Source organism: Typopeltis vanoorti, chromosome 2 (assembly GCF_054136105.1).
Source record: "Typopeltis vanoorti isolate ZY-2024b chromosome 2, IOZ_Tvanoo_1.0, whole genome shotgun sequence".
Classification (NCBI taxonomy): Eukaryota; Metazoa; Arthropoda; class Arachnida; order Uropygi; family Thelyphonidae; genus Typopeltis; species Typopeltis vanoorti.
Window position 1 is genome coordinate 119,648,974 of NC_143550.1, and position 144,179 is coordinate 119,793,152.

At 35.9% G+C, this 144,179-nt stretch overlaps 2 protein-coding genes across 2 annotated transcripts in view; one reads left to right on the top strand and one right to left on the bottom strand.

Annotated features, from left to right (window-relative positions):
* Nucleotides 1-3,860: 3,860 nt before the first annotated feature.
* Faa (fumarylacetoacetate hydrolase) lies at nucleotides 3,861-111,046 on the bottom strand. Its single transcript, XM_090407793.1, has 12 exons — nucleotides 110,715-111,046; nucleotides 102,858-102,968; nucleotides 100,242-100,363; nucleotides 91,547-91,596; nucleotides 78,212-78,302; nucleotides 63,715-63,812; nucleotides 54,909-55,061; nucleotides 31,465-31,671; nucleotides 31,149-31,195; nucleotides 20,842-20,943; nucleotides 13,532-13,649; nucleotides 3,861-4,556 (listed from the first exon to the last, which is right to left on the bottom strand). Exons 1-12 carry the CDS (start codon nucleotides 110,799-110,801, stop codon nucleotides 4,480-4,482), a joined length of 1,263 nt encoding a protein of 420 aa, XP_090263919.1. The 5' UTR covers nucleotides 110,802-111,046; the 3' UTR covers nucleotides 3,861-4,479.
* A 22,494-nt stretch (nucleotides 111,047-133,540) lies between these two features.
* The window catches only part of LOC150109381 (ras-related protein Rab-27A-like), a 122,260-nt gene continuing 111,621 nt past the window's right edge, over nucleotides 133,541-144,179 (top strand). Inside the window, exon 1 of the mRNA XM_090407795.1 lies at nucleotides 133,541-133,750. The gene's annotated coding sequence lies outside the window, so the exon portion shown is untranslated. The remainder of the gene's footprint in view (nucleotides 133,751-144,179) is intronic.

Consider the following 144,179-nt stretch of genomic DNA (forward strand, 5'->3'; position numbering starts at 1 on the left):
TGGGACCCCTGCAACGTCCCAAGCTGTAAATAACGACAGGGAAGAATACAATGAAACTATGAGTAAAACAAGCACTGCAAATGCATCTCATGATGATGTCAACTCAAATCCAAAAGGAAGGAAAACAAGAAACAGTCTTGAAAATTGGAACTTGGAATGTGAAAACATTATATAAACTAGGAAATTTTGACAATCTTATACAGGAAATGAAAAGACTTAAAGCTGATGTGATGAGAATTAGTGAAAACAGATGACATAATCCAGGAAAACTAGATAAAGACGGCTTTACATTTGTATACTCTGGTGGAAAGAAGCATGAATATGAAGTGGGTTTCATGATTAAAAAAGGCATCTTTAAATCTGTAATGGAGTTGTGGCTCATAAATGAAAGAATGATGAAAAGCCTTTTTTAGCATCATAATTATTCAGGTTTATGCCCCTACAATGACTCGCCATGATGAAGAAATAGGTTTTTACAATAATTTATAAAAATCTATAGAATATATTAAATCAAATGAGATACACATAGTGATGGGTGACTTGAATGCAAAGGGGAAGAAAATGTGGTTTTTGGAAAATTTGGATTGGGCAAAAGAAATGAAAGAGGCAAGAGATTGATACAATTCTGCATTCAAAACTTGACAACTCTGAATATACCTACACATATTGATGAAAGTTTATTTTTCACTTGGTTAGAGTATAATAAATTCAGTTTAATCCTTTATCCAAGTGTGAGCAAACAAAGTTTGCGCCTGAAAGAATCTTCAGGACTGGGGTAAGGTGGTACAACACCAGGGCACTCCTTGCAAAGGTGGAGCAAGATACCAACACTCCTAACTCAGTATCTCCCATAATGCAAAACATCTCCTTGCAGATATGTCTAATGTTATGCATTAAGGGAAGGACCACAACCCAGACTAGTTTCGACCTAAATCCAGAGTAATTTTTAATAAATTACTCTGGATTTATAGAAACACGTTGAAAGTTTATTTTTCACTTGGTTAGAGTATAATAAATTTAGTTTAATCCTTTATCCAAGTGTGAGTCTGGGTAGCCCTTCCCTTAATGCGTAACATTAGACATATCCGCAAGGAGATGTGTTTTGCATTATGGGAGATACTGAGTTAGGAGTGTTGGTATCTTGCTCCACCTTTGCAAGGAGTGCCCTGGTGTTGTACCACCTTACCCCAGTCCTGAAGATTCTTTCAGGCACAAACTTTGTTTGCTCACACTTGGATAAAGGATTAAACTAAATTTATTATACACATAATGAATATTTTCTTTCAACATCCAAAGCACAGACTCTATACTTGGACAAACCCTGATAACTCTATGAGAAATCAAATAGATTTTATAATGATATAAATAATAGATACAAAAATAATATAACCAACATTAACCTCCCTACTGGCCAATGTGGATGAAATAGTGACACCAAATTGCACTTCTTATCCATGTTATTCAATGGGTTTTAGAGCTTCGTATCCAGATTTATCTCAATGTCTATAGACTTTGTGGCCTGTTGGGGTGGGGGGGGGGGGGTTAAAACATACCCAGGTGCTGATATAGGTTCAGACCATAACCCTGTTGTATCTAATTTAAAGATCAAAGTAAACAACATGTCTAAAAACAATCATATTAAAAGGCTTGAGTTGATAACTCTGAATATACCTGACAACATAATGGTGTTTAACTCAGAAATTAGGAAAAAATTAGATCATGTAGGATATAAAAACAGAAGACAGTATATACTTAGCAACACAGAGGAAATTAAAAAAAGATGGTTAAAATTTAGAAGCAATATATGAGACAAGATTATTCCAAAAAATTAATGAATGAAAGAAGAAAAAAGAAAAACACACCACAGTATAAAATACTCAGTAAAATGATAAAAAAAAATAAATGCAGGAAAGCTAAAGACAAATGGCTAATGTAAAGAAATAGAGGAATTAGACAACAAACACAATAGTAAAGAAATGCATAAATCAATCCAAGCACTGATAAATAAAAAAGAAAAACTTTAACCATAATTTTTGTATAAAAGATCAAAATGGAAAATTACTACTAGAAACGCAAGACATAAAAAGTGGAATGAACATGGAAAAGAACTGTTTGACTCTGATCACACAGATGCACCAGATATATAAAATATGGATGGTGAACCAATTACATATGAAAAAATGGAATATCTATAAGCCAAACAGAAACAGGTAAAAGACCAGGCCTTGATCAGATCCCTGTTGAATTCTTAAAGAAATTAAATGAAAACACAATTCTTCTTCTTCTTCTTCTGCAGCTTATTCCCACTTAAGTAGGGTCACTGTTTCTAATGAGTCTCCTCCACATCCTCCTGTCTTGGGCTGTATTCATATCCAAGTTCTTCATCCTCAGGTCTTCCTCCAGCAACTTCTCCCATCTCTTCTTTGGCTGCCCCTTTTTCCCTCCTCCCCTGCATGTGACAAGTAGGGAGGACGAGTATGTGGGAAGAAAGGTCATGTGGATGGATGTGCATGACCCTTTTTCCCACATACTCCCTCCTTGTCACATGACCAAACCATCTCAACCTTGCCTCCTGTATCTTCACTCCTAAGTTCATGACCTTCACCATTCTCATTACATAGTCATTTCTCAGACGATCCTTTTAGTGCCACACATCCACCATTTATCAGATTCCTAGCTCAGATAAATGGTGAGGGTTGACGTCATGAAGGGCATCCAGTCGTAAAATTTCAGTGCCATCTCTAACTAATGAGTCGAATGAAAACACAATTAATGATCTAAAAATTATTTTCAATAATAAATTTAGTTTAATCCTTTATCTAAGTGTGAGCAAACAAAGTTTGCGCTTGAAAGTATCTTCAGGACTGGGGTAAGGTGGTACAACACCAGGGCAACTCGTTGCAAAGGTGGAGCAAGCTACCAACACGCCTGTCTCAGTATCTCCTATAATGCAAAACACATCTCCTTGCAGATATGTCTAATATTATGCATTAAGGGAAGATCCACTACCCAGACTAGTTTTGACCTTTATTGAGGTCTCTTCAGTGGGAGCCAGGACTTTCAGGCGCAAACTTTGTTTGCTCACACTTGGATAAAGGATTAAACTAAATTTATTATACTCTAACCAAGTGAAAAATAAGGAGGGTGTGAGTAATACAACACTAGGATCTAAGATCATAAATGCATTGCTAATATTGTGTTGTATATCACTATTATTATTATTAGTAGTAGCAGACCTCCAGGAGGTCAATGCCTCATTGCAAGATGCCCTCCATCACTCACTCACTCACACACACACACAGCTCATCATACCATGACTTGAATGCATTCACTTTCTCCACAATTTCAGGCAATGCATTCCAACTCCCCACACGAAAAAAAACCTACTCCTCATTTCCTTGTTCACATCCTCTTTATACAGCTTCCATACAATGGCCACTTGTTCTTCCCCCCCGTTTCCACCTATTCTATGAAAAATCTGATCCACACCGATCCGGTAACAACCGCTTATCAACTTAACTCTCGATCATGTTCCCATTATTTACTATGTGCTTTTACAGAATATATACATATATATATATGTATGTATATATTCTGTAAGTTATGTATATATATATATATATATATATATATATATATATATATATACACAAAAAAAGATTTTAGGATCTAAAATATATTATGCTTAAGGATGCCAGCTTGAAGCATTAGCTCTGCACATAATATATATAAAAATATATTTCATTGATATATATATATATATATATATATATATATATATCAATGAAATATATTTTTCACATGAAATATATATATACACACACAAACACAAAAGCAAATATCACAATTACAGTAAAAAATCATATTTTCACATCCTTTTATTCAAAATAATTGTACTAATTGTAAAAGTACAACAATATTTATGAAAACTCTTAGTAATAAAAATATATTTGATTGATATACAAACATTTTTAAGCAAATATCTGAATACAGTAAAAAAAAAACTGTATTTCACAACCATATAGTCAAATAACTGCAATCAATCGACTGCAAAAGAAGTACAAAGATTTTTTTTTTTCTTTAATAACTGCCTTATTTCATCTTCTGAAAATACAAAATGCTTCTCAAAACATTTTCATTCGGTGAAATTAAGACGTTACAACTTAATTTTAACAACTCATTTTATGATTTATTATAATAGTTAATTTTTTTTTATTTCATCAGGCGAAAATTAAATTTATCTAAATGCATTAGATACATTTCATTCCTACAATATATTACTTTTTTTTTTTTTTTTTTTACATCAGAATGCTTTTGTTAAATGGTATTAGAAAACAGAGGATAAATATTCAGGCTATTTAATAAAATGGTATATTATTAATAAAACACCTATAAACAAAAGCACATCATTTTACTTATTCAGAGCTGTTTAAAATTTTAACACTTGATGGCAAAAGAAAAAATCTTGATGAAATAATATTATAAGCATTTTGCAGGAAGTACTTTACCCGTACAAGTACCAAAGCCAATACGAAAACCATTTCCTTGGCAATAACCTAAATATAAATAAGTACAGTGTTCTTAAAAAATTCACCCGCAATTTTGAAAGTAAATATCTGAAATCATTTTGTAAGCATTACACAGATATATAAATGTAGTAATATTAAAAAAAACAAACAAACACACACATATATGGTTTTGGATTAAATATTGTCCCACTCAACAACTACAAATTTTAATGCTTCATGGATGGCAATTTGTACTACACATATCAGAAATCTAGTGACATTTGCCTCTCTTCTAGAAAATGTGATACAGAATTATATGAAACAAAATATATACTTTATCACTGTCCTTTAGGAAATTTTTTCAAAATTCTCCAGAAATATATTCTAGAAGATATTTTATAAGCAGCTTCTCTGATATGAGAGAGAGTAGAATTGCAAGTAACACCTGTCAAAATATTGGTTGTCTGGTTTTAGGTTGTTAAGAATTATTATTATTATCCCAAGGCCACCCCCCATGGAGTTAAAGACTCATCGTGGGAAGTTCTTTGTAATACACACACAGTTCATCATACTGTGCCTTAAATACATTCAAATTCTCTGTAGACACTACTCTCAGGCAATGTATTCCGATCATTCAGAACTCTCCATGCAAAAAATTTGCTTCTCACTCCCTTGCTCACACCCTCCTTATACAACTTCCAGAGATTATTATTATGTGACACCTCCAGGGAGTCCAAAGACTCATCGAGGGAGAGTGTGCCAACAGCATCGAACGATTGATCCCTTTCCAACTACTAACCATGCTCAAACTTGATTAACTTTTTGCGTGAGCCATTAGTAGCAAACACTCTACCAATCGACCAACCTTTGCTGGCATGACCTCTTGTTCTTCCCCCATCTCTCACCATTTTATGAAAAACTTCTTCAACATTAATCTTATAATAACCCCTTACCAACCAACTTATGTCTCTATTATATCGCTCCTCTTCCTCCACCAGACTGCAATTTGCATCTTCTCATCCTTTCTTTATACTCAGCATTCCAGAGACCAGAAATTACCTTAGTTAATTGTCTCTGGATCCTTTCCAATATCTCTTTATTCTTTTGAAAACCAACAAATCTGTGCACAGTAGTCCACTATGTGGTCTAATCAAGACCTTATACAATGGAACCAGAATTTTCTTACTTCTACAAGTCAGTGTCCTCCACATTATTTCCAGAATTTGTGTTTCAATTTCCTCACAATTTTGGCAATGTGTCCTCTAAATTTTAGATCAATATCCACCATCACCCCCAAGATCTTTTATTTCCTCCACCTTCAACCAAGTATCCCCACTAAGAGTAAATTCTACATCCCATTTTTGTTTTCAAAATTTTAAAACCTTACATTTTGCAACACTGAACTGGCATCCCAACTCCTGTGCCCATTGACTCAGCTCAGTCTATTCAGGTCTTCTTGTAAGGTCACAAAATCTGCTCATAGGTTTTTCCTAACTTTTTATCATATGCAAAAATTTGAATATCTGAACTCAAATCCTCCACAATATCATTAACATACAAGTTAAAAAACAGCAATGGCCCTAAAACAGACCCCTGAGGCACACCACTAGTGACTTGCTTCCTCTGGGATATTGCTTCCCAATACACAACTTGTTGATACCTATCAGATTACAAATCTCCAATCCAATGCACTAGTCTAATATCCAACCCCCATCCATTCTAGTTTCACTGCAACTTACAATGTGATAATCTATCAAAAGCTTTTGCAAAATCCTAATATACTACTGTGTATCCATCTCCTTTGTCCAATGAAACCGTCATCTTTTGTAATAGGTAAGTAGATTACTAAAACATGACCTACCTTTAGCAAATTCATACTATCCATCGAAGATAATACCACTTGTCAACCCAATTCTGGATCCTGGTTTTCACCAGCCTTTCCAACACTTTAACCACAACAAGTGACACACAGATAGACCTATAATTTGATGCTTGTGCTCTATCTCATTTCTTATGAAGCAGACCAATCTTGCTTTCCTTCCACTCCTTTAGAACTTGACCCAGTGTAAGACTCATATGAATAAAAATATGTGATGATATATTATCAAGTACCACAGCCTTAGTGACATCGTTTGCTTAATTCCTCATATACCTCTTGCTCACTTACTGTCAGACTTTCCTTCTCATCAATAACTGCTCTCGAACTCTCCATGATGTCACATTCAGAAAAATTAAAAACTTTTTATAAGCTGCTCATTAAATATCTCAACTATATTCTTTGCAGCAGTTCTTATACCATTTTCTTCAATCAATATCATCCTTCCATAATCATTCATTTTTTTTTTACTTCATTAGCTAACTGCTGCTTATACTTCACTTTTACTACTCTTACCTACTAAGTCCTCATATACCTCAACAATTCATTACAAAGAACAGGTAAGGAGTAATCCTCATGGAACTGATTATTACCACTCATCTTATGTTGCCTCCATAATGCCTTTTTCCTCTGTATCACATGCTTAATCTCTTCATTCATCCATTTTACACTTACCTTATAACTTTCTGACCCTTGGAATACATTTAGACATTCTTGAATATCAACCAAGCTGCACTGATCTCCTTTCCATCCAACTCCTCATTCCATGCTACACCTGCAAGCTGTCTCTTGAGCTTCTCATAATCACCAGTCTTGTAGTTCCACATATATACCCTTTCCTCACAGAAGTTTTCATCTAGCTGGCAACAATCCAGGTAATCACTTTATAGTCACTTTCAACTGGAGAGAGATCTACGACATCATTTATAATGACATCCTCTGATGAGATGATTAAATCTGGGACCCTCAAATCCTTGTATGTCCTCTGTTTCATTCAAACTTACCTGAGGTAGTTATCTCTCAAAAACTTAAAAAATTCATTTTCTTTACTTTCAGTTGCTATCTCTATATCTATGTTATCATAATTAAATCGCCCATAATGATCATCCTTTTTGTACTGCTAGGCTAATTTTGCTTATACGTTTCATGGTTGCTATAGTAAACATTACCAGATATTTCATTCTATTCCACACCACACTGCTTCAAAACCACGCATATTATTTCCCCTCTTGCATATCTACCATGTATAGGCATATGTCTTTTTCTATCAACAATAGCACTCCACCTTCCTTTTCACCCTTTCCTATCTTCATAAGATATATCATATCCTTCTATCTCTATTCCTGCCAGGATGTCATCCTCATCCAACAATACATGGGTGAACAGACTTAATAAATGCAACCATTTCATTTGCTTTGTTTCTTACACTTATAACATTTGCATACAAAATAACAGCTTCCTGGATCTATAGCAAGTTTCACTAATACCACTTGTTAGATGCTACTTCTCCCTACTTAACTCGAGTAATTTCTTTTTCTCCGTATTCATCTTAGAACTTTCTTCAAATCCAACTGTTTTCTCTTGATCCCAGGTCATCAAATCTCCCATCCCTTTTTTTTACACATGCATTCAAGTTGCTCACTAGAGGGCTACATGGTGTATAGTTACACAATAAATAACGGAACAAACTCACGTAGAAAGATTATTTATTAGTATAATTTTCGCCTGTGTGTCACAGGCATCCTCACAGTACATTAAGCTCAAAATTAAACACTAACTGACAATTCCAAAAAGCGCCACCTAAGTAGCTGGTGTTATCTTACATGGACAAAACATTAGAGACCTACCTAATAGCATGTCAGTCCTCCTCTGGTGCAAATAGAAATAGCCTGTACTCTCTGAGGCATTGACTCCACCAGATGCTGGAGGTAACTCAGCCATGCCTGTTGCAGCATTGTCCACAACTGCACCTTAGACTTAGGTCCTGGATACATGGATCTGATGTTTCGCTCTATGGCATTTCAGAGAGATTGATTGGATTTAAATCTGAGGACCTTAGGGCCACTGGATGGTCCCAAATTCAGATGAGTGTTCTTCAAGCCATGTCTGGATAGTTACAGCCTAGTGGGGCATTGTATGTCCTGCTGAAACAGACCATTGGCTGCAGGATGCACGAAGGTCATGAAGGTGTGTGTAGGTGATCAGCCAGCACATTCTGGTGGCTCCTAGCATTTAAGGTTCTCTTCAGACATATCAAGAGACCTAATGTGTCACATGAAAAGGCTCCCCTAAACCATCACAGAGCCACCACCTATTTTGAACAGAGGAAACCTGGCATGATAGGCATATGGTCTCATGCTGTCTATGCCACACCCGCACTCTCCTGTCAGCACAGTACAACTACTAATTGGGATTCCTCGAACCACACGACACTGGTTCACTCTGCAGAGGCCTAGTTTTGATGATCCAGACACCAGGCAAGGCACAATGCCCGATGACAAGCTGTCAACAATAGTACACGATTAGGTATGCCATACTGTTCACTCGTTGATGCTGCTTGGACCTCTGACAATGACACTAAATGTGATTTGTGCTGCATTTACCCTGAAGCTGGTCTATATGAGCCTGGACAGCCTACATCAACCCTAGTCATCAATGACATGTGATCAGCCACCACTTGTTCACTGGGCACTGATACATATGTTGATGGTGTACTCGTGGTAGACTGTCAATATGGCTACCCTCAAGAACCCTACGGTTCTTAGCACTTGGGCAATAGAATGACCCATCTGTCTTGTGACGATAATACATCCATGAATAAAGTCACTAAGAATGCCATATTTAAGAAGAGAATTCAACTTAGATACATACCTAGCATTCACAGATTATAGATAGTAAGAAAATTATGACAAGATAAACATGTATTTTTTTGTTTATATCAAAAAGTTCAGACATTTATAAATTTATTAAAACCACTCCTACAGTCTATATAAGAAAACAGTAATCAGTATTATAAAAAAGGAAGCAAGAACAGAAACTAAAACACTGGAAGCAACAGGACTTAAACAAGGATGCATTCTATTTCCAATATTATTTGGAATATATAGTGGAACCTCGGTTGTTGAACTTAATTCGTTCCCAAAGGCTGTTCAGAAACCGAACTGTTCAAAAAACTGAAACCATTTTCCCATCAGAATTAACATAAAACGGATTAATCCGTTTATGCGGATGATGTTATACTTCTAAATAAATCCACTTCTAAATAAAACAATTCAAAATTCCCTGACTAAATTTAATAACTGTTGTAATAGATATGGTATGAAGGTCAGCATTAAAAAGACAAAGACAATGAAAATATGCAGAAACATTGAAAATATCAACTGCATTGTGAATGGAGAACTTATAGAGCAAGTAAAACATTTCAGCTACTTACACATGATTTTTAGTGAAGATGGTAAGTTAAATATGGAAATAGACAACAGAATCAACAAAGCTGGTATGGCAGGAAGTCAACTGAAGAAATTTATATGGAATAAGATAGAAATTAGCCAAAACACTAAATCAGCTGTATACAAGACAGTGTTTAAACCAATTTTAACTTATGGATCTGAGAGCTGGGTTAGAAGTAAAAACTTGACCGAAGACTAGAGATGGCAGATATGAGTCCTGAGAAAGATTAGGGGCATGAAGAGATGGCATCAATGGCAATATCATATTAAAAACGAAGATATTAGGAAAGAACTTGACATTGTCAGCATCCAGGAATACATTAGCAGAGCTAATCTCAGGTGATATGATCACCTAAGCAGAATGGGAGAGGAAAGATTAGCAAAACAAGTGTTCTCTGCCAGGTTGTCAGGAAAAAAGACCCAGAGGAAGACCAAGATATAGGTGGATTGATACAGTAAAAAGTGCCTTAGAAGACAGAAATATAAGACCTGATAATATTGGAGTGTTGACATTTAACAGACTGATTTGGAAGAAAATTGTATATAGGAAGTTAATAATGATGTAAATTTTTCATGTAGTACTATTATATCCTGTATACTCCTTGAGGGTGTATATATGTATGTATGTGTGTGTATATATATATATATATATATATATATATATATATATATATATATCAGGAATTTAATGATGATGATGAAATAATCAAAGAATGGAGAATAAGCAGCAAAGAAGAAATCAAATTAGAAAAGAGATTTTATTTTAGAAACCTATCTCTTTGCAGATAAACTAGTGACACATGGAGTGAACAATCTACAAAAAGATGTATATAACTTAAATTTAATAATAAAGCAATATAATATGCCAATTTCTCAAGAAAAAAACTAAAACCATAGTATTCAATGGAAGAATGCCCATCTGAACTATGGTTATAGACAATAAAATAATTTTAATTATTTAAGTTATAAAATAAGTTACAATGAAGATTTATACATATACACATATCTAAAAATAAACAAATTATCTAAAGTAAATAGAATAAAATAAAAGCTTTCTCCCTAAATATTATCTATGAAAGAAAACTGCAGCTTACTACGAAAATTTGAGAATTATAAACTTCCATTTAATTATGGAATGTAAAGAACATAATTAGATGTCAAATTATCTAAAGTAAATAGAATAAAATAAAAGCTTTCTCCCTAAATATTATCTATGAAAGAAAACTGCAGCTTACTACGAAAATTTGAGAATTATAAACTTCCATTTAATTATGGAATGTAAAGAACATAATTAGATGTCAAATGCCCATCATCACCATAAAAAATAAATAAAAGCCAACAAATTAGCACAGACTGAAAAAGGAAATAAAGATATATATTTCCATGCCAGTTCATTAAAGAATCGGCACAACAATATATAACACAATTTTCATTTCCAAATATGGTGCTAGTCAATGTGCACTATGAACTGTAACTGCAAAATAAGAAAATGCTGAGGAGGGTATATAAGGAGGAAGCCGACCAGCAAACTCATGAACAGTACAGGCTCAGGCAAGAAAGGTGATTAGCATTGTAAGGAAGGCAAAATCAGATTATGAGAAGAATCTAGCAGAGCAGGACAAAAGAAACCTCAAAGAGTTCTTTCATTATGTGGCAAGTAAGAGGAAGAATGACTATAGAAGATTAACCTTAATGAGTTCTGATGGTGACAGAAGATGATAAAACAGGTGAGTTACTGAGTGACCACTCTGCAAGGGTATATCATCCTAGTGAGGTTACTGCTTTAACATATGTGACAGTCACATTAGTGTCTGTCACATATGTGACAGATGCTAATGTGGGAACAGATGTGGATGAATTGGAAGTTCTTAGGATATTGCAGAATCTCACTGTAAATACAGCTGTGGATTCAATGGGCTATCAGCTCCCAAGGGAGTGGAAAGAGGACAAAAGAATTCCCTTGCATATGAGACATTCTAAGACTGCAGTAGCAAATTATAGACCAATCAGTATCTTAGGTGTGATGGTAAAAGTACAAAAATTGGTCAAAAAAAAAAAAAAAATTCGGAAATGAGTGGATAAAAATATGATACTGTATAAGAGGCAACATGGCTGTGCGAAGAATTGGTCATGCCTTAGTAATTTGCTAACTTTTTTATAATAGAGTAATAGCTGAGTTGGATAAAGGAAATGGCTACACAACAATTCTGTTGGATTTTGCCAAGGTATTTGACAGAATATCACATAAAACTCTATTATGTAAATTAGAACAAGCAGAGATGGATATGACACTAATGGCAAGCTGCAAGGTTCAGTGCTCGGACCACTACTGTTTAATTTGTACATATGTGATATGGGAAATAACCTGAAAGGAAATATTCAGTTTTATGCTGATGATGCAAAATTAGGTAGAGTAATAGTTAATCAAGGTGATGTGGAGATTGTGCAGGACACACTCTCTCAGCAATCTAAATAGGCTGTCAGTATGGGCAAAAAATAATGGATATCAGTTTAATGTGGAGAAATGTTAAAGAAGTTATGCATTTTAGCCATATACTACATTGATGGAACTGTACTCCAGGAAACAGATGAAGCTAGAGATCTAGGTGTGTGTGTGGGGGGGGGGGGTAGATAGAACATTAAAGTTTAGAGGACATATTGCTAAGGTAACTAAAGTAGCTCATAAGATTACTTGGCTATTGAAGAACACACTAACAAGTAGAGATAAGAAAGTAGTCATTCCACTTTATAAGGCCTTGATAAATTCACATCTAGATTACTGTGATCAGGTCTGGTCTTCTGGGTTTCTTGGGATGAGGAAGTGGTGGAGAAGATTCAGAGGCATGTGACCAAGATGGTGAGTGGTCTGTGGAATGTTACCTATGAAGAGAGATTGAGGGTGTGTGAATCGCAGGAGTTGGTTGATAGAAAAAGAGGGGAATGATAGAAACATTTAAGTTGCTTAAATGGTTTTTATAAGATTGATGCAGAGGAAATGTTTCAGCAGTTGGCTGAAGGGGCCAGAACAAGGGGTCATTCCTGGAAGTTAAATAAAGGCGTGCTTAGTAGGAGTGTGAGGACTAGATTTTTTGTTTGGAGAGTTGTGAAAGAGTGGAATGGGTTGCCAGAGTCAGCTGTGAGTGCTATGCTTGTTAATGGGTTCAAGGAGAGGTATGATAGATTGTATGGATAGTTTTGGTCTCTCATGATGAGTTTTGGATTCCATGGAGGTGTCCATATAATAATAATAATAATAATAATAATAATTGTTAGTGTGCTGAAGGAATTAATAGTAAAGCTGAATGAAATGCTGCATAGCTTTATATCTATGATAGACAACTTCTATATAATACTGCATAAATTTTTATGTAACAAGAAACTTTAGGCAAATGACATGTTCAATATATGTAGTAAAGTTTTAGAACAATGAACAAGGTGTAAATAATAAATTACGATAACCACAGTAATTATAACTTTAATGAAATAAAGGTACAAATATTTTGTACTGAAATTAACAGTACATCATCAGTGTAGACAACAAGCAATTCAAAGGAATGGAATACAAAGTACATAACAGTCAGTGGATTACTAATTAAAAACTGTTGCAGTGTGCTAGAAATTAATATTAATAAAATATTATTAAATAATTCTTTAAAACTATTAAAAAAGATTAAAGATAAAGAACAAGGTGTATTTACCTGTAAGTATAACTTCATCTCCATCTTGTAAAAATGTTCTTTTAGATCCATCCAATAGTGTTAAGGGTTTGGTTCCTTTCCAAGCGAGTTCTAATAATGATCCATATGAATCAGGAGTCTTAAAAAAATTAAATAAAGAAAAAATAACCTTTTTTGAGAAAAAAATAAAATTAAGCAAATATTCATGGCCACATATTAAATCTGATTTTAAATACTTTTTCTCTCTCACTCTCTCTCTCTGTGTTAGCATTACTTAACTCAGCAGTTCCCAAACTTTATTAGGATGCCTTTGAGCATTCTAAAATTTTAATTCTGCTTTTCTATATTATCTAGAATATCATCCTTTGTAAATTATAGCATTATTCAGTATTTTGTCCATTATTATCAAATTCTTGATATGTATCCTGAAAACGGTGTATAGGATACCATGATTAAGTACTGATTACATCTACATTATTTATAACATTCTATCAACAATTTCCTCCTCTAAACAATGTGTTATTTCTAAGGACTTCAATATTGCTAGTCATATATTTCAACCTTCTAACTGCATTAAATAACTCAGATCTTGTATTCCTCTGCATCTTTTTCCTGCCATCAAAATCCTGGATATTTCCCCCACCGCCATACATGGGAGGTAAAAGAACCTATGGTACATCAGTGTCATGTGTGGGTGCAAATGAGAGTTCAGAAAGAAGAAATCTAAATGACATTTTTCTTGAAGAGTTAGAAACTGTAGTTCTTAGGGAACACATAATAATGAAGACAGTTCCAGAGACAGAGGAAGAAGGAATAAAAGTGGAAGAGAAAAAGCAGGCCTGATGTGCTTGTAGTCTGGCTGCAAACAGAAGATGGATAGTTGCTGTTTTAACAGACCCAAAATATATAAAAATTCTTACAAAGGCTTCTAATGAGTTGCTACATGACAAGTTGATATTTAAATTGGGGAAGATGAGACCAGCTATCATATATAGGTAAGCCTCGTATAATGCAGATGTTAGGTTCCATAGAAATGCCACATTATGCGAGACCAAGATCACATAGAAAAAGTAGGGTTATGTTCTGAAATCGTCACACACACACACACACACACACACACACACACACACACACACACACACACACACACACACACGAGTATATATATAAACAATGACATATGCAACAAAACTAGATTTTTATTTAATTCAGGTAATTCATGTAAGTTAAGAAAACAAACTATGAAACAAATACAATATAAAATTTTTATTAAGTGCAAAGCACATTGCTCGCTACACGAGCAACGCTCTTTACACTTACTGTTGACACCCAGCAATAAAACTGTCTCGGATTTTATGTTCATTTTGTTTGATTGTTCAAATTGTAGATTCATTTAAATTTAGTCCTTGCAACTCATGGTTTTTCTCCATTTTTCAACTGATTCAAGATTTTAATTTTTTTTTCGAGAGAAATGAATTCTCTTTTCAATGGTGGTTTTTTCCCCCTTTCGTTGTAGTTTTAGCAGCCATTACTATAAAAATATTTTTTTTACATAAAAAAACAAACATTACTCATTAATTATGTATGTAACTCACCAGAAAATAAAGTGCTCAGCTGAGATTAACAAACCTATGATTTTTAATGTGCTTTCCTGGCAGAAAATGAAGACAATTTTCAATAATAAACACTTTATATGATGAAGAGTTGATGCTACCAAAAAAAAGTACATGCATGCAAAGGGATATTTCCCATAATATAAATTCGCTACTTATAACTACATGTGTGATATGGGCAGACAAATTTAATGAAGATAAAATTTGGTTTTTAAGTAGCATGGTGAAAAATATATGAAAAGATAAAGGGTTACTACAATTTGTAGACTGTGTTATATCAAAACCGCATTGTATAAGTACCACATTATACAAGGGTTACCTGTATACAAGAATAGAGAAATATACATCGATACTTGATATATATTGCTCTAACAAAAGCCTAAAATGTGGAAAAGCAGCTGGAGTAGATAATGTTTGACCAGAAATGCTCAAATGTGGAGGTACAAAAGTTTTACAATGGCTGCACTGCATAATTCAGAAAGCGTGGTCAGATGGTCAAATTATTGATGATTAGAATAGAGTTCTCACAGCTCCTATAATTATGTATGAGAATATTTCTTTATTCCTCCTATAAAAAGGGGAATAAAGCTGAGTGTGAGAATTACAGAGGAATTTCTCTACTAAGTGTTACTTGTAAAATTTATGCACACATACTTGAGAAGAGGCCAAGAAAAATTGTGGAAGAGAAACTTGAAGGAGAAGAACAAGCTCGGTTCAGGCAAATAGAGGTTGTCAAGATGAGATTTTCACTTTACAAGAAACAGATGAGAAATCATGGAAATATAACATAGATCTGTACTTAAGTTTTGTAGATCTGGAAGAGGCATATGACAAGGTGCCCAGAGAACAATTTTCAAATCATACAATTATATGGGGTAAATGGAATATTATATAGGGCAATATATAATCTATATTTAAGTTGTCAGTAATTAGAACTGAAAGATATACAGGATGATGGTTTTATGTAAAAGTGTAAGACAACAGTGCACACTATCCCCACTCTTATTCATTATCTATATGATTCACATAATGAAAAAAAAGTGGCATTAAACCTGATTAGAATTGGAGATATCAAACTTAGTTCTTTGCTTTGTGCAGATGATGTTGTACTCCTAAACACATCCAGTGCAAGTCTCTAGGATTCTCTCTAACTGAATTGAATAATAGCTGTAACAAATTTGGAAATCAAAATCAGCAGTAAAAAGACCAAAGTATAAAATAGGCAAGCACATAGAAAACTTCAGCTGCATTCTCAATGAAGAACATATAGAATAAGTCAAATATTTCAGCTATTTAGGCACAGTTTTTAGGAAGATTACAAATTAAATGTGGAAATAGATAACAGAATAAGCAAAGATGGTATAGTGGGAACCAGGTGAATAAATGTAGGAGGGCTGTTCAATAAGTAATAAGACTAATTTTACTGTCGCGAAACCACTCATCACAATATTAATTTCTGTGGAATAAAGAAACGTTGCTGTCTGTATTAACAAAAGAGGTTGATAGATGGTGCATATGGGCTGACGTGCCAGAGTGTCACGTGACTAAACGCAAGCTTGTTTTGGCGCGCCTACGAGCCGCGACCAGTCGTCGAAATGGAAGCGTCCTTGGAACAGCGGTATGCGATTAAAATTTGTGTGCGTTTGCAAAAATCGGCATCGGACACTTTTAACATGATACGCGAAGCTTTCCACAATGAAGCAACGTCGAAGGCAAGTGTTTTTCGCTGGCATAAAACTTTTAAGGAAGGAAGGCAAAATGTGGAAGATCTTGAACGTGAGGGAAGACCTTCAATGTCCATCACTGAGACAATGATCAACACAGCAGCGATTATCATCAAGGAGGATCGCAGAATTACAGTACGCCAGCTGCATGTTGTCCTGAATATTTCTGTGGGAAGCGTTTACTCAATCAATTGGGACTGAAACGTGTTTGCACCCGATGGATTCCCAAACTCTTGACACCGGAGCAAATGCAGCATCGAGTGGATGTGTGCACAGAATGAAAAGAAAGACTGGAACAAGAAGGCGACAACTTCTTAAAATGCATCATTACAGCAGATGAAGCTTGGTTGTATCACTATGACCCTACAATGAAACAACAAAGCAGTGAATGGAAGCATTCATCTTCGCCTACTCCCAAGAAAGCAAAAACTGTAAAATCGGCTGGCAAGGTTATGACCATAATGTTTTTTTGACTACAAAGGCATTGTTTACCAACACGCTGTAGAACCCGGGAATACTGTAAGCGGCTCATACTATGCGGATGTTTTACGGACAATGGTACAGCACGTCAAAAGGAAGCATCCGTTGCTGAAGAATGGCTTCTTATTGTACCACGATAATGCAAGGCCGCATATTGCTGGTGGTGTAGTGGACGTTTTGCAGAGCAACATAGATATCCTACCACACCCTGCACACAGTCCTGATCTTGCACCGTGCGATTTCTGGCTGTTTCCTCAGCTCAAGAAACCACTAAGAGGCAGCCATTTCGAAAGCAACAAAGCATGTGGAGGATGTTTTGAAAGAACTCTCAAAAAACAGACTTTCACATGTGTTTAAGAAGTGGATGCAACGTTGGGACAAATGCATCGCATCTCACGGTAGTTACTTCGAAAAAGACCATGTAAATGATGACGATTAAAGGTAATCTGTTTTCTGTATAAATATAGTCTTATAACTTATTGAACAGCCTCTGTATATGGAATAAGAGAGAAATTAGCCAAAACACTAGACTAGAAATGTACAAAACAGTGTTCAAAGCAGTTTTAAGTTATGGATCTGATAGTTGGGTTAAAAATAAACCACATGATCAAATACTAGCGACCACAGATATGAGAGTTCTGAGAAAAATTAGGGGAGTGAATTGATGACATCAATGATAGAATCATCTTAAAAATGAAGATATTAGAAAGAAACTTAACACTATTAGCATTCAAAAATGTGTGAGCAGGGCTAATCTAAGGTGGTATTAGTCACATTAACAGAATGAGAGAGGAAAAGTTAGCAAAACAGATGTTTGGTGTCAAGACGGCAGGAAAAAAAAAAATCCAGAGGAAGACCAAAATGTTAAATATAACAATACTGGAGAAGTAAGACTATTCTGGAGGAAAACTGTTGATGGGAGGTTAGTAATTATTTAAACTTAATCATGTAGCACTATTTATGGTAGCCTGTACTCCCTTTATGGGTACATAATATCAGAAAATTGATGATGACGATCAAACTGGATATCTGATAATCTTTGGAAAGGAAATGCTCTTCTAATACTTTTTTTTGTCTCTCATTATTGTCTGTATTTGTAATTTACTTTTTCATGTTAGCATTTTGTCTGCTTTATGCACAGTTCTTCTAGTCAATCCTCTGTTTTCTATCATCAGTGTATGATTTTCCTCCATTTTCTTTGTTCCTTTCCTGCAATTTTTTTTGTTGGGTTTTATTGCAATTTCTTTTCTTTCTTTCTTTTTTATTTCATGTGATCTTTTTTGTGATTTTGTTTGTTGTGTTTCTAGCAATTTTCTTTTATTTCTCATGGTATATCTCTATTTCCCATGGTTTCCTTTGTTCTGTTTCCTATGTTTTGTCACTTTCACCACATTGAAATTCATCTATCATCTAAAGACATTAACAAACAACTTCCAAATTTTGTATTGGAATTAACAGTTATTATTACGGACAACTCCAAGAAGTCCATAAACTCATTGAGGGAGGCCCTAAACATCATGTCAAGAACTATTCAGCATTTGCAAAGTATTTATCATACTTTGCTTTGAACTCATTCACAGTCATGTCACCCACAACAGACTCTGGCAGCTTATTACACTCATTCACCACTCTCCAAGTAAAAAACCTAGTTCTAACACCCTTGCTCAGTTTCAATGGATGGACCCTAGTTCTTCCACCACCACACCTGTTCTGAAAAATTTCCTCTGAATTAATCTTGTAAAAATCCTTCAGTAATTTGAATGTCTAAATCATATTCCCCCTTTTCTGCTTATCAGCCAGTTTTTGTAACCCACAAATCGTCAACCTGTTCTCGTTAGATTCATTCCACAGATTTCCTGCAACAATCTTGGTTACTTGCTTCTGGATCCTCTCTACCTCTTCCCCATCACCAAGAAACCCCAGAACCCAGATCTGTGCACAGTAGTCAAGATGGTCTTATCAAGTCTTGATAAAGAGGAACAATAACCTGCTTGTCTCTGCTCATCGAAGTATTCCTCAGTAACCAAGTGATCTGATGAGCTGCTTTAGCCACGTTTGCTATGTGTCCCTTAAGCTTTAACTCCCTATCCACTAACACTCCCAAGTCTCTGGCTTCATCAATTTCCTGGAGTACGGTTCCACCAATGTGGTATACTGCTGATAATCTTTTCACCCCAAAATGCATAACCTTTTGGAGATTATTACACTTTGCCACATTAAACTGACATCCATTCTCCTTAGTCCAGTTTGCCAATCTATCCAAATCATCCTGCAAAATTTTGATATCATGTGTATTAACTATTGCTCTACCCAACTTTGCATTATCAGCAAATAACCGAACAATTCCTCTCAGATTCTTTTCTGTATCATTAATGAACAAATTAAATAGCAGTAGTCCAAGAATAGAACCCTGTAGCACACCAGTAGTCACAGGTCTTCTTTTGGACTCTTCTCCTGAATAAACTACTCTCTGATATTTCTCCATCAACCATTCTCATATTCATCTCACTAACTCTCTATCCATCCCCATGTGCTGCAGTTTGCTGATTAGGATTCCATGTAGTATCCTGTCAAAGGCCTTTGCAAAGTCCAGCAGTATCACTGTAAACCCATTACACTTATCCAATTCAGCCGTCACTGTATTATAAAATGTGAGCAAGTTACCGAGGCATGATTTACCTTTCACAAAACCATGCTGCTCCCCCCCCCCCCCAATACAGTATCTCATTTCAATCTATCCATTCCTGTATTTTGCTCTTGACCAACTTTTCCAATTCTTTGACGTCTCTGTCAAATATTAACAATGTATTTATCTAAAGAAAGAATAATCATTATTATTTTATACCTAAATAGATACCAACCATATCTGCCTTTAGAAATATTAAAGTTTTGAAAGTGATTACAATATTATGAAAATATAATTTTAAATAATTTTAAATGGGAAGTTGAAACCTTTTTGGACCTTATTTTTTTCTTCAATGATTGGAATTAAGCACATTTCACTTAAGAACACCTTTGAAACATAAGTTACTATCGAATTTAGATGATATCTGCATGGCTTGTAGCACAAAATAGCTTAGTAAAACTAATAGTAAAAAAAAAAAAAAAACTAATAAGAGGCAAACATAAGGAACACATAGGAAGCGTATCTTTTTAAGTAATGTAATAATCTACTAGTTGGTTAGCTGAGGAGTTAGCTTATCGAATCCACTTTATTCAAGTTTATATTAGGCAGGATTTATATTATGTCATGCATCAGGCCGATTGGTGATTGATATGCATTGATAAACAATTAACAGTACTTTTAGCATTTCTACTTAGTAATTATTTTACATATTTTTGTATGTATTCTGATTAAATAAGTTCTTGGAAGGAAAGCACTAAGTGAGCAAGAACAGGTAATGAACGTAAAATTATACATCAAAAAGCAAAATAAATCTTGTGATAAATCTCTGAAAAGTATATTTTAAAAGGGAGAACAGAATATACTGTTATATACTGCATATATACTCACTGGCCCACTGATTGTTCCAGAAGCCATAAGATCACCTGTGTGGACATTACAACCACTGATTGTATGATGAGCCAGCTGCTGCTTCATCGTCCAATACATATACTAAAATGTATAAATGTAAGAAGGTTATTCGTGAGCCTACAGTACAAGACATCACACTACACCATTTATTATTATTTTTTTATTTTAACAAGAAAAAACACAATACACAATAATAGCCTAGCTGGCAGTGATTGCAAAATAACTAGATGTATAGGCTATGGATCAACCCACATGTAAAATCAATTTAAGACAGATCAGATCAGATGTTTTTTTTAATTCCTTATATCTATAATTTTACTGTTAAATTTTAATTTTATTAAATTATTATTGTTAAATTGCACAGGACAAAAACAATATCAAAGTAACAACCGGTGAGTACCGGCACCTTTTTTTCTGGATAAAAAGGTGCCGGTACTCACCATGAAGATGTCATTATAGCAAGCAACTTCCATACTTTTAACATATCCTCTGATATATTCCTCATCATCTCTAGATCGCTTCTTGCTTTTGGTATCAACTGCAGAATCACCTCGGAGCAGCCATGAGTCCACATATTTGCTAGGGTTGAACTGAGTGAGAGAAGGTCCTACTATCCTGATGAACATCAGTGCAGAAGTTGTCCGTACAAGCAGAAATGACCTAGATGAAGTTACTGCAAGATTCGTCTGAGAGAAACCCCTTTCACATTCACTGGAAGATATTGCAATTATGCTTAAAGTGTGCTTTAGAGGAAGTAGTATGTCCGGGACTTTATTTTCTCGAAGATATTCATGGAAACCACGAACTGCTTCTCTTTCATTTAAGCGAAATTTGCGTGCTAACTTTTAAATTTCAGCTTCACCAAATACCAGATGCTTCCCAGGATTTTCTGGCCAATACTTGGAATCTTAAATCTTAGCACATTCAGGCAAATCAGCATCATCTCCTTCATCATCATCATCTCGGTGCTAGTTTTCTGTTTCACAGGATCACAAGCAGATTCAACAATTTCTGCTCCTTCAGCCTTCCTTTTTTTTACTCACTGGCATAAAGTAACTACTTATTTTACTCATTTTGAACAATGATTGCACTGATTTAACTTAGATAAATTCAGAACTCATGTGAACACCTGCCTATTGCAGAGAAGTTGTATTCACTTCCGATTGCTTCCAATATCAGTTTATCAGTTCAAATAAACTGATATTGGAAGCAATCGGAAGTGAATACAACTTCCTCTTTCTGGTTGCATACCAACCTATGAAACAGGAAAGCAGGGTAGGGTACCAACTTATGAGTAATCAAAACTGAAAATTCAATTCGTGAACACAGTACCATCCACCAGAATATTTATAATACATTTTGCTGTCATTAAATCGCAAATTTTTAAAAACTTAAGAAAAAAGGTGCCGGTACTGTGTACCGTCAGAAAAAAAGCACTGGTAACAACTAACATAACTCACAAAATTTAGCTATTGATGATTTATGCTTTTCAGTCAGATAAAAAAAAAATACATGTTTTTGTGTTAATTGGCTAGCCTTTCTAAAACAATGTAGAGACAGCAACATGATACCAACTGCATTAAGTTTTAAAGGAAGTTTACTTCAACCAAAGTGCTCCATATTTATGCCTGTATAAAAGAGTCATGTTGAGAGAACAAATCCATGAGACCTGCAAAAAATCTGGCAATTACCCAAAACAATTTGCAACTAAAATGAGAGCTATTTAGCGATTTAAATCCCAATATTTGGGATATTCTAGAAAGGATTACGGACGATTCTGCAAAGTATGTTTTATGTCAAAATGAAGAAAAACTAACAGCAAAGTTCCAAAGACTGAAACAACAACAAGGAAGCAACAGACAATCCAGACACCATGCCCAGAGGAGCAGACGATCATGAACCAAAGATATGAGAAGCCAATCACAAACAAGCGAAGTGAGGAACAACCAGTCACTAACAGATCACAGCCAAGTTATCAACATATCTGGCCACAACTTTAACGATGGAGAACTCTCGCTTCTGCAAAAAAGACTCAAACTATGCTATTGCACCAAAGTCAATCAGTCAAATTAGACTTCATCTACTACACGGAAAAAAATCTAAAATTCCTCCACTCAGTATAGCTGATTAAATACGGATAGAACGACCCAACGTACTAAATTATAATAAACAACTAGGCTGCAATTTAACTACAGCTAAAAAATTAGCCCTTAAATCTCTAAGAAATTAATCATATAGGCATCAGATAACAATTGTGTTTTTTCTTTACGGTCAGAGCATCGACACTCATCTGACCGACCCTCCTCCTTTATTCCAGCTTGGGGCTGGCATGGGAACCCTAAGGATTCCATGGCGGCTTTTTTCTTTACTTCCTAGCAAATCAGAATTAACTTACAGCAGATTATTCAGTGCTGTAAGTTTCATTAGATCCTGAAACATTAATGGTTGACTTTGAGAAAGCAACTATCAATGCTTTTTCTAACATATTTACATTAACAACTATAACACGTTGTTTATTTTGTATGGCACAAAATCTTTATGGGAAAATTTTTGCCATTGGTTTGAAGTTATGCTATCGAACAGATGCTGAATTCAACACAAAAATTAAATGCTTCACAGCATTAGCATTTCTTTCAATGAGCGATGTTATTGATAGATTTGTTGAATTTACAATCCGAAACAAAAAGTTAATTATTTATGCATTATCTTTTTTAATTTGCACAATTTTTAAATGATTTCATTATGTTATGTATCACTGAGATTCACCTTAATGAAGATTTGCCTTTTTAATGATTTTATAATAACTCTTTATCATCCATTGATTATTTACAAAAATTAATACAAAATGTCTTACGGCGAAAATGTTTACGGCAAATTTTTCTAGAACCATGGCAATGTGCTCACCACTTTTTCCCCCATAGCTAAATTACAAATACCATGTAAAAACTTTTACTTGGAAAACTTTGAGCAATGAGTTCTACATTCAGCAAGTCTAAAGCCCAAAGTTTGGCTCAGATATGTTGACGATGTATTTGCTGTTTGGCCCCACAGCCACCAAACATTAAATACATTCCTAAGCCACTTGAACAAATAACATAAATGTATCCAATTTACCATCAAGATCGAAAACAATAACTCTCTTACTTTTCTAGACACACTTGTCATGTCTTCCCTCAGGCTGGCTTTCATAGTGTACTGCAAAATCTACACACACACACACACAGGCCAATACATGCACAAAGATTCATACCACTATCCAACACAAAAACTAAGGGTCATCAGTAACCTCAAACATAGAGCCCTAACAACCTGCTCTGATGAGTGGTGCTAAAGAAGGAATATGAAATTATTAGTCAAATGTTTATAAAAAAAAATGGTTACAATAAAAAAACAGTTCACAAGATACTCCACAATAATGCTCTAAAAGGTAAAAACAGATTACAAAAATGCCATAACCATACATAATAGGAATATCAGAAGAAATAGATAGAACACTACATAAATACATCATCATCATCATCATATTCCTGCCATGTACCCTCAAGGGGTGTACAGGATATGACAGTACTACATGAAAAAATTACATCATTACTAACTTCCTATCTACAATTTTCCTCCAAATCAGTCTGTTACTTGTCAAGACTCCAACATTATCAGATCTTATATTTCTATCGTCTAAGGCACTTTGTACCGTATCAATCCACCTATATCTTGGTCTTCCTCTGGGTCGTTTTCCTGCCAACCTGGCAGAGAACACTTGTTTTGCTAATCTTTCCTCTCCCATTCTATTTAAGTGACCATACCATCTGAGATTAGCTCTGCTAACACATTCCTGGATGCTGACAATGTCAAGTTCTTTCCTAATATCCTCATTTTTAATATGATATTGCCATTGATGCCATCTGTTCACGCCTCTAATCTTTCTCAGGACTCTCATATCTGCGGTCTCTAGTCTTTGGTCAAGTGTTTTACTTCTGACCCAGCTCTCAGATCCATAAGTTAAAATTGGTTTGAACACAGTCTTGTATACAGCTAATTTAGTGCTCCGACTAATTTCTTTCTTATTCCATATGAATTTATTCAGTTGACTTCCCACGATACCAGCTTTGCTGATTCTGTTGTCTATTTCTATATTTAGTTTACCATCTTCAGTAAAAATTGTGCCTAAGTAGCTGAAATGTTTTACTTGTTCCACAGGTTCTCCATTCACAACACAGTTGACATTTTCAATGATTCTGCCTATTTTCATTGTCTTTGTCTTTTTATTGCTGACCTTCATACCATATCTATTACAACAGCTATTCAATTTAGTCAGAGAATCTTGCAGACTTGTAGCGGATTTATTTACAAGTATAACATCATCCGCATAAAGCAAAGAGCTGACATTAACATCTCCAATTTTGATATCAGGTTTAATACCACATTCCTTCATAATGTGATCCATATAGATAATGAATAACAGAGGGGATAATGTAAATCCTTGTCTCGCACCAGATTTAACATTAAACCATCTTCCTGTACTTCCTTCAATTCTAACTGCTGACTCACAACTCAAATAAAGACTAAGTATTGCTTGATATAATGCCCCATTGACACCATATAACTGCAGCATATTGAATAGCTTCTCTCTTGGCACCTTGTCATATGCCTTTTCCAAATCGACAAAACTTAAATACAGATCTTTGTTATATTCCCATGCTTTCTCGACTATTTGTCGTAAAGTGAAGATCTGATCCTGACAGCCTCTATTTGGCCTGAATCCAGCTTGTTCTTCACCAAGCTTTTCTTCCACAATTCTTCTCAACCGTTTCTCAAGTATACTTGCATAGATCTTGCCAGGAACACTCAGTAGGGAAATACCTCTGTAATTCTCACATTCAGTTTTATTTCCCTTTTTATATATGTGTACTATGAGAGCTCTACTCCAATCATCGGGAATTCGTCCCTCTGTCCAGGCTTTCTGAACTATGCAGTGCAGCCACTGTAAGACTCTTATACCACCATACTTCAGCATTTCTGGTCGAATATCATCTACTCCTGCTGCCTTTCCACATTTCAAGCCTTTGATGGCTTTTTCTACTTCAAGTATGGATATGTATTCCTGACTGCATGCCTGGTCAGTGTTTTTTTATCACTGTGCTGTCATCACTGCTTGTTTCATTTAGCAGTTTTTCAAAGTAATTACTCCATACTTCAAGGATATCTTTTTCTCCTGTTTTCATTTCACCTTTATCATCTCTAATTCCTTTTACAGCACTCTTTCCTCCATTCCTAAGCTTCTTCAGCAACCTCCAGAATATTTTGCCACCTTCTTGATATTTATTTTCTATATTCTTGCCAAAGTCCTCCCATGACTTTTGTTTAGCTAGTTTTACACACTGTTTAGCTTTCTTACATTTGTCTCTGTATTCTGTAAGAGTAAAAGCTGACTTATTTGCCAGGAACTTTTATTGAGATCTCAATACATAAATACAATATTAAGATAACTTTGAAACCTCCTGTAAAATTAAAAGCAGGGGATCAAGTATACTCAGCTCATTCAAGATGAGCTGAGTATACTTGATCCCTTTCCATACCTTGCCAACCCAGGGGTTTATAAAATTCAGTGCACCTGGAACTTATCATACATAGGGGAGAAAGGGCACACCATTCCAACAACAAAAGATGAACACAAATACCACATTAAATTCCTTCACTATGGTAAACAGGCCTGTCAGAACATGCACTCCAAATATATCACAAAATCTCTACACTACACCAAAACCCGGTTTGAAAGAAAATTCAAGGAGGATGCGAGATGCTGATCCATCATCCTAATCTCAACAAGAATGATAAATTAGTAATTAAAAGAATCTGGAAGACTCATCGGCAACCTATATAGCAACTACAACATGACAGAACCCCAACACAAGAAAACCTTATGATAACAGGACTGTAGAGATGAATTTGATGTAGTTCCACTGTAATTTTTTTAATCATTGTGTATTATTAGGTTTGTTATGTATATTTTTTATTTTATTTAATTATTTATTAATTTTATTTTATTCAATTTTTATTTATTTTCCCACCAGAGGTCAGGCTAGTGTAAATGATCAACAAAGCAGATTTATTTTACTTTTGTTTAGTATCATTTTGCTTGTGTCGTTTTCATATGTATGTTTTTCCTGATGATGACCTTGATATAGATGTCAAAATGTTATTTTCTTAATTGTATGCAAAGTAATTGCTCTAACATGTGTTTATGTCTCCATAAATTCTACACAATGAATTTATGCTTTACTTCACTCTAAGACATACATTACCAATGTCTGGAAGATCAAATAACATTTGGTAGTATTGCTTCTGCATCTCCTATGCTTGTTGGGATAAAGGTGAAATGCAAAATCTGTAAAAAAAATTTTCAATGGTATTTTGTCTCAAATGATCCTACAGACATTGAAAAGTTCAATAAATGACTCGATTTTTTGCAGCCATCACTTGATTCATTGTTATTTTTGTTTATTACTACTGCTCTTGACTGTTCTATTCGCAATTGAAACAACATAATTTCATATGATCCAGTTGTAAAAACTGTGACTACTTTTCTAGTTTTTACAGATATGCCAAGAACATTTATCATTATGATGGATATTTGATGGAATATTTACAGCACTAGAAAAGGATTAAAAACTAATTTTAATGCTTCCAGCATTTCGTTTCAGTCAATGAGACATCTTCAAGGATTACAAATAACTCTTATAACACACACACACACACACACACACATAAAGACAACACAATACTAAATGAAGCACGTAGGTGACTCAAAAGTCCTATCTAGGTGGAATGCCCTCTTTGAGAGTTTGTAGGTGGACAAGGATGTAATTTACATCCTATTGTGTGTTATAAGAGTTATTTGTAATCCCTGAAGATGTCTCAGTGACTGAGATGGAATATTGGAAGCATTAAAAGTAGTTTTTAATCCTTTCCTAGTGCTGTAAATATTCCATTAAACCTCCAACATGATGTGCAACATACTTAAGTGGTTAGTCTGTGCTCTGCTACCAACAGGCTGTGTGCTTGGTTACCATTATGGCATGAATGTATACAAAATCTTTGGGCAGAAATGAATTTTCACCACCAGATATGGCATCTTGTGATCTGAATTATGGACAAAGCAACTAAAGCTTTGATGCCACAATTTTTATTTTTTATTAATTATGTATGTGTGTGTGTACTCTTCTGGTTAGTGTTTGCCTATTTTGTAGGACAAAAACAAAGTTGTTTTTTTTTGGGGGGGGGGGGGGAACCCTATCATCTCACAGAGATTGACTAACTTTTTGCTTTCAGTTTTACAAGGGTTTTCATTTTAACTAACCAATGGCTAACTCATTCTCACTATGTTCAGGAAGACTAGAAACAGAACCATTTGGAGACAGATTGTACAAAGGGGACTCAACCTGTCACCAGATGGATGAGATGAAGAAGAAGAAGAATAGCTAACTCATGACACCACCACCACAACTACTATTTGTAGGAAACATAATTTCATATGATTGCAGTGGTAAGCTATGGAAATTTTAACAAAGGGCTCACATCGTCAAGCAAAAAAAAAAAAAAGAAAAAAAAAAGCCATATTTTACACAAAAACTTTTATTAATACAGCTTGTGTACAAATTCCAATCAAAAAGTATGAGAGGACAATCAACCTCTAAAGGCTATCATTTTTTAAACAAATATTTCATGATCTAAACATGAAATATTTGCACACAATCAACTGTGTTAATTTATCTTACAGAAGAAAAACATTTTTTAACTATCAAAATATAATAGGAATGAAATATTTTATTATCTTTTATAAAACATTTGATTGACTACCAGAAGGGAGAAGGGTAAGATAGCATGCGCTTATTTTATTTTCAAACTTGGGCGCATTCGTTATAGAGGAGTTGAAACAATAATTCCAAATAATCTATACACTGCCGAATAGACTCATTTTTGTTAGGTTACCATAAGATTTTGTTGCTTAGTATGTTTCAAAAAAAAATTTTCTTTTTTTTTGAAAAAAATAAAAAAATAAACAAGAAGAACAAGGGGCTCGCAAATTTAAGAAAAATTTAGCAAAGGGTTCGCATGAGTCCCTTATAGCTCACCACTGTTTGTAGGTATGATTATCACAAGAAAAACACTTTTCACTTAGATTTGAAGAAATTAGCAAGTGCAATTCATTTCTGATATGTTTCAGCAAAAGGGTTCCATGAAAGAGCATGTTTATTGTGTTTCTTTAGGTTTACTTTTTGACAAATCAGATAACAGATAAGATTACTTGGGTTTACTGGAGATATTAAATATATTAAATGAGGCTATGTAGATAGCGAAAGATAGTTCAAAAAAGTGGATTAATGTTGTATTGCTTTTCCACAGGGAAAAAATACTAGGCTTCATCACTACATCTTCAATTTTCATCAGTGTAGTCTTTGTGGTAATACTTCCAGAATACAAAACTACCAAAAGAAAGGCTGTTATAAATTTGATTCTAATTGCTAACTAAAGAACTTTTTCTATGTCTTTTTTCAGTTATAGTCAAAGTCAATCTTTGAAATAGGATTTTTCTTCCCAAAACTTTGGGCAATTCAATTCAACCACTCAGAAAAACTGATCACTGAATTCACACTATTTCAGAAAATAATACATTAGAAACATGAAATACTGGCAGTTATCTGGAATATTGTTATCAATTACAAATTTTGTCAATAACTGTGACCCATCTCATGACAACTAAAGGCAGAGACTGGTTGCCTATCAATTTCCAAAAATTAAGGATAAAAAAGGGTTCTGCCTACTCTCATAATAAAAGATGTTAGATGATTTAATTTTTTTATTTATACTTTCCATCATCTTAATTTTGTTGCTAGTGACAGCCTTCTCACTATCAAATCTTCACTATGTAAACTTATGGCTTATGGTATATTTAGTATCAAACTGCATGTTTCATTTTGAATTAATGTCCAATAGATTTGTTAACCAATGTATACTGACTTTGAATGTTTACATGTCAATAAATACATGGATGTGAAGTGTCCATTATAAACTGAAATAACACAGATACAAAGCATAAATTATTGGATATATTTCATCCATATGGTTATTTGGGTGGTTAAGCAGAAATAACAATTCCTTAAATGGCCTTTTTTGTTCTTTTCATATCATTATAACAACAAAACATCTCACAAAAATTAATTAGCTAGTCTGTTAGGTCTTAAATACTAACATGATTGACATAAAATTGTTTAATGTTTTAACCGATATTTTGACTTTAAAGACGAAAATGTGGCTTGGGATTTAAAATTCCTTTCTCTCCCCCCTCCCCCACAGTACAGGCCTTTTAATTCTGAAAAGATATTTTAAATCTACCTTTAACTCTCAAAGTCGAAGTTTTAATCTCTTATCAAAAAAGCATGCAAACTTGATTTTGGCTCTAAGGTAGGGAATTAGAATAAGATGTAGATGCTTTATGTATACTGGCTGTCAGCTGAATGGTTAGCGTATCTGCTCTCCATCCAAAAGGCTGTGTGGTTTGAATCCTGCCGTGGGCATGAATGTTTGTGATTGTCTGTGAAAATACCAGTGGTGGTGGTGGTGGTGGGCAGTAGATGGTGTTGGTGTAGATGATATTAATTGCGGTTCATTGTAGTTGGTGGATTGAGTGGTGGAGATGGAGAGTTGCAGAGTAGGTGCCCTCTCTTGATGAGTCCTTGGATTCCTTGGAGGTGTCATGCAATAATAATAACAATATATAATATTTAGCTCTCTATCAAACTAGATGACTTAAAGAAATTATTTTTGGATATCTATTAATATAGATGGAGATATTTTACTGCAGCCGATATTGCATATAATATCACATGCTTTCAATTGAATCGATGTTCTCTCTCTTTTGTGATTGAAATTTTCGGCTATGAAACATAGTCGAAAATTCTACAAATTAAAAAGAATTAAATTAACGTGTTTGTGTTATTAATTAGTTACAATGTATCAAACTAATATAACTAGATAATGAGATTTGATGATGTCAGCAAATTTGTTCATGTAAAGTTACGAATTTCCTTTCATCCAGATGTACTAGTTTCTGGTTTGACAGAGCTGAATGCAAGAAAGAGGTGATGCGATTAAAAAAATAATGTTAACTAGAGGGATAAAAATTAAAGTATGAAAGATAAATTTAAAAAAAATTTTAATAAATATTTCAGTCTTATAATTTCATATAAGGAATTAAAAATACATAATAAAAGAAAGAAAAGGTATACCTTAAAGTTAGATCTGGATATGATGGTTGGCTGTTCAGATTCTGCAGCTGTGAAATCAAATATAAACAAATAAATAACATTGCAGAATTCTGCTAAACATATTAAAGAGAAAGTTAAGCAGATAAAAAAAAAAGATTTTAATTAGGGTCTATAAATATATAAGCAATACCATTTTTTTATTTTTAAAAACAATAAATATTTTAAGATAATATTGTAAATGTTATCTAGTGATTACGTTGATTAATTTTAATGATATTAAATATTTTTATTATATTATATTTTATGATAAAAATATGATAAAAGGGACTTCACTTACGTTTAATAGCAACTTCCAAATTAATATCAAAGTTTAATGGATCCTTCTGATTAAGATATGGAAAAGGCTGTGGATTTTGAGGTACACCAGGGCAGCGAAATGCCTCCAGAGCTTCAAGTGTTACAATCCAAGGACTTATACTAGTACCGAGACTCTTGGATAAAAATGGTCCCAAAGGCACATACTCCCATTTTTGAATGTCTCTAGCTGAAGAGAGAGAGAGAGAACACAAATATTAGATTCCATAACTAATGAATATAAACAAAGCAAGTTACAATACAGGTGAATGCCACTATTCTGTTTTTGTAATAGATCATTTTGAAATAAGTATTGGGACAGACTACTATATTTTGGAGAAACTTAAACTGCACATAAACCAATATCATGTGGATCCTCCTTTGGCACTGATCATGCTTTCCACAATTCCAGGCATGGAAACATTACCACTGTTTGATGTATTGGTCTGAGTGAAACTAGATATTCCAATTAATCCCAAATGTTTTCAACTGAGATGAGAATGGAACTCTATGCAAGTTAGTCAAGTTTTTCCCATATCATGCCCTCATAGCACCTGAATCAGGTTTGAGAGGACTTAGTGATAAGTCATGCATTTATTGTTGTTACAAAAATAATTTATTTATTTATTTTAATATCAAGGTTTGCACTTAGTTATATATTTACTTTATCAGCTTGCATAGCTCAGTTGGTATAGACGAAGCTCTTTAGTCAGAAAGAACTGATTTTGAATTCCATCTAGGATAAGAAGAACCTTCATCAGGGCTTTCAACAGAAAGTGAGTTAGCTAGCCTCATACAAAGGTGGAAAGGTTTTTCCTTCCAGAAACTCCTCCAGTTTTTCATTACATAAACAAGCAAAATGGCACGGTAAACACACATGCACATCTAATGTAAAATATGTACTCTTCAAAATTCAGAGGAATAAAAATATTCCTCTGCTGTAAAATATATACAGAAGAGGAATGGCAAGCTGGCTGCATTAAACTGCTAATCAGGGGACTCAATCCATCAATCCATCTTAGATGGACTAGAATCAAAAGAATGGATGGGTGGATATTTACTTTGACTGTTTTAATTAAATAGGAAGCACAGTTGAGTATGCATCTTTATAAACATTTTTACATTTATCTGTAGAATTAGTTAACACATGTAGTGACAAAACAATGGAGATGGTATGGCGATGGCTCCATAAAAATGGAGTCTTTTGTTTAACTTCGATATGAGTAGTTTTATGTGATGTTGCGTGTGTGTGAAGCGTATTCTCATCAGCAAATGTAAGTTATTATTATTATTACACTCTCCATGGAGTTGGCAGACTCATCATGGGAGGTTCATTCAACTGATAACATATTTATCATGCTGAATCTTAAAATCATTAACACTCCTTGTATTAACAACACATTCTAGTAATGTGTTCCATTCAGTGACAATTCTTCATGTCCTTGTAAAAAATCTCCTCCTCTACACCACACTTTTACAGAGGGATGGCCTCTGGTTCTTCCCCTCTTATGGGAGAAACAAAAGGATGATAAGAGAATTTGTTAAAGGTGTTTGCTAATTACACAGGCAATATGAGGTTTTGAATGTGAACAAGATCTCCAACAAAGAATCAAATAAGCAGATGCTAGTTTGAAAACCATCTTGCATACTGCTAGTTCAATGTTTTGACTAATTTCTCTCTTATTCTATATAAATTTATTTGGCTGACTCCCCCATCATATCAAGTTTGCTGCTTATTCTAATGTTAATTTCATATTTAATTTGTCATTTTCACTAAAAATTGTGCCTAAAAGTTGAAATGTATATTTATTCTACAGGAATATGAATGTTTTACCTGTCCACAATCAGGATATTTTCCATGTTCTTGCCAATTTTCATGCAAAATTTGTTATAGCAGATATTCAGTTTAGCTAAATAATCTTGAACACTTGTACTATATACATTTAGGAGTAAAACATCCTCTGCATAAAGTAAAGGGCTAAGTTTAACACCTCCATTTTGATATTACTAACACTTTTCTTTCAAATGTAATCTATAAACATGATAAATAAGAGTGGAGATTTTGTTCATCTAGGCCCTATATTTGATGTAAAATCAGCTATAAACTTGATTTTGCATCAAATAATCTTCCCATGCATCTCTTTAATTAACTGCTGACTTACAACTTAAATACAGATTATGTATTGTACTGTGTAATGTTCCAACAGAATTATAGCATTTTGAAAAGTTTTACTTTTGGCATTTTGTCATGTGCCTTTTGCAGAGCTGGAAAACTTAAATACATATTTAATAAATTTAGTTTAATCCTTTATCCAAGTGTAAGAAAAAGTTTGCACATGAAGTATCTTCAGGACTGAGGCAACTCATGGTAAAGGGGGACCAAGCTCTCATCACTACTTGTCTTAGTATCTCCCATAATGCAAAGCACATCTTCTTGCAGACATGTATAATGCTATGCATTAAGGGAAGGGCCACTACCCAAACCGGTTTTGATCTTTATTGAGGTCTCGTCAGTGAGAGACAGGCCCAGAGGTGGTGATACTAAGGTGGAAACAATGGAGAAGCCATATTTACCTATACGAGTTGCCAAAAGGTGTCTCACCTTATTATTAAATTATTCTGGATTTAGAGAAAGATGTTGTCAGTTTTTTCCACTTGGTTAGACTATAATCAATTTAGTTTAATCCTTTATCCAAGTGTAAGCAAACAAAGTTTGCACCTGAAGTATCTTCAGGACTGAGTTGCCTCAGTCCTGAAGATATTTCAGGTGGACCAAGCTCTCATCACTACTTGTCTTAGTATTTCCCATAATGCAAAGCACATCTCCTTGAGGAGATGTATAATGCTATTCATTAAGAGAAAGGCCACTAACCAGACTGGTTTTGATCTTTATTGAGGTCTTGTAAGTAGGAGACAGGATATTATTGTCATATTCCCATGATTTATTTCTCAACTATCTGTTATAAAGTGAAAATATAATTCTGACAGTGACTATTTGGATGAATCCAGCTGGTTCTTTCCCAAATTTCTCTTTCACAATTTTTCTTAGCCTCTTTTTAAGAATGCTTGCATAAATATGGAACATGGAGGAGAGAAATTCCTCTGTTATTCTCATATTCTATTTCATTTCTCTTTTTATATATGGGTATATGAGAGCTCTACTTAAATCATATGGAATTTGCCTTCTGACCATGCCTTCTGTATGCTACATAGTGCAAACACTATAAAACTTTTATACCTCCATATCAGTGCATTTCTGGGTAAATACTATCCATTTTATCCCAGTTTATTAAACTCTGATAAACTAATATGTTAAAACAGTTTTTTGCATAATATTTAAAAGAATGATAACAACCATCCATGAAAAATAGTTCTCCATTAACAAAGTATTTTTGCTAGATATCTAAATTACTAGTAGATGCTTAATATACTTTTCTAATAACTGAAGCATATACTTATATCCCATGGAAAACAACAAGACTTCTGAATGATTACTGGTTTCTTGGGGATGGCTGGTGCCAACCTTCTCATGATTCATTTTAAAAGTTGTTCCGGTTCATATTCAGAAAGCAAATGGCTTCAAACCTCATAAACAGCAGTATCACAGGGAATAATTGCATATAAATGACAGGTGTCTTGGACAAACTAGTAAAAGGACTACGTGGCTTGACTACCACAGAATACTTCACATATTTAATTATCCATAATTTCAAAAAATGAAAGAGTTTAGACCAGACTGCTTGTTCATTAGAAACAAATCATGCTTCTAGCTTAACAATGATGATGATGACTTTATAAGCAACCAATCACAATTACCAATCACACAGACTGTATTGCAGAGAAACTATCCTCTTTTTCCTGGATGACCAAGAAGATAGTCTCTGTTCTCCAACCAACCTGCTGTGGGATTCCAGTGTGGACATGGACATCTGTGAATGTCCTTAGATGATAGATGAATATCATCACCACAACAGCAGCAATCTGTTTACTTTGTACATTTTGACAATGTACTAATGTTACTGGGGGTTGTTTAAGGGACAAAGCTGGATAACTGAAAGGAGACCTTCAATGTAGTCTTTTAAGAAATGCAGAGAACTAACCTAATGTCCAACCCTGACCTTGTAGTGCATCCCATCGGCATGCATTTTGCTGGATAATAAATGAACAAGGATAAGCTGGAAATTTGGGACTTAGTCAACTCAACTGTATTTTTACTGGCATAACCCAAACTAAAATTATGCTACAACAGTTTTTTGCATAATATTTAAAAGAATGATAACAACCATCCATGAAAAATAGTCCTCCATTAACAAAGTATTTTTGCTAGATATCTAAATTACTAGTAGATGCTTAATATGCATATGATGGAATTTAATGCCAGCTAGGACATTGCACAATTAAACAAGACCCATTGTTTTTGTCAGGGAACTAGGGCAAACAGAAAAAAAAAGTCAGCTACTGAAACCAAACATCAGCAGAGTTTAAGATTGGCACAAGAAGCATCAACATAAAAATGGAATTAGCAGAAGACTGGCCTGGGTAGTCCTTTCCATAATGCATAGTATTATTATTATTATATGACACCTCCAGGGAGTCCAAAGACTCATTGAGGGAGGGCACCTACTCTACAACTGTCTCCTCTCCAACTACACCAACGCCATCTACCCCCCCCCCCCCCAACACCACCATTTCCACAGACAATCACAAACATCCATGCCCACGGCAAGATTCGAACCCACAACTTTTTGGCTGGAGAGTGGATGGATATGCTAACCACTCTGCCAATCAGGCCATGTCTGTAAGGATATGTGCATTGCATTATGGAATACTAAGGCAATTGATGTGAAGTAATTAGCCTCTATATACAAGTAGCTCACTGTGAAGTGACCTCACACACAAATTATATCACACACACAAATCACACACGAATTGTTTGCTTACACATGGATAAAGGATGAAACCAAGAATATAATTTTTTGGCATCTTCAATTTATAGTATAACCAAGGGAAAAAACTTTCAACAGACATACAGAAAGGTTTTGAGAAAATTTGGATAAAACAGCAAATCTGATAATAATGGTAAGTTCCTCTAGATTTCTGTTCAGGACATGGACTAGTTATTACTTACATCATATTCCAGCATACAGATGGGCACAAATTCATACAGAGAGAAGATACAAGAAATAAGGGAAGTGTTTTCTAAAATAAAGAGCCAAAAGGCTTCAGTTCGGCGATGCAAAATTATATAATAAAGTTGATATTAGATTCAGCATTAATTCAAAGCCAAATGTAAAAACTATGAAAGTTTCATAAAAATAAGTTGATCAGAGGGCTTACAAGAATACACTCACTGGCATTCACAAGTTGCCATAGCGCAGACTACTTAGAACTACTTAGAAAACATAGGTGCTGCCCAAGCGTCTATATATTTTTCTTGTTGAGAGGCTTATACGCTGGTTAAACATGATAACTAATATTTAAGGAATTGACAGCGTATACTAGAAATATAGATTAAATAAACTTTAATATATACTTTCCGATATTTCGGCGAACGTCACGTTGCCATCTTCTTGGGAACTTACTACTAAGACACGTGCACACAAGTACTAATAACAGCAAATGAGACTGAAGCTAGGAAGCTAGCGTTTTCCTAAAGTCCTGATGGTGCCCCCTGGCGGGCTATATTGGTAGTTCTTTCTTGGCCTTTGGGCTGAAGTTCTTCTGATAAACATTTCCCAAATTTGGGGCAGTCATGCATCCAAATTTGTTGAGGTTTGGCATGTTCCTAAGGGCCGAGGCTGATTCCATGAATAGTCTTTCATACTTGAACTTGCTGCGGTGTATTACTGTGGCTTTCTTCCATCTTATTCTGTGGCGAGTATCCAGAGCGTGGTCTGCAAGCCCAGAGTGGCTGTACTGGTGAAATCGGATGTAATCCTTGTGTTCTGAGATTCTGATATTTGCTGTCCTGCCTGTTTGGCCAAAGTAGGACAGTTTACAGCTGCAAGGGACCTGGTATACACCAGGTAGGTCTAGGGGAAGTGGTTGGTCTTTGGTGGAGCGGATAAGGGATGCCAGTTTTCTATGTGGTCTGTAACAAGTGGTCAAGTCATGTTTTTTTAAGATTTTATTGATTTTTTCCGAGGTGCCTCAGATGTAGGGAATGGTGATGGATTTAGAGTAATCTTTATTGTGAAGGGGAGGGGGTGGTGGGTTGTGGATAACTGGGTTAAGTATTTTTTGGATTTTTTGGAGGGGGTAGCCGTTGGCTGAGAAAGTGTCACGGATGTGATTTAGTTCAGTGGTTGGGGCTTGATCATTAGAACAGATTATTTTTGCCCTGTTGAATAATGTTTTAATAACTCCATATTGTTGTGAGGGGGGGGTGGGATTGTTGGTGAATGTATCTGCCTGTATGGGTGGGTTTTCTATAAACTGAGAAAACCAAGGTTCCATCAGGTTGGCGGGTGACTAGTGTGTCTAGGAAGGGGAGGTTATTGTTTTCCTCTTTTTCCAGGGTGAATTTGATTCTAGGGTGTTGGTTGTTTAAGTGTGTTAGGAAGGAGAGGAGTGAATCCGGGCCATGTAGCCAAATAGCGAAGACATCATCAACGTAGCGAAGCCATATGGTAGGTTTTTGTGGGGCTGAGTTTAAGGCTTTCTCTTCAAACGTCTCCATTAAGAAGTTGGCCAAGGGTGGGGAAAGTGGTGAACCCATGGCTGTCCCCTCTATCTGTTTGTAGAATTTTTCCTGCCAAACGAAATAGCCTGAGTTCATTGTAAACTGAAATAGGGCTGAGATATCGGGAGGAAATTTAGCTTGGATTAGCTCTAAGGTTTCTTTGAGGGGGACATTCGTGAATAGGGAGGAGACATCAAAACTGACCATTATGTCATTATGTTGGAGTGTAAGGTTTTCTATACTGGCTTTGAAGTGGGCTGAGTTTTTTATGTGTGATGGTGTATTGCCAGTATAGTGTGAGAGCGCTTTGGCTAAATGCTTGGCTAGTTTGTAAGTGGGGGAATCAATGCCATCCACTATGGGACGTAATGGCACATTTTCTTTGTGTATTTTTGGGAGCCCATATATGCGGGGGGGTCTAGAGTTATAGAGTTTTAGTCTGTTGGTAATCTCCACAGGCCAAGAAGTGACTTTCTTAAGGAGCCTATGGAGTTTTCTAATTTGTGAGTTGGTGGGATTGTAATCAATGGGGAGGTAAGTGGAACGATCTAATAATAAAGCCTTGAGTTTACCTGTGTAGTCTTTAAGATTGAGTACCACAGTGGCGTTCCCCTTATCCGCTTTGGTGATCACTATTTTTTTGTTTCTCTTCAATTCTTGTAGTGCCTTGTATTCACTAATGGATATGTTGGATTTTGGAGGTTTTGCTTTATTGAGAACACAGGCTACATCCAATCTAATATCGTTGGCGATGTGGTTTGGAAGTTGGCGAATCCCGCGTTCAATTTGGATCATTAATTCCTCGGCCGGTAATTTCTTAGGAGCAATGGATGACAGCGTATACTAGAAATATATTTCTAGTATACGCTGTCAATTCCTTAAATATTAGTTATCACGTCTATATATTTGCTTTCTATTAGTCCATTTTGACAAGGTTTCACTGGCCTGACAGCTGTTTCGAACTGGTTGGTTCTCCTCAGAGACCAGGCAGAAACCTTAAGAGAGCAAAAACTCTCGTTCAGTACCAAGGAACTTGAAATGTTGGAGAGGTGTATTTTTCGTAAGCGAACTACTCTCGGTTGATGCGTAAAAGTATTTTCTAAAATAAAGAGCCAAAAGGCTTCAGTTTGGTAATGAAAATTATATAAGTGGATATTAGATCCAGCATTATTTCAGAGCTGAATGTAGAAACTATGAAAGTTTTGTAAAAATAAATTTCAAAAAATAAGTTTAATAAGTTAAAATAAGTTTCTACATTCAGCTCTGAAATAATGCTGGATCTGATATCCACTTTACTCATATAATTTTGCATCACTAAACTGAAGCCTTTTGGCTCTTTATTTCACAAAATATTTTTACGCACCAACCAAGGGTTCACTTACAAAAAATACACCTCTCCGACATTTCAAGTTCCTTGGTACTGAACAAGAGTTTTTGCTCTCTTAAGGATTCTGTCTAATCTCTGAGCAGAACCAACCAGTTCGAAACAGCTGTTAGGACAGTGAAACCTTATCAAAATGAACTAATAGAAAGCAAATATATAGATGCTTGGGTTGCACCTAGGTTTTCTAAGTAGTCCACGCTAAGGTAACTCATGAATGCCAGTGAGTGTATTCTCATAACCTCTCTGGTCAACTTACTTTTACGAAACTTTCATAGTTTCTACATTCGGATTTAAAATGATGCTGGATCTAATATCCACTTTACATATATAAGGAAAGTATCAAGACTGCTCTTATCGGCAGCAATGTCTTTATACTGGTTAAGGGCAACAGTATATAGAGGATTTGAAATAGAAAGTGATGACTATTTAGTTTTGAGCAGCAGAAAACTGAATATTACAGTAAAAAAAAAAGTATATAAAAAATTATTATAATAACGGTTATTACAGCCTGTTTTTGTTTAGGAGTGTCCCTTATTTTAAAAACATTGAATAATTTTACTCAAAAAAAGGGGTATATATATTTTAGGGCATTATGGGTGAGTATAGAAGGCAATTATAGCAGAATAAAAGAGGTGGAAAAATTTTGTACATATCTTGTTTTGATTCCAGGATGTCTTCCAATTTCATGATCTTGCTTAAGGTTGTTTATAAAGAGGGGGGAAGGAGGAAGGGAGCGTGGGGGTGTGTTTTGAAGTGGGAAAATAACTTTGGAAACCCGGGTTATGTATTAATAATATATATATATATATATATATATATATATATAAATATATAAATGAAAAAGCTTTAATGACTGATACTCAGTCGTTAAAGCTTTTTCATAATATTCCAACCGAGTAAAAATGAATTCTGAATATATATATATATATATTATTAATACATAACCCGGGTTTCCAAATTTATTTTCCCACGTCAAAACACACCTCCATGCTCCCTTCCTCCCCCCCCCCTTTATAAACAACCTTAAGCAAGATCATGAAATTGGAAGACATCCTGGAATCAAAACAAGGCACGTACAAAATTTTTTCACATCTTTTATTCTGCTATAATTGCCTTCTATACTCACCCATAATGCCCTAAAATATATATACCCCTTTTTTGAGTAATAATAGCCAATGTTTTTAAAATAAGGGACACTCCTAAACAAAAACAGGATATAACAGCCGTTATTATAATAATAGTGTTTAAGAGGAGTAGCATGGAAATTTTCCCAGAAACTATACCTAGTATATAAGAAAGTTTAAAAAAAGAATCGAAGTTGAGTAGCTTTCAAAGGTGAACTGTAGATCCAATACACAAATATTATTCAAGGAAAAAATGACAGAGTTTCAAAGCAAGAACCAAACCTTGGAGATTTAGGCAGAACCTAAAGAGAACAGACCAATTCAGTCAGATGAAAGTGGTGAGGTTGTCTGCAAGGACAGAAAAATCAGAACCCCATGGTAGACTCAGAAAGTAGAAGAGGCAGTGAAAGAAAAGAAGAGCATATTGAAAGTTCTGGCAAGTAAGACAGCATTTGCTTTGAGAAAAATGCTGGTCTGAGTATGCAGCATACTGTAATTTTTCACATCAGATTGAACAGTTATTAATAATCTTAAGATGCACTATTTATGTTATATCTCTGTCAAGAAACTGTTTTAACACCAAGTGTTAGGTAAATGAGAGGGCGCTAGTGGGCCAAGCGCTGCGGACGCGATTTGAAGAGCTCCTGATTCAGATAAGTTTTACTAGGAATAATTAAGTATATATGCGTAATTGTTTAAGTAAGAGCAGCTGTAAACGTTGTACGCTACTGATATTATTAGTGTGGGTTTTTTTTTTCTTGCCTAAACTAAATTACGAAATCGTTATTATTAGACCTAGTAACCTGCAGAGAAAAAAAAAAAATGGCGATGGCATTGTCATTCCATGATTTTAATTTAGATTTCAGTCGTTTCGTTAAATGTGAGGTCTGTTATATGTATTCCTTCGATTACATAAATGATTTGTGGATGTTTAGTGCGGATGGAAGAAGGGTGTGTGCAAAGTGTGACCTGAACGAGGAACTGATGAATGCGAATATGAAATTGATGACAGAAAGTGCTAGTACCGATTGTGTCGCGAGTGCACGTTTGAAAGAGAAGGATGGTGAGTAAGAGAGGCGAAAAAATGTTAAACAAACAGGAAAAAAGAAAAAGAGCGATTTGACAATCGTAACGGATGTTAAAAGGGACGAGAGTGAGGCGGAAAGAAACGAAATTGAGAGAACGAATGAAAGTAGAAATGGCGTGATGCAGAAATGGCAAGTAAAAAAATCGCAAGAATAAATGATAGCGAAAAAAGAATGAATGATGGCGAAAGTTGGACGCATGTTGGAATGAAAGTACTGAACCAAAGAAAGATGAATGACAGTAAAAGTGAGAAGAATGATAGCGAAAGTTGGACGCATGTTAGTCCGAAAGTACGGAAACAAAGAAAGTTAAATGAGAGTGAAAGTGAGAAGAATGACAGTGAAAGTTGGACCGAAAGTATGGAAACAAAGAAGGATGAATGAGAGGGAAAGTGAGAAGAGGGGGTCGAGAGTTAGAAAGTTAGAAAGATTTAATGATAGAGAGAATCTGTCGCGAGGTTCAGAAGGTGAATTGGATTGGATGAAGCAAGAAATGAAATGGATGCGGAATGAAATTAAGAGAATTCAGGTCAAAATTATTAAAATAAATCATGATTGCATGAAAGACTTAACAAAAGATGAGCGAGTGGCGTTGTATGGCGACTCCATTATTAAAGGTGTGCTAGAGGATAAAATGCACAAGGTATGTTTTCCAGGCGGTAAAATGAGTAGAGTGATTGAGGCATTGAATATGAGGCAGGAGCGAGCAAAAGAGTTAATTGTATTAATTGGTACAAATGATTTGAGAGAGAACAAAGAGCATGTCAAAATGAATGTCAGGAGACTGCTTGGAAAGATAAAAGAGAATAGTGTGATAGGAAGGGTAGTCAGTGTGTTGCCTAGGTATGATTGTAGTGAAATGAGGCGGAGAGCAAGGATTATGAATGATATTCTGGCTGAAATGTGTGAAGAGATGGGAGTACAGTTTGTTAATGTGTGGAATGAGTTTGAGGGACGAAGTGAGCTGTATGGGAGCGATGGACTGCATTTCAGTGGTTATGGTGTGAGTCGCTTGGAGAGACTGCTGCTGGAAAGTAGAGAAGTGAATAGAGAGGATGAATCAGATCGAGAGGGGAGTGATGTGGAAGAGCAGGAGAGTAAGACAGGAGAGATTGAAGAAGTGGAAATGAATGGGGAAGTGAGAGGTATGAGTATAGAAAATGAGAGAATGGGTGTGCAAGAGGAGCAGGGAAACGGGGAGGCTCAGGGTGGACAGGGGTACGCAGCGTGAGAAAGGTGGATGCTCCAAGAGGAGGTGAGAGCATGTGTAGGCAGGAAAGTAATGGGATGACCAGGGATCAAAAGGAAACAGATGGAATTGCAAAGGGTTCTAAAATGAAGAAGCAGAAAGGGAAATGGCCCCAGTCCAGCATGGAGAGATCACATCGAGTGAGTGGTATCAGTGGAACTAGCTGTAGATCCAGAAATGAGTTGTTGTGTTTGTATACCAATGCTAGAAGTATAAGAAACAAGGCGGATGAAATGTTGCACTAATTGCGTCTGTGCACCCAGAGATTGTCGGAATAAGTGAGACATGGTTAGATGAGGACGACATCCTGACAGGAATAGAGATGGAAAGGTATGATGTGTTTCGTGAAGAAGGGGTAAAAAGGGAGGGAGAGTGCTATTGATGATAGAGAAAGAGTTATGTCCATACAAGGTAGAGATGCAAGAGGGAAATAGGGCCAGTGGTTTTGAGGCAGTATGGTGTGAGATAGAGGTGAATCGAATCAATAATGTGGATGGTGGTGATAGTGAAATGTATAGTCAAATAAGCCAAGCAAATAAGAAAAGGGTGATCATTATGGGTGATTTTAATTATGGCAATATAGACTGGAATGAAGAGATAGCAACTGGAAGTAAAGAAAATGAGTTTCTTGAGTTTTTGAGGGATAACTACCTCAGACAGTATGTAACAGAGGGCACACGAGGATTAAGGGTCTTGGATTTGGTCATCTCATTGGAGAAAGTGACCATGAGGTGATTACTTGGGTGGTTTCCAGCAGTGCAAGGACCCCTGGGAAAAAAGGGTATATGTGGAACTACAAGGGGGGTGATTATGAAGAGCTCAGGAGACAGCTTGCAGGTGTAGCATGGAATGAGGAGTTAGCTGGAAAAGAGATCAATGCAGCTTGGGGGATTTTCAAAAACTATTTAGTAGATGGTCTAAATGTATACCATGGGTGAGAAGGTTAAATAAGGTAGGTGTGAGATGGATGAATAAAGAGATTAAGCATGCAATACAGAGAAAAAGGGCATTGTGGAGGCAGCATAAGAGAAGTGGAAGTAACCAATTTCATGAGGTCTACAAAGACCAGGCAAGGAGGGTGACTTGGTTGGTGAGAGTAGCTAAAGAGAGGTATGAACAGCAGTTAGCTAATGAAGCCAAAAAGAATCCTAGGGAGTTCTTTCGATATGTAGCCAGCAAAAGAAAGAATGATCATGGAAGGATGACACTGATTGGAGGAAATGGTATAAAGACAGCTGTTGCAGAATGTGTGGTGGAGATACTTAATGAGCAGTTCATGAAGATCTTTCAATCTTGTAAATGTGACTTCATGGAGATATTAAGAGCAGTTGATGATGGGGAGAAGAGGCTGACTGTAAGTGAGCAAGAGGTGTTTGGGGAGTTGAGTAAACTAGATGTAAATAAGGCTGCGGGACTTGATAATATATCACCACGTATTCTGAAGGAATGTGCCAGAGAGTTGACACCTGCCTTGACATATTTTTTTAATACGAGTCTTGCACTTGGTCAAGTTCCTAAGGAGTGGAAGGAGGGCAAGATTGTGCCACTTCATAAAGGAGGTGATCGAACTCAAGCATCAAACTATAGGCCTATCTGTGTCAGGTGTTGTGGTTAAGCTGTTGGAGAAGCTTGTGAGGACTAGGATCCAGAGTTGGGTTGACAACAATGGTATAATCTTTGATGGACAGCATGGATTTGCTAAAGGGAGGTCGTGTTTTAGTAATCTACTTACTTATTACAATAAAGTGACTGCTTCCTTGGACAGAGGAGAAGGATACACAGTAATATACTTGGATTTTGCAAAAGCTTTTGATAGAGTACCTCATGATAAGTTGACAGTCAAACTAGAGCAGAGGGGGTTGGATATTAGATTAGTGCATTGGATTGGAGACTGGCTATCTGATAGGTATCAACAAGTTGTGTATGGGGGTGCAATATCCAGGAAAAGGAAAGTCACTAGTGGAGTGCCTCAGGGGTCTGTTTTAGGGCTATTACTATTTAACTTGTATATTAATGATATTGGCAAAGATTTGGATGGAGATATTCAGTTGTTTGCAGATGATGCAAAGTTGGGACGAACCATAAAGAGTAGTGAAGATGTTGTGGCCTTGCAAGAAGACTTGAATAAATTGAGTGATTGGGCAAGCAAATGGGGATGCGAGTTCAATGTTGCAAAATGTAAGGTTTTAAAATTTGAAAAACAAAGATGGGATGCAAAATTTATGCTTGGTGAGAATGTATTGTTGGAAGTAGAGGAAATAAGAGATCTGGGGGTGATAGTGGATAAGGATCTAAAATTTAGGGGACACATCGCCAAAATTGTGAAGACAACACAAAGACTTCTGGGAATGATGCAGAGGACACTGACGTGTAGAAGTAGGGAGATTCTTGTTCCATTGTATAAGGCTTTGATTAGGCCACACATGGACTATTGTGCCCAGATTTGGTCACCTGGTTTTCAGAAGGATGAAGAGATGTTGGAAAGGGTCCAAAGGCGACTGACTAAGGTAGTTTCTGGCCTCTGGAATGTCGAGTATGAGGAAAGATTGAAAAGATGTAATTTGCAGAGTCTAGTGGAGAGAAGGAAGAGGGGAGATATGATAGAGACCTACAAGTTGGTCTCTATCATAGATGGAGACCAACTATTTAACGATACAGAGAATAGTGGGAGATCAGGGGAGAACCAGAGGTCATCCCTGGAAACTGTATAAAGAGGGTGTGAGTAGGGCAGTGAGAGGCAGGTTTTTTTCGTGCAGAGTTGTGAATGATTGGAATGCCTTGCCCGAGAGTGTGGTGTCTGCAAGGAGTTTGAATGTGTTTAAGACACGGTATGATGAGATGTGTGTGTGAGATAAAAGGACCTCCTAGATGAGTCTTTGATTCCATGAGGTCTTGTTTAATAATAATAATAATAATATACAAGAATTCAATGCAATTGGTGCAATGACTTTTAACTTCATTATTCTTAGAATTCAGGAATTGACTCAAGACCAAATAAAAATATTATCATCATCTAAGACCTCCAGGGAGTCAAGGACTCATCAAGGGATTCTATAAATCACCCAAACCAGCTATCATGCTTTCCCTTAAATTCATTCACACCAGATGCAATCACTACCACTCCCATAAAGGCAAATTATTCCACTCACTGCTCTCTTTTTCTCTGGGAGAAAAACCTAGCTCTTACTCCTTTCTTGACTGCAAAGAAATTTAGCTTTCCTGGATGCCTCTGTGTTCTCTTCCCCCCTTCCATATAACGGAAAATTTCATCAGTTGATATCCTATAACACCCACTGCAAAGCTTATAGGCCTCTATCATATCACCCCTCTTTCTCCTATTAACCAATCTGCAATCCACATACTCGCAATCTGTCCTTATAATCTAAATCCCATAAACCAAATATAATCTTTGCAACTTTTCTTTGCACCCTTTCCACAGCTTCTTTATCCCCATGGAACCAGGGAGACCAAATCTGTACACAATAATCCAGGTGTGGTCTTATCAAAGCCTTATAAATATTATATATTTAATGAAACTAAATAAAACTATATACATCATAAAATTAATTTAAGAACTATAAAAACTATCTGTATCTAAGGCCTTCTAAAATGGAAACTATACTTTGAGATCTCTTTTATCTTTAAAGGATAATTCATTCTCATTCCGACTCATTCTATTAATTGTTTATTTCACATTAGTTGACTTAGTCTACTATGAGCATTTGTTTTTTACAACAAATTCCCACAAACAATAAGTGTTCAATTAGAGTCAGTTCATTATCAGGCCATTACTCAAAATATAAAACTTCTTCACAACTTCCAAAGGAACTGTGTACTGCTTCCTTATTTAGCTTATATTGTTCCATTCATCCTCACTGGTTCAGTGAACCAGTGAGGATGAATGTTGTGTTTCTTGTAATAAAACTGCCTGAGGCAGTTTTATTACAAGAAACACAAATCCTTTAACCAGAGAAAAATAGTTTCTTTTACTACTTTATAAACAACACTGTATCAAAGTAGAGCACTTCATTAAAGCCACTTTACAGTTTCAGATTTCATTAATTCCATCATTGTTCCATAAAATAATTAATTTCACCAGCGACCTTGAGACAGAAGGTGAAACTTTTCATTTAGTGTTTCTTCAAACATCGATATAAAATCTACTTAATATCTCCCTTTTATTTACTGTTCACTTGTTGACTGTCCCAATTCTTCCAGTTAAAGGATTCACCTTGCTACAATTTCTTTTCAGAATCCTCTATTAATTTATTCCGACTGTCAAGTTTTCTTAAAAAAACTTCCTAAAACAAAATTCCCTGGTTTACATTCTTAAACTTCCCTTCTCTCTATTCTTGTTTTCCTCCTGTTACCCAGGTACTGAATGCTCTCTCTCTCTCTCTCTCTCTCAGCTTCAATCACCCATCAATCTCTTCAGTAATCATGCATGTGCACTTGTTCCACTAAGCAGCAACTGAGAAACTAGTAATGGCTGACACATTATCATTGTTGATGAAAAAAGAATGTCTTTACAATGAACGACAGATATCACAACACTTAACAATTATGAACTAAAATAAAGTTCACATACTTTACATTTCATTTTAACATAAATATCAATATCAGGCACATCACAAGTGCTGATTATAGGTGGTTACAAGACCACATCTAATAAAATACTAACAGAGAAACAATTGTAAAAAAGATTCATAAATATAAATTATAATTATTTTTACAATATCCACTCTCCCACCAACAAGATTGTTGGGTCAAATCTCACCACAGACTTGGATACTTGTAAAAGCCTTCTATGGCCAAGTTTATATTGCTCCTTGAGTTTATAAGGTTTGCCTTTTTTTTTTTTTTTTAAATATATATACAGGAAAACCTTGCTTAATGTAAATTCGATATGCGCAATAATCAGTTAGCACGAATGAGTGAAATGATACTATTTCCCTCTTTAAGCAAGTGATTAATCAGTTAACACAATTTTTTTATGTTATGCAAAACTTCATCGCCAATCCGCAGCAAGCGGCAGCATTTGTCAATGTAGTAGTCAGTGGGCAGTGACAGTGCTGCAGGCAGTAGCCAGTGACACTCGGCAGTACTCAAAGCTATCATCACAAGCACACGTGCAAAGTCTCTTGCTCAATCACTTTTACTTCATTTTGCTTTAATTTTGATACCTATAAATCTTTGGTGATCCAGATTATCCTTGGTCTGCCCCTTGTCCATTTAGTGGTTTCTGTCCCTGTAGGGCAATGTAAAGTAATCTCTGTTGATTCATTCTGTTCACCAATATTAAGAAAGTTGCTAAGATCAACAGCCCTCAAGATCTTTCAAGAAAGACTTCATTAAGAGAAGAGTGGAGAAAATGGACTCATGAAGTACTCAACCCATCTTGACAGAAGAGAATCAATCATACATCTTTATTATATTCACTCCTGTTATGGAAAAGAGAAAGACTGATAAAGAAAGTGACAGTAATAAAAAGAGAAGAAAAGGAATTACGGAATTAGAGGAAAAGCAGAAAGTCATTAAGAGACATGAAAGTGGCACTAGTAATACAATGATTGTGCGAGTCTACAGTTTGGAATATATCAAATACGAGCAAAGAACAAGGAAAAGTTGCTACTTCTTTAAGTATGCAGATCACCCGAAATAGAAGCTATTTAACGATTGAGATGGAACATCTTCTATCACTCTGGATTGAGGATTGTGAAGAAAAAATTTTTTAATATTTTTACATCACTGAAAGAGACCAAATTTCAAGAGAAATGTGAAAGATTTACTGTGAGTTTAGGATGGTATGACCTTTTTAAAAATTGAACTGGACTGCATAACATATCTGCTCGTGCTGTATAAAGATTCTGTGGCCAAGTTTTCTTAAGAATTGCAAAGGATAATTCAGGAGGATGATTATGAAGATCGGAAAATATTCAAAGTCAATGAAATAGGTCTCTTTTGGAAGCGTATGCCACCAAAATCTTTCCTAGCTAAAACGAAAGCATCTCGACCAGGATACAAATATCTAAAGATTGTTTTACTCTTTTATTAGGAGAAGGCAACTTTAAACTGAAGTCTATGTTAGTTTATGGTGCTCAAAATCCAAGATCTAACATTATCGAAGAAATCAGCACAATTGAAAAAAAACTTGCATTTAATGAACTGGATAATGAAGATGTGAGAAACTTGCTCGATTCCCATTCAGAACAGTTAAGTGAGAATGATCTCCTTCAACTTGAACAGTGTGCATATGAAGAAGATAAGGAGTGCGAACAAGAAAATGTTATGACTAAGAAGCTAACTGCAAAAGAACTTGAGTAGTTTTCTAACACATTGAGCATGCTAAGAAAATTTTGTTTGATGCTGATCCTGATATAGAACGAAGCTTTGAAGTCTGCAGAAATCTTGATAAAGCAATCACCAAGTATCGCAAATTGCATGAAAAGATGAAAGAATCGATCACCATTCAAACATCTTTACTCAATTTTTTTTGTAAAAAGATAGCTCAATCAAATGCTTAAACAATAAATAAAATTTTAAGTAATTGATTTTTTATTAACTTTGATGATTTTATCCTCTAATATAACTTATACTGTAATTTTTTTTCAAATTTACACTAACTGATGGAGAAATTATAATTATTCCTATTGTTTATTGTATTCGATTAACGTACATTAATTGATGGATTAATTAATCGCATTAAGTGAAGTTTTCCTGTATATATAAGAAAGTGAAGCAATGTATAAAATAGCTAACATGGAAAACAAATATCAGGAAGTTAGTAAATATTCTGAAGATATTGAAGAAGCTTACAAATGGAGAAAACAGTACTGTAAAAGGAATCAGAGATAATAAAAGTGACATGAAAACTGAAGTTAAGATAATCTAGATGCTTGAAGTACTGTATTTTTCTGTGTACAAGACGATACTTTTTTCTAAAATTTTTAGACCAAAAATTGGAGGTCATCTTATACACAGGGGGGGGGATGACTGGTTGAGAGGCCCGTGGTTGCCGTGGCGAAACTGTTGGTACCTTGTTTCTGCGAACCGGCTTCTGCCAATCACTAGCTTTTGTTAACTCTGTCGATTGATGTCATTAACGGCCGATTCTGAATAAACCAATCAGAATTCTGGAAGCATTCCTACTTCTGCAACTTGTTGGCAGGGTAAATTAATGCATTAACAATATTTTGAGCACTAGCCCATAAAAATGACCAGAAATAAAAAACAATTGTCATATTCTTCAAAATTCGAGTTAAAAGTATCAATTACGCAAAGGAACATGGAAATAAAGCTTCAGAGAGACAGTTTGGACCTCCTCCAACTGAGTGTATGATTAGACAGTGGAGAAAACAGGAAGACCAACTAATCAAGATGCCAAAAAAGAAGAGGGCCTTAAGAGGAAAACCAGCAAAATGGCCAAGCTTGGAGCAGAGGCTTAACACTTGGATTATGGAGCAGCAGCACCAGAGTGGGATATGTATGTCAACCAAGCTTATTCAATGAGCATTGTTGATTTCACAGGAAAGGCAAAATGGTGCTTCAACTTCATGAGGAGAGAACGATTGGCCATGAGAACATGAACCAAGTTAGCCCAGAAAATGCATCTTAGTATGTATCTTAAAAATATTACCTAATTACTAAATATACTTGGAATATTTAAAAAAAATATTCAAAAAATATGAAAAATCAAATGTGTTCTGTTTCGTCTTATACATGGAAAATGAAACAAGTAGTGACATCATTATGGTAAAAAGTCAAGAGGAATGTCGTCAAGAGTAATGTCAATACTTAATTATTAAATTCCTGATAAGCATCCTCAGAGAGGGTGTACAGCACATTACAATAGTACTACACAAAAATTTTACATCATTACTAACTTCCTATCAACAATTTTCCTCCAAATCAATCTCTTATCTGTCAGGATTCTAATACTGTATCTTATGTTTTGGCCTGCTAAGACACTTCTTACTAAATTATATATTATTATAATTTATATTATTACGTAATATTATAGTAATATTATATTATTATATATTATTACATTATATTATGTAATATATATAATAAGCAGAAGAAAACCAATTGCCTCTCTGTTTAGCCTTCTTATGAAAAAGCATTTGATTCCATCAAAACTAATGCAATAATCAAAGCACTCCAGAATCAGGGAGTTCCTGGAGAATTTATGGACCTCCTCCAGGCAATATACCTCACTGCAACAGCAACAATCCAACTTCACACGAGTAGTAATAAAATATCAATTGAAAAAGGTGTCTGACAAGGAGACTCTCTATCACCCAAAATCTTTACAACAGTCCTTCAAGAAATATTTAATAATATAAACTGGACAAACCTTAGTATAAAAATTAATAACAGAAACTTAACACACCTAAGATATGCAGATGACATCATAATTTTTGCAAACACTCCAGAAGACCTTAATATAATGATAGAAAAACTATATCATGAAAGCAGAAAAGTCAGTCTAAAGATAAACAGAGAAAAAACTAAAATCATGTTTAATCATTTTGTAACACCAAAAAACAATAATAGAAAACAATTTCTTGGAAAGAGTCTCTTCATATACATACTTAGGTCATCTCATTGATCTAAACCAGGCAAACAGGTCCGAGGACACACACACACGGATTACAGCCAGGAATACTGACCCAGCCAAAGGTTTGATTCGTCAACCTATGCCGGTTCCGGAGCCCGGATAAAATTTACGGTACCATCTAGTAGGACTAGATGGTACCGTGAACTCCCATAAAAAGGGGAAACGCCATATCATCACACGAAATTTATTTATTTATTGATCTAAACTGTGAACTCCAAAAGGAAATAAACAGGAGAGTTCAACTTACCTGTAGTGCATTCAGAAAATTGAAAAGCATTTTTCAAAACAATGATGTCCCACTCCGTTTAAAAAGGAAGACATTTAACCAGTGTATACTTCCAGTCATCTCATATGGTTGTGAAACTTGGTCGCTAACAAAAGCACTGGCAAATAAATTAACAACTCAAAGAAAAATGGAGAGGTTGATGCTAGGCATCACATTAAAAGATAAGCGAAACACCTGGATAATAAGCCAGACTCGCATCATTCTTCACCACAAGCGACTAAAATGGAAATGGGCCAGACATCTATCCAGAAGAGAAGATGAGCGATGGACCACTATACTAACAAACTGGATTCCTAAAGAAGGGAAACAAGACCGAGGACATTCTAAAAGAAAGTGGAGTGATGAACTGTCAAATTTTGTTGGGGAAAATTGGTCAACTATTGCCAAGAACAGAGAAAGGTGGAAAGAACTGGAGGAGGCCTTCATCCAGCAGTGGATGGAAAATGGCTGAAAAGAAGAAGAATATATAAATAACATAAATATATAATATTACTATTTATTATTATTATGTGACACCTCCAAGGAGTTGAAAGACCTCATCAAGGAAGAGAGGGAGGGCACCTACTATATAACTCTCCGTTTCTGCCACTAAATCCAACAATTAAAGTGAACTGCATCATCTACACCATTGCCATCTCCTTTCCCACTACAACTAGTATTTCCACAGACAATCACAAACATCCATGCCTATGGCAAGATTCGAACCCAGAGCCTTTTTTTGGCTGGAGAATGGATATGTTAACCACTCTGCCAACCAGGCCAGCTGACATGATTTTGCCATTGATGCCATCTGTTCATACTTCTAATCTTTCTCAGAACTGTCATATTTGTGGTCTTCAGTCTTTGATTAAGTGTTTTTATTTATAACTAGCTCTCAGATGCATATGTTAAAATTGGTTTGAAACACTGTCTTGTATACAGATAGTTGAGTGTTTAGATTAATTTCTCTCTTATTCCAAATAAGTATATCCAGTTGAATTCCTACCATACTAGCTTTGATAATTCTATAGTCTATTTCCATATTTGGTTTATTATGTTTTCACTAAAAATTGTACCTAAATAGTTGTAATGTTTTACTTGTTTTATGGGTTCTCTATTCAGTGTATAGTTGATACAATGTTTCTGCCTATTTTCATGTCTTTGTCTTTTCATTGCTGAGTTTCATATCAAATTATTATTATTTTATGGACACCTCCATGAATTCCAAAGACTCATTATGAGACCCAAACTAACCACACAATATCTATCATACCTCTCCTTGAAACTATTAACAGACTGAGCACTTGCAACTGACTGGCAATCTATTCAACTTCCAGGGATGACCTCTTGTTCTGCCTCCTCTAGTCGAGTGCTGAAACAAATTCACCTGAATCAATCCTATAAAAATCCTTTAAGTAACTTAAATGTTTCTATCATATCCCCCTCTTCTTCACCTATCAACCAACTTTTGCAACCCACTAACTCGTAATCCTTATAAGGAATATTCCACAGGCCACTCACCATCTTGATCACTTGTCTCTGGATCCCCCCTCTCATCCCAAGAAACCTAAGTGAACAGACCAGTAATTCAAATATGGATATAAAGAGGAATGATAACTTCCTTATCTCTGCTTGTTAGTGTGTTCTTCAATAGCCAAGTAATCCTATGAGCAACCTTGGCTTTCTTAGCAGTATGTCCTCTGGATATCAAACATGGAACCTTCTCAAGCCACTTGAGATCTCCAATAAGAAGAATCGTGATCTCACAGAAGGTGACAAAATTCATCTTCCACCTAACATCTGTGTCCATGGTAGGATTCAAATTTATAGTGTGTTGCTTGAAGAGCAGTTACCATTAGATTTGTGTATCTTATAGCAAAAACAAAATTTTATTGCAGATAATGACCTAATGCAAATCATACATTTATCTAACTGAATTTCTCCTAACTCTCTCTGCTCTTCCATTACACCCTTAATCTTTTTATAACTGGCTCTCCTTCCAGATACACCACATATCTCAGTATCTCAGATAGAGTAGCAATTTTCCTCTCACAGAGAATGCCCTCCTGCTAATCATGTGACCTCTAGCACTACAAAGGTACCCAGTGGTTGACGTATGAAACTTCAACTATTCCTTTCATGGTCTTACTATTGTTTCCAGTCTTCTGTCCCAAATACCTACTCTGAACAAGTCACACAAATTATTTTCACCAGCAAGGCCTTCATTTTGCATTTCACCCAAAATTCTTGTTCGCTTTCCAGGTCAGTTTAACAGATTGTACCAAACAGTTGAAGGAGGATTAAAAAAAAATCAGATTTCTGCAGGTGGCTTGCAACAAGAACCCCAGCTCATATTCAACTTATGCTGAAGCACATAATAATTGAAAAATAACCATCAGCAAATCTTAATCCGACTTCATAAAGGCAGCAGCAGAAAAATTGTACACATGGAACCATGCCCTCTTTGCCTCTGCAAAAGACAGTGCATAAAACTTCTGCTTACCAGAGCTTCCATTTTTCTCACTTATCAATATGGCATCACTGTTATATCCCAAGATAAAGCTGACCTCCTGGCATAATTCATTATCTCAATTCCTGAAGTGATGACAAAAGCTCTTCATACTATATAGAAAGAATAATTTTTTTGGCAAAAAAGACATCAGATGAATACTAAACAACTTTGACACTAAACAAGTCTTCTGGTCCTGATGGCATCTCTCCAACTGTGCTCAATGGCTCCAGAGCCAATGCCTGTCCTAAATTGCCTCTACAACACACACACACACACACACACACACACACACACACACACACACAGCTGGCACTTATCACAATATGTGGAAGCAAGAATACATCCAGCCTGCAGAATGATCTGAAGAGATTGACATCATAGGATAACTGGGGCTTCAATTTGAATGTGTGAAGTTATGCAATAATAACAATATGATAAGAATAATGCCAAAAATATTTTACAAATTTTTATTTTATCAGTCAATTGCTTATATGTTAGTTGCTTACCACTCCAGTCATTCATTAACACCATTCCAAATATGTGATCTTGAGTCTTATCAATTGGAATAGGTTCCCCTAGTTTAGATGATGGCCCAATAAAAAATGCCGTTTCCAGTTCGAAGTCCATTTGTTTAGATTGTCCAAACACAGGAGATTTTGCTACAGAAATAATAATAAAAAAAAAAGTTACAAACATATTCACTTTAAAAAGTTAAATATTTAAATTACAATTCATTGCATGATACTGCATTAATCTTTATTTGACATCAATGTTTCATCAGTCCAACAAGCAACTTCTTCAAGATGAATTATCAACTATAGCAAACAAAAACAACGGATATAAATCATGTTTCAAAATACCATTTCTAAACATACAAGTGGAATTCAACTGGAAAGTTTTTTTGTTTTTTTTCCCAAATTGTTCAAGTCAATCTTGATAGCAATTTCCTTTTCAATATGCATAATACAATGAAACTGCTATCTCACATGTTTATTAGAACAAGAGAGCAATATCACTGTACTACACACATGGGACACAGATTTCAAAATAACTTAAATTTTGTATATTGCACTCTTATTGCAATGGTCCAAAAACTGAATGTAGAACATTTGATGCACTGACAAATTTATGACTTTGGGAAGAATATTTAGTTTATGCTCTGTTGATGCATAACTAGAGAGATCAATAACAATGAAAATGGTTCTGTTCATTATATAGTAAGGAGCAAAACTGCTACAGAGGTTTTTTATTAGCCTTCTTTGAGTTTCTACTAATTTTTAACCAATAATTAGTCTAAATGTTTTAACTTATGTGTGTAGCTAGCTGGGTGCTTATTGTTTCTTTGTAAATATTGATAAAGTGTATAATATAACAAAGGAGGTAGCAAGTCCTCTGAATCTAAGGAAACGTTTTTCAATGTTGCATGTGTGTGCGATGTATGCATTGGTGAATATCAGTAGTTTGTGAGAAAAAGGAGTGATGATGATGCTATAATATGTCCAAAATGCATGTTGATTAGGCAGATTGAATCATAAAGTGCATAATACAATGTGTTGAACGTGAGTGGATTTTCAAAAGAGGGAGAAATGAGATGGCGTGGCAGACTGTTATGAATGTAAAAAGGAAAGTGAGTATGAATGAAATGTGGTGCAGGACAGTGGTAGTAGAGGTGGTATGCAAGTAGTGGGGGTAGACGAGTTTGGCACATTGTTAGAAATTCTGACAAGTGCTTCACAAGACTAAAAAAACACTTGGCAAACAGAAGGAAAATGAAACACAAAAAGTAAATGAAGGCACAAGAAAGCAGAAACATGAAAAAGATATGGTAATTTTATCTTTAGGAAAATATGCTTCATTTATCTCAATGAAGCATATTTTCTAGGAGTGCAGATTTGTAGAATAAAAGTAAGCAGAATGAGTGGACTACATGATTATGCTGGTTGGAACAAATGAAGGAATATATGCAAGAGCCGCTGAATGAGACAGGGAAAAAACAGCAACAAAGTCAAAATTGTAAGTGTGTTATTACCATATTATACAGGAAGTGAGTTCAAGGAGAGAAAGCTGTGATGATAATACAGTGAGTACACACATGCAGGAAAATGGTGTACAGTATGTTGTTGTATGGGGTGAATTTGTTGGCTGAAAAGATTTTTGTTATGGATTACAATGGGTTTGATATCATATGCACCGAGAAACTGTTCAGTGAAAATATAATGTGAATCAGTTATGAAAACTAGATATGCAGTGGTTATATGAAAGCATGGACACATGAAATAAATCAAGTCATAATTATGTTATGTTGCAGAGAGAGAGGATCATAATGTGTAAGAGACAACCTCATGGATTGCAGAACTAATTCTATCTGAGAAAGAAAAGTGAAGACTGGAAATATAGTAGTTGGGGATTTGGTTAAGGAATCAATTCCAGTTATCAATTTAAACTATCCATGTTTTAATCGTTAGAATATTCATCAGGCTGGTAGTTGATTTTGATAAATTATGGAGACTACTACCATATTAAGAATCATTTTTTAATTTCCTGGTGTCTCGACCTTCATATTAAGGTCATCATCTGGAGTATACACACACACATATATATACAGAGACAAGCTACATTACATTCCAAACAGTATGCCAAAGTGACATAACAGTGATATTTCATCAACCATTATTCTACTGGCCTGACCTCTACCGGAGAAAAAAAAACATCAAAGCTATATCCTATTTATGACATGGTCAGAGAATAAATTCATATTAATACTTTTAATATAGCAATAGTGGTAGCTTAATCAATAATTTAACATAAGTGTTTGTTATATTAAGGCTAAGATCCTGGAGTACTACAATTTATAATGAGCTCTTACAACAAAAGGTTATGTGGGTAAAATATGTACCATCCATATTCTTGGGAATTTTAGACCATTATTATTGTTAAGATTAGTGTGGTTGATTAGAATTTTCACAGCTTATTTAATTTGCACTCATATCATGTTTTGGTGTGATTAATGAACACATGCCTTCCGAATCAATTCTACGTAGAGAATTCTGGGCAGGATCAGAAAGGCCAGATTTATTCCCATAGTTATTAAATTTAATGTGTTGTTTATGTTCCTTTTTCCAGACAGGAATTGTGCAAGTTTCACCTATATAAGGCAGGTTACAGGTGCACCGAATATGGTATAGTTTTCAAGGATCTCCTTTCTCCCCTTGCCCTCCAGAGTGGGCCAGAGGAGGAAGGGTCTTGTGAATAATTTTGTTGATAGTATTTTTTGCTGTAGCCATTTCTTAGGAAAGTATTGCTGATAATTCTTAATTCATGTTTAAGTGCTTGCTTGATGGAGCAAATCATTAAAGCCGTGTTTTTTCAATGTGCTAATAATACCTAGTTTTTTGGGTTAGGTGGTGGTAACAGTTTGTGTGTATAAATTGGGCAGTATATGTAGGCTTATGGTAAACATTGAGGGAAAGACTGCTGGAAGGAGGACAGGTGAGAAGCATATCTAGAAATGAAAGTTTATGCTGACTTTCAATTTCAACTGTGAATTGTATGCATTTGTGTTGTCTGTTTAGGTGGCTGAGGAAGTGTTTAAAGTCTGGTGGACATGAGGCCGGATAACAAAAACATCATCAATGTACCTAAGCCAGACTTTGGGTTCTAAAGTAAAGGAATCAAGAACATGTTGCTCAAAAGCTTCCATATAAAAGTTAGCAATTGCAGAGGGGGGGGGGGTATGGCAAGCTCATGGTTGTGCCTTCTTTCTGCAAGCAAAAAATAACCAGAATTTAGTACATGGACAAAGAGTGCAGTCATATCAGGTGGGAATTGTCCTGTAAAAGAAGAATTATGTCAGTGACATTTATGAAAACAGCAGATACATCAAAACTGACTAATAAATCACTTTTACTAAGTATATGTTTTTAATTTTGTTTACAAAGTGCTATATGTTATAAATTAAAGATACCAAGAAATTATATACTTGATTTAATCCTTTATCCCCAAGTGTAAGCAAACAAAGTTTGCACCTGAAGTATTTTCAGGACTGGGGCAACTCGCATAAAGAAGCTAAGACTTCACATCATTTGCCTTAATATCGTGTTATAAAAAGTATTGTATGTTTTTTTTTTTATATAGGAGGGAGGGAGAATGACCTACCAACTTCTTGAGTGTTGCTGCTAGTTTCATCCAAAAAACTTGAGTGAAAATAGCAACATACTAACACTAAATTCATGGCAGTCAAAAACATTTCAAAGGCACTTGATTGAGTTTAGCACAGGGGCTAACTCACCAAACTGCCATCCAATGGTCTGCAACTGGATCACTAACTTGCTCACTGATCTCTCATTATGTGTCATAGTGGATGGCTTGCTCTCCTTAGATATCCCCCAAACAATGCAGGAGTACCCCCAGGGTTCTGTTCTTTCACCCACTCTCTTCCTCTTGTATATATAAATGACCTGCTCTCATAGACTTCCAATCCTATCCATACCTTTTGCTGACGATAGTACATTCCATTCCTCCTTTTCATTCAACAAACTGTTAGTGCTCAAGTATTAGAATCCTCAAGATCTACCACAACCAGGGATCTGAACTCAGATCTCCTAGCTATATCTAAGTGGAACAGGGACAACTTTGTAAACTTCAATTCCACCAAAACTCAGTTCTGTCTGATCTCTCACAAGAAAAGCTCCCATTCATTCTCCCTTACCTTCAGTAGTACCGAGATATCCAAACACAATCAGAGTTCTCTTCTTGGACTAACTTACACCACCGAAATTTCCTGGCACAATATTTCAACTATAGCTTCTGCAGCTTTCAAAAAACTTGGTGTACTTTTTTTTTTTTTTTTTTTTTTTTTTACAGAAGACACTACTTCACACCTGCTAAATCTTTATAAAGTCCAATCCACCCAGCCATGGAATGTTACTTTCATATTTGGGGTAGTGGATCAAAAATCTTCTCTAAGATTGCCCGATTCTATCAATCCGGCTAATTAATGACCCCTCTCTCACAGACATCCAGCTTCTGCCTCTTCTACAGATACTTTCATGGACAAGAGAGAAATTGAACATTTATTCTGGAGGAAATTGGTCACTATTATTCCTCCACTCTCCTCCAAAATCATTAAAAAAAGAGCCACTGCTAACCAACACCCTTTTATAGTCCATCTCAAAACTCACCGAACCAACTTTACTGCTTCCTCTTTTATTCCATCTACTTCTGTCCTTTGGAACAGTCTCCCCCACTCTGCCTTCCCCCAAAGATTACAACCCTCAGCTGTTCAAGCAAAATGTGAACAGACTCCGCCTTTCATCTATTCCTCTTGCCCTAGAACACTAGTGTGCTATAGGTCTTGTGGTCTTTCATGTGTGGATGAAAAAAAAAAGCAAGTCAAAGTCAAGTTTACAGCACTATCAGATCAGTGTTCATTTCTTTTTAAACATACAAGGCACTGTCCACAAGGAATTTCCCTTCTCTGGTCAAACTGTCAATGGTAAGTTTTACTGTGAGATTTTGAAGTGGCTAAGAGAGTGCATTCGACGTAAACATCCAGATAAGTGGAAGAACAATGACTGGTTCTCCACCATGACTCATTGTTTGACAGTTCCTGGCTTCCAAAAACATGACTTCATTCTCCCACTTCCCTATTAGCCTGCACCCTTCCCCTGTGACTTTTTCCCATGATAAAATTCCAGCTAAAAGGGCATCGGTTTGACACAATTGAGGAGATCCAAGCAGAATCATAGAAGGTGCTCAACACAGTGACACTTGTGGACATCCAAGAATGCCTGGAATCATGGAAAAATTGCTAGGATTACTGCATAATTGCTCAAGGGTACCACTTCAAAGGAGACAGTGAAAACTAGGAGTTCTTCATCATCATCATTTATGAATAGGGAAATATGCACGGAAATATTCATGTAACAAAAACTCACTATAGTCTACATGACTATGATGAGCCAAGTTGCTCTGTTTTGTGCCAATGGCAAATGCCAGATGTTCAAAAGGTTCATCTTCAAAAAGAAGTTTGCTTATGTATTGCCAAAATTGTTTTTATGGTTCTTCCTCTGTGTCCATCAGTTGGCTTGTATAGAGCAAGAGCAGAGAACACAGGTGAAGATGTATGTTTAAGCTTGTGTCCCAACCATCGCAGTTGACTTTTTTTTTTTAATTGTTTTTATTAGGGTTCTTTGCTGGCTTTCTTCAAGAATGACAGTATTAGGAATGTGATCTTGTCATGTATCCTAGTACTGTTTGAAGGCATGTTGTCCCAAAGCTATTGATGATATTAACTGCTTGCTGAGTAGTGATGTTCCATGCCTTGACACCATGTGTAAATATGGCTTGACTGGTAGTTTTATATAGACAAATTTTAGTATTTGTAGTGATTAGATTGGATTTCCAGATATTAGTTAGACTTTTATGGAATTGGAGAGCTTTGTGCATTCTTTTCACTACATCAGAGTATCAATGTAGGAACCAAGGTACTGAAAATCATTTACTTCTTCAAGAATGTGGTCATTAAGCTTAATATTTCCTTCTATTCTGCTCTTTAGGACTTAAGTTTTACTGCCAACCTAATCAGTGCTGCATTTTTGCATAAATTATTTAGGTGGCATTGGGCAGTCTAAATATTATCAGTCTATCAGTACAACATCATCTACAAAACAGAGACTGCTTATGTAGCGTTGTCCTGCTGAATTTTTCATAGTTATTCTATATCCATTTCCTGTGAGTCTGAATACAGAATCAAGGGTAATAATAAAAAGATAGGTTGCCAAAAGGTCTCTCTGAAGAACTTCACTGGAAATAGGAAAGCTCTCAGTCATCTCTCCATTAACCATTACTCTTGCATGATAATTCCAACATCATTCTGCTATTGCTTTGATTATTTTCAAAGGTATGCTATAATAACTGCGAATTTTTAACATCCTTTGTTCAAAATTCATTGCTCTATTCATTGAATCTAAAGCATTTAAGAAATTTATGAAGTTTAAGATTAAGGGAGGGTGTTTATCTCTTTGTCCTTCTAGCAACCTTCTAAACAAGTGGATGTCTTTAACAGTGTTTCTGTTTTTCAGGAAACCTGCTTGATTTTTGAATAGAATAGGTGTTACAACAGTTCAATTTGGTTTAGAAGCATCCTGTTACAGATTCTCAGTGTAGTAGGAAGTAGTGATTCTTCTGTAATTTTCTGAGTTGTTTAGATTGCCTATTTTGTGTATTGGTATTATTAAGCCTTCTCTCAATTGTGATGGAATGTTGGATGTAGCTAGAGCTGTATTGCAGGTATTTAATAATTTTTCAAAGTGGTTCTTTCACACTAAGAGTTCATTTTTGTCTTCATGTATCTTTCATTCTTAGTTTTTTTTTGGTTTCCTTTCCTTAATGCATAAGAAATTAGCTACCTGGTACATTTCTCTGGTTTTATGGGTATTTTGATATAGTTCTAATTTTTGACAGATAGCCTGGATATGGCTTTCCTTATCATTTTCAAAAAGGTCACATATAACTTAATCATTTAGTTCTTTCAGTTGAGTAAATAGACTGTGCATCCTCTGATTCCTGTATTGCTGCTTAATATCATTGTGTTTATTTATCAGTTCTTCAGTGGTTTTGAGTTACCAGCTTCCTTTGAGAAGATGAAGCGTTAGTAACCAAAGTTTCTGCTGCTACTTCATGGACGGATTGTATGATATGAGCAAAGCTCTGGGATCGTTTTTCAGGCATTGTGCCTTCCATTAGTTTGTTACATGTCTTTTCCAGATCTACAAAATTTAAGTACAAACCCATGTTATATTCCCATCTTTCTCATCTATTTGTTCAGTCAAATAGAGGTGATCATCTTGACCACCTCTATATTTGACTGAAATGAGCTTCTTCTTCTCCAAGTTTCTCCTCCACAATTTTTCTCACCTCTTCTCAAGTATGCATGCATAAATTTTACACGGAAAACTTAAGAGAAATTCTTCTGTAATTCTTGCATTCAACTTCATTCCCCTTTTTATAGATGGAAATGATGAAAACTCTATTTCAATCATCCAAAATTTAACCTTGCAGGAGAATTAATGACGTGGAGTTTTGGAAAAAATATAATGGTCGCCGCTATAAACCCAGGGATGTGAAGTATGATGTGGATAGTGTGCATCAGCAAATAAGCTTAATGAGTGGAGAGCAAGTAATTATTATGGGCAACTTCAACTATGGGAATGCAGAATGGAAGGAAGAAAGCACATATGGGAGGAAGGCAATGGAATTTATGCTATAGATTAAATATACTATAGATTCAAATACAGCCTATGTCACCTATGCTGACTGCCAATTGGACAACTCTAGTCTAGATAGTAATATTCATTTATTTGCTGATAATGCAAAGTTGGGGATGATACACAATCCTTGCAGACTGACTCTATGGGCATAATTCTATTTAATCTAACTTATTTAATTCATTATTAACCTAACACTCATTAATAATCCTATTTAATGAGAGTTAGGTTAATGTTGCTATGCATTTTGGATTGAGGACACTGCAAGCAGTGTCCTCAATATTAATGAAAATTTGGTGCAAGTAATCAATGAAGTTAGTGACTTTGTTGCGACAGTAGACAGTTATAATTTACTGGACACATTGTTAAGGTGGTTAAGTCCATTACAAAGAGTTAGTGCACTGTTGAAGGGAACATTTATTTGTAGGAAGGAGGAGGCTAATTCTCCAAGTTTACAAGTTTTTGACAACATCATATCTGGACTACTACCAATGTGTACAGATATGGTCACTTGGATTCTGTTGGACATGGGAAGACAGTTGAAATATGTTGAATTATGAGGATAATATCTCACCTATGGAATTATGCATAAGGACAGAATGAAGCCAATATGGTCTTTTAACATTTGAGAAATAGATGCAGGAGAGGAGATAGAAAGATAAGTTGGTAAAGGGATCTTACAGTACAGTACAGTACAGATACAAGCGAGATTTTGCAACTTACAGTGAGAAAAGATCTCAGACATCCCTGGAAGCCAAGTAAAGGTACAGTCAGGAAGCATTAAAGGCCAATTATAGAGACATAGATAAAATTGTTCTTCAAGATATGCTTGTGCCATGAGAGGTTTCTCTTAATTAACATGAAAAACACAAGGAATAAGTAATACTATTTCTAAATAGTAATATTTATTCCTTGATTTTTTTGTGTGTGAAAATTAAAAGAAACATACATGAAATGACACATGGACACTAACCAACTAATTAAACAATATTACATACTAAACAAATAAACAGAATGATGAAAGCTACTCATTAACAACACTTACTCTCATCTGGCCTTGTCTGGCCATTTGGCCTGTGAAGAGGAGTTCCAGATATAACAACTGATGATACCCTTCCATGATAACCAATAGGCAAATGTTTCCTAAACAGAAAAAGTCAATTATTTTTTTAAATAAGAAAGGAAAATGTAATACAATAGGTTGTCCCCTGAAACAGGACAATGAAAATTTTGAATGGATATCTGAATATCTCCACAATCCTTCATCCACAATATCATTAACATACAAGTTAAATAGAAATGGCTCTGAAACGGATCTGTTTCAGGACCATTCTGAATTGAGCACACTACTCATGATTTCAGGATATTGCCCCCCCCCCCTCCCACCATATACACAACTTGCTGATATCAAGCTCCACAATCCAATGCACTAATCTATTATCCAACTCCATCTGTTCCAATTTAGCTATCAACTGATCATGTGGTGGCAATCTATCAAAAGCCTTTGCCTGTGTGCACATCTTTTTCCAATGCACCAGTCTACCAATCTACATATTCTATATATTTTACTGTATATTATTAAAAATCAGATATGCATAACAATAACCCTTTTCCTATTTGCTTGGCTAATTTGCTAATATGTTTCCTGTTAATGACACATTAATATGGATTAAGTTGGGTTATTATGTTCAGAGCTACTGAAACAACTAAGTACTTTTTTTTACCTTCTCCCCACCAACATATGAGCATAATGTTTTACAATAAAAAAAAACATCACTTGTTGCTTTCTTCCTCTTAAGAAGATGAAAATTATTACAAATAATTAATATAACTTCTGGGGTATTAATGTTGTGAGAATTATTTAAATAGCAGGTACTATTTAATTATAAATATTGAATTACATTTTATTTTAGAAACATTGTATTCCACACTATATGAGGAGGGGAGGGAAACAACACTCGAAATAAATGGACATAAATAAATCTACACTCAGAAGTTTGGAATCCTCTACGTTATTTCCTTTTATCTTCTACAATAACATTTTCAAATTTTTTGTTTTCCAAATTTTAAAACCTTACACTTTGCAAGGCTGAACTGGCAGCTCTAATGCCATGCACGTTCAAGTCCTCTTGTAAAGTCACGGAATACTTTTCATTTCACATTATATTTATGGAACACTTTCCATCTCACAATAATATTTATGGAATACTTATATTCATTTGTGGCTATTTGGTTTTAATTAAAAAAAACAACATATAATCATCATCATCATCTAATTCCTGATATGTACTATTAAGGGGTGTACAGGATATGATAGTACTACATGAAAAATTTACACAATTACTAACTTCCTATCTACAAATTTCCTCCAAATCAGTCTGTTATTTGTCAAGACTCCAATAATATCATTATCAGATTTTATATTTCTATCGTCTAAAGCACATTGTATCATATCAATCCACCTATAATCTTGGTCTTCCTCTGGGTCATTTTCCTGCCAACCTGGCAGAGAACACTTGTTTAGCTAATCTTTCCTCACCCATTTTGTTTAAGTGACCATACCACCTGAAATTAGCTCTGCTAATGCATTCCTGGATGCCGACAATGTCAAGTTCTTTCCTAATATCCTCGTTTTCAATATGATATTGCCATTGATGCCATCTGTTCACACCTATAATCTTTCTCAGGACTCTCATATTTGTGGTCTCTAGTCTTTGGTCAAGTGTTTTACTTTTGACAGAGCTCTCAGATCCATAAGTTAAAACTGGTTTGAACACTGTCTTGTATACAGCTAATTTAGTGTTCTCTCTTATTCCATATGAATTTATTCAATTGACTTCCTACCATACCAGCTTTGTGGATTCTGTTGTCTATTTCCATATTTAATTTACCATCTTCACTAAAAATCGTGCATAAATAGCTGAAATGTTTTACTTGTTCCACAAGTAAAACAACACAGTTGACATTTTCAATAATTCTACCTATTTTCATTGTCTTTGTCTTTTTAATGCTGACCTTCATACCATATCTATTACAATAGTTATTCAATTTAGTCAGGGACTCTTGCAAACTTGTAGCGGATTTATTTAGAAGTATAGCATCATCCGCATAAAGCAAAGAGCTGACATTATCTCCAATTCTGATATCATGTTTAATACCACTTTCCTTCATAATGTGTTGAAAGTTTATTTTTCACTTAGTTAGAATATAATAAATTTAGTTTAATCCTTTATCCAAGTGTGAGCAAACAAAGTTTGCTCCTGAAAGTATCTTCAGGACTGGGGTAAGGTGGTGCAACACCAGGGCGACTCCTTTCAAAGGAGGAGCAAGCTACTATCACTCCTATCTCAGTATCTCCCATAATACAAAACACATCTCCTTGCGGATATGTCTAATGTTATGCATTAAGGGAAGGGCCACTACCCAGACTAGTTTCGACCTTTATTGAGTTCTCTTCAGTGGGAGCCAGGCCCAAGTGCAGATACCAGCCAGAAGCATTAGCAAGATCATCTCTACCTATAGGAGTTGCCAAATGGTGTGCCACCTTTTTAATAAATTACTCTGGATTTAGAGAAAGATGTTGAAAGTTTATTTTTCACTTGGTTAGAATATAATAAATTTAGTTTAATCCTTTATCCAAGTGTGAGCAAACAAAGTTTGCGCCTGAAAGTATCTTCAGGACTCGGGTAAGGTGGTGCAACACGAGGGCAACTATTTGCAAAGGTGGAGCTAGCTACTATCACTCCTATCTCAAAACTGTCAACATCTTTCTGTTTTTTGCGTTTTGCATTATGGGCGATACTGAGATAGGAATGATAGTATCTTGCTCCACCTTTGCAAGGATTTGCCCTGGTGTTGCACCACCCCAGTCCTGAAGATACCTTCAGGTGCAAACTTTGTTTGCTCACACTTGGATAAAGGATTAAACTAAATTTATTATATTTAACCTTCATAATGTGATCCATATAGATAATGAATAACAGAAGGGAAAATGTACATCCTTGTCTCAGAGCAGATTTAACATTAAACCATCTTCCTGTACTTCCTTCAATTCTAACTGCCGACTTACAACACAAATACAGAGTAAGTATTGCTTGAGACATATCCGCAAGGATATGTGTTTTGCATTATGGGAGATACTGAGATAGGAGTGATAGTATCTTGCTCCACCTTTGCAAGGAGTTTCCCTGGTGTTGCACTACCTTACCCCAGTCCTGAAGATACTTTCAGGCACAAACTTTGTTTGCTCACACTTGGATAAAGGATTAAACTAAATTTATTATATTTAACCTTCATAATGTGATTCATATAGATAATGAATAACAGAGGGGATAATGTACATCCTTGTCTCACACCAGATTTAACATTAAACCATCTTCCTGTACTTCCTTCAATTCTAACTGCCGACTTACAACTCAAATAAAGACTATCTTGCTTGATATAATGCCCAATTGACACCATATAACTGTAGCGTATTGTATAGCTTCTCTCTTGGCACCTTGTCATATGCCTTTTCCAGATTGACAAAACTTAAATACAGATCTTTGTTATATTCCTATGCTTTCTCCACTATTTGTCGTAAAGTTAAGATCTGATCCTGACAGGCTCTATTTGGCCTGAATCCAGCTTGTTCTTCACCAAGCTTTTCTTCCACAATTCTTCTCAACTGTTTCTCAAGTACGTTTGCATATATCTTGCCAGGAACACTCAGTAGGGAAATACCTCTGTAATTTTCACATTCAGTTTTATTTCCCTTTTTATATATGAGTACTATTAGAGCTCTACTCCAATCATTGGGAATTTGTCCCTCTGGCCAGGCTTTCTGAACTATGCAATGCAGCCACTGTAAGACTTTTATAAAATCATATTTCTGCATTTCTGGTCGAATATCATCTATTCCTGCTGCCTTCCCACATTTCAAGCCTTTGATGGCTTTTTCTACTTCAAGTATGGATATGTATTCCTGCTGAGTGTTTTTTTACCACTGTGCTATCACTGCTTGTTTCATTTAGCAATTTTTCGAAGTAATTACTCCATACTTCAAGGATATCGTTTTCTCCTGATTTCATGTAACCTTTATCATCTCTAACTCCTTTTACAGCACTCTTTCCTCCATTTCTAAGCAACCTCCTTCTAAGCTTCTTCAACAACCTCCAGAATATCTTGCCACCTTTTTGATATTTATTTTCTATGTTCTTACCAAAGTCCTCCCATGACTTTTGTTTAACTAATTTTACATGGTGTTTAAACTTTGTTACATTTGTCTCTGTATTCTCTAAGAGCACAAGCTGACTTATTTCCAGGAACTTTTGATATGCTTTCTTCTTTTCCTTCACTGCCTCTTTAACTTCCTGTGTCTACCATGGAGTTGTGATTTTTCTATCCTTGCAGACAACCTCACCACAACATGCCTCTCTGGCTGAATCAATCAGGGTTTTCTTCAAGGCTTTCCACTGAATCTCCAAGGTTTGGTTCCTGTCTCAAACTCTTTCATTTTTTCTTCAATAATCTTTGTGTATTTTAGTCTACACTTCACATCTGACAGCTTCTCAACTTTTATTCACTTTGAAACTTTGTTAAATGTTCTTCTTTTCAATACAAAATTCAATTTTATTCTGCTCAAGACTAAATAGTGAACACTTCCAATTTCAAATGCTCTGTACACTCTGGTATCTTGCACCAGGGAGAAAACATCACTATCAACAATAACATAGTCAATGAGACTTTTCTTATTCCTTGCCTCTTCTCTCCATGTGAATTTGTGCACATTTTTATTTTGGAACATGGTGTTAGTAATAACTAGTCCATGTCCTGAGCAGAAATCCAACAGGTATTTGGCATTATTATTGGCTTTGCTCTTTTCTCCAAATTTTCCCAAAATATTTTTGTATTTTGTATTTTGCTATTTAGATCCCCAACAAGGACAACTTTTCCTTTTTCATTGTGTCAGTTGCTTTTTCTAAAGCATCAAAAAATTCCTTCACTTCTACCTTAGTAGAACCTTCTGTGGGACATAGGCACAAATAAGTCTCATTGTCCAATTCCCCATTCTGATATTTGCCCACATCACTGTACTTGACACCGCCTGCAATTCAAGAAGATTAGCCTCGTATTTTGTGTTGAACACTATGGCTATTCCTTCTTTTCCTTGATTGTCATTTCCTGAATATAACATTTTGTATTTATTGTTCAGAAAGATCTCACCAGTTTTTGTCTTTTTTGTTTCAGTCATCCCCCATTATGTCGATCTGGTACTTATCTAATTCCTCAGCTAGCTCCATTTCTCCATTGCCATTCAGGCTTCTTATGTTGATAGTACTGATCTTTAACTCTGGTGATGTTGAGTTAGGGTGTGCTTTCAGATTTGTTCCAGTAGCTGACTTTTTGCTGTGCGCCCTGGTTCCCTGGCGAAAACAACGGGAGCCTTGTTTAACCAGGCAACGTCCCAGTTGGCATGAAACATAATTAATATAACTAATAACTAATAAATAATAATTAATATAAACATATAATTAATAAAACAACATATAAACTAAAAACATACATATAAATATTAAGAAATCAGCTGAAAATTAAAGCTGTATTCTACATAAATACATACATACATACAAAACAAAAACAACATGCATTTTGAGAGTTTATTTTTCACTTGGTTAGACTATAATAAGTTTAGTTTTAAAGGATTAAACTAAACTTATTATAGTCTAACCTAGTAAAAAATAAACTCTCAACATCTTTCTCCGAATCTGGAGTAATTTAATAAAATTGTACACCTTTTGGCAACTCCTATAGGTGGGGATGACCTCTCATTGCTTCTGCCTTGGTGTCCCCACTACTGAGTCTGGCTTCCACTGATTAGACCTCAATAAAGGTCGAAACTGGTATGGGTAGTGGCCCTTGCCTTAATGCATAGGAGATGTGCTTTGCATTATGGGAGATACTGAGATAGGAGTGATGATAGCTTTCTCCACCTTTGCCACGAGTTGCCTTGGTGTTGCACCACCTTAGCTCAGTCCTGAAGATACTTTCAGGTGCAAACTTTGTTTGATCACACTTGGATAAAGGATTAAACTAAACTTATTATAACATGAATTTTGATTTCTAAAAGAGGAAAAAATTAATTGCATTTTAATGGGATTGGTGTTTCTGTGTCTCTGAATCAATTAAATTAATCAAATTCATTTAATATTAGATATAATGTGGGAATGATGATCTACAAAGGTTTAATAGGAGGTGGACATTGGCTAAAGACAGATGGAACTAGAAACATAAGGTGGGAGGCCTGTATCCTGCAGTGGATGGAGGGAGGCTAAAGAAGAAGAGGATAATGCTGGAAAGCATTATACCTAAGTAGCTTTAGCTAAGTAACTGGATGTGCAAGGAATGTTTAATTGACAATGAATTCATTGATGGAATAAGTGCTGAATAATTAATAAATCACATGGCAAAAAGTAAAATCCCAACAAGGAAGCAGTGGAGTATTAGCTACATGTTTTGCCTGACATCCATCATGAGCACTATACACCATTAGTGTATAGTGCTAATAAAACAAAACAAAATAATAAATAAATAAACGTAACAAGGAAAGAAAGTGAACAAAGAACGAATAAGTCTTCAACTGGATAGGAACATGAGCAAGAAAACTGCTCATCATTTGTAAATGAACCAACATAGTATGCCTGAACGGAGTGCAGTCAATACTATTCAAAAAAATGTCCAACTACAGCATCTGGATGGCCTCTTCTATATTTAAAGAGTGGCTTGGTGCCCTCCCTTGTAGAATTATATGAAGACATGGCTAGCTGCAAGCATATGTCTCCTGCTAAATAATTGCACATACCATGAAAGCGATGTTAAAAGCTAAGCAACTGAAATAATATTTTTTCTTATCCCATACAACCATTATTTTAAGGAATTATTAAAACACTATTACCAGTACAGTATGATGAGAAAGATTATTTTCCAGATCGACAATGGAAAATTTCAATAGCATACCTAAATAAAGTCCATTACACTGATTGAGTGTAATGGACTTTATTCAACCCCAGTCCAATATATGGACGAGTTAAATCCAGAATTTTATGTCTCATTACTGATATGCCAGAAGTTTACAAGAGATTTTCAAAAAATAGATAAAGTGTACAGAAGATATGTGGAAGTAAATGATGACAGAAGAAGAACTAACAGACAAAGGAATTGAATTTATGCTGGTATATAATATTGCCAGCCTGGTTGGATGAATGGTTAGCGTATCTATATACTCCAGCCAAAGGCTACGGGTTCAAATCCTGCCGTGGGCACGGATGTTTGCGATTGTCTGTGAAAATACTAGTGGTGGAGTTGTTCGGTAGATGGCATTGGTGTATTTGCAGTTCGCTGTAGTTGGTGGATTGGGTGGTGAAGATGGAGAGTTGTAGAGTATGTGCCCTCCCTTGATGAGTGTTTGGACTCTTTTGAGGTGTCATGTAATAATAATAATATGGTAATATGGCAAATGCCTGCTGGATTTCTATTTAGGACATGGATTAGTTATTACTAACCCCAGGGGAGGCTCGTCTATAGGGGCCGGGCCCCACCTATATTTGTATAACTAGTCCAATAATTGTAGTTTTAAAAAATATGTTTCTTGTAATTATTATTTTTTGATTTTTTTCCAACACGTTGTATTGTTTAATAAAAAAATTACTGTAGTATTTTGTGGCAATATTGTATAATGCGACTTAGTATGGTCTCTCTGGGGCCAGCCACGGCTGGCCCTATTTTATACGTGTAGAACACAGGCATGTATGAGGCACATGCACTAGCAAGCGTGTGTTTGTTTACCGGGCACAACACCAATTTTGGGGCCCGTTTAGTCTGGCCCAATCACTGCGTTTGTACGTAAATAGCTCGCGATTCTTTCATTGTCTTATTATTTATTCTCGTTGTTGATCTGTTTTATTGTTTTTAGTGTATTTAATTATTGTTGTCATTTTTTGTTATAATTTATTTTAAAGTTTAAATTTTTATGACGTCCATAAACAATACATTTTAACTATGAACAAAATCAATAGTTTATTGGAAAAACGTTATTAAGTCTAGAAGAAAAATTGGAAATCAAAAGACTTGGCGCATACCAACCCAGAGATGTGCGTATTACTCAACAAGATGGTAAAAAAACAAGAACATTTTATGTAACCTGGTTTGACAAGAAATCATTGCTTAGTGTGAGTAATAAAAAAAACTTTGTTCTGTTTTTATTGTGTTATGGTGGCGAGAACTTGTGGACACTCAGTGGCTGTAAAGACCTAAAACATCTTTCCGAGTGAATACAAAAACACAAATCCAGTAAAATTCATATAAACAATGCGGTGCAATTTCGAATGTTCAGTAAAATGAACATCTTATCTTCCATTGTCCTAACAATTTTAAAAAATTAATAGCTCGATGCATCAGTGGATTCTGACTAAACATTATTGTAATAGAAATAATAACTATAAATTAATAATAGAACCCACTATATAAATATAAAAAAATTAAGTTATTTTTGGTCCCTGGCCCCACCTTTTTCTATGGTCACCAGCTGCCACTGACTAATACCATCTTCCGACATAAAAATGTGCACAAATTCACATGAAATGAAGATGCAAGAAATAAGAAAAGTTTTCATCGATGTTTTCAGGACACAATAATATACGGAGGATTTGAACTAGGAAGTGATCAATAATTAGTTTTGAGCAAGATAAAATTGAATTTCATACTGAAAAGAGGAGTGTTTAAGAAAGTTTTAAAATGAATCTAAGTTCAGCAGCTTTCAGAAGTGAATAGTAGATTCAAATACACAAACATTGTTGAAGAAAAAATGATAAGTTTGAAAATAAGAACTAAACCATAGAGGATCAATGGCAAACCCTAAAGAAAACATTGATTGATTCAGTCAGAGGCATGTGGTGAGGTTGTCTGTTAAGGATAGAAAAATCAGAACTCAAAGAGGCAGTCAAGGAAAAGAAGAAAGAATATCAAAAGTTTCTGGCAAGTAAGTCAACTTGTGCTCTTAGAGAATACAGAGAAAAATGTAAGAAAGCAAAGCACTGTGCAAAACTAGCTAAACAAAAGTCATGGGAAAAAAAGTGGTATTAAATCAAATATCAAAATTGATGATGCTAATCTGAGCTCTTTACTTTATGCAGATGATGCTATACTTCTGAATAAATCTAGTATAAGTACAAGATTCCCTGACTAAACTGAATAACTGTTGTAATAAATTTCATATGAAAATCAGAAATAAAAAGACAAAGACAATGATAATATGCAGAAACATAGAAAATCAACTGTATCCTGAATGATGAACCTATAGAACAAATAAAAGGAGGGCAAGATTATGCCACTTCATAAAGGTAGAACTCAAGAACTCAAGCATCAAACTATAAGCCTATCTGTGTGTCAGGTTTTGTAGTTAAGTTGTTGGAGAAGCTTGTGAGAACTAGGATCCAGAATTGGATTGACAACAATGGTATTATCTTTGATGGACAGCATGGATTTGCTAAAGGGAGGTCATGTTTTAGTAATGTACTTACTTATTACAATAAGGTGACTGCTTCCTTGGACAGAGGAGAAGGATACACAGTAATATACTTGCGGAGAGCAAGGATTATGAATGATATTCTGGCTGAAATGTGTGAGGAGATGAGAGTACAGTTTGTTAATGTGTGGAACGAGTTTGAGGGATGAAGTGAGCTGTATGGGAGCGATGGACTGCATTTGAGTGGTTATGGTGTGAGTCGCTTGGAGAGACTGCTGCTGGAAAGTAGAGAAGTGAATAGAGAGAATGAATCAGATCGAGAGGGGAGTGATGTGGAAGAGCAGCAGAGTAAGACAGGACAGATTGAAGAAGTGGATATGAATGGGATAGTGAGTGGTATGAGTATAGAAAATGAGAGAATGGGTGTGCAAGAGGAGCAGGGGAATGGGGAGGCTCAGGGTGGACAGGGGTACACAGCGTGAGAAAGGTGGATGCTCCAAGGGGAGGTGAGAGCATGTATAGACAGGAAAGTAATGGGATGACCAGGGATCAAGACAAAACAGATGGAGTTGCAAAGGGTTCTAAAATGAAGAAGCAGAAAGGGAAATGGCCCCAGTCCAGCATTTAGAGATCACATTGAGTGAGTGGTATCAGTAGAACTAGCTGTAGATCCAGAAATGAGTTGTTGTGTTTGTATACAAATGCAAGAAGTATAAGAAGCAAGGCAGATGAAATGGTTGCACTAATTGCATCTGTGCACCCAGAGATTGTTGGAATAAGTGAGACATGGTTAGATGAGGGTGACATCCTGATAGGAATAGAGATGGAAAGGTATGATGTGTTTCGTGAGGATAGAAGGGGTAAAAAGGGAGGGGGAGTGCTATTTATGATAGAGAAAGAGTTATGTCCATATAAAGTAGAGATGCAAGAGAGAAATAGGGCCAGTGGTTTTGAGGCAGTATGGTGTGAGATAGAGGTGAATAGAATCAAATACTTGGTGGGATGTTGTTATAGACCTGGTAATGTGGATGGTGGTGATAGTGAAATGTATAATCAAATAATCCAAGCAAATAAGAAAAGGGTGATCATTATGGGTGATTTTAATTATAGAAATATAGACTGGAATGAAGAGATAGCAACTGGAAGTAAAGAAAATGAGTTTCTTTAGTTTTTGAGGGATAACTACCTCAGACAGTATGTAACAGAGGGCAAACAAGGATTAAGGGTCTTGGATTTGGTCATCTCATCGGAGGATTTAATTATCAATGAGATGTCAAATCATCCACCAATTGGTGAAAGTGACCATGAGGTGATTACCTGGGTGGTTGCCAGCAGTGCAAGGACCCTTGTGAAAAAAGGGTATATGTGGAACTACAAGGGGGGGGGGTGATTATGAAGAACTCAGGAGACAGCTTGCAGGTGTAGCATGGAATGAGGAGTTAGCTGGAAAAGAGCTCAATGCAGCTTGGGGGATTTTCAAAAACTATTTAGTAGATGCAATGTCTAAATGTATACCATGGGTGAGAAGGTTAAATAAGGTAGGTGTGAGATGGATGAATAAAGAGATTGAGCATGCGATACAGAGAAAAAGGGCATTGTGGATGCAGCATAAGACAAGTGGAAGTAACCAATTTCAGGAGGTCTACAAAGACCAGGCAAGGAGGGTGACTTGGTTGGTGAGAGTAGCTAAAGAGAGGTATGAACAGCAGTTAGCTAATGAAGCCAGAAAGAATCCTATGGAGTTCTTTTACTATGTAGCCAGCAAAAGAAAGAATGATTATAGAAGGATGACATTGATTGGAGAAAATGGTATAAAGACAGCTGTTGCAGAATGTGTGGTGGAGATACTTAATGAGCAGTTCATAAAGATCTTTCAATCTTGTGAATGTGACTTCATGGAGAGATTAAGAGCAGTTGATGATGGGGAGGAGAGACTGACTGTAAGTGAGCAAGAGGTGTTTGGGGAGTTGGGTAAACTAGATGTAAATAAGGCTGTGAGACTTGATAATATATCACCGCGTATTCTGAAGGAATGTGCCAGAGAGTTCACACCTGCCTTGACATATTTTTTTAATACGAGTCTTGCACTTGCTCAAGTTCCTAAAGAATGGAAGAAGGGCAAGATTGTGCCACTTCATAAAGGAGGTGATTGAACTCAAGCATCAAACTATAGGCCTATCTGTGTGTTAGGTGTTGTGGTTAAGTTGTTGGAGAAGCTTGTGAGAACTAGGATCCAGAGTTGGGTTGACAACAATGGTATAAACTTTGATGGACAGCATGGATTTGCTAAAGGGAAGTCATGTTTTAGTAATCTACTTACTTATTACAATAAAGTGACTGCTTCCTTGGACACAGGAGATGGATACACAGTATACTTGGATTTTGCAAAAGCTTTTGATAGAGTACCTCATGATAAGTTGACAGTCAAACTAGAGAAGATGGGGTTGGATATTAGATTAGTACATTGTATTGGAGACTGGCTATCTGATAGGTATGAACAAGTTGTGTATGGGGGGTGCGATATCCAGGAAAAGGAAAGTTACTAGTGGAGTGCCTCAGGGGTCTGTTTTAGGGCCATTACTATTTAACTTGTATATTAATGATATTGGCAAAGATTTGGATGGAGATATTCAGTTGTTTGCAGATGATGCAAAGTTGGGACGAACCATAAAGAGTAGTGAAGATGTTGTGGCCTTGCAAAAAGACTTGAATAAATTGAGTGATTGGGGGCAAGCAAATGGGGATGTGAGTTCAATGTTGCAAAATGTAAGGTTTTAAAATTTGGGAAACAAAGATGGGATGCAGAATTTATGCTTGGTGAGAATATATTGTTGGAAGTAGAGGAAATAAGAGATCTGGGGGTGATAGTGGATAAGGATCAAAAATTTCGGGGACACATCGCCAAAATTGTGAAGACAACACAAAGACTTCTGGGAATGATGCATTGAACACCGACGTGTAGAAGTAGGGAGATTCTTGTTCCATTGTATAAGGCTTTTATTAGGCCACACATGGACTATTGTGCCCAGATTTGGTCACCTGGTTTTCAGAAGGATGAAGAGATGTTGGAAAGGGTCCAAAGGCGACTGACTAAGGTAGTTTCTGACCTCTGGAATGTCGAGTATGAGGAAAGATTGAAAAGATGTAATTTGCAGAGTCTAGTGGAGAGAAGGAAGAGGGGAGATATGATAGAGACCTACAAGTTGGTAAGGGGTTGTTATAGGATCAATGGTGGAGAAGTTCTACAGCGAATAGTGGGAGATCAGGGGAGAACCAGAGGTCATCCCTGGAAACTGTATAAAGAGGGTGTGAGTAGGGGAGTGAGAGGCAGGTTTTTTTCGTGCAGAGTTGTGAATGATTGGAATGCCTTGCCTGAGAGTGTGGTGTCTGCAAGGAGTTTGAATGTGTTTAAGACCCGGTATGATGAGATGTGTGTGAGATAAAAGGACCTCCTAGATGAGTCTTTGACTCCATGAGGTCTTGTTTAATAATAATAATAATAATAATACTTAGATTTCGCAAAGGCTTTTGTTTGATAGATTACCGCATGATAAGCTGATAGTCAAACTAGAGCGGATGGGGTTGAATATTAGATTGGTGCATTGGATTGGAGACTGGCTATCTGATAGGTATCAACAAGTTGTGTATGGGGGAGCGATATCCAAGAAAAGGAAAGTCACTAGTGGTGTGCCTCAGGAGTCTGTTTTAGGGCCATTGCTGTTTAACTTGTATATTAATGATATTGGTGAAGATTTGAATGGAGATATTCGGTTATTCAGTTGTTTGTAGATGATGCAAAGTTGGGACGAACCATGAAGAGTAGAGAAGATCTTTTGGCTTTACAAGAAAACTTGAATAAATTGAGTGATTGAGCATGGGAATGGGGATATAAGTTCAATGTTGCAAAATGTAAGTTTCAAAATTTGGAAAACAAAGATGGGATGTAGAATTTATGCTTGGTGACCTCCCACCATAATGTATAACAGCATACATTTCCTAGGAAATGTATGCTGTTATACATTTCCTAGGAAATCATGGTCACAGTTTCAGCCTTTATTGAGTCTTCATCAGTAAGTAGCTAGACTAAAACACATTTCCTAGGAAATGTGTTTTACATTATGGAAAATACCAAGAATAGCGATCAGAACTTTGCCACCTTTGCTACGAGTTGCCCGAGTTTGTACTACATACTTGGACTACGTGCATTAGCTCACGCTAGTAGTCGCCGATACTTTTATAGTTTACAATACTATATTCAGCATGAAACTCTCTGATTCCAATCTTTGAGTTTCTTATTCAGTTTTAAAACAATGTGGGATTGATATCCCCCTTAATTAAAATAATGTTTATATCACCAAAATGAAGCCTATTGGCTCTTTATATTTATATTTAAGTAACTTAATGGGCGCACCTTTTTTGACAACTCGTATAGCAGAGTATATAAGTTCTTTTCGCTATACCCTTTGGTATTAATTTGGTCCGGCTACTCACTGATGAAGCCTCAAAAAAGGCTGAAACCGGTCTGGGTAGTGACCTCCCACCATAATGTATAACAGCATACATTTCCTAGGAAATGTGTTTTACATTATGGAAAATACCAAGAATAGCGATCAGAAGTTTGCCACCTTTGCTACAAGTTGCCTGAGTTTGTACTATGTACATGGACTACGTGCATTAGCTCACGCTAGTAGTTGCCGATACTTTTATAGTTTACTATACTATAATCGGCATGAAACTCTCCGATTCCAATCTTTGAGTTTCTTATTCGGTTTTAAAACAATGTGGGATTTAATATCCCCCTTAATTTAAATAAGATATGAAAAATTTCTTTATTCATGTTATAAATTATTTATATATCATTACATAAACAAATCATTATGTGCATGCATATAGAAAATATTCACAGTGTATCCCTGTCAATATGAAAACTCTCAGCCTGTGATCCTGTAAGGTCTAAATATTTTACTTTGAAAACATCACTATACAATTAACCATTATCTGTATTTTGGTGTGCAAAATATTTTCAGAAATATTTATTTACCAATTTGGAAGTAGTGCATTTTCCTTTCCTCTGAACATAGTTCCAATATTGCTTGCATGCTCAAGGGAAGAATAAAAGTCAGTATAATCACCTAAAAAAAATTATATGTACATTTATTTATTTATATACACAAATTATGCAAAAATCATGAGGATGCTCGAGTTTTACAAACCCTTTATTTTCAAAAACTTCAATAAATTGTTGGCCTGTCTTAGGCAGCAATTACAGATACAGAAGTTACTCTTCTAAAGTAGATTTTCTACTAAATGTTAATTAACAGATACAGGTTTTATGGCTCATTTGGCTACCATAAAGTGAATGTCAGTTTCTGTAGTGATGTTGGACGTTAGTCTTACATGCAAGTGATGCTCAAGCTCTTCCCGACAATACTCTATGGGATTTACACTGGGGCTCAGTGCTGGCTAATCAATTTCTGTAGTTCTATTTCCTTAAATGCATGTGGATTTATGCATCCTGTGGATTAAAGATGTGGCAGATGAGGCTGGGGAATATGGGTGTGTGCATTAAATGTTGACAATGGGAAATGCTCAGTGAACTTGAGTGATAATGTTTCAGACTTTAGAAGAAACAGAGATAGGGCATTGAAAACAGGTGAGTGCTGACTTATAGACATGGGTAGTGTGCTAAAGGATAAAGAGAATGTGAAGGAGCTGTTTATGGATTTGACTCTGGACAGTATGGCAGATAGAGATGTTTTGATGGATGGCTGTGACTGTATGAGTGAATGTTGGGTGAAAGCAGTGCTTTGGGTGGAGAGAGAGAGAGAAACAGCACTGTTAAGAAAGAAAATGGAAGGCATGAAGAATCAGATGAGGTGGGTGAATGGTGATATTAAGAGACCAGAGAGATTAACTAGTGCATAACAGGTACGAGAAAGAGAGAGAGAAGCTGGTGAGAGAATGGAAGAGATAAAGGGAAAGAGAGGAAATTGGAGAAAATTGAGAGTGTAGGAGCAAAACAGAGAGAGAGAGAGAGAGAGATCAAAGGAAAGAGGAAAAATGGAAGAGAAAGTAGAAGTAGAAAGGGTCAGAGATACCAGTTAGAGAAGAATAAAGAAGCTGTAATGAATGATGTTAGAGGAAGGATACAGAGTGTATCAATGGCAGAGAAGCAAGGTAAAAACATGAGATGATGTTGATAGTTGCTACAAATGGAATGAGAGGTAGCATGAATTATGATTAACATCTGGAAGTCAGAGAGTATGTTGCCTTGATATGATAATGCCAAGTGGAGGTGAAGAGCAGTGATAATGAATGAGATAATAGTGAGAATGTGTAAGAACAGACGGCTGAAATATGTGGATGCTTGGATTACATCTGAAATAGAAGGGAGCTGTATGGAAGAAATAGATTACATCGGAACACAGAAAGACATAGGCATTCTGGAAAGAGTGTTGTTTTCTAGGCAAGTGTATGTTGTGTGTATGTCAGGGCAGGGGGGGGGGGAACTACAGTTGCAAGGATAGAAGGCAGCAGGGATAAACTATGGGTGTAGGGATAGCAGCTTGAGAAATCAGAGGATGTATATTTTACTATATCACACCAAGTAGAGTCTGTGGAGAGTAATGAACAGGGTATGCTTAGGTAAATTAATTTGGCAGGAGCAAAACAAGTTATTATGGGGAGCTTCAATCATAGCAATATACAATGGACAGAGGAATCAGCATATAGAAATAAGGGAACTCACTATTTGTCTTAGGCAGCACGTGGTGGAGAGAGAGAGAGAGAGAACATGAGGATCAAGAGTTTTGGAATGGTCATAGAATTAAAGGATCTGAATGTCACTGAGATGTTATACCCATCAGTGAGAATGACCATGTAGTCCTAACACTGATGGGTAAACTGAATAGGCATGCAGAAGCATCAAGACTTAGATATAATAGACTTGGAAACCAGCTCAGAGCACATACAGTGGATCAAAGTATTTGAAGGAAGAGAGGTCAGCAGTGATTAGGAGATAGTCGGGAAAAAATTGTTATCAGGATGGCAGATTGTATACCTCGAGTGAAGATAAAGCATTTTTTAATAAAATGGATAATCAGGGGAAATCAAACAGAATTGCAGAGGCAAAAGATGTTATGGAAAGCACATAAAGGGAAAGATGGAACAGTTGCACAAGGAAATACAAAGCTCAGGCTAAGAAGGTGACTAGAATAGTAAGGAGAGAACACACTAGCTTCCTCTTATATTCTTAGAATATAAAAGGAAGCTAGTGCTTCAACCAAAGGTGAAACCTAAGGATTTTTTTGTGATGTGGCCAGTAGGAGAGAAAATGATTGAGGATGAATTACTTTGCTGGTGGAGACGGTAGTGGGGGGTGCACAAGAAAGATAACATACCTGAATCCTTTCTTTTAGTGTTGCACGGTGATCAGCATTCATTTTAGAAATTATGGATTTTACAACCATGTTATAAATAACTATTTTAATTTCCCAATGTTTCGACCTTCATATTAAGATCATCATCTGAAGTATATACAAATATACAAGGACAAGCTGAGTTACATTTCACACAGTAAGCTAAAGAAACAATGATTTGATCACCAGTTATTCCACTGGCATGACCTCTAGTGAAAAAAAAAAAAAAATACAGATAAAATTATAAATGAATTAATTATTTAGAAACTACATCAAAGCTAAATTCTATTTAAGATAACATGAGAGAAACATTCTTTCTTATAGATAGTTTTTTTACAGTAACAATGATGTCCTATTTTTAACATTACAATTGTTATATTAGATAATTCTCTACAAGACCTCAATAAAAAACAAAGACAAACTAGACTACAATAAAACTATAACCATTCCTAACATAAAGGGACATCAGATAAAATAAACAGAATACTACAAAAATACAACCTCAAAGCCACCTTTAAACCTCTTGCAAAATTAAAAAGCTTACTCAACTCATCCAAAGACCCACTCCCTCCGCTGGCCCACCCTGGAGTATATCGTATTTATTGCGCCTGTAATCTACCATATAGGGGAAACAGGATGCACAATTCCTATCAGACAAAAGGAACATAAACGAAATATTAAATATAATAACTATGGTGAAGCTGGCCTTTCTGATCATGCCCCTGAACACTTTACATAGAATTGACTGGAAAAGCACCAGTTGTTTACATCACACCAAAACATGGTATGAACACAAATTTAAAGAAGCCTGTGAGATTCTTATAACCACCCCAATCTGAACAATAATGATGGTCTAAAATCCCAAGCATATGGAAGGCACATATTCTATCCACGGAACCTTTCTCCCTAAGAGTTAACTATAAACAGGACTCTAGTAGCAAGGCTTATACGTTGGTCATACATAACTAGTAATTAGCTTACGGAATTAACAACGAATATAAAGTATATTAATTAAAACAGGACTGTAGATAATCCAGAATCTTAAATCTAATATAACGATTGTAATGTTAAAAATAGGACATCATTGTTACAGTAAGAAAACTATCCATAAGAAAGAATGTTTCTCTCATGTTTTCTTAAATAGAATTTAGCTTTGATGTAGTTTCTAAATAATTAATTAATTTGTAATTTCATCTGTATTTTTTTTCCCTTTTTCACTAGAGGCCATGCCAGTAGAATAACCGGTGATCAAATCATTGTTTCTTTAGCTTACTGTGTTCTTGTTGGAGGCTTAATGGATTTTTTACAACACTCAAAAAGAATTAAAATAGAATTTAATACTTCCCATATTTCGTCCTAGTCACTAGGACATCTACAGGGATTATAAACACAATTAATGTAACATATACACTAATAACAAACAATACTAAGCCCAACCACATGGGTGACACTAAAGTCCTATCTAGGTAGAGCGCCCTCTAAGGGCAGTAGTAGGTGGCCTGGAATGTAAGGTGGGAACTCTGGTGATGAGTGTTTCCCAAATCTTCGGAAGCTTAATGCAACCGTATTTATTGAGATTTGGTTGGTTTTTGAGAGCTGCTGCTGCTTCAAAGAAAAGTCTGTCTTTCTTGAATTTTCTGTGGTGGAGCATGGTGGTTTTCTTCCATGATACCCTGTGGGTGGTGTCCAAAACATGGTCAGCCAAGCCTGAATGGCCATAGTTGTGTTTGAAGATGTAAGATTTGTGTTCCTCTAGACGGATGGATGCTGATCTGCCTGTCTGTCCAAAGTACGCCAGCTTACAGGAACAGGGTACTTTGTAAACTCCAGGCAGAGAGAGAGGAGGGAGCTGATCTTTTGTAGTTTACCTCAAATGTGTGAAGGGTATTCTAAGGAGTGGTAGATTTGGGATTTATAAAGAGTTTGTATCTGGTAGGGTATAAAAGTGGTTTTTGAGCAGAAAACGATGCCTTGTTTTTAGAAGCTGAGTAAGCTATTAATGTGATGTTATAATAATGAGATTTTTATATAGAAGATATTATCATAATATTAATCCTGTTGGCTGCACCACTGTAAAATATATGAGATTTTTATCATCATCAAATTCCTAACATGTACTCTCAAGAGGTGAACAGGATATAATAGTACTACATGAAAAATTTACATCATCACTAACTTCCTATCTATCAGTCTATTACTTGTCAAGACTCCAATATTATCATTATCAGATCTTATATTTCTATCAGCTAAGGCACATTGTACCGTATCAACCCACCTATATCTTGGTCTTCCTCTGGGTTGTTTTCCTGCCAACTTCGCAGAGAACACTTGTTTTGGTAATCTTTCTTTTTATGGTAATAAGTGACCATACCACCTGAGATAGCTCTGCTAACGCATTCCTGGATGCTGACAGTCAAGTTCTTTCCTAATATCCTCATTTTTAATCTGATATTGCCATTGATGCCATCTGTTCATGCCTTTAGTCTTTCTCAGGACTCTCATATCTGCAGTTTCTAGTCTTTACTCAAGTGTTTTACTTCTGACCCGCTCTCAGATCCATAAGTTCAAACTGGTTTGAACACTATATTCCATACAGCTAATGTAGTGTTACAACTAATTTCTCTCTTATTCCATATGAATTTAACCAAATGACTTCCTACCATACCAGCTTTGTTGATTCTGTTGTCTATTTCCATATTTAATTTACCATCTTCACTAAAAATCGTGCCTATATGGCTGAAATGTTTCACTTCTTCCACAGGTTCCCCGTTCACAACACAGTTGACATTTTCAACAATTCTACCTATTTTCATTGTCTTTGTCTTTTTAATACTGACCTTCATAACATATCTATTACAACAGTTATTCAATTTAGTCAGGGAATCTTGCAAACTTGTAGCTGATTTATTCAGAAGTATAACATCGTCCGTATAAAACAAAGAGCTGACATTAACATCTCCAATTCTGATATCATGTGTTTAATATCACTTTCCTTCATAATGTGATCCATATAGATAATGAATAACAGAGAGAATAATGTACATCCTTGCCTCACACCAGATTTAACATTAAACCATCTTCTTGTACATCCTTCAATTCTAACTGCCAACTTACAACTCAAATACAGACTAAGTATTGCTTGATATGATGTCCCATTGACACCATATAACTGTAGCGTACTGAATAGCTCCTCTCTTGGCACCTTGTCATATGCCTTTTCCAGATCGACAAAACTTAAATACAGATCTGTTATATTCCCATGCTTTATCGACTATTTGTCGTAAAGTGAAGATCTAATCCTGACAGCCTCTATTTGGCTTAAATCCAACTTGTTCTTCACTAAGCTTTTCGTCCACAATTCTTATCAACCGTTTCTCAAGTATACTTGCATAGATCTTGCCAGGAACACTCAGTAGGGAAATACCTCTAATTCTCACATTCAGTTTTATTTCCCTTTTTATATACGAGTACTATTAGAGCTCTACTCCAATCATCGGGAATTTGTCCCTATGTCCAGGATTTCTGAACTATGCAGTGCAGCCACTGTAAGACTTTTATACCACCATACTTCAGCATTTCTGGTCGAATATCATCTACTCCTGCTGCCTTCCCACATTTCAAGCCTTTGATGGCTTTTTCTACTTCAAGTATGGATATGTATTCCTGACTGTATGCCTGTTGAGTGTTTTTTACCACTGTGCTATCACTGCTTGTTTCGTTAGCAATTTTTCGAAGTAATCACTCCATACTCCATATTGAAGGATATCTTTTTCTCCTGTTTTCATGTCACCTTTATCATCTCTAACTCCTTTTACAGCACTCTTTCCTCCATTTCTAAGCTTCTTCAACAACCTCCAGAATATCTTACCACCTTCTCGATATTTATTTTCTATGTTCTTACCAAAGTCCTCCCATGACTTTTGTTTAACTAATTTTACATGGTGTTTAAACTTTGTTACATTTGTCTCTGTATTCTCTTAGAGCAAATGACTTATTTGCCAGGAACTTTTGATAATCTTTCTTCTTTTCCTTCACTGCCTCTTTAACTTCCTGTGTCCACCAGGAGTTGTGATTTTTCTATCCCTGCAGACAACCTCACCACATGCCTCTGGCTGAATCAATCAGGGTTTTCTTCAAGGCTTGCCACTGAATCACCAAGGTTTCGTTCCTGTTCTGAAATCCTTTCATTTTTTCTTCAATAATCTTTGTATATATAATAAATTTAGTTTAATCCATATCCAAGTGTGAGCAAACAAAGTTTGCGCCTGAAAGTATCTTCAGAACTGGGGGTAAGGTGGTACAACACCAGGACAACTCCTTATTAAACTAAATTTATTATATTCTAACCAAGTGAAAAATAAACTTTCAATCTTTGTATATGTTAGTCTACAGTTCACATCTGAGAGCTGCTCAACTTTTATTCGCTTTAAAACTTTCTTACATGTTATTCTTTTCAATATGAAATTCAATTTTATCCTGCTCAAGGCTAAATAGCGATTGCTTCCAATTTCAAATCCTCTGTACGCTCTGGTGTCCTGCACCAGGGAGAAAACATCACTATCAACAATAACATAGTCAATGAGACTTTTCTTATTCTTTGCCTCTTCTCTCCATGTGAATTTGTGCACATTTTTATGTTGGAACATGGTGTTAGTAATAATACCATGTCCATGTCCTGAGCAGAAATCCAACAGGTATTTGCCATTATTATTAGCTTTGTTCTTTTCTCCAAATTTTCCCAAAATATTTTTGTATGTCTGACAATCATTTCCTACTCTGCTATTCAGATCCCCAACAAGGACCAACTTTTCCTTTTTTCATTGTGTCAGTTACTTTTTCTAAAGTGGATATTATCATAATATTAATCCTACCATCTGCGCCATTGTTTATTTAATAGGATTTTTATTTATTTAATCCTGTATATAGAGATGAACTCTGTTCAACAATTATTTTTTTATTTCCGAGTATACCTATATATTTATTTGCACAAGGGTTCCGATTGAAGCATACAGTGCTTAGTTCCGATTGGTGCAATGACCCTCCTTTTTTACTATTTCTTTCAGAATCCAAATAATCACTGACTCAAGACCAAAATACAAAATAAACACATTTAATATAACAAAAACACACTTCAAACAAATATTACATAACTAACTACAAATTTAATTGTATTACAACATTTCTGTAAGTAATACAAATATCCAAATCCGGTAAGTACATAAATTTTTTAAATGCTTTACATATCACTTTGACAAAACAATTTCAATAACGGGCACATCGCAAGTGCCGACAATGCGTGTTATGAAACTAAAACTAATAAACATACTAACATAAACAATATGTAAAAATATTCAGATTAAATTATGATTATTTTTACAACGTGTTTGTGCCAGGAAAGGCTGGAGGTAAATATCAATCCCAGGAGAAATAGTCCATCCTGTCTGGTGATGTGTGTATTACCAAGGATAAGGGAAGGTGAGATGAGATCCCTTTAGTGAAACAAAAGGCAGGACTGCATTTTGGCAGCACTTTGGTGACCAGGTTATCCTTGCTTCCGCTGAAGGATAGTATGGAGGTTAATGTTTAAAGTACTGGTTGCAGATGATCTTGATGTAAGGAATGTCTGGGAACTTCATGGTGTATTAAAGGAGTATGATGAATGGAGAGTGCTATCATTGGGGAAAGCTACGGATAGGATCTCCAAACCTTTCCATGGAATGTGTCCAGTGGTGGGTAATGTAGGCTAGGATATCAGCTGTGGATCTTGATTGGTAGGATCCATACTGGTGGTCACTGATTAACTGGTGGGCTTCTAGGTAGTGAAGAACTATTGATAACATTCTCTATTATTTTGAATAGGACTGAGGTGATGGAAATTCGTCGGTAGTCAGATGGTAGGCTTTTGTCTCCTTTTTTTGGAATGGGTTGGATATATGCTTACGTATAGAAGATATACGTCGGATCTATGCTAAGTATAGAAGATTGAAAAGAAGACAGATGACAGGTGTTATAGTTCGCCCACCGATTTGAGGTCCCTCGAAACTACTGCGCATGTCAGAAAAAGGAGAATCCATTCCGATAATAGGGTAATCAGTCTGTCTTCTGGGAGGTAATAAGAAACAAACTGAGTTTGTTTATTATTACAGGTCGGAAAATTTAGCTTTTCTTTTACGAACATTGTTGTTTTTAAAGTGTAACTATTTTGCTTGTATAACAGTTGGAAAAATGTACGTAGAGTGTTAATACGTGCAAATACTACGTTCTACATAAAACAATGTCACTTCGCTCCATGATAAGTTTCCTTTTATTCTGGGACTTTTTAAAACAAAATCCGATTTCATGAAGTATTTTCCTTAAAGTTTCTCTTTTCCAAGGAAAATTAATTTTTTCTTTAAGCACAGGAATCAATTTCGGAACAGTTGGCACTCTTTTCTCGAATACGTAAAATTCGTGAATAGCTCTTCTTATAACGTCTACATCAAAATCATTCAAAGCTACGGTTTCGATGGTTTTACTCTGGCGCTTTTTTTTTTTTTTTTTTTTTTTAGGAGATTTAAATTTTGGCTTACCTTCACCTTTTGATTCCCTACGAATTCTTTTAACAGTCGACCCCGATACGCCCGCAATTGCACTTGCACGTTTTATGACTTGAGAAAGGGGAACAAGAAGACGGCCTTCTGACGATTCTTTTTTGCAGAATGTCAGCACATTATTCAATATTCTTTTGCAAGAGCTACTGAAACGTGTAACAATAGGACTTGTTGACTGTACTGGATCCATCGTACAAATTAATAATAAAAAAATAATGCAAAAAGAGAACAACAAAAATCAAGCTAGTACTAGTACAGCGACAGACAAGAAAGCACGTGATTTCGCATGTTGGCGACCAATTCGTACATCCTTCATTTCTTTCTCCCCTTCAGCATGAATCGACTATTCTTGGCACAAATCCAACAAGGGATCTAGAAATGGTGGGCGAACTATAGTTCTGGAGTACAACGTTTAAGTATAATAGAAGAGATGGCATCAGAACCAGATGACTTTGTAATGTTCAGGTTGTCTAATATTCTTATTTCTTTTTTGCTGAAGGACCATGGGAAGCATACAGTGCTTAGTTACTGGTATGGAAAGAGGTGATTTGCACAGACAATGGAGGAAAAGAGTGCTAGGAGGCTGGCTTTTTCTTTGGGTGCTGTAACAGCGGTGCCATCTGGATGGGAGAGAGAGAGAAGTCAAAGCGCAGGTGAGGAGAAGTTGCATCCCATGGCTTTGGTAGGAGACCAGATGCATATGTATAAGCTGAACAAGAAACAAGTTTTCTGCTATTGGTTTTATGAAGTTTCAATTGGATTTGTTGATAGTTGATTTGAATTTATTGTGTGCTTCTGCATAGGCTGAGTATGAAGCCAGGGTTCTTGATCCAAGCCACCTGTGGTAAGCTGAGTTCTTTCTTCATCTTCTTTCATGCATCAATGCAGGAGAAATGTTTTGGCACTTGGCTAGAGGGACTAGAGCAAGGGGTCATCCCTGGAAGTTGAATAAAAGTGTGGTTGGTAGGGGTGTGAGGACTATATTTTTTGCTTGGAGAATTGTGAATGAATGGAATGGGTTGCCAGTCAGTTGTGAGTACTTTGTCTGTTAATGGGTTCAAAGAGAGAGGTATGATAGATTGGATCTCCTGCAATGAGTCTTTGAACTCCATAGAGATGCCCGTATAATAATAATAATCTGTTGAACAAGGGTTTGGAAAGTGGACAGGAATTTGGATCGAATAAGGGCCTTTGTAGTGCTAAAGGACGTGAGGTTGGATGTGGTAAGAGGAGGGGGTGTTTTTGAGACTAGAAACTTGGAGAACATTGTGGTCTGAATTACTGAAAGGAGAGGTGGCATTCTAGTTCCCCTTCCAGTGTCTGGAAGGAGAATTAGTTGAAAAAACAATCAAGGGTATTGGAAAAGTGGAGGGAATTATCTGGAATATGGGAATCTGAACGATTTGGGTTAGATCATTGCTTATAGCAAAACCTTGCACAACATGTCCAGCTTGATTGGAGAACATTGGACATTCAAGTCACCTAGGAAGATAACAGCTGTTTGGATAGCTGGATTGAAGATGATTTAGTTTCATGGAAAGGAAGGTGAAGAGGTCTGAGTAATTTTCAGAATTTGGAGACCAGTAAATGCAGCAAATGAATGTTGGGCACAGAAACCGTCAGACAGAGGATGTCAAAAGCAGAGGATTCTAAAATTGGCATTCTGTGGCAATCAGTGTCAGAACATACAAAGGTAGAAGTGCCACCCTTGTGGCAAAAATGAACCATGAAGTATAATTTGGCCATTGAAGGTGAATTGTGTTTTATGTAGCTGAAATTTGGGTTTCTGTTAGGAGGGGTCTGTAGGTGATGAACATTTATGTTGGAATTTTTAGTAGGAATTCTGGTATATTTAAAATATTGTGTTTGGATGAACTAGTTGTTGAGGGAGATTTATTTTGTTCACAATGTTGCCATCATTGTTTTCTGTTTCATTTTTTTGGTTTATTGTTAAATGAAAGTAAAGACATGCAGTTGGAGGAGATAGACTCTCTCTCTCTGGATGGTGTCATGAACATGACACCCATACAGAGAGTGATCAGTCTTCCTGCCATTCTGTGGCCTCTTGCATACCACTACTCAGACTCTGCCAGACATGACCTGGCAGAGTATGTGGCAGCAAGATTATGCTCCAATTGACCGGGAATTCTCTTGACTCATTACTGACTGGTTTGGGCCAATATGCTATCTAGCAGCCGGCCTACTAGATAGCATATTGGCCCAAACCAGTTAGTAATGAGTCAAACTAGATAGCATTATTGGCCCATTACCACCATTTTAACTTATGTACCCTCGAAATGGAGGATCCAGGTCTCAAGTATGTTAGGCATGCCCTTGAAGGGTATCACTCACACTACATGGAAAGAGACGAAGAGATGGAGGCTAGAATCCCTGCTCTGGAGACCACAGGCAGCATTTGCCACTTTACGTCCCCAATAAACAGGGTGGTTGTATTTCACCAGACAATGAAGGTTATCTACCAGCTAGTGGTCTAGTTGGCATTTCCTCCAACTAGGATGATATCACTTTGTACTGGGAATGCTAGCTGCAAGTTTTTTTAACTTGGTTAGAAATTAAATTAAACTAGCCAAGAAATTATATTCTTGCTTAATACTTTATTCAAGTGGGATAAATTCTTTATCTCATCAATGGGAGCCAGACCCAGAAGAGATACCAAGGTTTAGCTAATGCTGAAGTCATATTTCTGATGTACAAGTAGTAATTAATTCAACCTTGTATCTCCTCTCACTGATGAGACCTCAATGAAGATCAAAACCAGTCTGGTTAGTAACCCTTCCCATAATGCATAGCAATATAAGGAAAGGAAGCAAGTGCACTTTGCATTATGGGATACCAAGGCAATCGATGTGAAGTCATCAGTCTCTACATACAGCTAGCCTAGTCATGAAGATGCTTCATATACACATTTTGGTTTCTTACACTTTGATAAAGGATTAAACAAGAATATAATTTCTTGGCAAGTTCATATATCAATATATATCATATATCAATTGAAATGCAATATGTTGATACAATATGCATCTTATTTTAAATAGCCTTTTGTAGGTGGGATTTACAGAAAAACTGATAACAGTATTATTATCATGACACCTCTAAGAGTTCAAGGGACTCGTTACAGTAAGGCATTATACAATTCAATGTCTATGCTACTTCCACTTGCACACCTCTCAAGAGTTTCTGGGAGAGGAAAACCCTGCTACCTCAGTATAAGATCAGCTAGCTTGTCTTCAGTTGACAAAGCCCATATAAAAGATAAATACGGTAGGGAGGAAAAATGGATGTATTATGGAATTATGCAGGGAGAAGATGTTATGGATACGCTATAAAGAACAGGGTACCTCTAGGAAGACGAGTATATTAAGGAAGGAGAAATTGGCACATGAAAGAAGATTGATTGAGGCAGCAAAACAAAGAATTCTGCAGATATGTGGCTAGTAGAATAAAGGGTAAATATGGATGGCTGACTTTACTTTTACTGAAGTTAAAGTGGAAATGTTCAGTATTTTGTCAGTTTATTCAAGGTGGGAAAAGAGGATGATGAATAATGTTAAATAGCATGGAGGAGGAGGAGGAGAGACTGACAGTTCAAGAATATGAAGTGTTTAATATTTTAAACACTTCATTTTGCTTTCCCCTTCCCTGCTCACACACACACACACCACAGAATATCATATTCTATTTTCTCATTCCTCAATTTTGCCTTTGACCAACTTTTCCGCTACTATTACCACTACTCCTCAGATACTAACTGGTCTCTAATTTGTGAGTTCAGTCTTGGAGTCCCTTTTATGCAACTCCCTTGGAACATTACCAAAAATAAGACTTTTAAGTTAAACCACCTAGCCAGTGGTAATTTCTCTGCACATTCTCATAACATGCACGCTGATATCCCATAGCTGAATTTGCAGTAAGATTCTTCAATATCAGAAGTACTTTCAATTCACCAACCACTATTCCATCAGTTACAGCAATATATTCACTAAGATCATAGACCTTGCGAACTGGTCACTCAGTAACAGAAGAAAAGGTATTAAAATAACTTTGCTTCTGTAAAAATATGGTTGTGTATACGTGTGAAAGAGAGATTTAATGTATGAAGTTGGGTTATAAGACAGAGGAGGGGTCTAAACATAATAGCATTATTTAACTTATTGTGGTAATTTATTAGCTTAGTGGTAATGTGTGTTATTCAGTTGTCTATCTGACTTTTGGTAAGATTAAGATTTACTAACAGCATCATTTATAACAATTTCTCAACAAACCTATTATATACTAAAAACAGAGTGAGAACAGACTTCATTACAATAACCTCAGTAATTATTAATATTTTCAGGATTTAAAATTTACCTATCTTTGCAGGCAAATGCATCACAGCAGATCTTTGAGGAATCAAAGCCCTAAAAGTAAATAAACAAATAAAAAAAGAATACAAAAGCTTGTTAAGATTTCTGATTTGTAATACTCTAAATTATCTCAAGATCAGAAGGAAATTATGAATAATTTAAATCTGTTCTTGAAAAATGTCATATACTGACTGCTTCTCTTCTAGCATGAAATATGGTGTCACATAATAATAATACCAGCAATTTTGTCAATTTAATATATCATATATCAATTGAATAACATAACTTAAAATATGGTTTATTTATTCATTTCATCATCATTTTCTGGTGAATATACCCAAGCCATTTATCAGATTTAAGTTTCAGTAAGGAAATACCGTGGGTAGACATATTACTAACTATTATAATAACGGAATTAACTCACGTAAATTATTCTTCATTCGTAGAATTTTCACCTGAGTATCACAGGCATCATCAGTACAGGTACAAGGTTAATTAAACAACAACTGTTATATTCACAAAGTGCCACCTAAGTAGCCAAGGTTAAATTTCCTAAATTTATTTAATTATTATTATTTATTTATTTATTTTTAATTATTTAGTTATTTAATTATTAAATAATAATTATTTAATTATTCAATTATAATAATTAAAAAAAATAGACCCAACTCCTTGTTCTTCAGAAGAACTTTTACAAAAAGAATTACAGTATATTAATTCCTCCTGCATTTCCGATGGCTATAAGTCCTTCATAAAAAGCGCTTATAGTAGTCGTGCTCCAGCATCCTCTTCAAGTACAGAAGAACCTACACGTATACCTTTTCCCTATGTACACGGGGCTAGTGAATGCATAGCTAAGGTGCTAAAACCACTAAATATCTGTGTGGCTTTTCGACCCATCAGAAAAATCTCCACATTCCTAATGTCTCCAAAGGACAAGTTCCCACATCTCAGCTATCCGGGTGTCTACCAGATTCCCTGCTCATGTCGATTATCATATTTCAGACAAGCAGGAAGATCTGCTCAGGTCCAGTTAGAAGAACACCAGTTGTACATCCAGTACCTTGAACCCGAACAGTCTGGAATTGCAGAACATTCCATCAACACCAGACATAGAGTGAAGTGGAACAAGACAAAAGTCATTCACAAAAGTCGGTTCCTAATGGAACGGCTGTACAAAGAAACACGTGAAACATTACTTCACTCCCCTAACCTAAACAGATCCGATGGTCTACGTCTTTTCCCCTTGTGAGAGATAGTACTTTATAAAGCAGCAAATCTTTCCTAACATATAAATGTATACACATATATATATATATATTTATAAAAAAAATTAAATTATTATAATTGAATAATTAAATAATTATTTAATAATTAAATAATTCAATTTAATTAATTTAAAAAAATTAAAAAATAATAATAATTAAATAAATTTAGAAAATTTAACCTTAGCTACTTAGGTGGAGCTTTGTGAATATAACAGTTATTGTTTAATGAGCCTTGTACCTGTACTGATGATGCCTGTGATACTCAGGTGAAAATTCTACAAATAAAGAATAATTTACATGAGTTAATTCTGTTATTATAATAGTTAGTAACATTTATCAGATATTATGATAGTTCAACTGTTTCCTACCAACAATTTTTTTCGAAATCAATTTTAATATTTGTCAGGTTTATGATCTGACCAGCTTTTATAATTCGAATTTTCTAAAGTACCCTAACTATATCAACCTACCTAAATCCTGATTTTCTTTTTCCTGTTATTTTGGCTTTAAATATCTGTTTTTGGTAATCATGTATCTCCCATTCTGCTTAAGTGACCATACCATCCTAGAGATACCCTTACACATTATTTTTAATATTAACAATGCTAAATTCTTTTCTGATTATCTTCATTTTTAATATGGTTTTGCCACTGATGGCATTTGTTGACTCTCCTAATTTTCTTCAGAGATCTTATATCTGTGTACCCTGCATCTTTAATCAACTAGTTTATTTCTAAACCAACTCTGAGATCAATATGCTAAAATTAATTTGAACACTATGTTATATCACTCAAAAGACTAGCTTAGTCTTTTGAGTGATATCTATTATTCCATATAAATTTCTTCAGCTGACTCCCCAACATATTCTATCATCTGTTTTCATATTAAATTTTCCTAAACAGCTAAAAATAAGTTACCTCATCTATTGATATAATAATCATCATTAAAAAAGACAAACATATGAAAACATTCATGCCAGCAGAACTGTATTATGATCAGAATAAAGTTTATAATAATACTGATCATAATCATAATACTTTTGGTCTTTTTAATGAGTAAGTTTTTTTTTAATTGTTTATTTCACTGATTTTTTTTTAAATATATTTTTAACATAATCCAGACAAGCTGCTCTAGATGAAAATGAAATTTCTCAAACCACTTCAGGCCTCAAACAAGCAAGATTGTGGTTTCACACTGGGCAATGAATTTCATCTGTCACCTAAAGCCAGTCAGATGGAAAGTAGATATGCTCAACAAATTTGATTAAACCTTTTGAAGACTGTGCAAAGATTTATTTATGATCATGAACTGCAGAGAGTAAAAAACTAAGCTTAATATCTTATCCCTTATATGAATATCAGATTTTTATATCACATTTATAAATGTATAGTATATTACAACTATCCATAATTCAAAGTATAGATAGTTATCATCTCCAAAGTCTTTACATGCTTTATCATCAGCAAATTCCTGATATCACAGCATCATGTACCCTCAAGGGAGCAGGTACATGATACTATGATAGTACTACTTGAGAAATTTATATTATTACTAGCTTCCGTGAGACATTTTCCTCCAAATTAATCTGTCTGAACTTCAATACTGTCAGCTGTTTTATTGTAGTCTTCTAAGGCACTTTTATACTGCATCAATCCACCTAGATCTTGATCTTTCTCTGTATCTTTTCCATCAAACACTACGTTGCTAACTTTTCCTCTTCCATTCTGCTTAAATGACTGCACCACCTGTTATGAGCTCAGCTCACTCACAGACAGACAGACACACACACACTTCTGAATGCTAACACTGTGAAGTTCCTCTTGAATATATTCATTTTTAATATGATTCTGTCACTGATGCAATTTGTTCACTCCCCTAATTTTTCTCAGAATTCTCGTATCCATGGTCTACTATAATAAGGTGATAAATGTCTTGGACAAAGGAGATGATATATATGGTATACTTAGATTTTGCAAAAGCTTTTGATAGACTGTAACATGACAAGCTGTTAAATAAACTGAAATAGATGGGACTGGATAACAGACTTCTGAGTTGGATCGGTGACTGGCTGCAGTATCCTGAAAGAGGAAGGTCACTAGTAGTGTGCTGCAGGAGTCAGTTTTGGGGTCATTGATAAATGATATCGAGATGGGTTTAACTGGTGATATGCAGCTGTTTGCAGAAGATGCAAAACTGCGGGGGGGGGGACAATGCATGGTCAAACTGATGTTATGTCTTTACAGGAGAACTTGAATAGATTGCATTAATAGATGGGCAGGTAAGTGGAACTGTTAGTTCAATGTAGTGAAAAGTGTAATTTGATACACAACAATGGGATGCAAAGTATACACTTGGTGGGGAAACTTTAAAGGAGGTAGAAGAGATGAGAGATCTACGAGTGGTGGTGGACAAGGAACTGAAATTCATGGGCCACACTGCACGAGTTGTGAAGACATCACATTGGAAAATGGCAGTGATGTGGAGGACCCTGACATGCAGAAATAAAGAGGTTATGATGCCATTGTATAAGGCCTCATATGGATTATTAAGCATAGATTTAGTCACTGGATTTTCATGGTGGCAAGGATATGTTAGAAAGGGTCCTCATACTTCACATTCCAAAGAATGTGGAGTATGTGTACAGATTGAGAGAATGTAAATTGTAAAGCCTCATGAATATGAGAAGGAGGAGTGGGGGGGGGAGAAAGATATGATTACGACATATAAGTTAGTCATGGGTTAGTTATCAGGTTGACATGAAAGAGATTTTTCATAGAATGGGAGAAGGGGTAGAACAAGAGGCCATCTGTGAAAACTGTATAAGGAGGGTGAGAGAAGAGGAGTAAGGAACAGGTTCTTTACATGGAGAGTGGTGGTAGTGAGTGGAATGAATTACTTGAGTGTGTTGTGAATGTAGACAAATGGAATCAGTTTAAGGCATGGTTGGATGAGCTTTGTGTGTGTGTGTGTGTGTGTGTGTGTGTGTGTGTGTGTGTGTGATAGTGTGTGTGTCTCCCACAATAAGTCTCTGACTCCATGGAGGTCAGATGTTAATAATAATAATAATAATAATTACACTTTGTGTGAGCAGATCGATTCTATGTCAGTCTGTTCATATCCTACTGGAGATACACTATTATATATTGCAACTCATAGTTCTCAACTTAGTATTGTCTGCAAACAATTGCATATTCCCATTTAAACATCTCAATATCATTATATCATTAATGTAAGTCAAACAAAGCAAAGTTCTAAACTCCACTGCAGCATGCCACTAGCAACTTTGCTTTTTAGGAGTACTGCTCCTCCCATATACAATTTACTAATGCCACTCATCTAGGCGAATTCTGCTATTCAACTCACTAATTTCTTATTTAACCACAATGAACACAAATCAAATCCCAACTTTTCATATGGAAATTTGTCAAAGGCTTTTGCAAAGTCAAGAGAAGTAAATGCATCTATTACCATTCAATACATTTGTCATTTTGTTGTAATATGTAAGGAAACCACTAAAACATAATCTCCAAGTTAACAAATTCTCTTGCAGAGAATCAAATCCTAGTCCTCAACAATCTTTCTCTAATATAAAATCCTATATAGAATCCTAGGGAGTTCTTTCGATATGTAGCCAGCAAAAGAAAGAATGTGAAGTTTTGGTGAAGATTTGGATGGAGATATTCAGTTGTTTGCAGATGATGCAAAGTTGGGACGAACCATAAAGAGTAGTGAAGATGTTGTGGCCTTGCAAGAAGACTTGAATAAATTGAGTGATTGGGCAAGCAAATGGGGATGTGAGTTCAATGTTGCAAAATGTAAAGTTTTAAAATTTGGAAAACAAAGATGGGATGCAGAATTTATGCTTGGTGAGAATATATTGTTGGAAGTAGAGGAAATAAGAGATCTGGGGGTGATAGTGGATAAGGATCTAAAATTTAGGGGACACATCGCCAAAATTGTGAAGACAACACAAAGACTTCTGGGAATGATGCGGAGGACACTGACATGTAGAAGTAGGGAGATACTTGTTCCAATGTATAAGGCTTTGATTAGGCCACACTTGGACTATTGTGCCCAGATTTGGTCACCGGGTTTTCAGAAGGATGAAGAGATGTTGGAAAGGGTCCAAAGGCGACTGACTAAGGTAGTTTCTGACCTCTGGAATGTTGAGTATGAGGAAAGATTGAAAAGATGTAATTTGCAGAGTCTCGTGGAGAGAAGGAAGAGGGGAGATATGATAGAGACCTACAAGTTGGTAAGGGGTTGTTATAGGATCAATGGTGGAGAAGTTCTACAGAGAATAGTGGGAGATCAGGGGAGAACCAGAGGTCATCCCTGGAAACTGTATAAGGAGGGTGTGAGTAAGGGAGTGAGAGGCAGGTTTTTTTCGTGCAGAGTTGTGAGTGATTGGAATGCCTTGCCTGAGAGCGTGGTGTCTGCAAGTAGTTTGAATGTGTTTAAGACACGGTATGATGAGATGTGTGTGTAAGATAAAAGGACCTCCTAGATGAGTCTTTGACTCCATGAGGTCTTGTTTAATAATAATAATAATAATAATATGAACTACCAGTCCAGATACATACACACTGGCCTGTCAGTTGAAGCATCAACTTATAGGCCGTTAATACTAAAGGCCAGTTTGCATAATTTTATGTCTAAGTTAATTCTGAGAAATATATTACATAATAAATCTGATATTAGTCAGATGAATAATCAAGTTTTTCAAGAAAAAGACTAAGGAAAAAAAAAGCTGTGGAAAGATTACAGTTCTTAAAAATCAGCTATTAAGTATAATTGATATAAACAGCAATTTGAATTTTATAGTTTTTACAAAGCAAATGTTGACTCAGAGCTAGCTAAGATAAAAAGTTTCTATAAATATGTAGGGGGGGAAAAAAAGATAAGTACAGGTAACCCTCGTATAACGCGGATGTTAGGTTTCACAGCAATGCCGCGTCATATAAATCGTGTTATGTGAGACTCAGATCACATAGAAAAAGTAGGGTTATGTTCCAAAATCGTTTTTTTTTTTAATTATATAAACAACAATGACATATCCAATGAAAAATTTTTATTTTAATTCAGGTAATTCATGTAACTTAAGAAAACATATAAACTATGAAAATAAATACATAGTATAAGCTTATAAAATCACAAATTGTATGTAAACTTCATTCCACATAATGCATAAATGTTTTAGCCAAAATAAAATAAAGTGCATATTTTAATCGTCATCACTGTCTTCAAAAATAACATTTCGTAGATGTTCTTTATTTCACAACGATGACGTCATCATCACTTGAATCTCTTGTATATAACTTGTATAATTCTCATTGCATACTTCAGCTGGTTTAGTTATCAAGAAGTCAGTAATAAGACCTTACCACTATGATGCAATTTTTATTAAGTTCATAATACGGAACTAAATAAATATCCAATTGTCTTGTATTAAATTGTCTGGAGTGCTCCATAAAGCAGCTCCCTAATTTTCTTGCTAAGTCCAATCCTTCTGCTAATTTCTTTAAACTGAATTCGGATACATCACAATCAGAATTTTCGGCAGAACTTTCCATGCCATTTGGTTTGACGTTATCTATTAATTGTACCAATTTCTCCTCATTTAAATCTATTTCCCCATCAATTAATTCATTAATTTCGTTTTTCAACCATATCGCAAAAGCCCTCTTTTGTGATATGGTTGAAAGTGGCCATTACTATAAAAATAAAATTTCTACATAAAAAAGCATTACATATTCTATGTAACTCACCAGAAAATAAAGTGCTCAGCTTGAGATTAACAGACTTATGATTTTTAATGTGCTTCTTTCCTGGCAGAAAACGAAGACAATTTTCAACAATAAACACTTTATAGGGAAACAATTGATGTACATGTGTGCTAAGTGGTATTTCCCCTAATATAAATTCGCCACTTATAACTACATGTGTGATATGGGCAGACGCAAATTTAACACGTTCGCTGCCAACTACGAGTATACTCGTAGTGGGTAAACCTGCTTCACAAGCCAGCTACGAGTATACTCGTATGACGCTTACCGCCGGGAACGAGATTATTGTAGTGACCTTGAAGAAGTGAAAATGCTTGGCTTGTGGGGCTAGCATCAAAACTGTGTATTCTCATAGACCGTATATGCTCTGCACAAGCCAACTACGAGTATACTCGTAGGACGCTTACCTCCGTAACGAGATTATCGTACTGACCTTGAAGAAGTGAAATTGCTCGGCATAGGGGAACAGACCATGCCGAAGTAGCGTGGCAGCGAACGTGTTAACGAAGATAAAATTTGATCTGCAAGTCGCACGGTTAAAAATATATGAAAAGATAAAGGGTTACTACAATTTGTTATATCGAAACCACATTGTATAAGTACCGCGTTGAACAAGGTTTACTACAACGGATTAAACTAATGTTATTATAAGGTTTACTACAATTTGTAGACTGCGTTGTATAAATACCACGTTATACGAGGGTTACCTGTATAATCCATCACCTTAGGAATAATTACGAATAAGCTGGCTATTGATTGCAAGGAAATTAATAAGGATTTTACAAGCATATATGGGAATACTGGTATGTTAGAAGAGGAAATATTGCTTGAAAGACCCATGAACATAATACAGGAACAGGAATGGAAGAAAGGAGGATATATACGCATCTCCTTTAGTGGACAGACAGATGTCAGGGCTAGCTATTTTTTTTTTTTTTTAAATCATGTTATCATCACACAGAAGTCTCAATTCCTAGGATGTGCCAAGTGAGGGCAAGTGGTTAGAGAAAAAAAAAGGAATTTATGATGTGTTTCTTGAATTGCTGAGGATTGTAATCATTGGGGATATTAATGTGATTTTTTTTTTATTATAGCAAAGCTTCTGATAGTGTACCACATGAGAACTAGTTGATTAAAATGTGGCAAATGAGAATTAATGATTATATATATATATATATAGAGAGAGAGGGGGGGGGAAGGGGGGATGCATAAAAATTGATTGACAGTTGTCTTTCCTAAACATACTATACCCCTTTACACTCAATCCTAGTTACAACATCTAATGACTGACAGCCGAGTTTCACTAATGTTAACAATCTTAGGCCACAACATATTCACCAAAGCAATAAACTCAACCCTTTTGTTACTGATGCTCCCAATGGTATTTGTGTATAGACATAAGTTACCAGCTGGCAACATTATCTATGAACAAATTTCAATGTTTATTCATTAATATAAACTTTTTGTTCCTAATTTTTGAAAAATACCACCATTTAAATAAATTTTTTTTTATTATTTTTTAAAAAGAAAAAGAAGCTTAAGCTTGAATTGCTAAGTAAAATGAGCAATGCCAAGTAATATATATTCTAAAAATCTCTCTAAAGGTAATTGCAATTAAAAAAAAAAAAAAAGTATAAACACATACCTTGCTCTTAAATCATGATTATCCTTTAGAGCTGGGTTCTTTCCTGAAAGCAATTGTTGCAGTGTTGATCGAGTTTCAATCCATGCTGAACGACCAAGACTCATAAAACTATTCAATGTAGTCTTAAAAAAAAAAAAAATGAAAAATAAGATATTTCATATTAATCCATTCATTATTTTTTAATTTTATTAGAGCAGTACTTTTTTGTATGTTAAAATCAAAAGGATACTTTTAATTTTAACATACAAAGTATAAATAAATCAGAATAACCTTTTGTATGATATAGTAACTGTTTCAATAGATTTCAATAATACTGCTTATGATTCAACATAAATTCACAGAATTTTCCCATAACAGGTAACTCTGAATTTACAAACTCAAAGAGTAATGATATTTTTATAATATAAAATAATAAAAACATACAGCAATTCCTGTCTGAAATTTTTACTTATATTTTTTATGTGCCTCCTGTGAAAGGTTGTAAACTTATAGTACATTAGTACTGTGGGTGAGTTAAGATTTTTTTTAATTTTTATCAATTTCTTTTTGTATTTTTATTATATTTTTACACAGTCTGGCAACACTATAAGAGATACCAAACATGGAATTTTTTTAAAACCACTCCAGGTGAAGTGATTTTCTCATATCACACACTGAACATCCTTGTCTATTGCAGAATTTAAACCCAGCCTGCTTGTTGGAGAACAATTACTCAGCCAACCAGACTGGCAAAAATTATCAAGCTGAAGTGACAATGATTTAATGATTTCCATTGGTCAGGCCAGTAGAATAACAGTTGATCAAATCATTGTTACTTCGGCTTACTGTTTGAAATGTAATATAGCTTGTCTTTGTATCTACAGTTGACCCTTGAACAACATGGGGGAGTTAGGGACACAGACTCCCCCCCACATTGTTCAAAAATCAGCATATAACTTTTGACTCCTCCAAAAACTTTACTAATAGGCTATTGTTGACTGGAAGCCTTAACAATAACATAATCAGTCGATTAACACATATTTTACATGGTATGTATGTATGTACATATACTATATTCTTACAATAAAGTAAGCTATAGAAAAGAAAATATTATTAAACAAAATCATAAGGAAGTGAAAATACATTTAGAGTACTGTACCATACTGTATTTATCGATATTGTAAGTTTACGTCATTCCGTTTACAAGATGAATCATATGTCTGTCAGTACCTACATCAATATTGTCTTATATAATACAAAACACTGTGAGTGTTATATGTATTACTAACACTAGACATCAAAACTGAAAAGATAACATGAAAAAGAAATTATTCATATTTATTTACAGGTATAACAATTCATCCATTGATAACAAAGCAGCAGCAATATGATTGCTTTATGGTAGCCTAGCCTATACACTAATGAATGAATCATTATAAAATTTTGATTTTATGCTAATTAATTAACTATTTAACTAATCAGTAAGTTAATTTTATGCAGTTATGATTTAACATTGTAGGTTTGTGTTTGTTTACATTTCTCTCAACTGCAAATGGCCATGCATGGTCTGTAAGAGTTTCATGTGCATAACTGTATAAAGAGGGTGTGAGTAGGGGAGTGAGAGGCAGGTTTTTTTCGTGCAGAGTTGTGAATGATTGGAATGCCTTACCTGAGAGTGTGGTGTCTGCAAGGAGTTTGAATGTGTTTAAGACCCGGTATGATGAGATGTGTGTGAGATAAAAGGACCTCCTAGATGAGTCTTTGACTCCATGAGGTCTTGTTTTAATAATAATAATAATAATAATAAGTAAATTTCTTCTTCCCTTCAGGTATTAGGCCTAGTGGCCTGTTAGAGCTATCTTTAGCTCTTCTAAGCCATACCCATCCCGAGGATAAGGTGGCTAGCCCTATGCCTGTATCTGCGTGCGCTCACGGGGCCGGTTTGCCTGCTTGCGGAAGGAAAAACCCCAGATAAACTGTGGAGAAAAATCCTGCGGTCCATGCCCAAGACGGGCTAGCTTGGCTATCCTTAAGCTCCTCACGTCGACGACAGGAATTGAACCAGGACACTCCTTTCCCAGGCATATGGTTGCGAAGCGCATAGCCACTTGGCTAACCGAGAGGACATAAGTAAATTTTAACTTTTTAAATAGATCTGTGTATATTTATGCATTCAGGACATACCTAAATTTTTAATTTTTTTGATATTTCTAAGATATGCAGTTCATCTGCGAATTTTTTTGAATTGTCGCAAATCTCCAAAAATTTTTCCAATATATTTATTCATAAAAAAAAAATAAATAAAATAATGCATATAAGTTGATCCATGCAGTTGTTCAAACCTGCATTCTTCGAGGGTCATGATGACCTTAATGTGAAGGTTAAAATGTCGGGAAATTAAAGTAATTATTCCAAACACAGTTGTAGTCTCCATAATTTTAGGAAAATGAATTCTGATATAAATAATTATTTTTCCACAAACTCATGAAAATAAAATTACATGTTAATTCTTTTCCTAAATTTTTTTACTCACATTTCTATTAGTACACATATATAATAACACCAGCAGCTAATGTTCTAGAAACTGGAATGTTATTCTAGCATATTCCTAATTCAAGAAACTGACTTTAGTATTACCTCTTTAAACACATGCTGTTGATTTCTCATAACTACTCCATCAAACAGGTAGCTAATAGCAGACAGGTCAAGAATTTGTTCACCAATAGCAACACCAGGGCGAGGCTGTTTCTGTGAAAAATGAAATGACTGATTAGCTTTGATTTGTTTCATTATTCATAAACTTATCAAACCCTTGTACAATATTACTTAAAAATGACTGATAACTGCCTGCTTTGCATTAGAAGGTATGTGTTTCATTGTTTCTCTTTCTAAGAGAATTAGAATATATTAACTAAAGATATTAAATGCATGTAATTAGCAATTCCATAGTCAATAACATTAAAATAATTAAAAGTGCATGTTTATATTGAATAATATGTATAGGATACATTCATACATAATAGGTGGATTTTGCTATTGAGGATATTTGAAATCTCAAGTTTATTCTGTGAAAATAAACTGGAGATTTTAAGTTTATTTTAGGAACAACTACCTTAGGCAGTGCATGACAGAGGAGATACAAGGATTGAGGATCTTGATCATCTCATCAGCAGAAGGTGATCTTGTAAATGGGTTATAAAATTTTCATCCAGTAGGTGGGAGTAACTATGACATGACCACCTGGGTGGTGGACAGCTATATGAGGTCTTCCATAAAGAAGGGATATAAGGAAAACTTGATCAGGCCTCATATGGTAACTATGACATGACCACCTGGGTGGTGGGCAGCTATATGAGGTCTTCCATAAAGAAGGGATATAAGGAAAACTTGATCAGGCCTCATATGGATTACTGTGCACAGATTTGGTTGCAGGGTTTTCATGGTGATGAGGAAATGTTAGAAAGAGTCCAGAGAAGATTCACAAAGGTTGCCAGTGGTCTTTGGAATGTAGAGTACAAGGACATATTGAGAGAATGTAAATTGCAAAGCCTTGTGAATAGGAGGAAGGGGGGGGGGATTATGATGATATAGACATATAAGCTTGTCAGAGGTTGTTATCAGGTTGGCACGGAAGAGAGTTTTCATAGAATGGGAGATGGGGTGGGGGGGTAGAGCTCTACCAAGCGATCGACCTTAGCTTGCCAGCAAAGGCTGGTCGATTGGTAGAGCTCTACCAATGGCTCGCAAAAAGTTATGCAAGTTTGAGCATGGTTAGTAGTTGGAAGGTAAACAATCGTTCGATGCTGTTGGCACACTCTCCCTCGACGAGTCTTTGGACTCCCTGGAGGTGTCACATAATAATAATAATAGAACAAGAGGCCATTGCTGGAAGCTGTAAAGGAGAATGTGAGTAGAGGAGTGAGGAGGAGGTTCTTTGCATGGAGAGTGGTTAGCGAGTGGAATGCACTGCCTGAGAGTGTTGTGAATATAGACACATTGAATCAATTTAAGACATGGTTGGATGAGCATTGTGTGTACCTTCCACAATGAGTCTCTGACTCCATGGAAGTAAGATGTTAATAATAATAATTATTATTAGAAACCTCCAGGGAGTCAGGGACTTATCGAGAGAGGCCACATACTACATTCACCAGCTACTTATTCTTGAATTCATTCACACTGTTTGCACACACACAACATGTGGAAGTACAAAACTAGTGATTATGAAAAGCTCAGGAGACAGATAATGGAATGAGAAATTTGAGAAAAGAGATCAATGTGTCTTGGGCCTAATCTAAAACTATCTAGCAGAGGCAATGCCTGGATGTATTCCAAGTGTCAAGAAGTTAAATAAGATAGGTGGGAAATGGATGAATGAAGATAATAAGCATGCAATCTGAAAGAAAAGTCATTACAGAGATAGCATAAGATAAGTGATAATAATCAGTTGCATGAGGAATAAACAGAGCTGGCAAGGAACCTGAGTCACTTGGTAAGGATAGCAAAAGGGCAATATGAGCAGCAATTAGCTAGAAGTCAAAAGGATACAAAATCCCAAGGAATTCTTTTCATATGTGGTTGGTAAAGGAAAGTGTGGTTATGGAAGAATGATACTGGCTGGTGAAACAGTAGAATGATAACTGCTGCTGCTGCTGAGAATATAGTTAAGATCATGCAGCTTGAGTGCAATGGGAAGGAAAGACGAGTAAACTAGATTTTCATAAAATGTTGAGACGATGGTATATCACAGCACGTTTTGAAGGAATGTTCCAGGTAGTTAATAGCAGTTTTAATGTACTTTTTTTTTTCTTTTTCTTTGAGTCTTATGCACTGCTAAGTTCCAAAGGCAAATATGGATGGCAAAACTGTTCCACTTCAGAAGAAAGAAAGAGATAAAGGCCATTTGTGTGTCTGGGATTGTGATTAAAGTGCTGGAGAGGATATCAGAAAGAAGTTGACAATAGTGGCATCATCTTTGATGAATAGCATAGATTTGCTAAAGCAATGGTTTAGCAATCTATCTACTTACTAAGTGACAAATATATCAAACAAAAAATATCCATACATAGTGGTAAATGTCAATTTTGTAACAACTTTGATAGGTTGCCACATGACAAACTGGTAATTAATCTATAATGGATTGAGTGGGATAAAAGATTGGTGATATGAAGTTGTTTGCAGATGATGCAAAGTTGGAAAGAACTAAGAGGAGTAGAGCAGATGATGTGACTGCTCTACTGCTTTGCAACATTTTAATTAAATGTTGCAAAGTTTAACATCTTAAAATTTGGGAGGCTGGAATGTAGAGTAAATAAATGGTGGGGATATCTTAGAGGAGCTGGAGAATATAGAAAATCGGGGATGACCGTGGATAAGATTGCCTAAAATTTAATTGTTCTAAAATTGGGAGGACAGCACAACAGATTATGAGAATGATGCAGAGGACACCAACATAGAAGTATGCAGATTATGGTTTCATTGTGTAAGATTCAGATCAGGCCACATATGGATTAGTGGAATGTTGAACGTGAATAAAGATTAAAGAACTGCAATATAAATTATTGTGGATAGGAGAAAAAGTGAAGGATATGATTGAGACATATAAGTTATAAAGAGTTATTATCAAATATCAATATAGAAGGTTCTCATAGAATGGGGGAAAAAAAAAGGAGGAGAACAAGTTATTATCCCTAGAAGCTATACTAAAGAGGGTCCGAACGGGGGTGGAGTGAGAAGTAGATTTTTTGCATGGAGATTAGTGGGTGATCGTAATACATTACCTTACAGTGTGACAGAAGTCATAAATGCATTTAAAGCATGGTTTGATGAGTTATGTGTAACCGGCTAGCCTGGTTGACCAAATGGTTAGTGTATCCACTCTCCAGCCAAGAGGTTGTGGGTTCAAATCCTGCTTAGGCATGGATGTTTGCGATTGTCTTCCGCCTTCATTCATACAAGTGAATAAACACTCTTTATTTTCAGTGGGGAAAAGTTATAGGCTGAAAAAAAAAAAAAAGAAAAAGAAAAAAGTGTAACCTCCTATGATGAGTTTTTAGACTCCATAGAGGTCTGATGATATTATGGCTCTTTCTGGTCAATATGCTGTGATGACCAGAGAGAAAGCAGGCTATTCAATTACAGGAAGCAGAAAGGAGACCAAAAGATAGCAATTTGTTCAGCAGGTTTCAATGCAGGACCTAATCAAATGCATTCTGAAACTTCTCATAAGTGGAACTGCTGTTAAAAAAAAATAAATAAATAAAAATAAAATAAATAATAAAATAAAATAAAATAAATAAAAAAGTTGTTTCTGAAAATTTTTCAGAGATGACGTTTAGCATAGAGCTCTAATTTTCAGTGTTCAACTATAGGTATAAGAAATTGCCATGACATTTAAATAGTGGATGTGATCAGGATATAATATTGTGTACTGGACAGAATTATGGCCAAGAGGGTTGCATGTTTTCTGGCTGCTGATTTTCAAGAAGGATGGGCTGGCAATTTTGGATTTAGCCAACCAAATTGCATTCTTATTGGCTTAAACCAATATACAAAATTATGGTACAACATGACAAAATTTCATGCTGGCTGGGTCATTGCCCTGTTAAACAAAGCCCCCATTGTTTTCGCCAGTGAACCAGGGCTAACAGTGGAAAGTCAGCTACCGGAACAATTCTGAAAGCACACCCCAACTCAACATCACCAGTGTTAAAGATCGGTACTATCAACATAAGAAGCCTGAATGGCAAAGAAATGGAGGTAGCTGAGGAATTTGATAAGTACCAGATCGACATAATAGGGGTGACTGAAACAAAAAAGACAAAAACTGGTGAGATCTTTCTGAGCAATAAATACAAAATGTTATATTCAGGCAACGACAATCAAGGAAAAGAAGAAAGGAAGGGGTAGCCATAGTATTCAACACTAAATACGAGGCTAATCTTTTTGAATGGCAGGCAGTCTCAAGTAGAGTGATGTGGGCAAATATTAGAATGGGGAACTGGACAATGAGACTTATTTGTGACTATGGTCCCACAGAAGGTTCTACTAAGGTAGAAGTGGAAGAATTTAAACATAAAAATGTGCACAAATTCACATGGAGAGAAGAGGCAAGGAATAAGAAAAGTCTCATTGACTATGTTGATAGTGATATTGATAGTGATGTTTTCTCTTGGTCCAGGACACCACACTGTACACAGGATTTGAAATTGGAAGCGATCACTATTTAGTCTTGAGCAGGATAAAATTGAATTTTATATTGAAAAGAATAACATGTAAGAAAGTTTTAAAGCGAATAAAAGTTGAGCAGCTCTCAGATGTGAACTGTAGACTAAAATACACAAACATTATTGAAGAAAAAATGAAAGAGTTTGAGAACAGAAACCAAACCTTGGAGATTCAGTGGCAAGCCTTGAAGAAAACCCTGATTGATTCAGCCAGAGGCATGTTGTGAGGTTGTCTGCAAAGATAGAAAAATCAGAACTCCATGGTGGACACAGGAAGTTAAAGAGCCAGTGAAGGAAAAGAAGAAAGCATATCAAACGTACCTGGCAAATAAGTCAGCTTGTGTTCTTAGAGAATACACAGACAAATGTACGAAAGCTAAACAATGTGTAAAACTATCTAAACAAAAGTCATGGGAGGACTTTGGCAAGAACATAGAACATAAATATAAAGAAGGTGGTAAGGTATTCTGGAGGTTGTTGAAGAAAGCTTAGAAATGGAGGAAAGAGTGCTGTAAAAGGAATTAGAGATGATAAAGGTGACATGAAAACGGGTGAAAAAGATATCCTTGAAGTATGGAGTAATTACTTCGAAAAATTGCTAAATGAAACAAACAGTGATAGCACAGTGGTAAAACACACTCAACAAGAATACATATCAATACTGTAGAAAAAGTCATCAAAGGCTTGAAATGTAAAAAGGCAGCAGGAGTAGATGATATTCGACCAGAAATGCTGAAGTATGGTGGTATAAAAGTCTTACAGTGGCTGCACTGCATAGTTCAGAAGGCCTGGACAGAGGGACAAATTCCTGATGAATGGAGTAGAGCTCTAATAGTACCCATACATAAAAAGGGAAATAAAACTGAATGTGATAATTACAGAGGTATTTCCCTACTGAGTGTTCCTGGCAAGATTTATGCAAGCATACTTCAGAAACAGTTGAGAAGAATTGTGGAAGAAAAGCTTGGTGAAGAACAAGCTGGATTCAGACCAAATAGAGGCTGTCAGGATCAGATCTTCACTTTACGACAAATAGTTGAGAAAGCATGGGAATATAACAAAGATCTGTATTTAAGTTTTGTCGATCTGGAAAAGGCATATGACACGGTGCCAAGAGAGAATCTATTCAATACACTACAGTTATATGGTGTCAATGGGGGCATTATATCAAGCAAGATAGTCTTTATTTGAGTTGCAGGTCAGCAGTTAGAATTGAAGGAAGTACAGGGAGATGGTTTAATGTTAAATCTGGTGTGAGACAAGGATGTACATTATCCCCTCTGTTATTCATTATCTATATGGATCACATTATGAAGGAAAGTGGTATTAAACATGATATCAGAATTGGAGATGTTAATGTCAGCTCTTTGCTTTATATGGACGATGTTATACTTCTAAATAAATGTGCTACAAGTTTGCAAGATTCCCTGACTAAACTGAATAACTGTTGTAATAGATATGTTATGAAGGTCAGTATTAAAAAGACAAAGACAATGAAAATAGGTAGAATTGTTGAAAATGTCAACTGTGTTGTGAACGGGGAACCTGTGGAACAAGTGAAACATTTCAGCCAATTAGGCACAATTTTTAGTGAAGATGCTAACTTAAATATGGAAATAGACAACAGAATCAACAAAGCTGGTATGGTAGGAAGTCAATTGGTTAAATTCATATGGAATAAGAGAGAAATTAGTTGCAACACTAAATTAGCTGTATGCAATATAGTGTTCAAACCAGTTTGAACTCATGGATCTGAGAGCGGGTCAGAAGTAAAACACTTGAGCAAAGACTAGAAACTGCAGAAATGAGAGTCCTGAGAAAGACTAAAGGCATGAACAGATGGCATCAATGGCAATATCAGATTAAAAATGAGGATATTAGGAAAGAACTTGACATTGTCAGCATCCAGGAATGCGTTAGCAGAGCTAATCTCAGGTGGTATGGTCACTTAAACAGAATGAGTGAGGAAAGATTAGCAAAAGAAGTGTTCTCTGCCAGGTTGGGAGGAAAACCACCCAGAGGAAGACCAAGATATAGGTGGATTGATACGGTACAAAGTGCCTCAGACGATAGAAATATAAGATCTGAGAGTGTTGGAGTCTTGACAAGTAACAGACTGATTTGGAGGAAAATTGTATATAGGAAGTTAGTAATTGTGTAAATTTTTCATGTGCATATATATATATATATATATGCACACGCGCACACACACCTGCTTTATTCAATTTCATACAGCCAGTCTCCAATTTAAATAAAAAGAGCATTTTTATGATTATTTTTATTTATTTTTTTTTGTTGAATACTTTGATTTTTATTATGATACAACTCTCTTGGAGTAATACTCATGGTGGAAGTGATTCACATAACAAAAAATATTCACCTATTGTTATAATTAAATGTAATGCATCACTATAGATACACAATAATCTATTATCATAATATTTAATGAAAATAAATATTTTCCTGGATCAATCGAAATTAATTATCAGACTACATTAATCAGTAATTCAACAATTCACAATAATATTACTTTTTTATTGGGGTGTGGGGGGTATCGTCTAACTTGTGTGTGTGTGCGCGCGCTGCAAAATACTCTGCGTGTCCCTTTGGATGACAAAAAATTGACTAACCACTTAGGAGAGGGGCGGTATTAAACTGAAGGTGGAAGTAGTTTACTTCCCTTTTTCCTATCCCTTCCTAAATTAAGCACTGGATTACTCATAAGGCACTGGAGTAACCATGATTTTTAATCATCACAGCAACAAGCTTTCGAGAACCCCAGAGAGGCCTTAGGATCTCATGGCAAACTGCTGTGATACATACTTTACATGATATATTTTTGATACATCACTTATGTTATCTTTATTAGAAATTTTTATTTCTTATTTAATAAAAACCAACAAAGAAATACCTGTTTAAACGGAGAAGTTATCATTACTATAATGAGTTAAACAAGAAGAAATTAACTGGCAGAATTAGAATTAATTACTCCAAAAATAAACACGTCGTCGCATTAATTATGAAATTAATGGGAGATATCTAAAATTAATACCATTCTGATAAGTATCTAATATTAAGATGTTTTATCAGAACCGATATAAAAATACATATATTAAAAGAGCATTTGCTCGAAATACTGGCAGAAAATCATATTCAAGTAAAGAAACAAACTGGATAATTTATTAATTCTCAGTATTTAATCAGTTCTAAGTCACTATTGAAAATATACATACCCATGTACATAAACAATACATGCTTGAACACTTACATTTTCAACTGTTGAAAATATTCCATAAGGCAAATTTTGAATCGGAAAATGACTATCTTCTTCAATAGGAAAAAAAGCCATGTTCATCCGAAAATTACAACAAGCAATAAGAAAACGAAATTACAGAAAACGTTCTTGAACACTTGACCTCGTCTGAAGCAAAGAGATAACCCAACAGGCTATCAACTAAGAAAATCATAATCAACATCAATGTTTATAAAATCACACGACGAGCCCTATTCTACAGAAAAATGAAACTGCAGAACATTCAACAGTAACTTCAATCAAGGGATAACTGACAAACCAACAGGGAAAGTTAAATCTGATTAAGGAGTTTCGCAGAAGTCAAATACTGTACTGTACTTATCAACCATCTAGAGCAGTGCTTCCCAAACTTATGGATGTAATGGCCCTCTTGGAAAAATTAAAATATTTCACGACCCCCATCGAAAAAAAAATCGTACTACAGACATATATTATTATAAATTTATTGTATTAATATTCAATACCAACCACACACAGCGAATATCGCAAAAATCAAACGCAAATATTATATTTTTAGCATCTTACATACACATTTGACATTATTATTATTATTCGTGACGCCTCCAAGGAGTCCGAAGACTCATCGCGGGAGGACACCTACAACTGTCTCAACCACTACACCGAACCTCTACTATGAATCATCTCCATGAACGCCATCTACCGCCCACCTCCACCACTACTACAACTAGCATTCTTTGTCTGTAAATTGCGTGTTCTGAAGGGCCGATTTGTCTGTATGCGGGATGAAAAACCCGAGTTTCCGGTAGAAAAAACCCTGCTACCTCCGTATGAGATCGGCTAACTCACCTTCGATTGAAATCATCCAGATAAAGATTCCTCCCGTCGCGACGAGAATCGAACTTAGGCCTATTCCAATCGAAGGGCGCAATGTACCGTTGTTCTTCCAATTGCGCTACGGAGGCGCTTACGGAGGAGACATGGCACACTTAGTCTTGAAACATTTTAAATTTGTTTTCATTATTTCATGCCCCCCCCCCCAACAAAACCAACGGCTCCAAGGGGAAGGCGCGACCCGCAGTTTGGGAAGCGCTGATCTACAGGATCGGTGTAACAGAAGCATGAAAAGTTTCAGAAAGGAAATACCGTGAGTAGACATATTACTTTACACTGACTTTTTCCATTTTCTCGTAATTTGAATTTGTCATGCAATTCTAATCATGCAAAATTAATTGTGCAGTGAAGTTCATTTTGCCAGTTGTATTTCGCAAGTTAAAATTTACATATTTAGTTTTTGAGACATTCAGACTGAGTTTGTTTGACTGATTTGTATGCTTTTGTCAAGAATCAATGAATATTGGAAATCTCTTGCCCTTCTGAACAAAGAAATAATAGGTATCAAGAACGCTATAGAACCAGTATTAGAGACTGAAAATTTTAACACCGTTTTACGCATTTCATCGATGTCATACCGAAAGATTTTTAATGCTTCCCGTGATTGATTGAAAAGCAAGTTTGATTCACTGGTGAGCTACCCCAAATCTAGTAATACTGTACTGTCATTGATACAGATAGCGTAGTGATCAACGTATCAGGCCGCCCACTGACAGACAGCGAACGTTTCGTTCTGTCAAAAGGGCATAATTTTGCCGTTGCTCAGAATAAAGTACCCATAATAGACTTTTTCCATAGTATAGACAGAGCTATTCGATCCTTACCCCAAAAAAACAGCTAACAGAACAAGATTCGAGTGTGCAAAAAAAAGATTTTTAACGCCAAGCCTCCGCGGCCGAACCTATCGTAAGCTGGACAAAAAGCACTGAAATCGCTAAAAAAAGAAAGGGAAGACTGTAGTCATCCAAGACAGAAGAGAATACGAGAGAAAAATATAATATCACTGTTACTGCGCGACTATTCGACTTATAGACCCCTCACTTCAGATCCTACCGGTAGTCAAATAAAATAGCTTAATGCCCTTATAGAAAAAATATCGATATGGGATGAAGATAAAAAGAAAACACTAAAGATCTTCTTCGGGCGCCCACCGAGATTATATGGTCTTCCAAAAGTACATACTCCAGGAATTCCATTAAGACCGGTTGTAGACTATATAGGTTGTCCCACTTACAAAATATCAAAATTACTGTCAAATTTACTCACTTCTTCAACTAGAAGAACTGCTACATATATAAAAAATTCTGTGGGCTTCAGAAATAAAATTTCCGATCTGCATCTAGACGATTCGGAGATTATGATTAGTACAGATGTTGTTTCGCTATTTACGAATGTTCCGGTGGCGGACAGCATAGAATTACTACACCAAGAATTTCCACCAGACATTGTCAAATTATTTGAATTTGTAATAAAGGCGGGTTATTTTTCCTTCAAAAACCAGTTATACCAACAAATCGAAGGGACAGCAACGGGTAATCCAATATCTCCTGCTATTGCGAACTACTTCATGGAGCATTTCGAACAGCATATCTTTGACAACATTACACCCAGACCTAGCATTTGGTTCAGATATGTGGACGACATTTTTGCCATATGGAAGGGCACCTCAGAAGAACTACAAAAGTTTCTCTCAAAAATTAATGCACTTCATCCAAGGATCCAGTTCACCCTAAAAGGAGAAATAAATAAGCAGTTAGCCTTTCTAGACCTCTTGATTCTTCGCCAACCAGATGGTTATCTACAATTCACAGTCTATAGGAAAGAGACTCATACAGGCCAGTACATACATGCTGAATCGCATCACCATCCCAGTCAAAAGGCAGGTACTATAAAAACACTAGTTCATAGAGCCAACTCCTTCTGTTCTTCAGAAGAACTTTTACAAAAAGAATTACAGTATATTAATTCCTCCTTCATTTCCAATGGCTATAAGTCCTTCATAAAAAGCGCTTATAGTAGTCGTGCTCCAGCATCCTCTTCAAGTACAGAAGAACCTACACGTATACTTATTCCCTGTGTACACAGGGTTAGTGAACGCATAGCTAAGGTGCTAAAACCACTAAATATCTGTGTGGCTTTTCGACCCATCAGAAAAATCTCCACATTCCTAATGTCTCCAAAGGACAAGTTCCCACATCTCAGCTATCCAGGTGTCTACCAGATTCCCTGCTCATGTCGATTATCATATTTCAGACAAACAGGAAGATCTGTTCAGGTCCAGTTAGAAGAACACTAGTCGTACATCCAGTACCTTGAACCCGAACAGTCTGGAATTGCAGAACATTCCATCAACACCAGACATAGAGTTAAGTGGAACAAGACAAAAGTCATTCACAAAAGTCGGTTCCTAATGGAACGGCTATACAAAGAAACACGTGAAACATTACTTCACTCCCCTAACCTAAACAGATCCGATGGTCTACGTCTTTTCCCCTTGTGAGAGATAGTACTTTATAAAGCAGCAAATCTTTCCTAACATATAAATGTATACACATATATATATATTTATAAAAAAAATTAAATTATTATAATTGAATAATTAAATAATTATTTAATAATTAAATAATTATTTAATAATTAAATAATTCAATTTAATTAATTTAAAAAAATTAAAAATAAATAAAATAATAAATAAATAAATAAATAATAATACTAATAATTAAATAGATTTAGAAAATTTAACCTTAGCTACTTAGGTGGCGCTTTGTGAATATAACAGTTATTGTTTAATGAGCCTTGTACCTGTACTGATGATGTCTGTGATACTTTAGTGAAAATTCTACGAATAAAGAATAATTTACGTGAGTTAATTCCGTTATTATAATAGTTAGTAAGAAGCATGAATATTGCACAGCAAGCTTAGGATCCAGAATGCAGAAACGTGTAGAGATATAAAAGGTACACTTAAGAAAATACATTATCAATACTAGAAAATATTCTATAAAGCAAATAGTGTATTGGAAATTAACTTCGGAAACATGAATGAAAGACACCACTCCTACTACAAAATATTACAAGGCAATTTCTTACCAATTGCAAATTTCAGGAAAATAAACAATTAACCATATTTGGTTAATTGTTTATTTTCATAATTCAAATCATTCAAATCAGGTGTAATGATTTGAAATCATAAATTCAAATCATTACACCTAATCAAATAAGATAACATTTTTGATATTTACTCGAGTTTTTTTAACTTTCCGAAAACAGGAAAACCGCATGAAGAACAGATTAAAAAAAAAAAATAATAATTAAATTGATGGAATAAAGCTGGGTTGTCTGATTAGTGACCTCTCGCAATGAGTCTTAGAATATCACGGAAGTCCTCTAATGTCATTTGTTCGTCAGCAGGCCGTTCTAAATATATTATATAATACGAATAAATGATAATAATGGTTGGTTTGTATAGTTTTGTGGCAATGTTTCTGGTTCTATAATGCTGGACTGCCACGTTATAGACTCGTTATCAAAGACGCGTTATAGACTCGATTTTGAACTTCTTTTAGAGGTCCTTTTTTATGACCTGTTCTAAAATACGGAATAGGAATTTGGGTTTGATATATAGATGGCGACAGTTGTCAGCCATACTCAAGGAGGTGTCAAATAATAATAATACTCATTCGAAGTCGTCAATATTCATCGGCGGTCATCAATTTAACCAACAGTGACGTGTGAGAGAGTTAATGGTTCCACGAGATAATAACAATTTCTTAAAGTTAGTTAGGAATTAACAAGTTCCATCTGCTGTCTTTCGGAATCGAAAGCATTAGAGAATTTTATAATGATAAAGAAGAAAACCTATAACAACAACAACATTACTGACCTAAAGGGGTGAAGCAAATGCTTTTCATATTCCCAGCTGTCTGGTGAGGAAACTGTGAGTGAGAAAAATTTATGAGCCTATTACTCGCCCTGAATGGGCTTGAAGATTAGTCATCAGAATTAACGTTTAAGATGGCTTTTGCTCTTTTATGCTTGAAGTAATTTATTGCGTCGTAATTTGCAGCTAGTTGAATCAGTTTGTTAGGGTGCACAGATGCTTTTAAGAAGAACTTAGTTGCTATAGTCTGCATGAAGGTGTAAATATAGAGGACATTTGTGTCCCGATAAAGTTGCACAGTTCGTACGAACCATGGCGCATTTTGCACACTTGTAACTAGTAATTAGTATTAACGGTATGGCTCCAAGCCGGAGAAGCGTAGGTGAGTATAGGACAAATCATCATTTTATATATAAATAGTTTGATTCCGGTGTTCAGCTTGCTGTTCCTGTTAATTAGAGGATGGAGCTGGTCTGTGGTTTTTGATGTCTTTAGACAGAAATTCTTGATATGGGAGCTGAAAGTCAGCTTTCTGTCCAGTAGTACGCCAAGATATTTGATCTCAGTTAGCCATGGGAACTTTTGATTAAATAGGAGGATGTCTCCATTAGGAAGCATTGATCTTCTGGAGAATAGCATGGCTAGGCTCTTCTGAGGATTCACTTGGAGTCGCCATTGGGCGAAATATTGTTCGATTAGCAGTAGGTTTTCCTGCAGTTTCTTGAAGGCTAGGTGCGACTTCAAAGATCTGGCTAATATCGCTTTATCACCCGCGTATAGGGCTTTGATAGATGACAATGGGTTGTGTGGGGTATCACACATGTATATGGAAAACAGAATCGGTGCCAGTAAGGATCCTTGTGGGACTACAGCCAAGATGCGTGTTTGTGTTGATATTGTACCCTTTGTCTTAATTTGCTTGTGCCTATCATAAAGGTATGATTTTATTAGATAAATCATTCCATTGGTATTCCAGTTGATATCAGTTTGTATAGCAAACGATAATGCCAAACCTTATCGAATGCACTGGATATGTCAAGGAAAACAATCCCCCAGTGCATTGACGCCAGTTGAATTCTGTGGTGATGTATTCCACTAATCTGTATATCTGTAGCGTGGTGCTGTGAAAGTGACGGGACCCAAACTGCTCCTCAGGAAGAATGTTAAGCTTGTGTACTGATTCTTGGAGTCTAATAAGAATAACTTATCACACTACAAGACTTCGACTTATCGGCAATTTTGCCCAGATTTGAGATGAGGCTAATTGGTCTGTAACTTTGAGGCAATCGCGAATCTTTATCCGCCAGCTTCCAGTAGGAAGGAAAATATTTGTAATGAAGGATGGAGTTTATTATGTTAGTCACATGTACAGTAGCTGTGTTAGGTAGTAGTTTTATCACCTTGTTGGTGATGCCGTCAGGTACAGGAGCATTTTTGTTGTTTAACTTCTTGATTATAACATATATTTCTGCAGGTGATGTGGGTGCAATTTGATTGGAGCATGTGACAGAAGATTTGAGTGAACATCTGATATGTACATGGATCTTATATATGTGATTGAAGTCGAGATGGTCATATGAAGGTTTACATTGCTTTTCAGAATTTTTTGCTATTGCTTCGGCTTTATCAGCATCAGTGTGGATGAGGCCTAGATCTGTTTGGAGAGGGGGAAGAGGTTTGTTTTTGTTTTTGATCTTCCTGATTAGGTTCCATATGGAGTGGTATCGGGAGAGATAGAAGTCAATTTTTCTTCCCAAAGTCGGGGCCAGGAGGGCCCTGGCTAAATTTAACCACTGGTGTGTGTGTGTGTGTGTGTGTGTGTGTGTGTGTGTGTGTGTGTGTGTGTGTGTGTGTGTGTGTGTGTGTGTGTGTGTGTGTGTGTGTGTGTGTGTGTGTGTGTGTGTGTGTGTGTGTGTGTGTGTGTGTGTGTGTGTGTGTGTGTGTGTGTGTGTCAGGGGGATGGCAGTTCATCTGAGATATAGTCCAATGTGACAAAATTTTTATACCTTGTTTTATTGGTCTCTATCTCAAACCAGATAGAGACTAATAGAGCAAATTATAGTTGGTTGCTGGTGGACCAGCAGTTGCAAGAGATGATGTTGTAGATAGGCGTGAGCAAATTAGCACGAGTGCAGTCGAGTAATTATTATAAGAGAATTCAACTATGGAACCATAGATTAGAAGGGAAAAGATGATATGGCAGAAAGGAAAGGGAATTTATTCAACAACTATGGGACATTTACTTGAAACAGCATGTGACGGTGTTTGTGGATGTGCATACGATAAGATCTGTTTATAACCAAGGCAGGATTGTATGATGAAAGCAATGCATTGCTTTCATCATACAATCTTGAACTTGGAGGTTGCGAATTTTGTGAAATTTTCTGTTAAGGAGGAGTGTATGCAGAACTGCAGAGTTGCTTGATTGTTTTATGGTTTGTTTGTGCAAGGACAGCAAAGGTCATAATGTGCCATAGTGAAGGTTACAGGGTATTAACAACGTATTAATAAATAATCAAAGATAAATTAGTAAATAATATGTATGCGCAAGAATTAATAAACACACTTAATTAAATTATAAATAAAATTTATAATCAAGTGTGTTTGTATAAATGAATTCTTTGTAAAAAAAGAAAAGTAAAAGCATCATGCAGTTTGAGTTTGATAGTATCTCATCTAATCTCCCTAAGTATATATGACTTGCTACATGGGTAAAATTTTCATTCCTCGCTTTCGTGTGAAGTGCTGGAATTCCACCAGAATATGACATATGGTAAGATGCGTGTTGCATTTTCACACATAGGTGGCTCATTAACACTCAGTAAATAAGAATGTGTTAGGTGACTGTGAGCTATGTGGAATCTAGCAAGAACAACTTCCTCTCTTCTGTTTTTATGTTGACTAGACTGCCAATGCCTAATTTCAGGCTTAATATAATATAATTTGTTTGGCAGTACTGTACTTCATGCTATGATAATTGCCACTGGGCAATTAGCTTTGATCTTAGAAACTATCTATAGTCTGCATATGGTACTGTCAAATAGTACGTGGAGAAAGTATGATCTGTTCTAGCAGCCGCATCTGCAGTCTCATTTTCCTTCATTTCAATCAGACTGGGAATTCAGTAGAACTGAACATCAAAATTAAACCTCCTTATTTTACAAAATGAGGAGGTTTAATCCAGTGCTGTGTGAGGATGATACACAGGACGAGGAGATAGCTTGTAAATAACTCAATGAGTCTATAAATTTCACATTTTTGTAGCTGTTTTCTTTTATATGCACAAGTGCGAGCTGAAGCAAGCAACTTTGATGTATAATTACTGTAGTCAGGTGAGATCTGGTTGGAGATAGTAATATCAGGAAACACAACAGCACAGCCAACACAGGTGTCAGTTATTGAACGATCAGTATAGATCGTTCATTTAAAACGCAAACAATGTACCAAAGGTAACATTTAACACGCAAACCAAAATGGCATATGACTGTCTGTCGTGTATAATATCGAGCTTCCAATGCAGAGAAAAGAGACTCTTCCACGTAGGACCCTCTGGAAGATACTATTTTTAGGGCATAAATGAGAAACAACTGTTTCCATCTCAGTGACAGAACCTGTTCATTTGCTTCAACATAAAGACGTATGGGTGATGTATGAAAGATACCAGTAGCTATCCGTATACCTTGATGATGGTATCCAACCATTGCAGGTTATTCTGCTTGCTGAACGACAGACTTGAGACCCCATATTCATGCTTTGAACATATAAGTGCAGGATAAAGGCAAAGCAATGAAGATCGATCTGTACCCCATTCAGTAGAGGATAGAATGCGAAGGAGCTTCAATGCACTTTTGCACTTTTTTTTTCTTAGTTGAGAATGTTTGCAAGCAATGTACGTTTTTTTGTCAAAGACGACTCCCAAAAACTTAACTTCGATTGTTACCGGAATAACAGTTTGTCATATTCTTAATTTAGAATCTGGGTGCAGAGTGCGTTTTCAAGAGGAGTATGCACAGACACTTTTTTCTACTGAAAACCTCTACTCATTACTAAGAACCCATAGAGGGAGTGATAATAATCAATTGCTTGCTTAAGTTCTCTTTCAATCATTCTCATTTTACAGGGGGGGGGGGAACTGTTCAGTGATTGAATTAACTTCGATAGCAAAAACCCTCACACATAAGACAGAGCCTTGGTGAACACTCTGGTCTTGATATGGTCGAGATAGCTTACTTACTACTCTGACTTGGAAAGTTCGCCTGGACAGAAAGTTTTTAATAAGTAAAGGAAGGTGTCTTCTGAGACCTAGGTTATGGATGTCTTTAATATGCCATCTCTCCAGGCTTTGTCATAACATTTTTCCATGTCAAAGAACATTGAATCCAAATGCTGTTGCTTCAGGAATGCATCTCTCATACAAGTTTCTAAAACGGATCAAATGGTCCAAAGTTGATCTGTTACAGTGTCTACGAAAGCCACATTGAGTATTGGAGTGAAGTTTATTGCTTTCTATATACTAGAAAAGTTTGACATTAACCATTTTCTACAATATCTTTCAAAGGCAGCTGGTTAGAGTAATAGGTCGATAATTATTTGCTTGCTATAGATTTTTTTCTGGTTTTGGGACAGCAATACTGACTTATACCAAGAATCCGGAAACTCTTCCTCTGAATCTATTCTACTGTATAGAAAGATAATGAGATCCATAGAAGGTGATGGAATATGTTTTATTATTTCATAAGGGATGCTATCAGTCCCAAATCTCTTTTTAGTTCGTTCCTTTTTAACAAATGCCGATTGTACTGTTCAAGCCTATTAATGTAGAAAACTTTAGCAGCTCTTTCTCTTGGTGCTCTTTCAATATTAAAAACTGAAGAGGATATGAAGCTGTTGTTGAGATTCTGGCAAAATTTTCTCCCCAAGTGTCTGCAATAGCTGTGACATAACCAACAACACATCTATTATGGTATTAGGTAGACAAGCAGTGTATTCTGTATTTACCTTTCATTTTCCGGCTTTTATCCCATTCAACTTTTGCGTTAGTTGTTTGATTAATTGTGAGGTAAATTAGATTCAAGATTGTTTTTTATTCTGACGTCTCACGCAAAGTGCTCTAGCCCGAGCACACTCAAAGGCTATTAAGTTTAATGTGTTGGGGTATATACGAAATGTAGCCTACATTTTGCGTTGATATCTTTTTTGGCTGCTTAGCATTCTAGATTCCATCAAAGTTTTGGATACAGTGGTGACAATTTTGGAATTGAGGCTATTGCCACAGACTGTTAGATATTTTACTGATTTATTGATAGGTGTTTGACTGACTGACTGTATCAGCATTAAATTTTGCAAGATGGGAAAAAGTATTCCAGCCAGCCCAATCCATTTTCCATATGGATATCCGTGTAGAAGAACATAGTTCTCCTACACGTGAGAAGATATTGTACAAATAACTAGAAAATAATCACTACGTAGATATTGTCACGTGGGATGTCGAAAAGAGAGAGAGAGAGAGGGGTTAGAATCTGGGTGCAGAGTGCGTTTTCAAGAGGAGTATGCACAGACACTTTTTTCTACTGAAAACCTCTACTCATTATTAAGAACCCATAGAGGGAGTGATAATAATCAATTGCTTGCTTAAGTTCTCTTTCAATCATTCTCATTTTACAGGGGGGGGAAAACTGTTCAGTGATTGAATTAACTTCGATAGCAAAAACCCTCACACATAAGACAGAGCCTTGGTGAACACTCTGGTCTTGATATGGTCGAGATAGCTTACTTACTACTCTGACTTGGAAAGTTCTTAATGACAGAAAGTTTTTAATAAGTAAAGGAAGGTGTCTTCTGAGACCTAGGTTATGGATGTCTTTAATATACCATCTCTCGAGGCTAGCTGGTGAACGGACGTGAGGTGAACGGAGCTTTATTAGCGTGGTTAGTGTACTAAAGTGTTTTATAACATAATCTATGTCGGGAAGTCGCCGCTAGATGAATTCGTAATGTGTAGTGTTCGTGCAAGCTCCAGATAAGATAAGTATCATTTTCAGTTATCGATACAAATTATTTAATATTGTGTAGTTTTGTTTTGTTTGCCTTGCGTATTTTAGTGCGTCTATTTTTGGTGTGTTATAACGTATAATTTGACAAAACACGTTGAAATAAGTATGGCACCTGTGCGAAGGAAAATGGCGGCCAGTAATGAAGGTTCGCCATCGTTATCAAAGAACGGTAGCATAAAAGAAATGAGTCAGTGTACTAGCTGTGAAATGTACGCTTTGCGGAGTGCGGTCGGAGTGTGGTTAGATGATAATAAAGGATTGAATGTGTGTAGAAAATGTAGGGAGAATGAGGAATTGAAGTGTATTTCGGATCGTGAGTGTGATATTTTTGTCAACCTTCAGAATGAAGGAAATAGGGATATGACAAGAAACGGCAAGGTTGTACATGAAAATTGTGAGAGTGTGAATGTAGAAAGTGTGAATGATAGTATAAATGGTTTCTCAGAGAACAAAAAAGATGAGATAGATGCATTGAGTGAGATCGCGTAGTTGAATAGTGCGATAGAAAGAGCAAAACAGCAGCTAGAGTGCATGAACAAAAGTAGACTGAATGAACCAACCAATAATAAAAGATATGACAGGAAAAATAGACGTATGAATGTGAACATGAACAAAATGAAGGATAGAGTGCTGTATGGAGACTCGTTAGTACGAGGTGTGTTAGTAGAGGATTTGACAAAATCGTACCAACCTGGTGCGACCATAAAGGACGTAACTGAGTCTATTAGAGAGCAAAAGGAAAGGGTGAAAGAAATGATTGTTGTGGCAGGTACGAATGATTTGAAAGGAGATAAAATGGAAATGATAGAAGACCTGAATGAATTGTTTGAGGTAGCAAAAGAAAAGAGTGAGAGAGTTAGAATGATTAGTCTTTTGCCATGGTATGACAGTGAAATGTTTAAAAGGAGGGCTATAATTGCGAATGACTTTATGCGTGGGTTATGTATGACGCGTGGTGTGGAATTTGTGGATGTGTGGAGTGAGTTTGATGGGCGAAAGGATCTATATAAGATGGATGGCTTGCATTTGAATGGTTACGGTGTAAGAAGACTTGAGAAAGTGTTGCTGAATGTAGTGGATGTGCAAATTCAGGGAAACTAGATTTGTTAAGGGGGGGGGGGGGAGTAGAGATACAGTCCTTATGGAGGCAGTTGAATGTAAGAATGAATATAATATGCCAGAGCAAATAAGGACAACAAATCTGAGTGGGATAGTTAATATAAGGCATCAAGGTAGGGTTGGGGCTAATGGGGTCTTAAATTCATGTACACTAATACTAGGAGTATTAGAAACAAGAGGGAAGAGTTTTTGGCCATGGTTGGCACTTCCAGACCACAGGTTATAGGTATTAGTGAAACATGGCTGACTGTAGATGATATAACTAGTGGGATTGAATGTGATGGGTATAGTGTGTTCCGGAATGACAGAGAGAATAAAATGGGGGGAGGAGTATTGTTGATGATAGCTGATGAGCTCCAGCCAAGGAGAATAGAAGTTGAATTGCAGGATAGAGAAAAGAGCACATTTGAGGCCATTTGGTGTGAGATTGTGGCTAGCAGAACTAAATATACAATTGGGTGCTGCTATAGACCAGGTGATGGAAAAGATGGTAGTGACAGTATGCACAAGCAAATAGAAGAAATGGGTGGAAGGAGGGTGATTATTATGGGAGATTTCAACTATGGTCGCATTGATTGGAGTGAGGAGAGGACACACGGGAGGAAGGAACTGGATTTTATGCGGTTATTAAGGGATAACTATCTGCGACAGCATGTAATGAAAAATACTAGGGGTCAGAGAGTGCTTGACCTAGTAATTACATCTGAGGATTTGGCTGTAACAAATATGACCACATTGCCACCAATCGGTGAGAGTGATCATAGGGTCTTAACTTGGGAGGTGGCTAAAGGTGTAGAATTTTCAATTAAGACAGGGTACATGTGGAATTATCGGGCTGGAAAGTATGATAAGCTTAGGAGTTTGATTGGTTCAGTGCCATGGCATGTACGACTGCATGGACTAGAAGTTGATAGTGCATGGGAGGTAGTTAAGAAGTGCTTGCATGAAGCAATGGCTGACTGTATACCTAGAGTCCGAATAATAAATCAAGTAGGGGTTAAATGGATGAATAACACCATTAAGCTTGAGTTGCAAAAAAAGAAACAACTATGGAGGGAATTTAAGGAGAATGGTGACCGGCAGGCACATGAACGGTATAAAGCGCAGGCCAGAAGGGTGACGAGTGTGGTAAGAAAAGCAAAAAAGGATTACGAAAGAACATTGGCCATACAGGCTAAAGAGAATCCTAAACAGTTTTTTAGATATGTAGCAAGTAAAAGGAAAAATGTACATGGCAGATTGATTTTAAAGAATGCCGATGATAGGGAGGTAACTGAATCAGTTGAGATAGTTGAGTTACTGAGTGAGCACTTTGCAAAAGTATATCATCCAGGTGGTGACATTGCAGAAACGAATAAACCAGTAGATTATACGGGAATTGTGGTTAATGAAGTGGAGGTGAGTAGTCTATTGCATAACCTCAATGTCAATACATCTGTGGGATTGGATGGTATACCAGCTCGTGTTGTACGAGAAGCAGCTAAAGAATTGTCAGTACCCTTGACCATTTTGTTTAATTTGAGTCTCGGGTCTGGGTTAGTCCCGAGCGGGTGGAAAGAGGGGAAAATAGTTCCACTGCATAAAGGTGGTTCCAAGACTGCTGTTGTAAATTACCGACCGATTAGCATATCAGGAATCATTGTCAAGGTCTTAGAGAAATTAGTCAAGAAAAGAATACAGGATTGGATAGATGAAAATGGGATATTGTATGGGGGACAACATGGTTTTGTGAAGGGTAGATCATGCCTCAGTAACTTGCTCACGTTTTATAACACAGTGACGGCTGAACTGGATAGGGGTAATGGGTTGGTGAGATGGATAAGAGGGTGGTTGAAGGAGAGATATCAAAGAGTGGTTTATTCAGGTGTGGAGTCTAAAAGACATCTTATGACTAGTGGAGTGCCACAGGGCTCTGTTCTTGGACCACTGCTTTTCAATTTGTTCATCAATGATATTGGAAAGGATCTGAGAGGAAGTATTCACTTGTTTGCTGATGATGCAAAGTTGGGTAGAGCAATTGTGAGTGCACAGGATGTCAAAATTTTACAGGATGATTTGGATAGTTTGGAGGACTGGGCTAGGAAAAATGGATGTCAATTTAATGTGGCAAAGTGTAAGGTTATGCACTTTGGGGTGAAAAGAATAGCAGCAGTATATCGCATTGGTGGAACCATACTCCAGGAGATTGATGAGGCCAGGGATTTGGGAGTGTTGGTGGATAGGGAATTGAAATTTAGGGGGCACATTGCAAAAGTAACTAAAACAGCTCACCAAATCACTTGGCTTCTGAAAAATACTTTAACATGCAGAGACGAACAAGTTGATGTTCCTCTGTATCGAGCCTTGATAAGACCCCATCTGGACTTCTGTGCCCAGCTATGGGTACCAGGGTTTCTTCGTGATGGGGAGGAAGTGGAGAGGGTCCAGAGACGAGTGACCAAGATGATGGCAGGTCTGTGGAATGAACCTTATGAGAATAGGTTGAGGATTTGTGGGTTGCAGAAATTGGACGATAGGCGAAGGAGGGGTGATATGATTGAGACATTCAAATTACTGAAGGGTTTTTATAAGATTGATCCAGAAGATATTTTTGAAAATATGACTGGTGGTGGGAGGACTAAGGGCCATGCATGGAAGCTGGGCAAGAGCGTGGTTGACAAGGGTGTTAGAGCTAGGTTCTTTACTTGGAGAGTGGTAAATGAGTGGAATAAGCTTCCAGAGTCTGTTGTGGGTGCTACGACCGTGAATGAGTTCAAGGCACGGTATAATAGATACTGTGTGAATGTTGAATAGTTGTTCTTGACATGTTAGGGCCTTCCTCGATGAATCTGTCGACTCCTTGGAGTTTCCCGGAACAATAATAATAATAATAATAATAATAATAATACATCAATATAAGGATGACGTTCCTGGTCGGAAGCAGGTGACCATTCCTGCGTATAAGGATGTCACTCCCTGATTTTTAAGTTCTGAACATCCTTCATCATGAACATCAAGGAGATTCCATTGTCAGATGGTACTGGCCATCTGATAATGGAATGAAGATCTGATATAACTCCTATACAAGAAAGAATTCAGTGTTTTATGTGGTGTTACTGTGACTGGTATTCCATCCATTGATGTTGTTAACAGTTTTGGGCCATCTACTAGTCCTTTTAAACCATTTTCAATAAAGAAGTGTGCCATTTTCCTTATAGGTTTTCAGCTGTTAGTGAATTATCAGGAACACTGGTATCTCATAGCTTTTTTTTTTCTGACTTTTCTTACCAAATGTTGCATCTACAGTATAAGTACTTAGTTAGGACCTTGTTAGGGCTCTTGAAACATTTGAGATGAAGAATTCGTGCTAATATGTTTTTGGCTCAGCGCCAGAGCTCCCAATCCGCCAAGAAAACACACGTGAATGCCTTCTGACAGGCAAGCAATGACTGCGCTAGGAAGTGGAACGCCAGAGCTACCCCGGACGCTATACGAGCAACCTTTGGGTTCCAACCCCAAACCATTAGGTGAGAGACTTCATCACCTTTAACCCTTACTCTCAAGCCTGATTGATCCTGGTCTGGCCTTCTGGGACCTCCCGTTTTGCCGATGCGGAGGCCAAAGTAGTACAAGACTGCCAGGATACCCCTTTCTGGATGTTCACGGGTCGCACTGCACGACAAATATGGCGATAGGATTTGGATTCCAGTGATGGTTGCCTGGAAAAAATTATATCAAAAAAAGTCTCAGGAAAAATGGAGCAAAAAATATGGGAAGAAAAACAAAGGAAATGAGAAAGAATGAAAAGGGCCATTACTGGGCAATCCCCTCCTCCACGAGCAGGTACCCCACAGGGAGGGGAAGAATTGCAGGGCAGGTGATTATGACAAGCTTAGGAGTTAGTATAAAGTAGTGCCATAGCATAATCGTCTTCAAGGAAAGGGTGCTAATAGTAGATGGGAGACAGTCAAGTGGTATATTCGGGAAGCAGAATCAGACTATACTCAGTCAAATAAAAAAATCAGGTAGGAGCTGGATGGATGATTAGTATAATTAAGCATGAGCTGAAAAATGTTATGGATTGTATATAAGAAAAATGGCGATCACCAGTCTCGCAAGTAGTATAAGGCACACACAAGAAGCATGGTAAAAAAGGAGCAAAATTAGATTTTGATAAAAAATTAGCCAAGCTGTCCCAAAAAAACCCAAACACTTATTTTATTATGTGGCAACTAAAAGGAAGAATGACTGTGGTAGTTTAATGAGTGTTGATGTTAGAGGAGTGCCAAAATCAGACAAAATAGTTGATTTACTAAGTGACCAATTTGCAAGGGTCTATCATTCACGTGAGGCAGGAACTGATGTGAGGATAGAGGTTGATGAAGTGGAAGCACGAAAAGTATTGTATCTCAATGCAAATATGGCCGTAGGACTAGATGGGTGATCAGCTTACGTATTACGAGAATGTACAAAGGAATTAGAATTGGCTCTAACTAGATGTTACTTAATTCTCAGCTCTGATAAAGTTCCGCGGGACTGGAGTGAGGAGAGGTCAAAAAAATTTTGTTTCTTACAGGAAGCTCCGAGTCAGTGGAAGCAAATTAAAGACCTTTCATTATCTCGGGTTGGGTGGAAAATATATGGGAAATGTTCGAGGAGAGAATTCAGAAATTCTTACTCATATTCTTAAGAATATGATGCTTCCATATTTTCATATCTGTTAACGGTTGGTCGTGCCTTAGTAATTTACGGTTTTAACAATAGAAAGAAATCTCAATTGGATAATGGGAATCACTACATGATGGTACCTTTATTATTTATTATTATTATGTGACACCTCAAGGAGTCCAAAGACTCATCGAGGGAGAGTGTGCCAACAGTATCGAACGATTGAACCCTTCCAACTACTAACTGCGCTCAAACTTGCTTAAATTTTTGCGTGAGCCATTAGTAGCAGAGGCTCTACCAATCGACCAACCTTTGCTGGCTGTTGCAAAGGACGTTTGACAGGATACCACATGGAACACTCTCTTATACAAATTAGAACAAATGATTTATGTAAGATATGAGTGGATATGAAAGTATATTACCAAAGAGTAATATACATGGAGGACCAGAATTTGAGGAGAAAGCAGGTGACAAGTGGTGTGCTTCAAGACTCTCTGCTAGCACTACCACTGTTTAATTTCTACATAAATGGTATAGGAAATTATTTGAGCAGAAATACTCAGTTGTTCCTCTGTAGCTCAGTCGGTATTGACGAAGCCAATCGAACTGTAATCGAACCCAGGTCTTTGGTCGGAAAGACCTGGGTTCGATTACAGTCAGTGATGTGAGAAACCTTTGTCTGGTCTCTTTTGATGAAAGGTAAGTTAGCGCTCTCATACGGAGGTAGGGGGGGGTTTACACCTTGTTACCTGCTGCCATTGTTGATGATGTAGCAAAATTGGTAGAGTAATATTTCATTAGTGTTTTGCTAGAGAGAGTGTAGGACAATTTCATATGCTGAGAGTATAGGTAAAGATAACTAGCACCAGTTTAATGTGAACAAGTGCAAACGTATGCATTTTGGGATGAAAAGATTAAAAGCTGTATACCACATTGATAGAGTTGTACTGCAGGAAATTGACGAAGCCAAAGTCACTCATAGGATTAGTGGTTCAGACTAATAAATCTGCATTTAAACAAGTGCTGAAATATTTCTTCTACATTTAATATAAAACTCTCTCAGTAAAGTAAATGTTTCTATCATATCCTCCTCTTCTCTTCACATCAACCACCTTCTGCATTCCAAACCCTCATTTATCATTATAGAGAGCATTGCTAACAAACAAAGTTAAGGCAGTCATTATCCCTCTTTACTTAGACTTGAGTCTCATATTGCTCTGCTCAGGTCTGGCTACCTGGGTTTCTTGATGAGAAGATGATGCAGAGGTAAGTGACCAAGATGCTGAGTGATCTGTGGAATGCAATGCTCTCTATAACGATAAATTTGGAATGTAGAAGGTGGTTGATGTGATGGGAAGAGGAGGATATGATGGGAACGTTTACTTTACTGAGAGGGTTTTATATTAAATGTAGAAGAAATATTTCAGCAGTTCGTAAAAGGGATGCAGAATAAAATTTAATTCGTAATAATTGAGTAAGAGGTGTGATTAAGAAAACGTGAGAACCAGATTTTTTTATTTGGAGAGTGGTGAATGGGTTTGTCAGTCTTGTGAATTTTTGTTTCAAGGAGTACGATATTCTCCATGAAGATACCGTGCCATAATAATACTACTACTACTAATAATAATAATTTCAGCGATTATGCAAATATTGCATGCGAATTACTACTCAAAAATGTTGATTACAATTAAATATTGATACCTTTTGAGATAAAATATCAGCAATAACCTATCCAAATATTCACATTTCGTTTCACACACACACACACACACAAATCTCTGGCATGGGCAAGTGGGTTTTTTCCTCCCGGAAACTCGGGTTTTTCGTCTCGTAAACTCAAGAAATCGACTGTAGAACCCACATTATTTTACACATTAAGTATATTGTGTTAGGGTTAGGGACCACGAGAGGGCGGCACTTGTTGAGCCGTCTCTCTTCACTGCGTTCCGCTTAATTAGTGATAGCCTTGGGACAGCTATCTCTGATTGGCTGCCAGTGGAGATTGAACTGCCCGCTCAGTCTCCAAAAATTAGACAGGGCTAAACGGCCTCGCCTACTCCCTATGCGGGAATAAAAAGGCGTTAGCTGATTTTTTTTACTTTTTATTGTTACTTTTTAAGTCCTAATATTTTTTAAAGAGGCATGCATAAACTCATGATAACGGCCATGAGGTTGTTTATAGTCACAGTTTGAAAACTTTTCTAAGTGGTTTTTCTGCCAATTCCATTGTCAACATTTAGTGTAGAGGATTTTATTTTCGAGTTGATTTAATTTCTTTTCATTTCTTTTTCTCCCACTGTCCATTAAGAAAAAACACAAGTTGATAATGTTTGCAATTTCTGAATTATCCATTTAAAGAACTCAAGACATCATTAAACTGAAGGAAATTTATGGAAATTATGCTTCATAATCCAGTTGCAACGGTTTGTTAATTTTCCAACTTAGTAAACACACTGAAGCAAATAAATATACAAATATATAATATTAGTTTTAAAATTAACGACATTGCTTCTTATTTCATAGGCCATAGTATAGACAGCCCCAGACTGTGCAAGAGTGATTGGCTGCTTGCTGACTTCCCAAGAAGAATCAGTGATAAAATAGTGCCATCTACTTTCTGTTGGAACAGAAAAAGAATTAGAGAATTGCTTAAAAAAAAAGAAAAAAAAGAGGAAACTTTTTTCGTGTATATCGAAAATACAAATATATAAATGTTTTAATATCATTTGTTCTGAAGGAGTAGGCTGAGTTGCTTTAGCCCTATATAATTTTAGAAGAGTGGCGGGCAGCTGACCTCCATTCTTCAGCCTACACTAATGCTGGGCTCAGGTATTCAGGAGAGAGTATAGCAGACAACTGTCGCCACTCTTGACCATAAACCCTAACACTCTTATTACTGTTTTATTATTAGGGTGTAAGTTTTAATGTCGATGTTTTTTTTAAAAAAACACTGGGTTTAAGACTAGTATTAGCTGGAGAAAAAAATAACTTGACCATGTGAAAAAATGACTAATTGGGAAACAGCAGGAAAAAATACCAATGTTGTTGAAAAGCAATAGGTCTCTGCTAGCAATGAGTGTGTACTCATTGCTAGCAGAGACCTATTGCTTTTCAAAAAAAGTGCTGCCTAGCACTATTGACGAAAACAGATATGATCAAAATTATTACCAGCTAACTCCTTTTTATTCCCATATGGTGAGTAGGCGAGGCGTTTTACCTTTATCTTACTTTTGGAGACTGAATGGGCAGTTCAATCTCCACTGGTAGCCAATCATAGATAGCTGGCCCATGGCTATTACTAATTTAAGTAGCCGCAGTGAAGAGACGGCTCAACAAGTGCCATCATACTAATAAATTACCTAAAAGTAAAAACAATATATTTTGTAATGTCTGAAATAGTTTGGGTTCTATTGTCGATTTCCTTGAGTTTACGGGATGAAAAACCGAGTTTCCAGGAGAAAAAAATCCGCTTGTCCATGCCAGAGATCGACTAACTCGGGAACCGGTCGAGAAAACCTTGGGAAAGCTATCAGAGATAGCTAGCCCAAGACTATCACTAATAGCTAGACTTGAACTTAAGTCTATCTTCAGGTGGTTTAGCGCTCTGGAGTGCAAACACCACTTTCACTGAGCTACTCAGTCTTTCAATATTATTATTACTCTTATTTTTTAATGTTTATTTTAATGGTTTCATATGTACAATTATTGAAAAAGATGTTCCCACTTATGAAGTCATATAGCAGAGTGACAAAAAAGTGATATTTCAGAAAAATTCAGGGAAATATTTCAAAACGAAAAAATGTGAGAAAATTGATTAAAAATGATGTCAGTGAGAAAGAAAGATATTAAAATAAAGAAAATGCTTTGTAAACAAAACTCTGTGAATATACATCGAACTACATTATCCATAATCTTATTCCTATTTTTCCCACTTAAAAATTTAATTGTTTTAAGAAATTATGAGCGGAGACTGGACCACTATGCCCTAAAGCAAAGTTTGGTGAATCAATGCAACACATACCCAAGGTAGCAACACAGTATGTGCTACTATGCTGCAACATGCATTGCTATCCTTAGTGGTTTATTTATTTATTTTTACCTAGCATTAAAAATAACTGTGACTAGCAATGCATGATGAATGCTAAGAAATCTACAAGTTCTGATAAAGCCAGCAAAGATGTTGCCAAACAAAACTGTTCACAGCATCTTTGGAATAAAATGAAATAAAAGGTCTCTGAAGCCTTTTATTCCCCAAATCAAGTTGCCGGGCCTCTTTTAGCCATTATTACTTAAAATAAAATAAAATAAAAACAAGTAGACAGCCAATTTCCATTCTTCAGCCTTCACTAATCGTGAGCTCAAGCTAAGCTATGAGTATGGTTAAGGGGTCAAAAATTCTTCTTTCTTAAACCCTGCCTCTTTCAAGCCAATTCTCTAAGAATATGTGGACATTCCAATAATGTTTAAAAATATTCACAACCAATGGGTGCAGCATTAGAATGAATGGTAGGTGCGATCCTTCGTGGAACAGTTTTAACTGGTTCTCCGTAGCAGACAATTAAAAATCGAAACCATTCTTTATACTACCAATAGGATATAATTCTGGCTAATCTATTGACACTCTACAATATTCAGATCAGTACTTTGTTTTCCCTGAAATTAGTCGCTCCAAAAGTTGGCTTTTCCAGGTGGCATATTTCATGCTGGATCATAGGGATCCTTTGTAGACAAGTATCAGAATGTAGGTATACAACAAAATGAAAACATTTTGCAATAGTACTGATGCTACACGGAGCATGGAAGATTTCAGTATTTTAAATGGTAATGGCAACTTCTCTGAACTTAAACTTTTCTACTCGAATTGGATCATCAGACCTAAACTGCAGGTCTAGTTAGCTAAGTGATTAAAATATTTGCTCTCCAACCAACAGGCTGCAGGTTCGAATCCCGCAATGGCATGGCTGTTTGTGATTGTCCTCAGAATCCATGTTTGGTCTCCAGATCAGGTGTTCGGACTATAGAAAAGAATAAATAAAAATTCGTTAAAATTAGATAAAAAATCCTTAGTCCAGTCACAGTACAGATGCATTATAGGTTTACAAATAAATCTATGGGTTGGAGTAAAAAAATTAAAATAAATATAATAATAATAATAATGTGTACAATTTATCGTTGTAATTTATCACTCAATGATAAATTATTATATCAAATTTCAAGAATCTTGATTTTCATCAAGTTTCTTGGAATTTCTGGGTGTTTCCTTTGTTACCTGTGCTGTTTCTTGAATACTTTTATACATGCACAATATTTTCCATTCAATTAATGGATTTTCCTCAAAGATTTGACGTTGAGCTATGATTAATAAACTTAGCACAAAACTGATTCTGTTGCATGCAAAGGGAGAAGTCTCCGTCACTCATTGACATCGACGATACCTTTTGGTCGGAAGGACTGGGCTCAAATTTCTTTTAGGACTCAAAGAACCATCATAAGGAATTTTCAACTGCACGTGAGTTAGTCAATATGGAGGCAGCAGGGTTCTTCATCCCGAAAAATGGGCAAACTGGTCAGAAAATACACGCAATTATAAACATTATATACTAACTTCCATAAATTGAGTTGATTCGACTGTTATTTCAAACAACAATTACAATAACAGCATGTTAAGAGCTGCCGTGGAATAAAGTTTAAGACACTACGACATGCTAAGTTTATTAATCATAGCTCAACGTCAAATCTTTGAGGAAAACCCATTAATTGAATGGAAAATTTTATGCCTTTTACGTAGGCCTTCCAAATAAACCTGATTGGTTATATTACATGAGTTTCAGACCAAGAAAGTAATCATCCTATTGAGCATCCACACATGTGGCCTAGGATTTTTTTAAAGCAAAAACATTATAACAAACTATTAACATAAAGGCGGGTTTGGAAAAAAAATGAAAGAAAGAAAAGAATGAACGAAAAAGGGAGAAAAGAAGAAAAATACTTCAGTCCTTATTTCCCAGGATTCAGATAAAACAGATTCCAACTTAGTAAAGAAACGCTTTTGAGAAAACGATTAAAAAAGACGGATAACTGCTTCTTAGCCTGCGGAGTATAAGGATTCTAGGGAGAAGATGTAGAGCATTCCGGACCAAAATTAGTTTTCCTTTCCTTTTCGTTGTCATCAGGTGGCGCTTCTGTGAGTGAACTGAAAAAAAAAAACCACCTGTTAAGCCGTCGTGGACGTCAGCGCGTATGAGTTTTCTTACTGTGTTTTATATTTACTGTTTGATTCCGAAGAGGTAGTTTTTGAAAATTGCATAAGATGGATGAACTGTTTTAAGCAAAAATTGAAAATAAAGTAAAAGAAAAGAACCAGATATAACCGGGATAACTCGGAAAGATCATTCAACTTTTTTCGATGAACATCTGACTGTAGCGAACGTAAGCAACAAGTAAGTAACGCTTTAGTAGCATAGATAAGCAAATAACGGAAAACGGTGGTATTGCGCGCGCGTCCTCTGCCCGGAAGCTATATTTCACAGAGCTAGAGCATCCTGTTTATGATCGTTAGAGGGCAGGGGGAGGGGGGATATATTAATTCCTTGAATCATGTTCATTTTTTTAAAATATTTAATAATAATATAATATTTTTATATTATATTATTATTAAATAATATAATATATCGCATAACATTTTATGCGATATAATATTATCAGAGTATAAAGAATTTGTTCGTCAGTTATGCCGTATGCAATATTATAATATATAAAATACGACAAAAAACTCATACTTTAATCTAATCAGTTTTTTTTTTTAATATATATTTTATTTTATTTTTTTTAACGAAAACAAACCAATCAGGTAACATGTTTGCTTAGTAATGTTATATTAACTTCAATATAAGGTTGGTAATGGTTATAGTTTTTAGTCCATTGGGGGGGGGGGAGACATTTCGGATTATAGGTTATCGCATATGTTGTTTCCGACCTAGCTACAACAATGAACAGCGAAATCACAATTTAGGTTTTGTTTGCAGACTTTATCATTTTAAGCGTATTAATTGGCAAGAAATTCGCTTCGGTATGAACTTGTAGATCCTAATGATAAACGCTAATGACAGAAAACAATTTCTACCTGTGGTCAATATTTTTATATTATTGTTGTTTTTACATCAACTTTCCTAGAGTCAAAGACTCATCGAGAGAGAGAGAGAGAGAGAGAGAGAGAGAGAGAGAGAGAGAGAGAGAGAGAGAGAGAGAGGTTTATACCATTAAAAATTACTCGTACTTACATTATATAAGAAGTATACATTATTGCATTATATTGTATTACAGAAAATTTCTCCTGTCTATAACATACCAATGTAGCTTATCATATCGAAGTTTAAACTCATTCACACTCTTAGCATTCACAGCATACTTAAGCAATGCATTCCACTCATCCACCAGTCTCCACGTGAAGAAGAAAATTTCTCAACTCCTTATTCACCACTTCTTTGCGTAATTTCTAGGATGGCCTCTAGTTCTTGTCCCTTCCTTAATTTTCACTGTCTGAAAATCTCTCTCGTATTATCCATCGAGTAAATACCTCAAGAACTTAAACGTCATATCACTCCATCATATCATATCACTCCTTCGTCTTCTATTACCCAAACTCCCATATTACATGGCTCCAATCTATCCTTATAGCTAATATTCCACAGTCCGGAAATCATTTTTGTCAACCACCTCTGCACCATCTCCAAAGTATATTTTCATCCCGCTCTAAACTCCGTTGACCAGATCTTAGCACAGTAGCCCAGATGTGGTCTGATCTGGGCTTTATACAATGGAATCACTCTCATTTTATCTCTACCGATTAGTGTTAATACTGCAGCGTTCCTCCGAGTTGTCTTAATCACTTTTGCAACATTACCCTTAAGTTTTGAATTTCGACCCATCATAACCCCAAGATCCCGTCATTCCTGAACTTCCTCCAGTATACTTCCGCATATAGAGTGTGCATACCCCATCTGCAGATCCTAAAATTCAAAACCTTACATTTAGTAACACTAAACTGGTAACCCCTATTCATCTATCCATATTTCCACCTTATTCAGATCCTCCTGAAGAGCCACTACACCAGCACTACTTTTAATAATTTTCCCAGCTTCACGTCATCCGTAAACAATTGAATATCCCTTGGAATTTCAGTGACAGTATCTTGATGTAAATGTTGAAAAGTAGTGGTCCCAGTACAGAGCCCTGGGGAACTCCACTGGGCTCTGTGCTGGACCCTTTCCTTTTTCCCGATATTGCCTCTGAACACACGATCCTTCGATATCTATCAGACAACCAATTGCCAATTAACACCACCAACTTAATAGCCAAACCAATACGCTGCAGCTTCAATATCAGTTTATCATGTGGCAACCTATCAAATGCCTCCTTTGCAAAATCTAAAAAATTCACTTGCATATTGTGAAATCCATGTACTATTACAATATAAATATTCAGCAATATATCATAAATAAATCATTAAAAAGAGTTTACAAAAGCCATGAAAATGAATAATATTGAAGGTCTTTTCGATTTATCTTCGGTATATGTGTCTGTTAAATCTGTCAATACAACCCAGGAAAAAAAAAAAAAAAAGAAAAGAAAAGAAATTCAACCAGGTTCCCCTAACAACTTCATAATTCGTGTCACTTTCTTATCTGTCTCTGAGAACTTCCAGTTTCTTCGGTATTTCGCCAGTGAAAAGAAAAAATTTAGTTTCCAGTGAGGGAAAGTATAAGATCGATCGATTTGTACTGTATTAAAACAAGTTTAAGAACCATTTCTTGTACTTATTGTCGATGACTCCATGAAGCATTCAGAAAAATGAGATATATGTAAAAATACTTTCCAGTGCACTCATCTCATTTCGAGGTCTAATTTGAACTTAGATCGTTGCCCTCCCCCGAAAAATGTTATTTTTAGTTGGACCATACTATTTGGGATTGTCAAGGAACTAAATCCACGAGATGACAATCTATCATTCATGTCTGTTAACTCATATGTCGCCTTTGTTTTCTGGTTTTAACAAAGGGAGAGAGAGAGAGAGATGTTTGTCTCATTGTCTGAGCCACAAAAATTTTGACCTTTCATCCATAACTTCCATAAATCTTACTAAGTCATTCGATGTCATAGGGTATTTTATCCATGTATCCAAAATATATTATAGATTCTCAACAGGGTGAATAATATCCATTTTTTACCACATAGTAGTAGTAACAGATTAGTCTTTTTAGCACATGCAGTAAAAAAAGCAAATAAATCATGGGCTTACTGTACAGTTTAAATGAATTGTGTAATTTAATTTTCATTTCCAAAAGAGGAAGTAGAGTCAGCTCTCTCTCTCTCTCTCTCTCTAATGGCAATTTTTTTTTTTTTTTTTTTTAGAAATCGGTAGGCAGCTGTAAGAGGTATCTCATTATTGTAATCTATATTTAATGTGTACTAGTTTCGATTTTGCAAGACCAAAAGTTCTAGTTTTTTTAACTGGAAAACAAACCTACTTGCTACTGCCAAAGATCGATTCAATCAGGAATAGGGTTAAAAAAAAAAGGAGCCTAGAAAACGTGCCTCTGGTCGACGACTAGAATGGAATCTAAACTATGGTATTTTTTCTGCAGACCTAAGATCATAACAGTTATCAGGAGGGACTTTGCAGACTACTGCATCAGCACTAATTTAAACGACCCAACCCACCAATGAAGAAAATACAGGATTATGGTTTGATGTTCCAAGTGTGAGACCATGGTGCATACCCTCTCCACAATTATCCATCATTTATATGGATCCCATTGCATACCCTCTCCACAATTATCCATCATTTATATGGATCCCATTGTGAAGGAAAGTGTCATTAGGCTTGATATTAAAATTGGAGAAATTCAACTTATTTGCATACTTTATGCAAATAATATTATACCCCTTAATAAATCCAGTGCAAGTCTTCAAGGTTCTTTAACCAAATTGAATAACTTCAATAACAAATCTGTTATTGAAGTTATTATGAAATTAATATGAAAATCAGCCACTAAAATGCAAAGGCTATGAAAATAGTCAAGAACATTGAAAACATTAATGGGGAACTTCTATAACAAGTGAAATAACTGTTGTCTGTTTCCAAATTAAATATGGGAATAGACAACAGAATAAGCAAAGGTGGAATATGAGAGAAATCAGTCAAAACACTAAACTAGCGGTATACACAACAGTTTTCAATTCATAAGCCCACGGATCTCTGGATCTGTGGGCTTATGAATCTGTGAGCTGAATTAGAAATAAAACTCTTGATCTAAAACTGGAGACCACACATATGGGAGTTCTGAGAAAAATCTGGAAGGGGATGAACAGATGGCATCAGCTACAAAATCATATTAAATATGAAGATACTAGAGAGGAACTTGACATGAGCATTCAAGAATATTCATGTGAGCACAACTAATCTCAGGTGGTATGTGAAATGTTAAATGGTCATTTAAACAGAAAGAGAGGGAAGGTTAGTAAAACGAATGTTTAAATGCCAAGATGGCAGGAAAGAGAACCAGAAGAAAGCCAAGATATAGGAGGATTGATGTAATCAGAAGTACCCTATAAGACATAAATAGCAGATATGACAATATTGGAGTTCTGACAGATACTATCGGAGAAAAATTACCTATACGAAGTTAGTAATAATATACACTCTTCGTGTAATACTATTCTGTGAGGGTGGTCTGAAAAGTTCTCAGCCTCGACCATAGATGGCAACAGTATCGGCATTATTTTTTTAAGTTGGAACATCTGTCATAAGCATCCATGTGAAATTGTAAGTCATTGTATCAAGTAGTTTGCTTTATGCAGCTGTCTGAAGCAAAAGTGTTGTCTGTATCCCTTGAAATGGATAAACTTGCGTATCGTGCGGTTATAAAATTCTTTGTAAAAGAAGATTTAACGCCAAGAGAAATTCATTTGAAGTTCATAAAAGTTTATGGGCACTCTTCTCCTTCTTTTTCGACAATTAAGAAATGGGCTGCCGAGTTTAAACCTGGCCGTACCAGCCCTGAAGATGATCCACGTCAAGGACATCCAAAAAGTGTAACAACACCAGAAATCATTGATCAAGTGCACGATATGGTATTGGATGACCGGCGAGTCAAAGTGCGTGAAATTGCTGAGACTATAGGCATTTTGAAAGAACGTGTAGGATATATTTTGCATGGAGATTGCAAATGAAAAAACTTTGTGCAAGATGGGTGCCGTTGCTCACAGCGGATCAAAAAGGCACTCGCATGAAAATCTCTGAACAGTGCTTGGAGCATTTTAACAAGAATAAAACTGATTTTGTGCTTCGATTTATTACTATGGATGAGACTTGGATTCACCATTACACACCAGAATCCAAACAGCAGTCAAAACAGTGGACAGAAACCTGTTGTTCAGCGCCAAAGAAGACAAAGTCTATTCCATCAACAGGAAAGGTCATGGCATCAGTGTTTTGGGATGCTAAAGGCATTTTGTCTACGAAGTATCTTGAAAAGGGTAAAACCAGGAAATATTATTCTGTTCTTTTAACCAGACTAGACGAAACATTTCGTGTGAAAAGACCCGGTTTGCAGAAGAAAAAAATCATCTTTCATAAGGACAATGCATCTGCCCACAAAGGTGTTTTGGCAATGGGAAAATTTAAGGGATCTGCACTATGAAATTGTTAGAACATCCACCCTATTCCCCAGATTTGGCTCCCTCTGACTTCTATCTCTTCCCAAAACTAAAACTCTTCCTCGCTGGTCAGCGTTTTTCTTCGCATAAAGAAGTGTAGAGGGGTATTTTGTAGATCTTACTGAGAACCACTACAGGGACGGGATAATGGCGCTGGCATAAATGTATTAGTCTTAATGGAGATAATGTTGAAAAATAAAAATAATTTTGAAATTATAAATTCGTTTTTCATTGTTAGGCCGAGAACTTTTCAGACCACCCTCGTAGTAGCCTGTATAGCCTGTTAGGGCACTATCAAGAATTTAATGATTAACCCGCTGAACTAAGAAGGCTTGTACAGTTCTTGGATAGTAGGATACCTTCTATGCCGTTCTGAATTCTTGTTTCTTGTAATATTTAGAATATCTACTGCATTAAGTAATAGAGTTCCGCAAGAATTGCTTAACTGGCCACTGCACTATCCCATCATGTAAAAGGAACATAAAATATCACTAAATTAAAATAATAACAATTTCAACATGTGCCCTGGCAGGCAAACTTGACACTAATGCTTATTTTTCACAAAGTGAAAATAGCATTTGTGTTCACTGGTTGCGCAAAATATTCCTCTGTCTCACATAAAGTAAAAGTAGTGCTTTTGTTATAAGAAATATTACTCAACAAATTTTTATGGAATTTTTTAAAGGAATGTTTAAAGATCAAAACTGTAAATACCATATTGTAAAAATTAGTCATTATTGTTATGTTACTTTCTTCCAGTTTCATTCGCTGATTGCCTTGAGAAAAAATTAAGCACGTATTATACATTATCTTTTATCTTTCTTTACGTTAGTCAGTGACCATATCCTAACTTTTTATTCTTTTAAGCGGCTACTCTTGTAAGCGTAATTTCCACATTCCGAAATCCAGCAAAGTACGGTGTGGAATGGTATAGATTGATAAAGGAGATATTACAAATTCAATACTCGACCTTTTATTATTATTATTATTATTATTATTATTATTATTATTATTATTATTATTATGTTTTGGCGCCTCCGTAGTGCAGAAGGTGAGTTAGCCGATCTCATTCGAAGGAAGTTTAGTTTTTTTCCCTCACGGAAACTTCGGTTTTCATTCCGCACACAGGAAAATCGGCCAAAGAATTCGCACAATTTACAAACAGTACTATTGGTGGGCGGTGGGCGGTTTTATAATAATAAAACTCGACCTTTTATTATTATTATTATTATTATTATTATTATTATTATTATTATTATTATTATTATTATTATTATGTTTTGGCGCCTCCGTAGTGCAGAAGGTGAGTTAGCCGATCTCATTCGAAGGAAGTTTAGTTTTTTTCCCTCACGGAAACTTCGGTTTTCATTCCGCACACAGGAAAATCGGCCAAAGAATTCGCACAATTTACAAACAGTACTATTGGTGGGCGGTAGATGGCATTGTATGGATGAAACATTAAGTACTAGAGACAGAGTTTTGTGTGGAGCGGAGTACCCTCCCGCGATGAGTCTTGGATACCTTGGGGATGACATGTAATAATAATATTATTATTAATAAAGCTAAATTATTTTCCAAGTTAAAAAAAATATTACTCACAAATCTTACATTTACCAGTTTACTATTTTTTTTATGACTGCATTAACTTTTTTCTTAGGAAATGCAGGATTTTCTCCCCTCCCAGAAAGAAAAAAAAAAAGTTTTTCTCTCCTCAACACGCGCACCATCGCGTTCTCTTTGCAAACAGACGTCTGTTGAATAATACCCCCCCCCCCCCGTTGCCAAACATATGCACGTGCCTGGTCTAAAGCTAAATACTCAACCAACTACAACCTATCCTCGTAATCTTCATCAGTATATCCTAGAACGCGGTTAGTCAAGTTTCTGATTACAAATTACTATTTGAGCATGTTGGAAATGTCTTCTCAATACTGCTCCGATTCTTTGCTTGTTCATCCAGCGATTGTCATGTTTATAATTTGGATTTCAAATTCCTTTTTTTTTTTCATTCCTCGTGAGAATTTTTACTTATTTTGAAATTTTCGCTAGCTTTTACTGTAACTACCATGATTCCCCCCCCCTACACCCACCCACCCATTATGGGTTTCACCATACGTAACTATCGTATGCACTCCAGCCACTTTTCTCTTCCGATTACTAGTTTTTAAGGGTAAATTTGAATCTTCTCAAGCCAGTTTAGTCCATTGTGCAACATGAAGCGTCAGCTGGAAACCACAACAAACCAACCGATAACTGCTTCATTCGTAATATTAATATAAATATTTAAAATTTATCCATGAAAATTTCAAAAATGGCTTCAATACCAACTTAATATCAGTGTTGAAACCATATTTGAAATTTTCGTTTACATGAATGAAACATCATCTTATTACTCAAGGAGATTCGTGGTATTAATTTATCAGTGAAAATAAGGAGTAATTTTTATTTAGTTTTGAATGTTACTGTTACCACTTTTTTTTTTTTTAAATCGAAGATAGGTGGTACTTAATGGCAATTTTTAGTTTCACCTCATTCATCAGGATTTTCGTAATTTAAATTTAAAAAATTTACGAAAATATCTTGATTAAGATATTTTCGTAAATTTTTCTTAAATTTCTTTCATTCTCATATTTAATATGCACAGTGACCAGTGGAAAAAAAAAATTGAGGATAGGCATAACAAGTTGTACTGCTATTATCCATTAATAATTGTTTTAACACTACAAGAATGGGTTTAACTTCTGGATGGATTCTATGCTACTCTTTCTGCAATGCATATTGCATGCAAGTGATTCTGGTAGAAGTTTTGTATCATGCACCTTTCAGAATACTATCAGCATTCGATAGGATTCCAATTATTGCACTCCAATTCATTCTTGAACCTTTTGGGTTGAAGAATAGAAACGCTATTGTCCTCCTGGAAGTGTTATATGTAATGCATTTTCGTATAGAAACCATAAATATGTGTGCGGAGTACTGCAGTACATTGTTTGTCCCATAAAAGACCTGCCAGAGTATATTATATCCTTTTCATTCTGTGCCAAACAAGAGATATGGCAAGGGTTTGACTTTCCTCACATCTATCGTTTTCTGCAATTCAGCTTCCCATGCGGAAGTAATTTTCTTTAGTTGATTGATTGTGCACGTTCCATAACTCATTTTCTCCACTTGAGCCAATGCAGCTGGACAAAGTACCAAAGATTTGCAATCGGTAGCAATCTTATCCACACATTACATGTGTGGATAAGATTGTATCCACCAACAGTTTCGAAAATGATACGCACCCTCTACAGGCTGGATTCATATCAGTAATTCATTTAAACTATATTGTTAATGTCACTTCTTCCACAGAGCTCACAGGAGAGCTTTTGTCTCTAAGCTGTGGACAGAATCGATGGAGTGTTCCAATGGGTATAGTCGGTTGCTCTTGATATTACGGAACAATTTTTATGTCAATTCCATTCCTGTACGGTTGTAAATATGGATTAAGCACATCAGTATCGTGGATAAGTTGAGGATTAGATAATCTGGGGACACTACTCCAGAGATCAATGATGAAACTTTCATGCCACTTCAGGCCCACAACGAGGATGAAGAACAATCATCTACTACTTAAAGAAATCTCCAGAAACGTTTCTACAGTAGAATTTACATCTATAGCTGCCTTTAGATTGGAGAGCAAAAATGCTGTCTAGTCTGTCCACCAGGCCGACGATTTGATTGGGTTGGGCACGAAGGTCTTCTGAGCAAGATCCCTTACACTTTGCAAATTGGCGTCATTTCTTTTCGGATGGATTTTTGCTTTTTTGATTGTTTATAACCCCCCGACGCTTCCTTCTTTCATTGACGACAAATTCCATTGATAATTCATGAGAGGGGCGCTGACCTGCAGAGGTGGAAGGGTTGTCATTCCGTTGTATAGGTCTCTGATCGGACCACACTTGGACTGTTGTTCTCAGATTTGGTCCCCGGGATTTTGGGGGATGGATTGACTGTGGAAGGGGTACAGGGACGGATGACGGGGGTGGTTTCGGGACTGTGCAGTTTTGGTTGTGGGGATTGGCTGGGGGAGTGTGGACTGCGGAGTTTGGTGGATGGAGGAAGGAGAGGTGATATGATTGAGACTTTTGAACTGTTGAGAGGTGGTTGCAGGGTTGACGCTGGGGAGTTCTTTCGCTTGGTTGAGCAGCCGGGGGAGTGGTGACGGGGGGAATCCCTGGGGATTGCGGGGGGATGTGAGCGGGAGGGTGAGGGGTGGTTGAACCGTGGAATGGATTGGTGGGGGGCCGGAACGGTCAGTGAGTTTAGGGAGTGGTTGATAGACTTTGTGTTTCTTAGAAGGGACTGCCCCTCGATGAGTCTTGACAGACTTTATGTTCTTAGGAAGGACCTCCCACGATGAGTCTTTTGACTCCATGGAGGCCTGAATAATAATAATAATAATAATAATAATAATAATAATAATAATTCCCGATAACAGTGCTCTTCAGTCTTTCTTTAACCATCTTACCGGCCATTATCGATCAAATACGTATCCATCATGTATTTCAATGTAAAATCAATGGTATTACAATTTTAATATGCACTTGACGTCTATAGACGTCAAGTGCATATTAATAACCTTGACGTCTATAAACATCTTGGCCGGTAGCATGGTTAAAGAAACCTTGTGATATACATGCAAGCAACGCTTTCAGAATGTCAACAATTCATGCAAAACTAACTTCTAATACGGACGGATCTGCATACCAAATTTTGGAATAGAAATTCATATTGGAAGAAATGCAAGAACAGAATTGTACTGTGTTTCCATAAAATTCAAAACAGTTCATTGCAAGAAAATTCACCGAAAATTTTCGATGACTTATGAAAGGAAAATCATCGAATCAGTTATTTTCTCAAGAAATATTATTTTTACATTTTCATAGAGATTACTGGTATTATTTAACGAAGTAGGCCTTATGAACATTTTTACAAACATTGAAAACTAAGTTGCGAAACCTATAACACAGCGATGTCCTCTTGTACTAACAAGTGATTAAGGAGAAAGAAGGAATGAAGGAACTTACCGATGTGTTTCTCGAGCAGCTGTCCTAGGCTTTGAGCAAAACAGTGTGAGGAAGGTTGTTCTAAAAAATAACGATCAGTGGA

Coding starts and splice junctions, on each gene's coding strand:
- Faa (XM_090407793.1), bottom strand. CDS start 110,801: ATGAACATGGCTTTTTTTCCTATTGAAGAAGATAGTCATTTTCCGATT. Junction 100,364..102,857: donor AACAGCATGTGTTTAAAGAG/GTAATACTAAAG, acceptor TTTTTTTTTAAG/ACTACATTGAATAGTTTTAT. Junction 31,672..54,908: donor GTTAATGAATGACTGGAGTG/GTAAGCAACTAA, acceptor CTCTCTCTTCAG/CTAGAGACATTCAAAAATGG.